Source organism: Lemur catta, chromosome 6 (assembly GCF_020740605.2).
Source record: "Lemur catta isolate mLemCat1 chromosome 6, mLemCat1.pri, whole genome shotgun sequence".
Taxonomy (NCBI): Eukaryota; Metazoa; Chordata; class Mammalia; order Primates; family Lemuridae; genus Lemur; species Lemur catta.
Window position 1 is genome coordinate 58,678,092 of NC_059133.1, and position 137,069 is coordinate 58,815,160.

General features: G+C 50.6%; 8 protein-coding genes across 18 annotated transcripts; 6 read left to right on the forward strand and 2 right to left on the reverse strand.

The window, feature by feature from the left end:
* The first annotated feature begins 2,683 nt into the window (after positions 1-2,683).
* On the forward strand, positions 2,684-42,535 carry KMT2D (lysine methyltransferase 2D). 7 transcript variants are annotated; one of them, XM_045555019.1, is made up of 55 exons: positions 2,684-3,871; positions 8,234-8,319; positions 8,579-8,705; positions 8,877-9,100; positions 9,210-9,319; positions 9,508-9,670; positions 10,003-10,168; positions 10,269-10,383; positions 10,529-10,686; positions 10,892-11,037; positions 11,176-12,795; positions 12,893-13,986; positions 14,432-14,545; positions 14,895-15,005; positions 15,650-15,754; positions 16,442-16,623; positions 16,769-16,933; positions 17,026-17,135; positions 17,232-17,279; positions 17,930-18,151; positions 18,353-18,472; positions 18,563-18,676; positions 18,888-19,018; positions 19,104-19,251; positions 19,441-19,506; positions 19,687-19,797; positions 20,000-20,137; positions 20,233-20,317; positions 20,540-20,781; positions 20,888-20,961; positions 21,179-21,229; positions 21,353-23,164; positions 23,270-23,452; positions 23,530-23,666; positions 23,897-25,770; positions 27,126-27,249; positions 27,402-27,486; positions 27,592-27,658; positions 27,765-27,997; positions 28,096-30,864; positions 31,004-31,144; positions 31,268-31,435; positions 31,598-31,757; positions 32,382-32,457; positions 32,634-32,809; positions 32,914-33,044; positions 33,721-33,853; positions 33,931-34,058; positions 34,215-35,355; positions 36,560-36,696; positions 36,798-36,928; positions 38,639-38,924; positions 39,155-39,228; positions 39,354-39,462; positions 39,637-42,535. In XM_045555019.1, exons 2-55 carry the CDS (start codon positions 8,271-8,273, stop codon positions 39,727-39,729), a joined length of 16,677 nt encoding a protein of 5,558 aa, XP_045410975.1. In that variant the 5' UTR covers positions 2,684-3,871; positions 8,234-8,270; the 3' UTR covers positions 39,730-42,535. The 7 variants fall into 7 exon arrangements, with proteins under 7 accessions (XP_045410975.1, XP_045410982.1, XP_045410983.1 ...); XM_045555026.1 differs by having other exon boundaries at positions 31,667-31,757; XM_045555027.1 differs by having other exon boundaries at positions 21,179-21,220; positions 21,446-23,164.
* Positions 42,536-42,688: 153 nt separating this feature from the next.
* On the forward strand, positions 42,689-57,004 carry PRKAG1 (protein kinase AMP-activated non-catalytic subunit gamma 1). 3 transcript variants are annotated; one of them, XM_045555028.1, is made up of 12 exons: positions 42,689-42,780; positions 46,624-46,672; positions 53,615-53,724; positions 53,912-53,993; positions 54,092-54,150; positions 54,285-54,330; positions 54,782-54,836; positions 55,140-55,266; positions 55,372-55,537; positions 55,701-55,738; positions 56,005-56,151; positions 56,295-57,004. In XM_045555028.1, the coding sequence occupies exons 1-12, from the start codon at positions 42,772-42,774 to the stop codon at positions 56,397-56,399; spliced, it is 993 nt and encodes a 330-aa protein (XP_045410984.1). In that variant the 5' UTR covers positions 42,689-42,771; the 3' UTR covers positions 56,400-57,004. The 3 variants fall into 3 exon arrangements, with proteins under 3 accessions (XP_045410984.1, XP_045410986.1, XP_045410985.1); XM_045555030.1 differs by lacking the exon at positions 42,689-42,780 and adding an exon at positions 42,991-43,009; XM_045555029.1 differs by lacking the exon at positions 42,689-42,780 and adding an exon at positions 45,887-46,163.
* A 2,686-nt stretch (positions 57,005-59,690) lies between these two features.
* DDN (dendrin) lies at positions 59,691-64,326 on the forward strand. 3 transcript variants are annotated; one of them, XM_045555032.1, is made up of 3 exons: positions 59,691-60,139; positions 60,553-62,354; positions 63,297-64,326. In XM_045555032.1, exons 1-3 carry the CDS (start codon positions 59,772-59,774, stop codon positions 63,326-63,328), a joined length of 2,202 nt encoding a protein of 733 aa, XP_045410988.1. In that variant the 5' UTR covers positions 59,691-59,771; the 3' UTR covers positions 63,329-64,326. The 3 variants fall into 3 exon arrangements, with proteins under 3 accessions (XP_045410988.1, XP_045410989.1, XP_045410987.1); XM_045555033.1 differs by having other exon boundaries at positions 63,800-63,880; XM_045555031.1 differs by lacking the exon at positions 63,297-64,326 and having other exon boundaries at positions 60,553-62,665.
* Positions 64,327-74,167: 9,841 nt separating this feature from the next.
* On the reverse strand, positions 74,168-78,453 carry WNT1 (Wnt family member 1). Its single transcript, XM_045555034.1, has 4 exons — positions 78,026-78,453; positions 77,047-77,300; positions 76,110-76,375; positions 74,168-75,624 (listed from the first exon to the last, which is right to left on the reverse strand). The coding sequence occupies exons 1-4, from the start codon at positions 78,127-78,129 to the stop codon at positions 75,136-75,138; spliced, it is 1,113 nt and encodes a 370-aa protein (XP_045410990.1). The 5' UTR covers positions 78,130-78,453; the 3' UTR covers positions 74,168-75,135.
* Positions 78,454-85,329: 6,876 nt separating this feature from the next.
* On the forward strand, positions 85,330-91,369 carry WNT10B (Wnt family member 10B). The gene is made up of 5 exons (XM_045555035.1): positions 85,330-86,007; positions 86,880-86,993; positions 87,100-87,362; positions 89,183-89,556; positions 90,158-91,369. The coding sequence occupies exons 2-5, from the start codon at positions 86,920-86,922 to the stop codon at positions 90,614-90,616; spliced, it is 1,170 nt and encodes a 389-aa protein (XP_045410991.1). The 5' UTR covers positions 85,330-86,007; positions 86,880-86,919; the 3' UTR covers positions 90,617-91,369.
* A 3,851-nt stretch (positions 91,370-95,220) lies between these two features.
* Positions 95,221-113,547, forward strand: ARF3 (ADP ribosylation factor 3). Its single transcript, XM_045555036.1, has 5 exons — positions 95,221-95,466; positions 108,526-108,766; positions 109,607-109,717; positions 109,940-110,064; positions 110,618-113,547. Exons 2-5 carry the CDS (start codon positions 108,619-108,621, stop codon positions 110,777-110,779), a joined length of 546 nt encoding a protein of 181 aa, XP_045410992.1. The 5' UTR covers positions 95,221-95,466; positions 108,526-108,618; the 3' UTR covers positions 110,780-113,547.
* A 6,844-nt stretch (positions 113,548-120,391) lies between these two features.
* FKBP11 (FKBP prolyl isomerase 11) lies at positions 120,392-123,959 on the forward strand. Its single transcript, XM_045555038.1, has 6 exons — positions 120,392-120,897; positions 121,084-121,149; positions 121,554-121,641; positions 121,946-121,979; positions 122,354-122,424; positions 123,719-123,959. Exons 1-6 carry the CDS (start codon positions 120,769-120,771, stop codon positions 123,934-123,936), a joined length of 606 nt encoding a protein of 201 aa, XP_045410994.1. The 5' UTR covers positions 120,392-120,768; the 3' UTR covers positions 123,937-123,959.
* Positions 123,960-124,314: 355 nt separating this feature from the next.
* CCDC65 (coiled-coil domain containing 65) lies at positions 124,315-134,145 on the reverse strand. The gene is made up of 8 exons (XM_045555039.1): positions 133,793-134,145; positions 133,040-133,207; positions 127,678-127,847; positions 127,004-127,142; positions 126,019-126,216; positions 125,613-125,831; positions 124,811-124,960; positions 124,315-124,725 (listed from the first exon to the last, which is right to left on the reverse strand). The coding sequence occupies exons 1-8, from the start codon at positions 133,922-133,924 to the stop codon at positions 124,408-124,410; spliced, it is 1,494 nt and encodes a 497-aa protein (XP_045410995.1). The 5' UTR covers positions 133,925-134,145; the 3' UTR covers positions 124,315-124,407.
* Positions 134,146-137,069: the final 2,924 nt, after the last annotated feature.

Here is a 137,069-nt window from a genome sequence, read left to right on the forward strand (position 1 = left end):
ATTTGTAGCCTCTCAAGATCGCTTTAATTACAGAAACACCACCCTCTAGTGGCCAGCTGCTACATGCTGACCTAGCTATATTCCTGGGGCCTTGGCATTTGTTGGAGCTCAGAAAGAGGGTAATTGGTTTGGGGAGGAGGAAGGAAGCCCCTCATTCCTATGATGTAAGAATTGAGAAGCAGTATAGAGGCAGATACTAAAGTGTTGTGAAGATTTTGACTTCTCAAGAGAGTTGAGGAGTAAAGTAAGAAATAATGCCCCTGTTGCATATCAATCCCCTTGTCCACCATGTCCCCAATGTCTTTCATTAAAATGGACATTCTTTGCTCTTTTCATACCTTTGGTGATCTTTTTGTACCTTTCAAACCCTTAGAATTGTGCTTTTTTAGGTGTCAAAGGCTATTGGTTATGTCCTTCCGTATTGACTGCCTCTAGTAGGATTGATATTTCAGCTAGGAAGGTTTGGTCCCATTTTGCCCCTACTTTTCTTGATTCCCCTTCCCCACCAGCCCAAGAGCCTAACTGGTCTAATACCTCCAACAAAGACTTGCAAGTGTTATCTGTGTAGTATAGTATCTTCACAGGGAGAGAGAGTATAGACTTCTCCTGCCAACTGGGGGATCCTGAGGCACCCGGTTAATGCACTTAGTTGGGAAGGATGGACAAAATCTAGGTGCAATGTTTAACTGTGACTTTGTCAATGCCTGACTCCAGGCTTACAGTTGAGATATGGTTTGTCATGCTGATTTTCAAAAGTCCTGCCAGCTGCTTTTGCTTTTCTGATCTACAGTCTAAAAAGAAATAAGGGCTATTGGAAGAAACATACTCCAAAGAGCAATCTCAGTATCTTAGGAGGTTCTTCAGGGCTGTCACCACCCTGTCTCCTTATATTATAATTAAGTCATTTTGCACATCTGATCTGGGATACTCATTACAGGGGCCTACCTTCCCACTGCCATTTTCATGAAGTCTGGGGTTTTCTAGAAGTTTCTCAAGTGATCTCAAGGCCTGGGGACAGTAAAGAATGGTGGTTAATAGTTGGTTAATAGCTCTTCTATGTAGTTGTGCGACTTTGGGCAGTCACTTAATCTCTCTGAGCCTCAGTTTCTCATTTATGAAGTGTGGTTAAATCTAGGTTTAGGTGAGAATTAAATGAGGTAATATATGTTACAATTCATCATACATAACAAGCCCTTAAGAAATGTGGCTGTGTTTACTACTGGAGGTCTTTCTGGTAAGGGTCTGCCTCTCTCTGCCTCTGGGTACAGAGAGTAGGGAGAGACCTTCCATTTTCCAACTTCTGTCTCTTGGTTAACTTATCCTATTAATTGGGACAGGTGTGGGATCACTGCTGGAGTTTTTGATGAAATAGACCTGAATGATCAGTGCAGAGAACATGATGCCAGTGTGTGGCTAGCAGAAGATATGCCTAGTTCTGATCTCCTATGAGCCTGGCCAGTAGGGATGAAGTTCTCCTGCACTGTCCAAAATGGAATCCACTAGTCACCATATGGCTATTTAAGTTTAGTTAAAAAGTTAGTTCTTCAGTTGCATTACCTACATTTCAAAGTTCTCAATAGCTACATGTGATTAATGGCTATCATATTCGATAGCATAGAGTACATTTCAATAGTTGCAGAAAGTTCTGTTGAACAGCACCAGCACTGTAAACGCTTTCCCACAAAACTAGCCCTGGACTTCACTTGCCTGCCTCTTTATAAAAATGTATTTTTTTAATCCTAGGAAAAACATGGCCTTTGGTTTAAATCATCAGCTTCTCGCTAGATGTAGTTCCGTGGGCAATTTCACCTAGTTTAGCTTCAATTTTCATCTGTAATATGGAGATAATTCCCCGTAATTCATAATGTAACTAAGAAGATATAAAGTATCTAGCAAAGAGTTAGTTTGTGTCTTCCTGTCCGCCCATGTGCACAGCTAATGCAGAAAAGGCATTCGAATTCCTTCTCATCCAGACTTATGGGTGGGTGGTGGGGGGGACCTGCAGGGAGTGTGTCTTGGGATCTTCTCAAGAGTAACAGTACTCCGGCCAAGTAGCAGCGAGGCAACCTCAGTTTAGCAAAAAAAGGGACACAGGTCCTGAAGATCCCGAAAGACGAAGAGGGGGTGGAAGCACCCTGAAAAGGAAAGGAGGCTCTACATTTATGTTTTGATGGGGAGGTGTGTGTGGTGATGGCGTGGGCACCCACAGTCCTTCCTTACGAAGGGGTCTGGGAGCCAGAAGGAACGACCATGGACTCGTCCGGCTTTCTTCGGGCCCCCGAACGTGGCAAGAACCCACCCTTTACAGCGCCAGGAGCCGTGCCTCACTTTCTCCATTTGCGGACTCCAGTTCCCAGGATGCAGAGCAGCGGCCAATCTCCTGGCTCTTCTTCCATCCCCCTCCCGGGAAAGATTGCCCCTGACCAAAGCAAGAGGGCAGTTGGAGTTTCAGGGACCAACGATTGCAAGGGAACGGAATTAGAAAGTGGCCAGAGTCCTAGTTTCACATCCTGGAAGGTAAATGAGGCAGTTTCAGGGCCCGGGCGAAGAGGAGGGGGGCTTCGTTCCCACGTGTCTGCACAGCGGCCGGTCCGGCGCAGTCGGGGTTAACCCGTGGCGGAGGGATCCCGCAGCGTGTGCGTAGAACTGCAGAGTCACAGCCTTTCCTCCGAGAGGGCAGTATCCCTCCGCAGCTCCGCTCCAACACAAAATAGGGCCGCATCTTCTCCTTTCTCCCCTTCCCGAGTGGGGTTCCCTGGGTAAAAGGACCCCCCGGATCTCGCGCCGGAGGCTTCACGAATCTTCACGACCGCTGCCCAGATCTCGGGCCAGGAAATAGCCCCTTCGCAGGAACCACCCTACCGGCCGAACAGGAGGCGGAGGGGGGGAGGCGGAGCGGCGCCGCGCTGCACTACTTTCCTCTCCGGTTGCAAATGGCTGCCTCGTTCCCCACTTTCCGCTCAGTTTCCTGACCCCCCGGTGCCGGGAGCCGGGGTTGGGCCATGCACCTCTAGGCCTCCCGCGATCACAGCCAGCCGGGGGTCGAGGGGGTGCCACCGACCAGAGCCGGCCAGGCCGGGGGCGGGGCAGCTCCCGAGGCCAGAGGGGAAGGGAGGCGAGCGCAGGGCCTGGAGCGGCCGGAGGGGAGCGGGCAGAGGGCTCGCACCGCCCGCCCCTTCCTCTTCCTCGCCCACCTAGCCTCCTCCCTTCCCCGGGGGGAGCAGAAGGTGGGGGGCTCGAAGCCGCCGAGAGTGAGCGCTTGGGGTCGAGAAGCCCGGCGCTGGGTGTGTGTCAGGTTCAGCCCCGCGGCCCCGCCGGCTCCGCGTCGCCGTAGCTCGCGCGGCCCCGGGGCGCCGGCCCGGGCGGGGAGAGGGGCTCGGCGCTCCAGTGAGGGTTTCACGTTCCATCCGGGCCCGGCGCGGGGCGGCGCGGCATTCCTTCCGGGCTGCTGGGGAGGCGCCTCGACGTTCCATCTGGAGAGCCTCGACGTTCCGCCCGAGCCCGGCGCGGGCGGCCGGGGCGCTGGCCGGGCCCTAGGACTGAGAGGCCGCCCGGCGACGCGGATGCGGAGCCTGCTCGCCCAAGATCAAAGCCACCGGTGCTCTCTTTGTGTCCGCTCGGGATTCGCCGCCCTGGGGCTGTCCATGGAAACCTAAACTGCTGGAACCCGAGGCAGAGAACCTCCCCTTTGGCTTCTTGCTTTTTGGTGGGGTGTAGGGTGGCCACTCCGACCTGGATTTACCGTTCTTGGCCCCCCTAAGCCCCCCCGTGCGGGGGGCGGCTGTGATCGCTCTGGCGGTTGGAGGTCGGGGAGCGGCCCGGGCTCTGGCCATGTTCTCGGATGAGGATTTCTGGATCGCCCTGTGAAGAGGTGAGTGAAGTCCGCCCGGCCAAGGCCCAGAAAGGGTTGGACTGGGGGCACAGCCAGATGGACTATCTTGGCCGGAGCTGGCCTTTAGGTTGGAGAAGGGGGTGCCAGAGCTGCGGAGGGTTCCTTTGGCAGGGTCTGTCAAGGGAACCTGAGCCAGTCACCAGGGCAGAACTGAGGCCTGGTGTCTTGGGGTGTGCCTCTTTAAAGACTGGGGGTTCAGAGAACCACAGGAGTTTGGGAAGCTGGCCAGATAGCCTCTCTGCCTGTTTATTTTTGTGTTGGGGGGAGCTTGACTAAACTAGGACCCAGGCCCTGATGCCAGCACCAATCCCTGGCTGCTGCTTCTCCCCCCAGGGTTCCTTGTGGGCCTTGGGACGGGACAGGACAGCTTGGGATGGGGGGTGGGGGGAGGGTGCCACTGCCAGGTCGGACTTACTGCCAGTTGGACTTAAAGGTTGTTCCTACCCAGCTGAGTACCCAAACCAGTCCCTAGGAAACTCAGGGAACCCTAGATCCTTCACCAGGCCTTGTTTCAGTAGGCAAAGGAGAGAATGTGGACACTGGCTAGTGTGATGAAGGGGGTGGCTGGAGCAAGAAGGAGGCGGGGCTGGGGGCAGCTCTGGCCCTGCTGTTCAACTTTAAACTACCCCTGCCTGGCAAAGTGACCTCAGCGAGGCCTAGTGCTGTCTTAGTCTGCTTTGCCTCCCCTCCTCTCGGGATGGACCTAATCTCCAGGGGATTATAGAGGAGGCCGTTGAGATTTGCTCCCTGAGAATGTGGGCTGCAAAAAATGGCTTTTGTCTCCCACTTTCCCTGGGCCTAGTATGGAGAGCTGGCTGCCTGTGAGTCCCTGATCAATCCTGCAAGCCCCTCCCAGACCTCTCTAACCTTTTTTTGACCAGGGAATGTTAACTGGTTCTCTGTTCCTCTCCCAACCCTGCAGAATAGGCTCATCTCTATCTCTTTGGGGGGAGAAATGACTTGATCAGGGCTCCTTTCTGCTGTAAGCCTGTGTTTTGAGCCCTGGCAGGAGCTATTGAGGAGAAGGGGTGTGTATGTGCCTGCATGAAGGGTGCAGCATGAGCTTCATGCCTCAAGCCTCTGGGCTCTGGGCTGGGACAGCCCCTCTCACACCTGTCATGTTGCCCAGCAGGGATTTGGCTGGGGCATTTTGCTCTCTCACTTCACCCCCTCCAACATACATATGCTGGATCTCTTTGAGTCCGGTCTTGGAGAAGGGAAAATAGAGGGTTTTGCCCTTGAAAGATTTCTGGGAGGTGAGAGGTGGCACAGGGGTGATAGAGTGAGGTGAGCTGTCAACTGTGCTCTCTGCTCCTGTGTTCTATGGAGAGGCTCTCATGTTGTCTGCCCCAAACAACCTCCTTAGGTAGGACTGTACCTTGTTAGATATGGCTACCCCCAGGATGACCCAGGGACAGTGTGGAGGGGTCTGCAGGGCCAGTGTTGCCATTCGGATCCATCTTGGAGGGCTGACCCAAAATGGGGGTGGGGAGGGGTGTGGTTTAATTCTCAGGCTGGGAACCAGGAAGTCCTGAATCCTACTGAAGAGCTGTTCACTCAAGGGCCTGCTTTAGCCTTACACCTCTCCAAGCCTCCATTTCCCCCCTTGGCTGGGAAAATGGAGTGAAAGCTATTGGTCTGGGATGGAGGAGGGAGGAGAGTGGGTTGAGATAAATCCCTGCCTTCCTCCTTGCTGTTCTGGGCCTCTTAGGCATAGGGCTAAGGGATGCTAGCACAGTTTCACTCCCTAGATCTGTTACTTGCTCTCTGGGATCTCTAGTTCCCTAGAGGAAGCCTGGCCAGGCACTGGCCCAGTATAGATCCAGGGAAAAACCTTTGGGGGACATGTGTGTGTGTGTGTGTGTGTGTGTGTGTGTGTGTGTGTGTGTGTGTGTGTGTGTGTGTGTGTGTATGCACATATATATATGTGTGTGTGTGTTTAATGGCTGTGAATAATAGGATGGGGGAACCTGTGGTCTTTATTTAGTTAGATATGTTCAGGGGCCTGATAACTGTGGGTGTAAGCACTGAGGTGCAAGTGCTGGACTGCAGGGATGAGAGATAGGGATTGAGGGCTCAGACTTCTTGGAGGTGCTAGACTACTTTTCTCTTTGCTTCTTGATCTCTCATTTTCCATGGTCCCATGAATGGGGCTCTGGCTTTGGAGGATGTTGGTACTCTGTCTCAAGGCCGGATGAAGGTGGTTTCTGTACCTTTTTGAGCAGTACCAGCCTTACCAGCCTGAGAGGGCTGCGCTCGGGGGAGGGCTGAGGAATTTGTCCCTCTGGCCTTGTATGAGGCGGTCCTCCTCCTACCCACTGTATTATCATTGTTGCTTTTTATTTCTTACTGTTTATTACTGCTTTGGCCTCAATTTTCAGAGCAGAGGGGGTGGAGGATCTTTGGGGGCATGTGGTGGTAAGACATAGTAAGATGCAAACAATTAGAAAACTTTGAGGACCCCTAGGACCTTCTGGGTGTGATCAGGTTGTGAATGACTGAATAGAAAGAGACCTGGCTGGTGCCCTCACCTCCAACTCCTACTTCGCATAGGTGGCTTCTAAAGGCCCCTCAAAGTTCCAGAGCAGCTTTTCTGTGAGCCAGCCAGATGACCCACCCTGCTTTCCTTTCAGGTGTAGGTGTGTGGCAGGTGTGGGAAAGAGAGATGGTTTGGGAATGGAGATAATAGGTATCAAGTGATGCTTTACTTTCCCTATCTAGTGTATTCTGAGAGTGTTAGAGAGAAAAGTAATTTCCTTGCCTGTGACATGTCTCAGGAGGGGCATAGCCAATATCTGGAAATGAAGTGTGAGTTCAGGGAAGGAGGACTGATACTGAGGTTCTTGGGGAATTGATTTACCAATCTTGGGCACCTCTGAGGGTTCCCCCTGTCTTGTTTGCTCCAGTCATTCAGCCTTAAGTGCCTGACTGGGGTATTTGCCTTCCAGTTGGGGAGGAGAGGGTTGTTCTTATTAAGGTTGGTGTGGTTTAATCACTCTGATTAAACAAGAGGAATGGAAAAGGTGAGAGATGAATTTCTCAAACTTTTATTATTTAGAGTTCTGTTTTAGGGATTTCCTCCACCTCACCACCCCCTTCTCTAGAAACACTGTATATACTCCCTCTGATTAAGAGAAAGGGTCTACACTTCTAAGAGCTGCTGGCACTTATTCCTTTTTCCCTTCTTTTGTAGGATCCCTTTCCTATTCCTCACCTCTGTACTTTACTACTCTTTTTCTTGCACTATGCTTAGTTCCCTCTGAGGTCTAGGAATATACACCCAAAGGTGTGGGTCTCAGCTTTTTTGGGATAACTTTAGTGTGTTTCATTTGGCTCTGGTACAGGCATTCATATCTTAGGAGGGAAAGGGGACCGTTATTTTCCCCTGCCCCCATGTGTGTGGAAACCCTGCTTGACGGAAGAGGAAGGAAGCTGCTCTGCTCTGCTCTGCTATGTCCTGCCCCGTTTAGAACTCCTCCAAGTGGCAGTGTGCTTCCTGAGACTACAACTCCCAGCATGCTTAGCCTCGGGCCTGACTACACATGCTCAGTAACTCCTAAGGTCCACTTCTGTTAACTACTAGGGGCATCTGAAGAGGAAGGGCAGTTGGCGTTGCTAAGGGCAACGACCTGAGGCCTTCAGGCTGGGTGAGACTCTGAGATCAGTTAGGGCAGGGCCAGGGGTGGGCCTGACCTGGATTTGGGTTGGAAGCAGGTGGAAATTGGGGAGTTTCTTCAGTTGTGATTAGGATGTCCTGGTTGAAACCAGTGGAGATGGGGGAGATCTAAAGCTAGACTTTAGTTTCAATAGTGTGTTCTATCTCTTGCAAGACCCCAGACTCTGCCTCTGGGAGAGGGATTGTGGGTGGACGCAGACTTCCTGGGACATGACTACCCCTGGGATGGCACTGGCAGGCCTCTAGAATGGTAGCTTACTTGAGACCTGAGGAAAAAGCCCACAGGATAGGGCCTACCAGAAGCCAGGAACTCAGAGGTGAGGCAAAGGGCAGTACTAGGTGTGAATTGAATGTGCTTCTAGTTGGGTGCTGTTGCCCTGTGAACTCATGCAGAGGAGGCCGGAAGTGGGAAAGTGGAATGAATCCCCCTGAGATTCCAGAGTGGGAGAAGAGGGTATGTGTTTATCTGGGGAGAAAGTAGGCAGCGGGTTTAAAGGTTAGAGAGAATGACTTTCCTTGTCATTAGTATAAGAGTTTGTAGGTATGGCTTTGCTCTGGCTGTAGGGTCTGGATGCCATTAGCTGCCTTCTCCTTGGGATTCTGGGAAAAGTGCTTACTGGGGAGAGACTTAATAGACATATAGATATCTCTCTTGGCACCAACAGGTCTCCCCGAGAGGGCCCTGCCCAGTCGGAGAGAGGGATGGACAGCCAGAAGTCGCCTGGTGAGGATAAAGATTCAGAATCAGCAGGTGAGTAGGACAAATCCTGGGTTTGCTTTCAGCTTTCTGCTCTTCATTGGCAACTTTAGATTTTTGGTCCTGGCACAAGGACATGGGCTAACTTTGTGTAATAGACAAGTAATTGAAGGACTTTGTTCTTTGAGACAAAAGTCAAAATGCCATCGCTCTGATCCACTGAGGGTTTTGGATAATCTCATGGGTCTGTTGAGGGGACTTAGTATTAAATAGGGGATGATGGCTGACACATGCTGCTCTGTCTGTTCATCAGCCGATGGACCCACAGCCTCTGAGGACCCAGGTGCCACTGAGCCAGACCTTCCCAACCCACATGTGGGAGAGGTCTCTGTCCCCAGTTCTGGGAGTCCCAGGCTTCAGGAGCCTCCCCAGGACTGCAGGTAACTTGTTTGGGGAAAATGAGGATACATAAGGGCACCTGAGGATGTATTTGAGAGTCTGGGGCTTTCAAGGAAGAGGCTTTAGGAAGATGAGTGTTTGGGGAGCTTGGGTGTGCCAAATCATGGGGTCAGCAGGGGCCTGGCGTGGTGCTGATGTTTGTGTGTCCACAGTGGGGGTCCAGTGCGGCGTTGTGCTCTCTGTAACTGCGGGGAGCCCAGTCTGCATGGGCAGCGGGAGCTACGGCGCTTTGAGTTGCCATTTGACTGGCCCCGGTGTCCAGTGGTGTCCCCTGGGGGGAACCCAGGGCCCAATGAGGCAGTGCTGCCCAGTGAGGACCTATCACAGATTGGTTTCCCTGAGGGCCTTACACCTGCCCACCTAGGAGAACCTGGAGGTAAGTGAAGGGACAAGGGGCAGGAAGTGGGGTAGGGACTGGGTAGTCAGTCCTGAGCCAACGATCACCTTTTTGTTAACTCTTTCCTTTCTCTTTCCCACCTGTAAAGGGTCCTGTTGGGCTCACTATTGGTGTGCCGTGTGGTCAGCAGGCGTATGGGGACAGGAGGGCCCAGAACTCTGTGGTGTGGACAAGGCCATCTTCTCAGGGATCTCACAGGTGGGGCTGGGGCCAGGGGATTGCATAGGTGAAGGACAGGCCTGGGCTTGCAGGGGATAGGCAGAGCTGGTGGGCTTCTGAGAGTCAGGATAGAGAAGGATAGTGGGCATACTGGGGCAGAGCTGTGCCTGAACTGGTTTTTTGGAGAGAGCTGGCTGGCACTGAGGCATTGTCTCTACCCTGGCCAGCGCTGCTCCCACTGCACCAGGCTTGGTGCCTCCATCCCTTGCCGCTCACCTGGATGTCCACGGCTTTACCACTTCCCCTGCGCGACTGCCAGCGGTTCCTTCTTATCCATGAAAACACTGCAGCTGCTATGCCCGGAGCACAGTGAGGGGGCTGCACATCTGGGTGAGAAGTCCTGCCCTTTGGATGCAGGGCAAATGAGGGACCAAGTGTGCCTTGGATTTCGTAGTCTATGGAGCACTCAATCAAAGTCTGTAATTATATCCTGTCAGTCTGCCCCACCAAAATAGATATGAAATTTGTCAGCACAGGGGCTTTGCCTATCTCATTTACTGTGGTATCTACAGTGCCTAGAACAGTGTCTGGCATATATCGGGCAGACAGTAACTGTCATTCATTCATTCTGTGTCCATGGAGTGCCTGTTATGTATATAGCACTGTGCTGAGTCTTGCAAGGAATCCATAGCTGGCCTGTGCTGTCTGTCTTCCCACTGCAGAGGAGGCTCGCTGTACAGTATGCGAGGGGCCAGGGGAATTGTGTGACCTGTTCTTCTGTACCAGCTGTGGGCATCACTATCATGGGGCCTGCCTGGACACTGCTCTGACTGCCCGAAAGCGTGCTGGCTGGCAGTGTCCTGATTGCAAAGTGTGCCAAGCGTGCAGGTAAGAACGGAAGGGCAGGAGCGAAGCCTTAGGCAAAGCACAGGTTAGGGTTGAACACCAGGGCAGGGAAAACACTGTAATGTTCTCTGTGCCCCCACAGGAAACCTGGGAACGATTCTAAGATGTTGGTCTGTGAGACGTGTGACAGAGGATACCATACCTTCTGCCTAAAACCACCCATGGAGGAACTGCCTGCTCACTCTTGGAAGTGCAAGGTGAGTGTACCCTGATTCTGCCTTACTCTCCCTAATTCTGCATCCTGCAACATCCCCAGAGTTCCTCTGTCATGATAAGTCCTGTGTTCTCCAGTCTTTGCTGTCTGCCTGACCAATGCCTGTTTTGCCTGCTCTCTTCCCCTAGGCATGCCGGGTATGCCGGGCCTGTGGGGCAAGCTCAGCAGAGCTGAATCCCAACTCTGAGTGGTTTGAGAACTACTCTCTCTGTCACCGCTGTCACAAAGCCCAGGGAGGTCAGCCTATCAGTTCTGTTGCTGAGCAGCATCCCCCTGTCTGTAGCAGGTAAGTGGTATGGACTGGATGAGATTGGGACAGGGGGTTGGAAGGACTGAGGTTGGCAGGGGCCATGTTGCATCCAGTGGACTCTGAAAGGAGAGCCCTAAGGTGGACAGTACTGTCCACAGCGTTCATGCCTTGCCCCAGTGTGCTCTCTAGGAGCTGTTAGCTGATGAGAGCCACAGTGCGTGCTCCCCTGTACCCTCTGCAGATTTTCACCCCCAGAGCCTGGCGATACCCCCACTGATGAGCCCGATGCTCTGTACGTTGCATGCCAAGGGCAGCCAAAGGGTGGGCACGTGACCTCTATGCAACCCAAGGAACCGGGGCCCCTGCAATGTGAAGCCAAACCACTAGGTGAGTAGGGTTTGAGGGTCCCTGAAATTAATCCCCTTTCATTCTGTGGCAAGAGACAGTTTCTGCTTTGCACCAAACCCTGTGCTTTCTGTGGAGTAGATTGGAGCTAGGTAGGAGCATAGTGTGTTGTGTCTACAGGGAGAGCAGGGGTCCAACTTGAGCCCCAGTTGGAGGTCCCCCTAAATGAGGAGATGCCACTGCTGCCCCCACCTGAGGAGTCGCCCCTGTCCCCACCACCTGAGGAATCACCCACATCCCCACCGCCTGAGGCATCGCGCCTGTCCCCACCACCCGAGGAATCACCTGCATCCCCACCGCCAGAGGCATTGCACCTGTCTCCACCTTCAGAGGAATCGCCGCTCTCTCCGCCACCTGAGGAGTCCCCTCTGTCTCCCCCGCCTGAGTCATCACCTTTTTCTCCACCGGAGGAGTTGCCCTTCTCTCCACCAGAAGAGTCACCCCCATCCCCTGCACTTGAGACGCCCCTGTCCCCACCACCTGAAGTGTCACACTTGTCCCCACCATTTGAGGAATCTCCCTTGTCCCCCCCACCTGAGGAATTGCCCACTTCCCCGCCGCCAGAAGCATCTCGCCTGTCTCCACCACCTGAGGAGTCACCCATGTCCCCTCCACCTGAAGAGTCACCCATGTCTCCGCCACCTGAAGCATCTCGTCCGTTCCCACCATTTGAAGAGTCTCCTCTGTCCCCTCCACCTGAGGAGTCTCCCCTCTCCCCACCACCCGAGGCATCACGCCTGTCCCCACCACCTGAGGACTCACCCATGTCCCCACCACCTGAAGACTCACCTATGTCGCCCCCACCTGAGGTATCACACCTGTCCCTCCTGGCAGAGGTGTCACACTTATCCCCCCTGCCTGAAGTGTCACGCCTGTCCCCACCGCCTGAGGAATCTCCTCTATCCCCACCACCTGAAGAGTCTCCCAGGTCCCCTCCACCTGAGGCTTCACGCTTATCCCCACCGCCTGAGGACTCACCCACATCCCCACCACCTGAAGACTTACCTGCTTCCCCGCCACCGGAGGACTCGCTCATGTCCCTGCCACTGGAGGAGTCACCCCTGTCACCACTGCCTGAGGAGCCGCATCTCTGCCCCCAGCCTGAGGAGCCTCATCCAACCCCCCGGCCCGAGGAGCCGCACTTGTCCCCCCAGCCTGAAGAGCCGCATCTGTCCCCACGGCCTGAGGAGCTGCGCCTATCCCCTGTGCCTGAGGAGCCACGCTTATCACCCCGGCCTGAGGAACCACACCTGTCCCCTCAGCCTGAGGAACTGCGCCTGTCCCCCCAGACTGAGGAACTGCGCCTATCCCCTGTGCCTGAGGAGCCACACCTGTCCCCCCAGCCTGAGGAACCACACTTGTCCCCTCAGCCTGAGGAACCACACCTGTCCCCTCAGCCTGAGGAACCGCGCCTGTCCCCTCGGCCTGAGGAACCATGCCTGTCGCCTCAACCTGAGGAACTGCGCCTGTCGCCTCAACCTGAGGAACTGCGCCTGTCAGCTCGGCCTGAGGAACCGCGTCTGTCCCCTCAGCCTGAAGAGCCTGTGGAGGAGCCAGGCCAATGCCCCACACCTGAGGAGTTACCCTTGTTCCCCCCACCTGGGGAGCCACTCTTATCCCCCTTGCTTGGAGAGCCGGCCCTGTCTGAGCCTGGGGAACCACCTCTGTCACCTCTGCCTGAGGAGCTGCCCTTGTCCCCATCTGGGGAACCATCCTTGTCACCTCAGCTGATGCCACCAGGTAAGGGAATATTAGCTCCCCCTTACTGTGGAGCAGTCTTATTAACTCTTTATGGCACATCTAATCTAAGGGCTTCTCTTTTTCTCTTTCTCTCCAGATCCTCTTCCTCCTCCACTCTCGCCCATTATCACAGCTGTGGCCCCGCCAGCCCTGTCTCCTTTGGGGGAGTTAGAGTACCCCTTTGGTGCCAAAGGGGACAGTGACCCTGAGTCACCATTGGCTGCCCCCATTTTGGAGACACCCATCAGCCCTCCACCAGAAGCTAACTGCACTGACCCTGAGCCTGTTCCCCCTATGATCCTTCCCCCATCTCCAGGCTCCCCAATGGAACTGGCTTCTCCCATCCTGATGGAGCCCCTTCCCCCTCGGTGTTCTCCACTCCTTCAGCATTCCCTGGCTCCTCAAAACTCCCCTCCTGCTCTGCCACTGTCCATGCCGTCCCCGTTGAGTCCCATAGGGAAAGCAGTAGAAATCTCAGATGAGGCTGAGTCACATGAGATGGAGACTGAGAAAGTCCCAGAACCTGAGTGTCCAGCCTTAGAACCCAGTGCCACCAGTCCTCTCCTCTCCCCTATGGGGGACCTGTCCTGCCCTGCCCCCAGCCCTGCCCCAGCCCTGGATGACTTTTCTGGCCTGGGGGAAGACACACCCCCTCTGGATGGGATTGATGCTCCTGGTTCACAGCCAGAGGCTGGGCAGACTCCTGGCAGTTTGGCTATTGAACTTAAAGGTTCCCCTGTGCTCCTGGACCCTGAGGAGCTGGCCCCTGTGACCCCTATGGAGGTCTATGGCCCCGAATGCAAGCAGGCAGCAGAGCAGAGCTCACCCTGTGAAGAACAGGAGGAGCCACGTGCACCAGTGGCCCCCACACCACCCACTCTCATCAAATCCGACATTGTTAATGAGATCTCTAATCTGAGCCAGGGCGATGCCAGTGCCAGTTTTCCTGGCTCAGAGCCCCTGCTGGGCTCTCCTGACCCTGAGGGGGGTGGCTCCCTGTCCATGGAGCTAGGGGTCTCTACAGATGTTAGCCCAGCCCGAGATGAGGGCTCCCTACGGCTCTGTACTGACTCGCTGCCAGAGACTGATGACTCACTATTGTGTGATGCTGGGACAGCTATCAGCGGAGGCAAAGCCGAGGGGGAGAAGGGGAGGCGGCGCAGCTCCCCAGCCCGTTCCCGCATCAAACAGGTGAGGGGCTCTCCAGCCACTGGGTGTGGTCAAAGCCTTGTGTCACTTGTACCTCCTCACCTGGCCTATTGAATCCTAGATTCTGGGAGATCCTCTGTCTAGTCCAACTATTAAGGAGAATATTAATACATACAGGGGACAAATGCCCAGGTCCCAGGTTCGTGGTCACTCAGTAATAAAATTGAGACCAGAAACTTGGCTCTGGTCCACTGTTTTTTCTCTGTGTCTCATGTTGGCCACTCCTTGGGAGGGGAGAATGGATTTTGGCCAGAGCTACCTAATTGTTGATAATCTGGAAGCTTGGCTTTTTCCCCTGCCTTGAGTGGGACTCCTGAACTTTATTACCTGTCATTGTCCATTCATTTCTTTCATTCCTTCCAAGCCTGTGAACCCAACACACTAGCTCTTGACTTGCTCCTGCAGTTGTCTCCTTTCCTTCACTCAGGGTCGCAGCAGTAGTTTTCCAGGAAGGCGCCGGCCTCGTGGAGGAGCACATGGAGGACGTGGGAGAGGACGGGCCCGGCTAAAATCAACTGCTTCTTCCATTGAGACTCTGGTAGTAAGGACAGGCCTCCCATCCCCCAAGCATGCTTCAGATGGTCCTTTCAAAATTAAACACCCTTTGAATCTTGCCAATCCCTTGCAGGCTTGCCTACCTGCCTACTGGCCTCAGGCCTTTTGGGCTATGTCTATATGTCTGTCCATTTGGCCCCCAGGCTTTTCTGAAATGTCTGCCATCAGGCTGTGGCCTGGTTTGGGAGCTGCGGTGTCCTTTTGCCTTTTAATTCTGGCTTCTGGCTTTCATCTTAGCCAGGGGTTCATTCTCCTTTCCCCCAACACCAAAGAGCGAAGTAGCTTAGTTGGGGCAGATTTATCTACCTCACATTCCACAACTCTCTGCTTTTAAGGTTGCTGATATCGATAGCTCTCCCAGCAAGGAGGAAGAAGAAGAAGACGATGACACCATGCAAAATACCGTGGTTCTCTTCTCCAACACAGACAAATTTGTTCTAATGCAGGTACTGTACTCGACTGGTGTAGCCCCGTCCTCAGCAGTGAGACATGGCGTACTGAACATTGTGTGTGTTTTGGTGAGAGGGTAGATGGGGAAAACCAGGGACCTACTTCTGAGGATACCCACCTAATGAGAAAACAGATAGTGACTTAGGATCACGTTCATTTGTTTGTCCATTCATCAAATTTTTCTTGAGTATGTCTTTTGAGCTTGACACTAAGTGAGGAGCTAGACAAATAGCAATGAAAAAGGCAGAAATGGTCTTTGCCTTATTGAAGCTTATATTGATAGTTTAAGGAGCTTATATATGTTCTCACCTGAATAATCTTGAAACAAGTAGAATTTTGTCACATATGTGATTCTCATCCAACCAGTCTTTGATACCATCTTGTCTTCCTTTAATTTCTTTTTACCTTTACCCATGTCAGACTTATAAATTCAAGTTACCTGATTAGGTGGGCAAGGCAGGAGTAGTTCCTGTGGATTGACTAGGAGGAGCAGGGTCCTGTAGTGGCTTATAGTATCCTAATGCTGGGGATGGGCTTCTCATTTCCTGACTCCCTGGCCCCAGATTAGTGTTATAGTCAATAGGCTGGAACTTACTGGGATGAGACCTTGTTGGACATTCAAATTTGTGTGTTTCCTCAGGACATGTGTGTGGTATGTGGCAGTTTTGGCCGTGGGGCGGAGGGCCACCTTCTTGCCTGTTCGCAGTGCTCTCAATGCTACCACCCTTACTGTGTCAACAGCAAGGTGAGTTCAGGACCCAAGGGTAAGTTTCCTGTCCTGGCCACACTACTGATTTATTAATAATACAGTTGTTCATTATGGATGTCATTCATCAGTCACCAATGGTTATCAAACTTGTCTTGGGGAAAAGTATGTTGGAACTCATGGCAGACTCTTTGGTAGACCATGACTTGCTGGTGTAATTCAATTTATCATACAAACTGTGACGACTTTACTAGTAGAAAACATGATATAATCTGGAGATAAAACATAAAATCAAAATCATAAGTACATGTCCACAAAGAGAAAACAGTGTTTTTGACCTAAGCTTGATCGTTTTGGGGTTTTCATTAGTGTTGATTTATGACTTGTCCACTGCTCACATTCACTAACTAGTAGCAATAGCAAGTTCTAAATGTTCAAAAAAAATTGGGGGAAATACAACCTAATTTTCTCCAGTCTTTTGGGGGACTTGGCTAGGGGAAGATGGCTATTTCAGCTGTAATGAGACAGTGGCTGGTGTGGCTGTTCTCTGATCAGCAGAGATCCTTGGGAGTTGAGAGCCACTGTTTTGGGGGTGAGGATGCTCTGCGTAAACTTCCCTGTGCTCAGATGGAGGTCTGGCCTGTGCACTGGGTTTCCTCCAGCCCTACCCGTGTAAGTCCCCGCTCCCCTCCACCTCACATCCTGACGAATCGCCTTCCATGCCAGATCACCAAGGTGATGCTGCTGAAAGGTTGGCGTTGTGTGGAGTGTATCGTGTGTGAGGTGTGCGGTCAGGCCTCTGACCCCTCACGTCTGCTGCTCTGTGATGACTGTGATATTAGCTACCACACATACTGCCTGGACCCACCACTGCTCACCGTGCCCAAGGGCGGCTGGAAGTGCAAATGGTAAGGAGACCTGGGATCTTTGAAGGGACCTGGGGCCTGAGATGTTAGAGTGGATGTGATGTTGAGTATGTGACAGAGGCTGGTCACTTGGTTCTCAGTGAGGGTACCTCTGGGTGCTGAGGGTCTATTTTCTTTCCCCTACCAGGTGTGTGTCTTGTATGCAGTGTGGGGCCGCCTCCCCTGGCTTCCACTGTGAATGGCAGAATAGTTACACACACTGCGGACCCTGCGCCAGCTTGGTGACCTGCCCTATCTGTCATGCTCCTTACGTGGAAGAGGACCTACTAATCCAGTGCCGACACTGTGAACGGTGGGAGCATCCCTGTCCACCTGCATTGGCCCCTGTTCCCTGTTGTCAGCCACACATTGCCTGGGTTCATCTCCTCCCGTCTTGTTCTCCAGGTGGATGCATGCTGGTTGTGAGAGCCTCTTCACAGAGGATGATGTGGAGCAGGCAGCTGATGAGGGCTTTGACTGTGTCTCCTGCCAGCCCTATGTGGTAAAACCTGTGGGTGAGTACCAGCTGTGGGGATGGGGAGGAGGAGTCAGGACAGGGGTGCCTTGCTTTGGGACAGGCCCTTAAACTGCCTTTGTCTTTCTCTCCACAGTGCCTATTGCACCTCCAGAGCTGGTACCTATGAAGGTGAAAGAGCCAGGTGAGTCACAGAAATGTTGAATGCCGAAGCCAGATGAGACCTTAGACACCATCTTGTCTAGTGTCAACAGCCCCCAACTTCATCTCCTCATTTTAAGAGGAGGAAACTAAGATAAGACCCAGGGAGGTTGAGTGGCCTGCCCAAGGTCACCTAATAAGTTATGGCAAAGTTATGACTAGAACTGAGGCCTCCCCACTTTCCCAGGCAGTGTTCCTTTCACTAGGCAACATGGCCTCTTTACTGCTGGAAGTTCATCTCCAGAGAACACAACTCTTCTTCCTCAGTGAAGGGGACCAGGGTCATCTCCTCCTTCATCATGATGTGGGCACTGCTCCTGGCATGTAGGGCACTGTGTGCTAGCCGCTCCTAGCCCCAGATAGCAAGATAATTTATTTGGTGGGCCTAGAGTTAATCACAAGCAAAGCCAGGCTTTTGCAGTTGTAGTCCCTCTCTGAATCCCCCTGGGTCACTGACAGAGAACTCAGGCCTCAGCCAGTACCCCTTGGTGGTCTGTTCTTCCCAGGCCTCGGACCCCAGGCTGAACTTTGTGTAACTGCCTTTGTCTTAGCTGGGGACATAGGTCGAGACTTGGAGTTCTGGTTTCCCTGGAGCCTCCCTCCAGGGGTCACATGCTCTTCCCTCTTGTGCAGAGCCCCAGTACTTTCGCTTTGAGGGTGTGTGGCTGACAGAAACTGGCATGGCTGTGCTGCGTAACTTGACCATGTCACCACTGCACAAGCGGCGCCAGCGGCGAGGACGGCTTGGCCTCCCAGGGGAGGCAGGGCTGGAGGGTTCTGAGCCCTCAGATGCCCTTGGCCCCGATGACAAGAAGGATGGGGACCTGGACACCGACGAGCTGCTCAAGGCTGAAGGTTGGACTGAGGAATCTCAGGGAGAGAGCCTGTGGGAGTTGGGATGTTGGGTGGGGGCCACATTGCTGCTCTCAGTCACCCTCATGCACTGCTAGTGTTGTTCAGGTGGCTCTGCGGCTCAGCTCTCTCAGTGGCAGGATGACAAGGTTAAAAGGGCACATAGCTCTGAAATGCCTCCATCTTCTCTGTCCCCGTACACAGGTGGTGTGGAGCACATGGAGTGTGAAATTAAACTGGAGGGCCCTGTCAGTCCCGATATGGAGCCTGGCAAAGAGGAGACTGAGGAAAGCAAAAAACGCAAGCGCAAACCCTATCGGCCTGGTGAGGCCCTGGGAGAGGGCAATGGGGTAGTGAGGGGCAGCGCACCAGGTCCCCCAGCGGCTTCTCATCCTCAGCTCTGCCTCCTCATAGGCATTGGTGGTTTCATGGTGCGACAGCGGAAATCCCATACGCGCGTGAAAAAGGGGCCTGCTGCACAGGCGGAGGTGTTGAGTGGGGATGGGCAGCCCGACGAGGGTGAGACGGGTGAGGGCACCAGTGGGGCCTGGGAGAAGGTGGGGATCACAGCACCTATGGGTAATGCCGGGGGACTCCGGGGGTGGGCTCACTGAAAGGGCCAAGCGGGTGGTGGGCCCAGCTGGTGTTGGGGGAGAACAGGCAGAAAATGTTACCTGGCCTGCTTGGGAGCAGCATGCTCCCAACCCCAGAGAGTCTGACACCTCCCTTTTATCCACAGTGATGCCTGCTGATCTGCCTCCAGAGGGCTCCATGGAACAGAGCTTAGCTGACGGGGATGAGAAGAAGAAGCAACAGCGGCGAGGGCGCAAGAAGAGCAAACTAGAGGACATGTTTCCTGCTTACCTGCAGGTGGGTCTCAGACTCCAAGGGGTGAGGGAGGTGTCTGTGTCCTGCAGGGCATGAAGAAGACTGTTTTTCCCTGATGCCCCCACAGGAAGCCTTCTTTGGGAAGGAGCTGCTGGACCTGAGCCGTAAGGCCCTTATTGCAGTTGGGGTGGGCCGGCCAAGCTTTGGACTAGGAACCCCAAAACCCAAGGGGGATGGAGGCTCAGAAAGGAAGGAGCTTCCCACCTTGCAGAAAGGTGAGTTATGTGGGAGTGAGGTGGTTTGAGGGAATCCAACTTGCTGAGGAGGTGGCGAGGGTATTTGGTAGAAATAGACTGGTCTCCAGGAGTTAAGGGTGGGGCCAAGCACCCTGTCCTGTGGAGCTGGGGACTCGTTCTGGGCATCAGGTGTGAGGTGTCTGATTGGAGTGGGACTGTTACTCGTAGGAGATGATGGTCCAGATGTTGCAGATGAAGAATCCCGTGGCCCTGAGAGCAAGGCTGATACACCAGGTGAGGGCCACTGAGTGGCTGTGTCCCGTCTTGGCTTTGCCTCTATCAATCTGCTCTGCCCGAGCACTGTACTGTGAGGGTTGGAAGCTGGAAACTTGTTCCATGCCCCTCTGTGGTTCAGAGTGGCCAGTGTGGTCCTTCCACTGGTCTTGACTAATGGGTTTCTCTTGGCAATTGCAGGACCTGAGGATGGGGGTGTAAAGGCATCCCCAGTGCCCAGTGACCCTGAGAAGCCTGGTACTCCAAGTGAAGGGATGCTTAGCTCTGACTTAGACAGGATTCCCACAGAAGGTGAGTTCGTGACCCACACCTCTTCTATGTGTAAGGGCCCTCTGTGGGAGAAGGAGAGGGTCCTACCTGTGGGACTGTGATCCTGTACAGCTTTTGTGGGGGTAGTCCTGGGCACCCTCCCTAGCCATGACCATTTTTATAGATTTGTGGTGTCACCTGAACTTCCCAGTCTTCCTCAAGAGTGTTCATCATTCCCCCACAGAACTGCCCAAAATGGAATCCAAGGACCTACAGCAGCTCTTCAAGGATGTTCTGGGTTCCGAACGAGAGCAGCACCTGGGTTGTGGAACCCCTGGTCTAGAAGGCAGCCGTACGCCACTGCAGAGGCCCTTTCTTCAAGGTGATATGGGTGGGAGTGGTTCGAAGACTGGTATAGCCAAGCTTGTCCACAGGATGGGCCAGTCACTCTTTTCTCTGATCTGGTCCCTCTTGTAGGTGGACTCCCTTTGGGCAATCTCCCCTCCAGCAGCCCAATGGACTCCTACCCAGGCCTCTGCCAGTCCCCGTTCCTGGATTCTAGGTTGGTATCTGTGCTTAACCTTCGTGGGCAGTCCTTGCGTCCTTTCCCTCCATCTGGGTCCATGTCTTGCCTCCTCTGGACTCCTGGGATGCTGTAGCAACAGTTCCCCTGCTCCTCCCCACTCCCTGTTAGGGAAGGGCAGTGGCCTAGGGCTCTGGACAGTTTGTCTGGGGTGGGACTTGGTATCCCTACCCCCTGTGACTCTCTGCCCCTGCGCCCCAGGGAGCGCGGGGGCTTCTTTAGCCCGGAACCTGGTGAACCAGACAGCCCCTGGACAGGCTCAGGGGGTACCACGCCCTCCACCCCCACCACCCCCACCACAGAGGGTGAGGGCGACGGGCTCTCCTATAACCAGCGGAGTCTTCAGCGCTGGGAGAAGGATGAGGAGTTGGGCCAGCTCTCCACTATCTCACCTGTACTCTATGCCAACATTAACTTTCCTAATCTCAAGCAAGATTACCCAGGTACCTGTGGGACAAGGGCAAGGGAGATGACAGCCTGACAACATGGCTGGTTGGAGGGAGGGGCCACCTGCCAAGTCTCCCCTAACTCAACCCCTCTACCCCCCAGACTGGTCTAGCCGTTGCAAACAAATCATGAAGCTGTGGAGAAAGGTACCAGCTGCTGACAAAGCCCCCTACCTGGTGAGACAGAAAGGAGCACGGGTCAGCATGGGAACTGGGAGGGAGGGAGGTGTCTTGGGGTCATTCACCTCAGTTCTCTCCACCCCGCCTCCCTGCTAAAGCAGCTGGGCCAGAAGGGATCAGCCTCTGGGTAGGGAGCACGAATGGCTTTGTGAGGGATGGAGGCTGGGTTTGAGACTGAGTGCTAGGCCCTAAGGCAGTGTCCTATATCCCTTAGCAAAAGGCCAAAGATAACCGGGCGGCTCACCGCATCAACAAGGTACAGAAGGTGAGTCGGGGCTGGGCTGGGCTGAGCCATCCAAGTCCTCTAGCAGGTGGCCTCTCTGAGAGTGGGAGCACATGGGGCCTGCCTACAGCAGTCTGACTGCTCTGTGCCTGGTCTCCCCCGTAGCAGGCTGAGAGCCAGATCAACAAGCAGACCAAGGTGGGCGACATAGCCCGTAAGCCTGACCGACCAGCCCTACATCTCCGCATTCCCCCCCAGCCAGGGGCACTGGGCAGTCCGCCCCCCGCTGCTGCCCCCACCATTTTCATTGGCAGCCCCACTACCCCCGCCGGCTTGTCTACCTCTGCGGATGGGTTCCTGAAGCCGCCGGCGGGCACGGTGCCTGGCCCGGACTCGCCTGGTGAGCTCTTCCTCAAGCTCCCACCCCAGGTGCCCGCCCAAGTGCCTTCGCAGGACCCCTTTGGACTGGCCCCCGCCTACACCCTGGAGCCCCGCTTCCCCACGGCACCACCCACCTATCCCCCCTATCCTAGTCCGACTGGGGGCCCCGTGCAGCCCCCGATGCTGGGTGCCTCATCTCGTCCTGGGACTGGCCAGCCAGGAGAATTCCACACTACCCCACCTGGCACACCCCGACACCAACCCTCCACACCTGACCCCTTCCTCAAACCCCGCTGCCCCTCACTGGACAACCTGGCTGTGCCTGAGAGCCCAGGGGTAGGGGGAGGCAAGGCTTCTGAGCCCCTGCTCTCACCCCCACCTTTTGGTGAGTCCCGGAAGGCCCTAGAGGTAAAGAAGGAAGAGCTTGGGGCATCCTCTCCTAGCTATGGGCCCCCAAATCTGGGCTTTGTTGACTCACCCTCCTCAGGCCCCCACCTGGGTGGCCTGGAGTTAAAGGCACCTGATGTCTTCAAAGCTCCCCTGACCCCTCGGGCATCTCAGGTAGAGCCCCAGAGCCCGGGCTTGGGCCTTCGGCCTCAGGAGCCCTCCCCTGCCCAGGCTTTGGTCCCTTCTCCCCCTAGCCACTCAGAAATCTTTCGCCCTGGCCCCTACCCTGACCCCTATGCCCAGCCCCCACTGACCCCTCGACCCCAGCCACCGCCCCCCGAGAGCTGCTGTGCCCTGCCTCCTCGCTCACTGCCCTCTGACCCTTTCTCCCGAGTGCCCGCCAGTCCTCAGTCCCAGTCCAGCTCGCAATCCCCATTGACACCCCGTCCCCTGTCTGCTGAGGCTTTCTGTCCATCCCCTGTTACCCCTCGCTTCCAGTCCCCTGACCCTTACTCTCGTCCACCCTCACGCCCTCAGTCCCGTGACCCGTTTGCGCCATTGCATAAGCCACCCCGACCCCAGCCTCCTGAAGTTGCCTTTAAGGCTGGGCCTCTAGCCCACACGCCACTGGGGGCTGGGGGCTTCCCAGCAGCCCTGCCCTCAGGGCCGGCAGGTGAGCTCCATGCCAAGGTCCCAAGTGGGCAGCCCCCCAATTTTGCCCGGTCCCCTGGGACGGGCGCATTTGTGGGCACCTCTTCTCCCATGCGTTTCACTTTCCCTCAGGCAGTAGGGGAGCCTTCCCTAAAGCCCCCTGTCCCTCAGCCTGGTCTCCCTCCACCCCATGGGATCAACAGCCATTTTGGGCCCGGCCCTACCTTGGGCAAGCCCCAAAGCACAAACTACACAGTAACCACGGGGAACTTCCACCCATCGGGCAGCCCCTTAGGGCCCAGCAGTGGGTCCACAGGGGAGAGCTATGGGCTGTCCCCGCTGCGCCCCCCATCAGTTCTGCCACCACCTGCGCCCGATGGATCCCTACCCTACCTGTCCCATGGAGCCCCACAGCGATCAGGCATCACTTCTCCTGTCGAAAAGCGAGAAGACCCGGGGGCTGGAATGGGTAGCTCTTTGGCGACACCTGAACTCTCAGGTACCCAGGACCCAGGCATGTCCAACCTCAGCCAGACAGAGCTGGAGAAGCAACGGCAGGTGAGTCAACAACCTGGAGCTGAGCTCCCCCATATCTGCTGTCTCTGTGCCAGACCCATGATTGGAGTAGAATAGGCTTATTCCTCTTCTCTGTTTTGTACACAGCGCCAGCGACTACGGGAGCTGCTGATTCGGCAGCAGATCCAGCGCAACACCCTGCGGCAGGAGAAGGAAACAGCTGCAGCAGCTGCAGGAGCAGTGGGGCCTCCAGGCAACTGGGTTGCTGAGCCCAGCAGCCCTGCCTTTGAGCAGCTGAGTCGAGCCCAGACCCCCTTTGTTGGGACCCAGGTAGGTAGAGTGGCGAGGGGTGGTGGGGCCAGAATACTGAAGTTGGCCTTACCTTCATCTACCGCTATCTCTTCTAGGACAAGAGCAGCCTTGTGGGGCTGCCCCCAAGCAAGCTGAGTGGCCCCATCCTGGGACCAGGGGCCTTCTCTAGTGATGACCGACTCTCCCGGCCACCTCCACCGGCCACACCTTCCTCCATGGATGTGAACAGCCGGTGAGGCTCCAGGAGGTTCCCTGGGAGTAAACCAAGGGGACAGATTTTTGACTACTGTTGTATTCTGCATCTGATTTTCCTTTCTCACTAATCCTTCTCCAGTATTGCTTACTCTTCCTCATTCCTTCCCCCTCACTACATCAATTCTGTCCTTCCTCGCTGCCCTAATCCTGTGTTCTGGCTCTTTTTCATCCTGATTGCATATTACTGACTACTGTGCATTCTTCCAGGCAACTGGTAGGAGGTTCCCAAGCTTTCTATCAGCGAGCACCCTATCCTGGGTCCCTGCCCTTACAGCAGCAACAGCAACAACTGTGGCAGCAGCAACAGGCAACAGCAGCAACCTCCATGCGACTTGCCATGTCTGCTCGCTTTCCATCAACCCCTGGACCTGAACTTGGCCGCCAAGCTCTAGGTTCCCCCTTGGCGGGAATTCCCACCCGCCTGCCAGGCCCTGGTGAGCCAGTACCTGGTCCAGCTGGTCCTGCCCAGTTCATTGAGTTGCGGCACAATGTACAGAAAGGACTAGGACCTGGGGGAGCTCCATTTCCAGGTCAGGGCCCACCTCCGAGACCCCGTTTTTACCCTGTGAATGAAGACCCCCACCGACTGGCTCCTGATGGACTTCGGGGCCTGGCGGTATCAGGCCTTCCACCACAGAAACCCTCAGCCCCACCAGCCCCTGAATTGAACAACAGCCTCCATCCGACTCCTCACACCAAGGGTCCCACCCTGCCAACTGGCTTGGAGCTGGTCACCCGGCCCCCCTCGAGCACTGAGCTTGGCCGCCCCCCTCCTCTGGCCTTGGAAGCTGGGAAGTTACCCTGTGAGGATCCTGAGCTGGATGATGACTTTGATGCCCACAAGGCCCTAGAGGATGATGAAGAGCTTGCTCACCTGGGTCTGGGTGTGGATGTGGCCAAGGGTGATGATGAGCTGGGCACTCTGGAAAACCTGGAGACCAATGACCCCCACCTGGATGACCTGCTCAATGGAGATGAGTTTGACCTCCTGGCATATACTGACCCTGAGCTGGACACGGGGGACAAGAAGGACATCTTCAATGAGCACCTGAGGCTGGTGGAATCCGCTAATGAGAAGGCTGAGCGGGAGGCCCTGCTGAGGGGGGTGGAGCCAGGACCCTTAGGCCCTGAGGAGCGCCCTCCCCCTGCCACTGATGCCTCTGAGCCCCGCCTGGCATCTGTGCTCCCTGAGGTGAAGCCCAAGGTAGAGGAGGGTGGACGCCACCCTTCCCCTTGCCAGTTCACCATCACCACCCCCAAGGTAGAGCCAGCACCTGCTCCCACTTCCCTTGGCCTGGTGTTGAAACCAGGACAAAGTGTGATGGGCAGCCGGGACACCCGGATGGGCACAGGGCCATTTTCCAGCAGTGGGCACACAGCTGAGAAGGGCCCCTTTGGGGCCACAGGAGGACCACCAGCTCACCTGCTGACCCCCAGCCCACTTAGTGGCACAGGAGGATCCTCTTTGCTGGAAAAGTTTGAGCTAGAGAGTGGGGCCCTGACTTTGCCTGGTGGACATACAGCATCTGGGGATGAGCTGGACAAGATGGAGAGCTCACTGGTGGCCAGTGAGTTGCCCCTGCTCATTGAGGACCTATTGGAGCATGAGAAGAAGGAGCTGCAGAAGAAGCAGCAGCTTTCAGCACAGCTGCAGCCTGCCCAGCAGCAGCAGCAGCAGCAGCAGCAGCAGCAGCAGCATTCCCTATTATCCACACCAGGTGCTGCCCAGGCCATGCCTTTGCCACATGAGGGCTCTTCTCCCAGTTTGGCTGGACCCCAACAGCAGCTTGCCCTGGGTCTTGGAGGTGCCCGACAGCCAGGCTTGGCCCAACCACTGATGCCTACCCAGCCACCAGCTCATGCCCTCCAGCAGCGCCTGGCCCCATCCATGGCCATGGTGTCCAATCAAGGGCATATGCTAAGTGGGCAGCATGGGGGGCAGGCAGGCTTGGTACCCCAGCAGAGCCCACAGCCAGTGCTATCACAGAAGCCCATGGGCACCATGCCACCTTCCATGTGTATGAAGCCCCAGCAACTGGCAATGCAGCAGCACCTGGCTAACAGCTTCTTCCCGGATACAGGTAACCTCAGCTGATGGCATGGCCAAGTTGCTCAGAGGTGATCGTTGTTATCACCAAATGGGCGCTGAGGCCAGAGACCTAAGATGATCCACACTTAAGGAAGATGGGACACAAAGAGCCTTGGCTAAGTAACTAATGATATAGGTGGAAGCACTGTACCTTTTAAGAAGGGAGGGAAGAGTTCCTGGCATATAGTAGGCATTCAGATGTTTGAATGAATGAAAGGAATGCATGTATCAATGAAGTCTGATTAGCAAAGGCTTTGTGCCTGTGGTAAGGCTGAAAGTTTAAGACTCGGAGAGAAGTGGCATAAGAAAAGGTAAAAAGATGGAGTAAGGCTGTAGTGGCAGGAAAACCTATGGGATTTCAAGAACAGTGAATGAAGTGGTTAGGCTGGAGTAGACTTTGTATAGAGGGAAGTAAGTGAGCATTGCCATAATTTTGGAGAGTTAAGAAGGGGGGCCAGATTGAGAAAGACCTCAAATCGTAATAGCATTTATTGAGTAATTATTATTTGCCAAGCAGTGTGCTGAGCACTTTATAACAGACTCATGAAATAGGTACTGTTACTACCTTTGATTACGGAAGAGGAAACTGAGATGTGGAGGTTAAGTAACTTGTTGAAGATTACACAGAAATTAGCACAACTAGATCTGAACCCTGGTAGTCCTCTTAATTGTTTTACTGTCCCAGAATTCCAGGAGAGGGAGTTTGGTTAGTACTTTAGAAAGTGGGGAGTCAGTTAAGTTTTTTGAGCTATGAAGAAATATACAAGTTGTAGGATTTTAGGAAGAGTTAAGTTTTTGGTGGTTGTTTTTTTACATAGCATCCTGGATAGACAAGGACATGGGCTACACAAGGTACATGTTGTACCCAAAACAGCTCTGGCATCTAGGGCTTTGCTACAGTGCTTGCATCTTGGGTTCTTGGGCTGTGCTAGTTGTACTGAGAACATTACTTTTGAAGAGTGCTTTCCCAGTCATGAAGTGTACTCATATTCCTGTCACATTTGATCCTCAACAGTTCCATGAGGTAGGCAGGGTAGGGATCATCATCTCTGTCAAATAAAGGGGTAAACTGAGGCTTAGAGAGGTGAAATGACATTGATAGAGTGACTCAACAAATATTTAGAGTCCCTTTTCCTAGCACTGCAAGTAAAAACAGGACCACATGTCCTATGAATAATAGAGCTGAGTCATCCAGGCGTCCGGGCTCCTAGTTCAGTGGTCTTTCTGCCATGCCATGCTATTGTTCTGCTTGGCTTGGTTGGGGTCAAGGTGTTGAAAGGAACAGCAAACATACAATGGAGCATTGACCCCTGCAAAGCCCCACTCATTTGGCTATTCCCTCTCTAGACCTGGACAAATTTGCTGCAGAAGATATCATTGATCCCATTGCAAAGGCCAAGATGGTGGCTTTGAAGGGCATCAAGAAAGTGATGGCTCAGGGCAGCATTGGGGTGGCACCTGGTATAAACAGGTAAGACTCGGGGCTGGGGTGGGGTTGACCCTTTTCTTTCCTAGCCACACCCCTTTCCTTCTTGGCCCCTTCTCCTACTTGTCCCACTTCTTTGCCTTCCAACTTTTTTTCCCATTGCCAACACTTATCTTCTATGCTTTGGTGGACTCCAGGCAGCAAGTGTCTCTGCTAGCCCAGAGGCTCTCTGGGGGAGCTGGCAGTGATCTGCAGAATCATGTGGCAGCTGGGAGTAGCCAGGTAAGTAGTCAGGTGGGAGTAGGAACTTGGGTCCTATGCCGTTGGCCCACCCTTCTTAGGGCTTGGCATGGAACAAAAACCCTTCAGCACCCTCTCTCATCACAGGAGCGGAGTGCTGGTGACCCCTCCCAGCCTCGTCCCAACCCGCCCACTTTTGCCCAGGGAGTGATCAGTGAGTATGGGGCTTGAGAGGAAGGCATGAGGAAGTGGGAACATCGGGAAGAAGAGGGGTTGGGATCACCATTTTGCAGGTCCTGACACCCTGCTTCCTTTCCCAGATGAGGCTGACCAGCGGCAATATGAAGAGTGGCTGTTCCATACCCAGCAGCTCCTACAGATGCAGCTGAAGGTGCTAGAGGAGCAGATTGGTGTGCACCGCAAGTCCCGGAAGGCTCTGTGTGCCAAGCAGCGCACTGCCAAAAAGGCCGGCCGTGAGTTCCCAGAAGCTGATGCTGAGAAGCTCAAACTGGTTACAGAGCAGCAGAGCAAGATCCAGAAACAGCTGGATCAGGTGGGGAAAGCAAACTTCGCCCTAGCACCCAGAAGGCAGGGAAGTGGGATGGCATAGGTGGGAATGCCATAGGCTGACCTCTGACCCTCCCATGTTAGGTCCGGAAACAGCAGAAGGAGCACACTAATCTCATGGCAGAATATCGGAATAAGCAGCAACAACAACAGCAGCAGCAGCAGCAGCAACAGCAGCAGCAACAGCATTCAGCGGTGTTGGCTCTCAGCCCTTCCCAGAGTCCCCGGCTACTTACCAAGCTCCCTGGCCAGCTACTACCTGGCCATGGGCTGCAGCCACCACAGGGGCCTCCGGGTGGACAAGCTGGAGGTCTTCGCCTGCCCCCTGGGGGTATGGCACTACCTGGACAGCCTGGTGGCCCCTTCCTCAACACAGCTCTGGCCCAGCAGCAACAACAGCAACATTCTGGTGGTGGTGGATCCCTAGCTGGCCCCTCAGGGGGGTTCTTCCCTGGCAACCTTGCTCTTCGAAGCCTTGGACCTGATTCAAGGCTTTTACAGGAAAGGCAGCTACAGCTGCAGCAGCAACGTATGCAGCTGGCCCAGAAACTGCAGCAACAGCAGCAGCAGCAGCACCTCCTAGGACAGGTGGCAATCCAGCAGCAACAGCAGCAGGGTCCTGGGGTACAGGCAAACCAGGCTCTGGGTCCCAAGCCCCAGGGGCTTCTGCCTCCTGGCAGCCACCAGGGCCTCCTGGTCCAGCAGCTGTCCCCTCAGCCACCCCAGGGGCCCCAGGGCATGCTGGGCCCTGCCCAGGTGGCCGTGTTGCAGCAGCAGCACCCTGGAGGTTTGGGCCCCCAGGGCCCTCACAGGCAGGTGCTTATGACCCAGTCCCGGGTACTGAGTTCCCCCCAGCTGGCACAGCAGGGTCAGGGCCTTATGGGACACCGGCTGGTCACAGCTCAGCAACAGCAGCAGCAACAACAGCACCAACAGCAGGGATCCATGGCAGGGCTGTCTCATCTACAGCAGGGTCTGATATCACACAGTGGGCAGCCCAAACTCAGTGCTCAGCCCATGGGCTCCTTACAGCAGCAACAGCTTCAGCAGCAGCAGCTACAGCAACAGCAGCAACAGCTACAACAGCAACAGCAGCAGCAGCAACAGCTACAACAGCAACAACAGCTACAACAGCAGCAGCAGCAGCTTCAACAACAGCAGCAACAACTTCAGCAGCAGCAGCAGCTACAACAGCAGCAATTTCAGCAGCAGCAGCAGCAGCAACAACAGCAACAACAGCAGATGGGCCTCTTGAACCAGAGTCGAACTTTACTGTCTCCTCAGCAACAACAGCAGCAGCAGGTGGCACTTGGCCCTGGTGTACCAGCCAAGCCTCTTCAACACTTTTCTAGTCCAGGAGCCCTGGGCCCAACCCTCCTCTTGTCGGGCAAGGAACAAAACATTGTAGAGACGGCTCTTCCTTCAGAGGTCACTGAGGGACCCTCAGCACATCAGGGAGGGCCATTAGCAATAGGGACTACACCTGAATCAATGGCCACTGAACCAGGGGAGGTAAAACCCTCACTCTCTGGTGACTCACAACTCCTGGTTGTCCAACCGCAGGCCCAGCCTCAGCCCAGCTCTCTGCAGCTTCAGCCACCTTTGAGGCTTCCGGGACAGCAGCAGCAGCAAGTTAACTTGCTCCACACAGCAGGTGGAGGAAGTCATGGGCAACTAGTCAGTGGATCATCTTCTGAGGCTTCATCTATGTCCCACCTGCTGGCTCAACCTTCTGTTTCCTTAGGGGAGCAGCCTGGGCCCATGACCCAGAACCTTCTGGGCCCCCAACACCCCCCCGGGCTAGAGCGGCCCATGCAAAATAACATAGGGCCACAACCTCCTAAACAAGGACCTGTCCCCCAGTCTGGGCAGGGTCTGCCTGGGGTTGGAGTTATGCCTACAGTGGGTCAGCTTCGAGCACAGCTCCAAGGAGTCCTGGCCAAAAACCCACAGCTGCGGCACTTGAGTCCTCAACAGCAGCAGCAGCTACAGGCACTTCTCATGCAGCGGCAGCTGCAGCAGAGTCAGGCAGTACGCCAGACCCCACCCTACCAGGAGCCTGGGACCCAGCCCTCTCCTCTCCAGGGCCTCCTGGGCTGCCAACCCCAAATTGGGGGCTTCCCTGGATCCCAGACAGGCCCCCTCCAGGAGCTAGGGGCAGGACCTCGACCTCAGGGCCCACCCCGGCTCCCTGCCCCACAAGGAGCCTTATCCTCAGGACCAGTCCTTGGCCCTGTCCATCCCACACCTCCACCATCCAGCCCCCAAGAGCCAAAGAGACCTTCACAATTACCTTCCCCCAGCTCTCAGCTCCCCACCGAGGCCCAGCTCACCCCCACCCATCCAGGCACCCCAAAGCCCCAAGGGCCACCCTTGGAGCCGCCTCCTGGGAGGGTCTCACCTGCTGCTGCCCAGCTTGCGGACACCTTGTTTGGCAAGGGGCTGGGACCTTGGGACCCCCCAGACAACCTAGCAGAAGTCCAGAAGCCAGAGCAGAGCAGCCTGGTACCTGGGCACCTGGAACAGGTGAATGGACAGGTGGTGCCTGAGCCACCCCAACTCAGCATCAAGCAGGAACCTCGGGAAGAGCCATGTGCCCTGGGAGCCCAGGCAGTGAAGAGGGAGGCCAATGGGGAACCAATAGGAGCACCAGGTACCAGCAACCACCTCCTGCTGGCAGGCCCCCGCTCAGAGGCTGGACATCTGCTCTTGCAGAAGCTTCTACGGGCAAAGAATGTGCAACTCAACAGTGGGCGGGGGTCCGAGGGGCTGCGAGCTGAGATCAACGGGCACATTGACAGCAAGCTGGCTGGGCTGGAGCAGAAACTACAGGGTACCCCCAGCAACAAGGAGGTGAGTACTCTAACTAGAGTGAAGCGGGTAGATTTGGGCCTGGAGCCAACCCAGGGCAATGTGAGTGGGTCTGGATCAGACAGAAGAGATGAAGGCTCAGGATGATGGCTGCAGCCTTCACTAGGCTTATCTGGCTTAGGATGCAGCAGCAAGGAAGCCTTTGACACCGAAGCCCAAGCGGGTACAGAAGGCAAGCGACAGGTTGGTGAGCTCCCGAAAGAAGCTGCGGAAGGAGGACGGGGTCAGGGCCAGCGAGGCCTTGCTGAAACAGCTGAAACAGGTGACCCCCAGGAGCCAGTCCCCTGGTCCCATCCCAGGATAGGGGGCACCCTGTCCCCCAGCTGTGTAATGACAGAGATGCAAATGCTGCAGACTTCCAACTTTGTCATCTTGCCCTTCCTAGGAGCTGTCCCTGCTGCCCCTAACGGAGCCTGCTATCACCGCCAATTTTAGCCTCTTTGCTCCCTTTGGCAGTGGTTGCCCAGTCAGTGGGCAGAGCCAGCTGAGGGGGGCCTTTGGAAGTGGGGTGCTGTCCACTGGCCCTGACTACTATTCCCAGCTGCTTACCAAGGTCAGAAAAATGGCAATACCTTTTGGGAATAATGAAGTTCTTGGGAAAGTGAGGGTGGGAATGGAAGACATGCAGAAATTGCTGATATAGTGTGGGGCCAGGAGATTTTATCAGTCTCCCTATGCCATCTTGCACACAACACCCCCCACCCCCACCCCCCAGAATAACCTGAGTAACCCGCCGACACCACCCTCGTCGCTGCCCCCCACCCCACCCCCATCGGTGCAGCAGAAGATGGTAAATGGTGTCACTGCATCTGAGGAGCTGGGGGAGCACCCCAAGGATGCCGCCTCTGCCCGGGATACTGATGGGGCACTAAGGGGTAAGTTGAGAGCAGATACCTCCCCCAGTGGGGTTTGGTGGCTAGAGGCCAAGCCAATTAGTGTGTTGTACGGTTTAAGAAATGAGTGGGTTGCATTCTGCCCTGTGTGTTTACATGACAGGGCACCTGGGCTAGGAAAGGCCTTTTTAGGACTGATTTGTTGGGGGCAAGGATGGGCTTCTGGACTCTAGAGTAAAGGCAACAGGGTAGGTGGCAGGGAGTGTCTTAATGATGCTTTGTGTAGAAGGAACTAGTCCAGTTTTAGTGAGTGGGGAGCTACAGTCCAATCTGGATTTGAATTGTTACTCCTGCTTATTGAGCTGTTTTACTTCAGTCAAGTAACTCGATTGACTTGTGTGAGCCTAGTTTCCTTGGGTATTATAGTACTCACCTAATGGAGTTGTTAAAAGGGTAAATAAAGAATGTACCTAAAGCCCAGAGCCTGGCACACAGGAAAGACTCAATAAATACAGCTTGTCTGCCCCAAACTGATGGGTGGGAGGGTAGTCAGTCATGATAGCTAAGCTGAGAGCTCGTGCTAGTAGACCTGAAATATTGGGGAGAAAGTACCATCAGCTCTGGCCACTCTCACCCTGACTTTTCTTCTCCCTACCCACCTACCAGATGCTTCAGAGGTGAAGAGTCTAGACCTGCTGGCTGCCTTGCCTACACCCCCTCACAATCAGACTGAGGATGTCAGGTAGGGGTGGGGCCGGAACAGGGGTGGGGCCAGAATAGGGGTTGCGGGGCAGGTTGCCTCATTTTTCCTTTGGCCAATGGCAGATTTCAGATAAGATGATAACATCTACTAAAATCGAGATTTGGGAGAGGGAATCCACAGGGCTGTAGCAACAAATGTCTACTTGTGGCACGCAGGATGGAGAGTGATGAGGATAGCGATTCTCCTGATAGTATTGTGCCAGCTTCGTCCCCTGAGAGCATCCTGGGGGAAGAGGCCCCTCGTTTCCCTCATCTGGGCTCAGGCCGGTGGGAGCAGGATGACCGGGCCCTCTCCCCCGTCATCCCCATCATTCCTCGGGCCAGCATCCCAGGTATGTGCTCCTGTGGGGATGGGCCAGGCCAGGCTCAGCTGGCTTGTCAGAAGCTGGGGGAGAAAGGCAGCAGAGTTTTACACAAGTCCCTCTTTCTCATTCAGTCTTCCCAGATACCAAGCCTTATGGGACCCTCAACCTGGAGGTTCCTGGAAAGCTGCCTGCCACTTCTTGGGAAAAGGGCAAAGGAAGTGAGGTATCAGTCATGCTGACAGTCTCAGCTGCTGCAGCCAAGGTATGCTCTGAGGGTGCCTCAAGGCCAAGGGGACCCTGATCAGAGGGCAGTCCCTGGAGTTTGTCCTGATAAAAGAAATACCATTGTTCAAAAACATGTACTAAGTACCGACTGTATGGGAAAGCCCGGGACACAGGCTGTGGGATTAGGGAATATGAAGCATGGTCCCTGCCCTCAGGGGGCTCATGGCAGACAAGTGGTAAAAGGCAGACAAGTCAACAAATAAGGAGAATGTGTGTAATGTGACAGATGCTACAAGACAGCGTTTCCCCGGTCACATTTGGTGAAACTCTGTCCGTTGTTTTTGAAAACGTGAACAGGATTTTGTGGTCAAAGAAAATTGGAAAACCCCGATTAAAACAATAATGTGGGTTTCTTCACTGTAAGACTCCTCAGGTCCTTTAATTTGCTAACGTATGTCATGAATCCCTAAGTTACGGATATAGCACGCATCATTTCCTAAACTGAGTTGACATGGTTCCGTTTTTGTGGAGCTCCTGTCGGTCCCCACAGCAGTTTGGAAGTATGTGAGAAGAGCTGGAGTGGCACAGGGGCAGGACTGACTGACCCCTGGGGAATGGATTCTGGGTGCCCTTGTCCTCACCGAGTTGGTGGTAGTGATTACTTTAGGTACTCTGCTGACATGTCTTTTCCATCCTTTCCCCTGCCCTGCCAGAACCTGAATGGTGTGATGGTGGCAGTGGCAGAGCTGCTGAGCATGAAGATCCCCAACTCCTATGAGGTGCTGTTCCCAGAGAGCCCCGCCCGGGCAGGCGTTGAGCCTAAGAAGGGGGAAGCTGAGGGCCCTGGTGAGTGTGGCAGGAAAGCCCTCGGGACCTGAGGGGAATGATTCTTGTGGGAGGCTCTGACCTGTTCCTTCCTGCAGATGGGAAAGAAAAGGGTCTGGGAGGTAAGAGCTCAGATGCTGGCCCTGATTGGCTGAAGCAGTTTGATGCAGTGTTGCCTGGCTATACTCTCAAGAGCCAGCTGGACATCCTGAGCCTCCTCAAACAGGTAGGTCAGAGGAGAAAAAGGGGTGGGTGTTAGGAAAGAGGTGCTCCCTAGGGCAAGAAAGGCAGAGGGCTTCTGGGAGAGTGGAACCTAAGTGAGGGAGGGAGGGGGCTAGTTAGTTCAGGAACTGACATTAATGATGCAGGGTGCCCTCCATAGGAGAGCCCCGTCTCAGAGCCGCCCACCCAGCACAGCTACACCTACAATGTCTCCAATCTGGATGTGCGACAGCTCTCAGCCCCACCTCCCGAAGAACCCTCCCCGCCCCCATCCCCCTTGGCACCTTCTCCTGCCAGTCCCCCTGCTGAACCCTTGGTCAAACTTCCGGCTGAACCCTCGGCTGAGCCACCAATCCCCTCGCCTCTGCCTCTGGCCTCATCCCCTGAATCAGCCCGGCCCAAACCCCGAGCCCGACCTCCTGAAGAAGGTGAAGATTCCCGTCCGCCTCGCCTCAAGAAATGGAAGGGAGTACGCTGGAAGCGGCTGCGGCTGCTACTGACCATCCAGAAGGGTAGTGGGCGGCAGGAGGATGAGCGGGAAGTGGCAGAGTTCATGGAGCAGCTTGGCACAGCCTTGCGACCCGACAAGGTGCCTCGAGACATGCGGCGCTGCTGCTTCTGTCATGAGGAGGGTGATGGGGCCACTGACGGGCCTGCCCGCCTGCTGAACCTGGACCTAGACCTATGGGTGCACCTCAACTGTGCCCTGTGGTCCACAGAGGTGTATGAGACCCAGGGTGGAGCACTGATGAATGTGGAGGTTGCGCTGCACCGAGGACTGCTAACGAAGTGCTCCCTGTGCCAGCGAACTGGTGCCACCAGCAGCTGCAATCGCATGCGTTGCCCCAACGTCTACCATTTTGCTTGTGCTATCCGCGCCAAGTGCATGTTCTTCAAGGATAAGACCATGCTTTGTCCAATGCATAAGATCAAGGGGCCCTGTGAGCAGGAGCTGAGCTCTTTCGCTGTTTTCCGGCGGGTTTACATTGAGCGGGACGAAGTGAAGCAAATCGCCAGCATCATTCAGCGAGGAGAACGACTACACATGTTCCGTGTGGGGGGCCTTGTATTCCATGCCATCGGACAGCTGCTGCCTCACCAGATGGCTGACTTCCACAGTGCCACTGCCCTCTATCCTGTGGGCTACGAGGCCACACGCATCTACTGGAGCCTCCGCACCAACAATCGTCGCTGCTGCTACCGCTGCTCTATTGGCGAGAACAACGGGCGGCCAGAGTTTGTAATCAAAGTCATCGAGCAGGGCCTGGAGGACCTGGTCTTCACTGATGCCTCTCCCCAGGGTGAGCACTGGGCCCTTGAAATGATGATGTGGAATTGGGCAAGTTTCTGCCAGGGTCACTGTTAAGATGTCCATAAGGGGATCTGCAGCCTCCTTGTGAGTGATCCTTCTCCCTCGCCTCAGGCAGAAATAGTATCTTGAAAGTGTTTCAGTCTCTCTCAATCACCTTAAATTCCCTTTATAATTGAAAATATTTTGCTTGTCTGATCTCACATAGTCTGGCTCCTTTTTCTAGCCTCAGTGAAACTAGAGAATACAGTTCTGAGACCCTATCATCTGGTTCGCCCAACCTGATCCTAACCATGACTTCCTTGCAGTTGTTTTTCCCTGGACAGAATGTTTTGGTCTTAGTTTTAGTGTTAACGAGAAAAATAACAATATGAGCAGGTACCTTTTATTGAATGTGTACTATGTGCCACAAACTAGGCTAAGTGATTTGTATAGGTCATTTTAGTCATACAACCCTGTGATGTAATTACTATGAATATGCCTATTTTATACATAAAGAACCTAAGTCTTAGATTTAAGTGTGGTCATGTGTCATTTAATGACGGGGATACCTTCTGAGAAATGTATTGTTAGTCAATTTCATTGTTGAGTGAACCTCATAGAGTGTGCTTACACAAACCTAGGCGGTATAGCCTTCTGCACACCTATATGGTATAGCCTATTGCTCCTAAGCTACAAATCTGTATAGCATGTTACTGTCCTGAATACTGTAGGCAATTGTAACACAATGGTATTTGTATATCTGAACATATTTAGACATAGAAAAGGTACAGTCATAATACAGCTTTATAATCTTATGGGATTACTGTATATGTGGTCCATTTTTGACTGAAAGGTTATGTTGTACATGACTGGCTCATGGTCCCATGGCAAGTACTAAAACCTGAACCCAACTCTTCCCAATTCCAAAGCATGCCTGCTCTTTCAGCAAGGACCATGGCCTATGTTAGGTCTCCTGGGCCCTAGGTTTGGATCTCAAGGCTCTGTGATGCCCCTTCAGGGTTGGAAGCCTGCTGACTTCTTAAGAGAGAGTGGGACTAGGAGGCCAAGAGGGAGTGCTGAAGATCCACACGCATTCATGACAGGGAGGTGCGAAGGCCACAGAAAACAGCTGCAGCTCTAGATTAGGGTTAGGGACTGGGGATCAGTGAGCAGAAGTTGCCTCTGAGGGCTGTTCTCTTTCCCTACCTCTTAAGCTGTGTGGAATCGCATCATTGAGCCTGTGGCCACCATGAGAAAAGAGGCTGACATGCTGCGGCTCTTCCCTGAGTACCTGAAAGGCGAGGAGCTCTTCGGGTTGACGGTGCATGCGGTGCTTCGCATAGCTGAATCAGTAAGGAAGGAGCTGGGAACTGGGGGGCTCAGTGGGCGTTGGGAACTTTGGACTTGCCCCAAAAGGGCTCAGGCTAAGGTGTGCATGACCTGTGCCCACAGCTGCCTGGGGTGGAGAGCTGTCAAAACTATTTATTTCGCTATGGGCGCCACCCTCTGATGGAGCTGCCACTCATGATCAACCCCACTGGCTGTGCCCGATCGGAGCCTAAAATCCTCACACACTACAAACGGTGAGCTTGTGGGGCTGGGGCCAAGGGATGTGGGTGTGGGTATTGGTAGCGATCATCTGGCCATTTCATTATGAGGGTTTAGGATGCAGATCAGAGTTCCTTTAGAGAAACTAGGGATTCATTCTTAGACCTCCTGATTAGAGGGTACACAGGTATCACTAAGGTATCCTTTTCCTCCTCCCCTAACCTGCTCAGGTGTACTGGGTTGACCTGGGGTGTAGGACAGAGTTATCTTGAGCACCCTGGAAATGGCTACTGGGGAGGTTCTGGGTGGATGGTGAAATTTCACAAAATATATAAGGGACCTGGTCACCTCTTCCCTCTTCTGTTTTACTTCCAGGGGTGCCTATGATTCTCCCAAACGTCAGACACCCCATGAGTGCTAGGGTCACCTTCCCTTCCCCAGGCTGAGTAGGTGTCAAAAATAAATAGAGTTATAATAGAAAGATAATAAAACCTTACATTTGTATAGCACTTTATACTTTTTTTTTCAAAGCGTTTTCACATCCATTATCTCATTTGATCCTCACAACAACCTTATGAGGTAGGTAGGGCAGGTGGTATGACCCCCATTTTACAGCTGAGAAAACTGAGACCCAGAAAGATTAAGTGACTAAACAAAGGTCACACAGCTGGGACCAGACTCTTTCACCTCTTGACTTGTGGGTCACTGTTCTTTCTGTGTGCCACAGCAACCTGACCTTGGTCCCTGGGCAGAGGGAGGCAGAATCCACGGTAGCAGGGCTTTCTTGAAGGCCTTTGGAGGCTTGTAGGCTGTCGTAGAGCGTCAGAGACTCTACCCCTAGTCAGCCCTCGTCCTTGATGCTCTACAACGGTGGTTTTCAAACTGTGAGCACGTGTGTTCCAAAAAACACATAAACTCATAGGCAGAACTTGGCCCTCCCACGCATAACTCCCCCTCCCCCAAATTGGATTCAACCAAAGGAGCTCCGTTGTCATTTAGTTTATATATTGGAGCTCTAATCAACATTTTGTTAAAGGAAAAAGGAAAAGATTTCTGCTAAATAAAAAAGAGAAGAACCAAAAACGTTTGAAAACCACTGCTCTGGGATGGGCAAGAATTGGCTGGTGGCCTAGGGTGGTGAAAAGGCATCCCGCCAGGCAGCAGTCATTCCCCTGCACTGAGCCGTCTGCACAGAGCCCGATGTTACATCAGAGAAGGGGACAGTCTGAAGAAATGAAGGATACCACCTTTAGGCTGTGAATTCACAGCCTGTTTTAATTCAAATCCAGCCCAATGTGGTAGACATGGCCCCCATTTTCAGAGCTTCTAGTATGTCCAGGAGGTAGGACTGAGACATTCAAGCAAACCATCAGCTTAAATTCTAGGCCTGGGCTGCTTGGGGAAGACCTCCCAGAGGAGCATGGCCTTGAGTATGGTTTGGCAGGAGGGTGGTAGGAAATGGGAGATGGGAGAACAGGCTCAGTGTAGGGGAACTGGTGCCCCCCTCTCCCTCCATACCCCACCCCTCATCCTGGGTTCTCTGTGTCACCTGGAGTGTCTGAAGGGTCCCTGTAGCTAGTTGTTGCCTCACCAAAGCTGAGACCCAGTTGCCTCCACTACACTCCCAAGGCAGCACATGTCCCTAATTGGCATGTTGCACATCCCAGGGAGGAGGCAGAGGAGGCTGGTGGTATGTGCTTGGTCTGAGGGAGAACTGTCTTGTCATGGACTGTATCACCTCCCAGGCCCCATACCCTGAACAGCACCAGCATGTCTAAGGCATATCAGAGCACCTTCACAGGCGAGACCAACACCCCGTACAGCAAGCAGTTTGTGCACTCCAAGTCATCTCAGTACCGGCGGCTGCGCACCGAGTGGAAGAACAACGTGTATCTGGCTCGCTCCCGTATCCAGGGCCTTGGGCTCTATGCAGCCAAGGACCTAGAAAAGCACACAATGGTCATCGAGTACATTGGCACCATCATTCGAAATGAGGTGGCTAACCGGCGGGAAAAAATCTATGAGGAGCAGGTATGGGCCATTGTGGTGCACAGCCACACTCAGCCGAGGAGCCAGGGCAGGACTGGGCCTAGGAGAGCAGGCGGGAAGCCGGCAGTGGGTGGTGGCGGGGAGGGAAGAGACAGGAGAAATACAGAGTGTGCAGGAGAAGCCCACTGCCTGCGTCTTCTGCCTACTCCCACCACCACTGCTTCTATTCTCTGATACTCTTGTTCCTTCTTCCACAACCTCTGCCTTTCTAGAATCGAGGCATCTACATGTTCCGAATAAACAACGAACATGTGATTGATGCTACGTTGACCGGAGGCCCTGCCAGGTAAGAGGAATGAGGAAGGAAGGATTTAGGGTCTCTGAGGGTGGCATTCTGGGGGTAGGCCAACAAGGAACCAAAATTGTCCCAACTCAGTTGCCTGGCATCCTTGACTCTGTTCCACTGTCCAGGTACATTAACCATTCCTGTGCCCCTAACTGTGTGGCGGAAGTCGTGACATTTGACAAAGAGGACAAAATCATCATCATCTCCAGCCGGCGAATCCCCAAAGGAGAGGAGGTGAGAGGAAGTATCCTGAGTGAGAGACAGAGCAGCTCCTCCTTCTCTCCTCTTCTCTGCTATTCCCTGAGAGCTGGGTTCCAAGGCCACTACCCTCAGATCAGGTCTTCACTGCCCGCTCTTCCTCTGGGGGGCTAACATTGGTACATTGATTCTGCCCTCTTCTCTTTCCAGCTGACCTATGACTATCAGTTTGATTTTGAGGACGATCAGCACAAGATCCCCTGCCACTGTGGAGCCTGGAATTGTCGGAAATGGATGAACTAAGAAGCTTTGAGGCTACCAGGCAGGGGAGTCCCCCAACCCCCAACCTCTTCCCTGAAAGGGATGAGGGGGAAGAGAGGTAGCAGCCAGAGCCAGGACCCAGGGCTGGGGCTGCCGGCTGACCGGAGCCCCTGGAGCAGGAGGCTAGGGCAGAGGGCCCTAGGCCAAGCCCACCCTGGGCACCAGGGACAACCCTCTTCCCTGCCACCGGCCCTCAGGCTGGCATCTCTGCCCCCAGCTCCAGGAGGGGCCAGACAGAAGCAGCCATTGGGCATCTCAGGTTTGAGGGGGATATGGGCCGGGAACTACCCAGAAGCATCTGGGAGGCAGCAGGGAGGGGGGAGGAGGATGTGTGGCCGGGCCTCACAGCCCTGATGCTCCCACTGACCTCTCCGGCCCAACTCAAGGCTGCAAAGAGACTTGACTAAGCTTGACAATCCCAAAGGCCGGGTCCCACACCTGGCCCTGCCTGCCGGGTCCTGCCCCCACCCTCACCCCCATCCTCTTCCCTCTTGATCTGTCTCTGTCTCCCTCTTCTCCTCTGTGTTTCTGTCTTTCTATGGGTTGTGTTTCCTTGTTTTTCACTCTGACAAATGCAACATGATTGGGAAAGAGGCACTCAGCTGCCCGGGAGGGCAAGCTGGGCAGGCCGGGCAAGGAGACCCCGCACCCACACCTACCTCATTTAAGTGTTGGATTTTTTGCTGTTTTGAAATGTGAGACCCTCTCCAAGCCCCCTGCTGCCCCAACCCTCTCCCCCACCTCACTGCCCTCTTCTGAGTGGGTGGAAGGGGGGTAGGAAGAGGAAGAAAAATCAACAACAAAAAATCCATCTTTGTTTTTAATTATGGGCATGGGATGGTGGTTGAGGCAAATGATGATGAAGATTGGGGATGACTGGCCCCTAGTTGCTCTAGGACTTCCTTCTCCATCTGGACGTGGGGGCAGGAGGGGTGTGCTAAACCTAGGACCAGGATATCTCCCTCCTGTTTTCCCAACCCCATCATGAGCCCATTTGCCCTCCAGCCCCTAGATGGGGTGGGTGGGGGGTAGGGTGAGGGCTATCCCTGAGTGGCATGCCCATACCTAGTGAGGCAGGGTGTGGCCTGGAGCTCCCACTTTCCCTCAGTCACCAAACTGCTGCTGGTCTGGTGGGAAGGGGTGGTGATGTGGGGGTGGGGGAGCTTAGTGTCAGCGCGGGGAGGGTGGGGGGTATTTATCTATTTATACATGGGATTGTACATAGTCTTGTGGGGCATGGGGGAGCCGGCTGGAGGTGAGAACCCTCCCCTCTCCCCCCACCCCCGGGGAGAGCAAATGTAAAACTACTAATTTTTGTGCTTTATATATTCTATATAAATATATCTATTTTCTTTTTACAAAACCAGTTTATAAATGGTAGGGGGGCATGGGGCGGACATATGGAGCTCCCCTTGTGGGGGGGCCCCCTCCATTACCCAACCTACCGCCCTTTTCCTCACCCCCTCCCCACTCCCCACCCCCTGGCTGTGACTGCTGTAAGATGGGGGTATAGAGGCTGGACAAGTCCCACTCCCTGTTGTATAGTTGGACTATGTTATAACGCACAAAAGTGAGCTGACCCCAGGGGGAGCCAGAGGGTGATGGGTTCCCTGCCTCCCTTTCCTTCCCCTTTCTGCCCAAGCTTGTGCTGCAGTTGAACCTCTTCCTGGGGGTGGGGGTAGGTAGAGGGTGGGTGAGGCCCCAAACCTCTCTCTGGTAGGGAACCATGGGGATGAAGATGAAGCTTATATGCAGTTCTCTCCTAGGGGCAGTGGGCAAAGGGCATTTTGTAATTAATATTTTCAAGAATCAAATGTCTGGAGTGTAGGGGTGGGCTTGGTGAAGGTGGATGGGTGGGCCTGCTGGAGGGGGAGCTCGGTCACTGTTGTGATTTTAGGTTTGTTTTTATTTTATTTTGAATTTGGGGGGTTGTGGATTGTTGGGGGTAGGGAGTTTTTGGTTTTTCTTTTAAGCTGCTTCCTCAACTGTTTCAAGCTGCAAATGTTTAAGAGAATAACACCCCCCACTCCCACAGGAACCGCTGTAATTAAATCAGACAGTAGGGAGACTGGGCTGCTGCCCCCAAAGCCACAGCCCTTGGATGTTCCTTTTCCGTGAGCAAAAGGTCTAGGCTACAGGGAGGGGGAGATTGGCTCCTGTGAGTCAGGCTCTGGTTGGGGCTTGGGCCCTGGGACTGGGAAAAGGGGATGGGGCAGACTTTGTAAGCATATGCTAGGTATCCGATAGTCCTGTAGATTTTAGTGAAGAAACCTTATACAGTTTTTAATTTTTATATAAACTATAACTCAGACCCAAGCTACAAGGTTGGAATTTTGGTTGTTGGTTTTTTTAAGTACCCTGCCTGTATAATTGCATCAGAATCCTACCCCCCCGCCCTTCCCCGTGTTTGTATTTTGGGTTGGTTTACACTCGCACATACTCAATTTTCAGTTTTCCCCTTTACAGTCTTCTCCCCTCACCTCCAGGACCCTCCCCCTTTTTAAAAAATAAATCGCTGACAAGTGTGAATCCCGTGAAGACTTTATTTTGTGTTGTGTGTATCCTGTACAGCAAGGTTGGTCCTTCGTAACAACGGATGAAATGGTTCCCTTTTTTAAAGCGCCCTCTCTCCCTCCACTCCCAGCGCCCCTGTCCTTGGCATGTTTTGTATCAGCGATCATTCTGAACTGTACATAATTTATGTTGCGAGAGGCAAAGGGCAAGTTTTGGATTTTGCTTCTTCCAAGTTTGTTTTTAAACGACAAATAAAAAAAGGACATTTTAAATACAAGAGGCTCCGTCCCGTGACCCTCGTCGTCAGCCGCATCCGTGAGGTCCGCGAGCACCCGGGGGAGGGCGGTTAAGAGGCCAGGCCAGCGCCGGAAGGGTGGACTCTCCGCCTTCCGTTCTAGTCTTGTGGCTGCCATGACGTGGGCGGAAGTAGCTTCGCGGCACCGGATGTGGGGCGGGGCCTGCCGCAAGCCAGCTTCCTAAAACGAACGAACCGAGCCAGCTCCCCTTGCAATGGAGACGGTGAGGAGCGCTGGAGGGCGGCGGGAGGCGCTGTGGAGCCTGAGACCCCCGTTAGGAGACGGGGAGGGCTGGGCAGGGGCTAGCGCTGGTGACTAGCAAACGAGAAGCAGCTGGGTGTCTGTCCTGTCCCGTGACCCTGCCCCTCCGCTCCTTCATTAGGCTCATCTCCTAGCACTGGGCCGCACCCGTGCCTTCTTTTTGTCCGTGGTACCCTAAGCCCGAGCGCGCAGTGAGTCCTAGCTCCCTCCTTGGGGTCTGCGTACTCCCTGGCAATCTGAGGCTTCCTTTCCTTTTAGCACTTCAAGCCCATTCAGAGGTTTGCTTGAGAGAGCAGGGTTGTGATCCAGCTTTACTGGGTGAGGCGGGGGCAGGGAGCGGGGGTGGTCCGGAGAGATCCCTGCTTTCAGGTAGCTTCTGGACCTCGGTTGTCTGTGATCTCTGCAATCCCTGGCAGGAGGGACATCTGAAGACTTTTATACTGCATTCAGCGAGATCATATTCCCTTAGTAAGACGGAGAATTGGGGGTTGCCTGAAAGAGGGAATCGTTCAGTGTGAGAGGCCGCTGTGTCCCTTCGACAAGTTTAGGTCATGCCCTGCTCTGCGACTCTAAGCAGGCGTTTTGGCATAGCTCATTCTTGGCGAGCAGGCATTGACCAATTGTGGCAGGTCCCTGTCACCCTCCCACAGATGCTGCAGGTTATCTGCTACATGTTTGAAGCCACTCTCATTCTCAGGAGGCTTTTTCTAGCACTCTGGAACCCCTCCCATCCATTTCCCTCTCCACAGTTTTTAACCATGTATCCTCTGTCAGGCAGAGTAACTCCTTACCACCTTGGTTTTCATCATCTGCTAACTGTAATTGTGAAAGGACTGAGGGTTCCCTTTGCTTTGGTTAAGTTACATACTCAGAGTCATTCTTTGCCACAGCCTTTCTCCTTCTGCAGAGAGGTTCTGTCCCTCAGGTTATTAAAAAAGAAAACAGACGAAAGTGGTAAAGTGATTTGCAATTGGTCACCCAAGCAAGGGAGTCAATTCCTACAGATTAAGAGAATTTTGAGCAAGAATAAAAGGTCTGATTCCATTAAATTTAAAGTAACGTATCATTTTCTACTTGTAGATGTATTGTGGTTTACAAAGCATTTTTATTTAGATTTTCTAATTTAGCCTTCACACTTTATGTACTGGATTAGGTTCTGGGGATAGAAATTGTTTTAACAAGAAGAAAAAGAGGCCAGACATGGTAGCCTATGCTTGTAATCCTAGCACTTTGGGAGGCCGAGGTGGGAAGACTGTTAGAGGCCAAGAACAGCCTGGGCAATAGCTAGACCTTGACTCTACCAAAAAAAAAAAAAAAAAAAAAGCTAGGTATGGTGGCTCGCACCTGTAGTCCTAGCTACTCAGAAGGCTAAGGCAGGAGGGTCACTTCAGCCTAGGAGTATGAGGTTGCAGCGAGCTATGATGACAACACTGCACTCCAGCCCTGGCAACAGAGTGAGAGCCTATCTCAAAACAAAAAAACAGAAAAAGAAGAAAAATGCTTTGCTTAACCAGAGAGAGGGTGAGGGCAAGCCAGCAACACCTGTTATTTAAGGTAAACTGTAATAAATACTATCATCAAGATGCAAACAAAGGATTGTGAAAGCATAGAGGAGGGAGAAAAGTGCTGTCGACCTACGAGAGGGTGTTGCTGATTGAGAGAGTGGGCATAGAAATTGGGGTATGTAGAGAATAATTGAGGGTTAGCCAGTTGTCTGCTGTTGCTGGCGTTTGGATTTTAGTCACAGTGGGAGAAAAGACTGGAAAAGTAGGCTCAGATCAGGATAAAGGTATTGCATACCATGCTAAGTTTGAACTTTGTTTTGTAACAGGTGACCCATGAAGTTAAGGCTGTGAAAGTGGAAAGGAGACAAATGGATCTGAGGCATTTCTAACATGTCAGCTTAGCTGATACATGTTAGGGAGAGTGAAGGAGTCAAGACTACAGTTCTAGGGCACCTGGGAAGACAGCAATGAAAAAGAAAAAAACGGAGAGAGATGGGAGCCACAGTAAAAATAATAGGATTGGAAGTTGGAGGGACAAATGATGTTTTGTTTTATATTTAGGCATTTAAGGAGTCTCTATAATATCTGTGGTTGTCAAGCAAATAACTGGAAATGTGGGTCAGAAGTTTGAGAGAAATTATGTGTCAGAAGTAGCCTGTGTCTCTGTAATAATATTTTGTATTTAGGTAGTACAGTGGTATTTTCTCAGGTCTCCTATGTTATTAAAAGTAGAGAGGAGGGATATAATTCCCCTTCTCATATGGTGAAACAGGTAGAAAGTTAAACCCATACATTCAGTTGTGTTTGACTCTCTTATGTTGGTATCTATGTCTATTTAGCTATTCTCTGTCTGTAACTTAGTCTTAGGTTTCTCTGTTCATATCAGTGGCCATCATTATTAAAGAATTTTTTAAAACTGTGAATTGTATGCAAAATAATTTACAAAAAAAACCTATGCTAAGTTGTATGAGGGATACAAAGTATAAGATAGTTCTAGGCTTCCAGGAATTTATAATCTGTTTGGATAGATAATGAACAAAATAACTGTAGCACAGTGCAGTATGTAAGAATCACATGATGGCTGCAGTAATTTCTACAGAAGTACCTGTTTCTGTGCCTTTGTATAGATCTTTGTGAGACTCTGATATATTAATACCATGTATCTATCTTTACAAGCCAAACAGCCCTCTCTCCCACTTATAAGTGATGAGGCTGTTATTCCAATAGCCTTGCCAAAATGCCAGGCCAAGCTGATAGTCTTATGCAGCCCAGAGGGAAGAGAGGAAGATTATCCCTCTTCCCGCCACCCTGCCCTCCCCTGACCCATTAGGGGAGGGAAATTTAGGGCTGTCCTGCCAACTTGACCCTGTTTGCCAGCCAGCCTCCCAAGTTTAAGCCAAGACCTTTAACTTCCTGTTACTACAGAAGCTATGGAGGTGAAATATGGCTTTAAGTTACTTTGTGGGATATTACCCAGAGCAAATGGAGCCAAAATTGTTGATGCCAGTGGATGAAAATTGTCACAATCCCTCCTGGGTTCTTAGAAAACAATGAAATTTCCAAATATTCCCACTTGAGGGAGCACAGAGATGGTTCTGAAGCTTTGTCTATTCAAAGCGCTCTCTCATCTCTAATCTCAAACTATCTTGGAAAAGGAAACTTGGAAAACCAGCATCACCTGGGCTATAGCAGTAATTTACTAACAGAGGTGCTGAGAAGACTCAAGTTCCCAGGTTCAGAACATTTATGCTCCTTGTCTACCCCCAAGTCATTCAAGCTTTGACTGTCTGGCTGACAGTCACCTACTGGGATCCTGCCCAGATGTGTCCCTTTCTCAATGGTAAGGAGTATGTCTGTGATTCTAGTGCCCACAACTAAACTTAGTGTTTGGGAGCAGACAATGTTATCTCTATTTCTTTGGCTTCCAGGTTTTAATAAACTAGATATTTTAGTCTTAGCTTTTAATACTTAATGTTTCATTAAGCAGCATAGTATATAAGAACAGGAGCTTTGGAACCAGACAGATGTGTGTTTGAATCCCTACTGTACCCCTTACCAACTATGTGACCTTGGGCAGGTTACTTAATGTCTCTTGACCCTCAGTTTCCTAATCTGTGAAAATAAGGCTGATAATAGTATTAACTTCAGGATTGTTATGAAGATTAAATGAGATAATATTTAATGAAGGGCCTTTTAGTACTTTAAAGGAAATCATTAGTTCACCAGCTTTTCCCCTAATGTTGTTAAGCTAAAATGGGTGGAGCCTAGTTTTGCTAAATCCATTTCTCTTGTCTCTCCAGGTCACTTCTTCAGATAGCTCCCCAGCTTTGGAAAATGAGCATCCTCAAGGTAAGTTTACTGAAGACAGGGAAACTGGGCATTAAAACAATAGCCTGACCATAACAGTGTCTTCAACAATGCTTTTGAATCTCTCCCAGGGTTGCTCCTGGGAAAATCAAAGCTGGACTAGATAATGTGCCAAACCATACAAATCAGGAACAATAATTTGGCAGGATCACCCAGGAATAAATCTTGGGCAGAGTGGAGATGATTAATATCTTCAATTATCAAACCACTTGAGAGAAACTTCTGAGGTACAGGGAAAACTTCCATAGGCAACTCTGGGCTGGCTAACTATGTTTTAGCAGTCCCTGGTATTTTCTACATAGTCCAAAAATAATTTCACCAGAATTTTTAGTTGCAAGCTCAATAAAGCCACTGAGTACACTCAAGAAATTATGCAAAGGCCTTGAAAGTCCTTAGGCTTAGAAGTAATCTGGTAGTAGAATCACTAAACCTCTAAAATCCAGAGCACAGGGGACGACAATCCCAATGCCTGCCTAAATAACTGGTTAGAATGGAATGGTCCAACCCTAGGCCATCTAGAAAGAAGCAGAACTTACAAGCGTCTCTGTCAGGTAAAGGATTTGGCCCAGGAACACTCCTAGGTCTTCCTAGCACGTTTCTGGCATCACAGGTATGCACTTTCCCAGAGGATTGAAATATAGGCTGAGTATAAACTTCAAAAGGTAATATAGTGTCCGAGATCCTAGGACTTGTTATTAAGGGTTATGAGTTCTTGACAAGATCTTTTAAATTTTCCGTTTTTATTTTATGGATATCCAAAAAAGTTATAGGCATATTTTGAATTGTCTGGATGACTCTTCATAATTGATCACTGCCACATGATATCAGTGTCTAGTTTATGTTTCTGAGTACATTTGTATTAGCACCAAGGCAGAAGCCAGAAACTCAAACTGTCTACATCTGCAGTCCCCAACCCCTGGGCCACAGACCAATGCTGGTCCGAGGTCTGTTAGGAACTAGGCCACACAGGCAGGAGGTGAGCAGCAGGTGGGGCAGGCAAGTCGCTGAGTGAAGCTTCAGTATTTACAGCCATTGCTCATCCCTCCCCTGAAACTTGTCCCTGGTGCCAAAAAGGTTGGGGACCTCTGGTCTGTATGGACCAAGCAATGAATGGAGTACATATGACTGTGACAACCTACAGATTTTGTGTCGCATCTAACAGGAGGCAGCAACTTTCCAGGTCTGGTCAATTAAGACCTGTTTTTGCCAGATCTTCTGATTTTGAAAAGAAACTGGGAATGTGGATTTTTATGTAAATCTTTAGATTTTGTTAAATTTAACAATTGATTTAAATTTTATTTTTTATTATTATTATTTTTTATTTATTTATTTATTTTGAGACAGAGTCTCACTCTATTGCCTGGGCTAGAGTGCCATGGTGTCAGCCTAGCTCACAGCAACCTCAAACTCCTGGGCTCAAGCAATCCTTCTGCCTCAGCCTCCCAAGTAGCTGGGACTACAGGCATGTGCCACCATGCCCGGCTAATTTTTTCTATATATATTTTTAGCTGTCCAGATCATTTCTTTCTATTTTTAGTAGAGATGGGGTCTCGCTGTTGCTCAGGCTGGTCTCGAACTCCTGACCTCAAGCGATCCTCTTGCCTCGGCCTCGCAGAGTGCTAGGATTACAGGCATGAGCCACCGCGCCTGGCCAATTTAAATTATTTAAGACACTGGGAAAGCCAAATCCAGTATGTTTTTTTGTTTTTTTTGAGACAGAGTCTCACTCTGTTGCCCAGGCTAGAGTGCCGTGGCGCGTCAGCCTAGCTGACAGCAATATCAGACTCCTGGGCTCAAGCAATCCTCCTGCCTCAGCCTCCCGGGTAGCTGGGACTATAGGCATGTGCCACCATGCCCGGCTAATTTTTTCTATGTATATTTTTAGTCATCCAGCTAATTTCTTTTTATTTTTACTAGAGACAGGGTCTCGCTCTTGCTCAGGCTGGTCTTGGACTCCTGAGCTCAAACAATCCACCCATGTCGGCCTCCCAGAGTGCTGGGATTACAGGCGTGAGCCATCATGCCTGACCCAAATCCAATGGTTGTGGGTCTGTGGCCTAAAATGATAGTATTTAGCTATCATTGTAGTGTATCTTCAGCTGATATCCAAAGATGTGTTCTTGGGAGTCTGAATTCTCAAGTTTGAAAGACAATTGTAGGCTTCCAGTTAAAGATAATAGATTAAATATATACATCCACCTTCCTGCCTTCACAAAAATCCCCTAAACCCACTGTAAAGGAATTTTTAAAAATAATACCAAACCCACCAGGATAGGGATAACAGGAAAAGAGACAATAGCAATGAATTTTTAGAAGCTAGAAAGCAGACAAAAGAGTTGTGAGTGACTTAGCAGGCCTGAGAAAACTGTATTATAATTAATAGTGAGGAAAGCTAAGAAGCACTCAAGGTCCAAGATAAAGATCCCAGCATACCCTATGCCATTAAGTACAGCTGGGCAAGTCCCCCTCCCAACTTTGCCAATGACTAGAGATCTAGAGAGGGACTCAGGCACACTTGAGAGCTAAAGTACCGTACTAAAACCAGGAAAGGAGCATGCAATGAACTATACTGGATGCCGAGCCTTCAGCCCTCTTCCCTCATTCTGTTTCCAGAATGCTGGCAGAAAAAACATCACCCTCCAAGCTCAAAATTGAATAATCCTTCTCTCCAGAATCCCCTTGAGGGGAAAGTCCTAAAAATACAAGTATTGAATGTTCCCTATCTAAATAGCTCACAGTCAACAAGGCTCATTTATATACTTAGAGTTTCCAATCAGCTTTAAAGCCTCCACTCTTATGATATGATTTGAATTCTCCTTTACTCTTTTTTTTTTTTTTAGACAGAGTCTTACTCTGTTGCCTGGGCTAGAGTGCCGTGGCGTCAGCCTAGCTCACAGCAACCTCAAACTCCTGGGCTTAAGCGATCCTACTGCTTCAGCCTCCCGAGTAGCTGGGACTACAGGCTTGCGCCACCAGGCCCGGCTAATTTTTGTATATTATATTTTTAGCTATCCATGTAATTTCTTTCTATTTCTGTAGAGACGGGGTCTTGCTCTTGCTCAGGCTGGTCTTGAACTCCTGAGCTCAAATGATCCTTCCGCCTCGGCCTTCCAGAGTGCTAGAATTACAGGCATGAGCCACCATGCCCGGCCCTGAATTCTCCTTTAAACCAGCGATTACCAAACATCTAAAGAAAGCCTCTATGGAAAAAAGTGAACCCAACTACTGCCCAAAATGCCACATACACTAAAAAGAAACAAACAGAAAAAAAGCAACTGGCAGGGCCAGGCACGGTGGTTCACGCCTGTAATCCCAGCACTCTGGGAGGCCGAAGCAGGAGGATCGCTCGAGGTCAGGAGTTCGATACCAGCCTGAGCAAGAGCGAGACCCCGTCTTTACTAAAAATAGAAAGAAATTAACTGGACAACTAAAAATACATATAGAAAAAATTAGCCGGGCATGGTGGCGCATGCCTGTAGTCCCAGCTACTCTGGAGGCTGAGGCAGTAGAATCACTTGAGCCCAGGAGTTTGAGGTTGCTGTGAGCTAGGCTGACGCCATGGCCACTCTAGCTAGCCTGGGCAACAGAGCAAGACTCTGTCTCAAAAAAAAAAGCAACTAGCAGGAAAAATCAGTGCACAGAGAAGAATACTTTAATAATTAACATTAATATATTCTCAGGTAAAAGAACATATTTCCACCATGAAACAAGTATAGGTTATAATTTTTCTTTCTCTCTTTTTTTTTTTTTGGAGACAGAGTCTTACTCTGTTGCCCAGGTTAGAGTGCCATGGCATCAGCCTAGCTCACAGCAACCTCAAACTCCTGGGCTCAAGCAATCCTCCTGCCTCAGCCTCCCAAGTAGCTGGGACTACAGGCATGCACCACTGTGCCCAGCTAATTTTTTCTATTTTTAGTTGTTTTGGCTAATTTGTTTCTATTTATAGTGGAGACAGGGTCTCGCTGTTGCTCAGGCTGGTCTTGAACTCCTGAGCTCAAATGATCCACCCGCCTCGGCCTCTCAGAATGCTAGGATTACAGGCGTGAGCCACCGCGCCCGGCCTCTTTCTCTTTTTTAAACAAACTACATTGACGTAATATAATTTTTAAAAAAGGAATTTTCAGAAATCAAAAAGGAGAGCTTAGAAATTAAAAATATAATAGCAGAAATTTTAAAGTCACTAGTAAGTTTGGAAAATCAAGGTGAAGAAATTTCCCAGAAAGTAGAGTTAAAAACCAAAGAAGTAGAAAATGAGAAAGAAAAGATGTTTTAACAACTACCACCATCCACTAAAACAAACAAAACCCCCAAACATTAAAATATCAGTCTAGAAGGTCCAATATCTAAATAATAGGAGTCAGAGAAAGACAAAAATGGTAACACAGAGGGGAGGAAATAATCAAGGAAATGATTCAAGAACATTTCCTGGAACTGAAGGACATTAGTTTTCATACTGAAAGAACCCATTGAATATTCCCAGTGGATGAAATTGACCCACCAAAGCACAATCATCATGAGATTTCAGAACAATGGAAACACAGAGAAGATCCCATGAGTTTCCAGAGAGGAAAAAAGTCACTTACAAAGAATGAGAATTGTCCTGGACCTTTAACGACACCAGCAGCTAGCAGGCAATGGAGCAATGCCTTCAAAAATTCTGCAGGAAAATAAATTCCAACCTAGAATTCTATATGCAGCCAAATTATAAAGCAAGGATGAGGGTAAAGATATCTACAGGCTGCAAGGTCTCAAAAGTTTTACTTCCTGTGCACCGTTTCTCAGGAAGCTACTGGAAGATATGTTCCACCAAAACAAAGGAGTAATCAAAAAAGATGAAAACATGGGATACAGGAAATAGGAGGGCCAGTAGAGGAGAGACGTGAAAGGGGTCCCCCTGGATGGTGATGAAGGAAGATCTCAGGATGACAGCAGTACCCACCAGGCAAACCAGCCAGATTTGAGCAGGTCAGAAGGCTCCAGAGAGACTCGTTTGGGTAGTTTAATAGACTATCTAATGCTTCTGAACTTCTTGAAAGGAGATTTAAACAATTGGTGAAGAGTTTGGGGGTTGAATTAGTTGTAAGTACTCTACATAGAAAATCAAACAAACAAAAGGACAAGACCATTATTAAATCCAGGGAAAACAAAGTTGTGAAAGAATAAAAAAAAATCAGTTTACTCTTTGGCTTACCTCTGAATAATAAATATTCAGTCAAAATGATCTTTTTTTTTTTTGAGATGGGGTCTTGCTCTGTTGTCCAAGCTGGAGTGCAGTGGCACAATCATAGGTCACTGTAACCTCAAATTCCTGGGTTCAAGAGATCCTCCCACCTCAGCCTCCTGAATAGCTAGGACTATAGGTATGCTCCACCATACCTGGCTGAGTTTTTTTATTTGTGGAGACGGAGTCTTGCTATGTTGCCCAGGCTGGTCTCAAACTCCTGGGCTCAAGCAATCCTCCCTCCTGCCTTAGCCTCCTAAAGTGCTAAGATTGCTAGTGTGAGCCACCATGCCTAGCCTCAAAATGGTGTAACCAACATTGTGGTTTAACTCCTGGAAGAATGGGGGGTACTGGGAAGTGCATGTTTGTGATGGAGTCCAGGTAGGAAAGAGAACTAAAAATTCTCATCTTCCAAAAAAAAAATTTCTCATCTTCCTTCGTAGGAAGGTAATAGATAATGCCCCAAAATGAAAAAATGATAAAGTAGCAATACAAGCGTGTTATTTAAGGACATAGAAATAAGTACCAAAATAATCAGCTAAAAGATGTGAATGTGCTCATCTCTGGGGAGGAGTAGTATGGGAGGTGGGTACAGGAACTGCAGTTTTTCTTAACAAAATTTGTAAAGCTATTTGACTCTTTGAACTATGTGCCTGTGTAACTTTGGTAAAAAAAAAAAAATTGAATATTAAGAAATCAACTGTGAAAAGATTTAAGAGCATGAACTTTGGAATCATGTAGATCTGGGTTTGAGTCTTTCTTGCCACTTACTAATGGTGTGACCTTGAGCAGTTTAACTGCTCTGTACCTGTGTTCTCATCTGAAACATGTTGATAATACTTATCTTACATATTTGTTGTAAGAGTTAAAGTATGTAACATTTTTAAGTACACAAAGCATAATGCATAGTACATTCAGGCTATTAATTTGGGGGGTTGCTTCTCCAATTTAGAGCAAGTAATTAGAATCACAGGAATTAGAAAGGTAAACCTAGCCAGGATCTCTCATTTGTCTAGAGTACGTAGAATGACTTCTGATTCACAGGGTGCCAGAATGGACACTCAAGGTGTTTTGGGCCAGGTTGATTGAACACTGGGCTCCAACTTAGTATTAATGAGAAATGGCCCAGCTTGGAGCATGACTTTCCTTTTTTTTGTTTGTTTGTTTGTTTAAACTGAGACGAGGTTTCACTATGTTGCCCACGCTGGACTTGAACTCTTGGGCTCAAGCAATCCTCCTGCTTCAGCCTTCCGAGTGGCTATGACTACATGCATGTACCACTGCACCAGCAAGGTCTTGGAAGAATTTTAAGAAGCTTACTTGGTTTTTCATCTTCATTGAGAAAAGAGGACAAGTGAAATGTGCTAAATATATAAAAGGAAAACCTTGAGTTAAAGATGAGAAAAGCTTTTAGACTAGAACAGGTTAAAGAGAGATATTATAGACTTTCCATTTTATTAATAGTTAGCCTTCTTTTACCTAAAGAGCCAATAGATATAATCTCACCTGGAGATAGGGGTTGGATGAAATGGTTTCTAAGGGGTTTATCTAGGTTTTGTAGAAACAATAGGAACAAAACAGATAAAGGGCCTTATAAAAAATCATGCTTTAAATATTTGAGAAACTAGAACCACTGTTTTCTGTCTCTTTTGATTGGGAGTTGCTGTGTAGAAGGAAGCTACTAACTATTCCACCCTATGCAGAGACCCCAGAATCCAACAACAGTGTGTATACTTCCTTCATGAAGTCTCATCGCTGCTATGACCTGATTCCCACAAGTTCCAAATTGGTTGTATTTGATACTTCCCTGCAGGTGGGTGAAATCCTTTTTCCCTTTCTCTCTTTTTTGGAGCCTCTGTTTCAATACCCCTCATCCTATTTCCCCAAGGTAATGTCCTTGTCCTTGTATGAATTTTCCCCAAACTGTCCAACCCCTGTTCTTTTTTACAGTCCTGCCCTCTGTGGCTTTCCCTTTATGATTATTATTCTCCTGGCTACAGGTGAAGAAAGCTTTCTTTGCTTTGGTGACTAATGGTGTACGAGCTGCCCCTTTGTGGGATAGTAAGAAGCAAAGTTTTGTGGGTAAGCAAAAGTCTCTGGAACACACTATCATTGGCATCCTGTGCTGGGCAAGGAGAGAAACTTTGGGTAGTGCTGAGGGCTCTTGTCTTGGCCTTTAGGCATGCTGACCATCACAGATTTCATCAATATCCTGCATCGCTACTATAAGTCAGCCTTGGTAAGGAACCTTAGCCAAATCACCAAAACCACTTTCCCTTCCCAGAGTCCCTCATTTCTATTCCTCCCAACAAGCCACAAGGGCTTAATGAAGCAGAGAGAGCAGGTCTCAAATTCTGTTGCTTCTGCTTCCAGGTACAGATCTATGAACTAGAAGAACACAAGATAGAAACTTGGAGAGGTATGTAGAGAATTGGGGGTTGTAAAAGAATAAAAGGATAGGCTGGGGGTAGTGGCTCACGCCTGTAATCCTAGCACTCTGGGAGGCCAAAGCAGGAGGATTGCTTGATGTCAGGAGTTCCAGACCAGCCTGAGCAAGAGTGAGACCCTGCCTCTACTAAAAATAGAAAGAAATTAGCTGGTCAACTAAAAATATACATGGAAAAAATTAGCCGGGCATGGTGGCGTATGCCTCTAGTCCCAGCTACTCGGGAGGCTGAGGCAGGAGGATTGCTTGAGCCCAGGAGTTTGAGGTTGCTGTGAGCTAGGCTGATGCCATGGCACTCTAGCCTGGGCAATAGAGTGAGACTCTGTCTCAAAAAAAAAAAAAAAAAAAGAATAAAAGGATGGAGGGTTTCCTGGGAAACACTTTCCCAAGGTGATATTTTGTGAACCATTGCTTTTCCTTTCAGAGGTGTACCTACAGGACTCCTTTAAACCGCTCGTCTGCATTTCTCCTAATGCCAGGTGAGTTCCAGCTATCCCTTTGTTTGAAAAGGGTAAGAGCCTTGACATCAGCATAGCTAAAGCCCTACAAAAATCCAGGGAAAGGGGCAGAACAGAGCAAAGACACCTGTCCCACCACACACACACATACACATACACACACACTCTCTCTCTCACACTCTCAAGTCTGGTCTGCACACTGCCCCCTCCCCTAGCCACCAGTTTATCCTGTTTATATATGCATTTTACAAAGTATATTTAACCACCCTCAGTCCCCTCAGCCCCAGCACTGTGAACTTACCATTATATCCGACCTTCCCACAGTTTGTTTGATGCTGTATCTTCATTAATTCGAAACAAGATCCACAGGCTGCCAGTTATTGACCCAGAATCAGGCAACACCTTGTACATCCTCACCCACAAGCGCATCCTGAAATTCCTCAAATTGTTTGTAAGTGCTCCTTAGCCCAGTTCTTATTTCTTATATATTGGGTTGGAGGGGTATCCAGGGGTGGCTTGGTGGCCTTGATAGTCAAGCTGATGGTTCTTTCCTCAGATCACAGAGTTCCCCAAGCCAGAGTTCATGTCTAAGTCTCTGGAAGAGCTACAGATTGGCACCTATGCCAATATTGCTATGGTCCGCACTACCACCCCTGTCTACGTAGCTCTGGGCATCTTTGTACAGCATCGAGTCTCGGCGTTGCCAGTGGTAGATGAGAAAGGTGAGAGATTGGGCCAAAGTCTGGGAGAGGGAGGGATCCAGGGAAGTCAGGGTGGCTCTGGAAGAATCTGCTTTCCCTTCAGCTTGGCCAGCAGGGTGATTCTGTGGGTAGAGGGAATCTTGGATGCCAGATTCTCCTTGCTGAGCTACCTTTGTCCCCCTAGGACGTGTGGTGGACATCTACTCCAAGTTTGATGTTATCGTGAGTCATTGTGGAGGGACTGGGAGGTAGGGAATGGGTGGGGGGTGTTGAAGTGGAAAAGGAGAAGGGAGTCTCTTCTGGGACCTAAGGGTCTTGGAAGCTTCCACGCTTTCAAATCCTATTTGAAAAGGAATTGAATGAACTGGATGTGGCTTGTGGGCATGGCTGACAATTTGCCCTAAATCCCTCTGGTGAGGTTGGGTGGGTTCAGGGTTTTGGGGCTGGCTCTCTTGCTTCCCTGCAAGCTCCTTCCTCTTTCTCCCCAGAATCTGGCAGCAGAAAAGACCTACAACAACCTAGATGTGTCTGTGACTAAAGCCCTACAACATCGATCACACTACTTTGAGGGCGTTCTTAAGTGCTACCTGCACGAGACTCTAGAGACCATCATCAACAGGCTTGTGGAAGCAGAGGTAGGGAGGCCAGTAACCATCAAGCAGCTGGGGAGGGGGCAGCCTTGAGGGTGGGGTTGGACAAGGAGGGTAGGGGCTGACGGGCTCACCCTAACTGATGCTGGCACTAAACATTCCCTTTCTCCCTTGTTGCTCTACGCCAGGTTCACCGACTTGTAGTGGTGGATGAGAGTGATGTGGTCAAGGGAATTGTATCACTGTCTGACATCCTGCAGGCCTTGGTGCTCACAGGTGGAGAAAAGCTCTGAGCTGGGGGAAGGGGTCAGGCAGCACCATGCCCCACTCACTGCTGGAAGCTCTGGGAATCAGATGAAACTTGTGAGGACTGTGACTGTTCCCTGCTCAGGAGCCCCCTACCCTCCTATCTGGGAGCGAGGGGAGGTGTAGGGGGAGGAAGGAGAATGAATTTTTAGCTGCCCCCACCCTAACACGTACACTTGAAGAAAACTTTCAGCCTAGCCAATTCTAGCCCTGTCCTCTTAGATATAGTCCCCTTTCTGGGTGAACTATGGGCTTTGTGCCCCTCAGGCAAATTTTGATCTCTAAGAGATCCCCAGACCTCACCCTGCCTTTGCTTCCATCTCTGCCATGACTCTACCCGAAGATAATAGCACAACAAAACTCTTCATCAAGATATTTTTATTCATCCTTTTTCATGATATATGGAGGAGGCTGAGTCCATTTAGTGACACTTCTTCCCATAATATGAGTGGGGAGGAGGGCCTCTGGGTTCTTGTGCTGCATGCCTATGAAGGGACATGGGGGTTAGGTAGAGGAGGAGGACAGAGTGGTTAGCCAAGGTTATTGCTGTTCATGGCAAATCTAATTAAATGACAGGAATCTTGTCATGGTATTACCGTGTTTGATTTTTGCGGTTGATGGACACTACTGCTCCAACCTTCCTACTTTATATGGCTTGTTCAATTCATCATTAACAACACAGTAATAATAGCACACATGCATATAACTGTGTGCCAGACATCATTCTCAGTGCTTTACATATATTTACTCATTTAATCCTCAGAACTCTAGTAGATACTATTCCAGTTTTACAGATTTTAAAAAACTGAGGCACAGGCTAAGTAAGTAGCCCAGGATCACACAGCTAGTAAAAAGTAGAGCTAGGATTTAAACCCAAACAATCTGGCCCTAGGGTTCATGCTCTTTACCACTACAGAAGAGTTACTATCTCTTTAATTTTCCTTTCACAACTGTTCCCCACCCTATTCCCCGTAGTTCCCCTTACTACCTTTCTTTCCCCTCTGCCTGGACCATAGGTAGGACCCAAGGAAAATCCCATAACAGTGTTAGATTTCCAAAGAGTAGACAGACTTGAAGGTCTCCTTTAGGAGACCCTCATCAGCTTTTCTTAGGGAAGGTTGGACTGTGTTTGGATTTTGCTGAGCTGGCCCTACAAATCCCTTTTCTTCCAAGGTGAGAATGAGCTGGGGGGAGTGGGGAGAGAGGGAACAGCAGGATGATGGTCACCCCGTCAGACCCATTCCCTGGGCTGGAACCACATGAACCAACACAGTAGCTAGCACCAAACACCATAGGACTGCTAGACTATGGGTACCATCTCACCCGTGCCTTGCAGGTATGATGCAATTTCTCATTCAAGCCAGGGGCAATTTCAGAGTAATACCTTGCCCCTACCCCCACTGTGCCTAAGCCTTCTGATCAGCCCCCACCCATACCATACTGGTTCCTCCAAACCAGGCTTCCTGATGGAACACAGGGAAAAGCATCAAGGCCCTTGTCAGAGCTCAGGTTTCAGTGCTGGATCAAGACTGTAGAGAAGCCCCTGTTTCTGCATTCACCTCTTCACAGCTCTTGCAGCACATTCCCAAACTTGGGGGAGAGAGGCTTCCAAGTTATTAGAATTAGAGTATGTTTATGTGTGTGGGGGTGGGTACATGGTGGAAAGTACAGATGTCTCCTTATGTCACATTCCCTTGTGAAGGAGGATTTGCCTAGGGAGGAGGCAAGGGCTTTAAAAAGCCTTAGGACTAGTGGGATCCAGGGTAGAAGGAAGCACCTTCCAGCGAAGAGTCACCAGTGCAGCTGGTAGGTACATGGGATCAAGAGGGGTAGAGTGGATAGGACAAGGGATGTTTGGGGTTCTCTCTAAAGGTCAGTGTTAGGGAGCAGTATGCTTGGGTTTTGTTGCGCCACTTCTCAGTAAGTCTCTGCCCCATAACAACCCTTCTGGCCCCCATCCCCTTAGAAGGCAGGGTCTATGCCCAAAAGGTTCCATGTATTATAGTGTAAAACAAATTGGGATCTCTTGTCTCTCCCATTTTCCCCTAAAACTCAAACCAGTGAGTCTCAGAGTCTGAGGAGGGAGCTGAGGGAAAGACAAGGGATAAAATTTGGGAGCCTCCTAGATTTTTATTCTTACCTATTCCTCTCAGGCAAATTATGCCTTCTTCCTGAAGAACCATTGCCATACACACTCTCTTTCCCTGCTCCCTGCACCCCTCCCCTCCACTGGAGCTGCTGCCATGGTTGCCAGGCATGGTTGCTAAGTCTCTGCATGGAAGGGTTGGCGTGGGCTGTGCTGCCACTAACATTACCATGGTGAATCAGGGGACACCTGGTATAGGCTTGGGGGGAGTAGTCATGTGGATAAGCAACAACCCCCAGGACAGAATAAGCCCCAAAGGTGAGCATCTTGAGCACCACTTCAGGTGGGGGCTGTGTGAACTAGACATTGTGGTGGTGGAGCTCTACACTGAGAAGTAGAGGCCACGTTTATCATTTCAGTTGCTAGGGGATTAGTTTTGCCAAGGAAACACACCATTTCTCCTCCATCCCTCTGTAAGGGTGCACGTGTGCAAGCTCTCTATTCTGTCCTCTATAAAGCTGGGCAGAACTGTGTAGGCACAGAACAATGTAACCCCAAAATCCTGGCTTCTGGATTGGGGAGAGATCCTGCTGCTAGGGGAGGGCTCCCTGGGTGCCCAAGGACAAACATCTAGAATGGGAGCTGTGGGGCAGCTTGAGTGGCCAAGCCAGACTCCTGTGTCCTGTTGTATCAGCAGCCCTGCAGCTGCAGCACTGAGAAGGTGAGGAGTTAAGGCTGTAGGGGTCACCCTTTTTGAGCTTGGGGAAGGCAGCTCTCCCGGAGTCACACAAAAGCTTCAGTGAAAGCCACCGCCTCCTCTCTCCACCACATGGGAGCTGGTTACTCATCTCATCTCTGTACCCGAACTGCCGCTAAAAATAGCCCCCCAGCCGTGGGCCAGCCCCTCCTGCACCCCAACCCCATGGAAACCAGCAGAGTGGCAGGCGGAGACCTTGAGTTCCATTCTCACCACTCCCTGTCGGGGAAACTGAAATCTGAAGCAGGAAGTCAGAGGCAGAACCCTGGTGGTCAGGCAACATGGCAAGCTGGAGAGTAAAGGGTTAAAACGACAAGAAGGTTGAAGAAAAGGGGACAGCGGAGGAGGGGACACTGTCATCTTGGCAAGAATCTTAAGTCCCTCCCCCGCCCACTCGTGCAGTCCCATCAGGCTTGCGGGACAAGAGCAGTGGGAAGGGGCGTCCAATCCCGGGCCCCAGGGGGCGGCCGTGCACATGGGGGAGGTAGCAGCGCGGAGCCGTCCGCGCAGTGTCACATGCGCGCGCACACACACAGACAGGCACACACGTGTGCCCGGGTATATATAGTTCTCAGTCCTGGGCCCGCCGCTCTGCAGTGGGCGCCGGCTCCCTGGGCTGGGAGGGGGCTGTCGGGGCGGGTGGGAGGGTGGGGGGCCGGGGTGGGGTGGGGCAGGATGCTGGATGGCCCGCTATTCTCCGAGGGGCCCGACAGCCCCCAGGAGCTCCAGGATGAGGAGTCCGGCAGCTGCCTCTGGGTGCAGAAGTCCAAGCTTTTGGTGATCGAAGTGAAGACTATTTCCTGTCATTATAGTCGCCGCGCCCCTTCTCAACAGCCCATGGACTTCCAGGCCAGCCACTGGGCTCGCGGGCCCCAGAGCCGCACGTGAGTGAAGGAGGGGTGAGGGGAAGAGAGTGGTGGGGCGGGGAGTGGGGTCCGGACCTCCCTGCAGGCGCCAGCGTATATTGCTGGTCCCCCTTCTCTTTCCCACGCCTCCCTCTCCCACCCCTTCCCGAGGGCTGGGGCCTGACTCATCCAGTGTTGTTTGGGGGATAGGGGTGGGCGTGAGAAAGGGCAGGAGGTGAGATGGGGCAGACGCTGTTAAAGTGTGCATGGAGAGATGGCGAGGAGTCCCGCTTCGACTTCAGTCCTAACATATACGCACGTGCACACGCGCACACACTCACACACGCCCCTTCACATGGCTGCCCCAAGTGGTCTCCAGTGCTCCCAGCTCCCCGGACCTCCGCTCCCTTTCCCCACAAACTGCTCACCTGGGTTCCTGCTCATTGTCCCAGGTGTGGGCCGCGCCCGGGATCCCCTGAGCCGCCGCCCCGCCGGCCCTGGGCCTCCAGGGTGCTGCAGGAGGCGACCAACTGGCGGGCGGGGTCCCTGGCCGAGGTCCGAGCCCGGGAGCAAGAGAAAAGGAAAGCGGCGTCGCAGGAGCGGGAGGCCAAGGAGACCGAGCGAAAAAGGCGCAAGGCTGGTGGGGCCCGACGGAGCCCCCCGGGTCGGCCCCGCCTAGAGCCCCGCAACGCCCCTCGGGCGGCTCAGCCTGCAAGGCTGCTAGCTCCCTCACTGCCGGAGCGTCCCGGGCCTGCGGGGCGAGCGCCCCGTCCATCCGCGCAGCCGCAGAGCGACCCAGGGTCAGCGTGGGCGGGGCCCCGGGGAGGTCGGCGGCCGGGGCCCCCCAGCTACGAGGCTCACCTGCTGCTGAGAGGCTCTGCCGGGACCGCCCCGCGACGCCGCTGGGACCGGCCGCCACCCTACGTAGCTCCACCTTCTTACGAAGGCCCTCACAGGACCTTGGGGACTAAGCGAGGCCCCGAGCTCTCCCAGGCGCCCACTTCATCAACCCCAACTCCAACCCCCGCCAGGACAGAGGGAGGGCGCACAAAGAAGAGGTTGGATCCTCGGATCTACCGGGACGTCCTCGGGGCTTGGGGTCTCAGACAGGGGCAGGGTCTCTTGGGGGGATCCCCAGGCTGTGGAGCGGCCAGAGCAAGGCCAGATCCCGGCAAGGGGACCGCGGAGAAAAGCCTGGGGCCGGCTGCTGCTGGCCTGAACAGTGGTAGCTACAGCCATTCCCAAGCCAAAGCTACAGGGAGTCCAGGCACTGTGACAGCTCCACCAGGGTCTGGAACTGCGACTCCCAGCTCCCCGCGTCCCGCTCCCAGGGCCAGGCACCATCTCAAGGGCACGAGGGAAGGGAAAGAAGGAAGAGAACCGATCTGGTTCCCCAAATGCTGGATTTCTTCCCCTAAAAAGCAGCCGCCCAGGCATAGCCAGACACTCCCCAGACCTTGGGCTCCAGGAGGCACGGGATGGAGAGAGTCCCTGGGTCACAGGGAGGGTGCAGGACCCGAGTCCCTGAAGGGTTGGAAGGCGACCCGCCGCGCCCACACCTTGCCCCGCAGTTCCCGGGGGCTGGCTCGTGGAGAAGGCGTCTTTGTCATTGACGCCACGTGCGTGGTGATACGATCCCAGTATGTTCCGACACCCCAAACCCAGCAGGTGCAGCTTTTGCCCTCTGGAGTGCCGCGTGTTGTGGGAGATGCCCCCAGCCAACCGAAGGCCGGTAAGGAGGAGGGCGAGGGGGCCGCGGTCTTTTCCTCCCTTTGCCCAAAGCTGCTGTTGAACAGTCGCCTTTTACACCAGCCCGGTGGGGGGCGCGGGTGCGAAGCAGAGGGCGGGAAGCCGGCGGATTCCTCACTGGAGGAGCGCGCCTCCCGTATCTTGGGGCTCCCAGTCGGTGAAGTAAGCCTGCGGGACGCCCCCACGCAGCCAGGTAGCCCAGAGTACCAAGCGTTAGGCCCAGCAGCTTTGGGAGGCGCGGGCAGAGCGGAGGGCTCGGAAGTGGCGGCGGTCCAGTGGCGCGCTGGCCGGGGCTGGGCGCGGAATCCAGGGCCCTACGCCGGGGCCCTGCGGGAAGCCGTGTCCCGCATCCGCCGCCACACCGCCCCGGACTCAGACACCGACGAAGCTGAGGAGCTCAGCGTCCATAGCAGCTCCTATGATGGAAGCGACACAGAAGCTCCGGGCGCCTCCTGGCGGAATGAGAGGACCCTGCCCGGGCTTGGGAGCAGCCAGCCCCAGGAAGGTGGGAAGACAGCTGAGCTGAGCGACAGTATCCGGGAGATTTTAGATGTCATCAGCCAAACCGAGGAGGCCCTCTTCCGGGCGAGGGACACCAAGGGGACCCCACAGGGAAATAGGGAGAGGCAGTGACAGGCCCCTTCTTGTATTTGTGTGCCCCAACACATCCATCCTTGGGCTCACTGGTCCCCATTCTTCCCCACAAACTTCCTTTGCTTCACTTTTCCTTGTATCCCTACCCATTCCCGTTCCCATACAATAAGAAAAGAAAGGAACAGCCCAGACGCAGTGGCTCACGCCTGTAATCCCAGTACTTTGGGAGGCGGAGGCAGAGTTTGAGACCAGCCTGGGCAACACAGCAAGACCCCGTCTCTACAAAAACATTTTAAAATTAGCCAGGCCTGGTCATGTGTGCCTGTAGTCCTAGCTACTCGGGAGGCCCAGGTGGGAGGATCACTTGAGCTTGGGAGTTTGAGGTTGCTGTGAGCTAGGCTGAGAGAGTGAGAACCTGTCTCTTAAAAAAAAGACAGGGTGCATATGCTGATTGGTAATTTTGTTTCAGCAGAGATGAAGGTGAGCAGAAGATTTAATGCCTGCCACTAAGGGCACAAGAGTGAGATCTTCAGCAAAGGCTGATGCACTGGGTGTACAGCTGAGCAGAGAGGTCTAGCCAGGATCAGGAAGGAGGGCAGGGATGGTGGCAGTCATAGGAGGGCAATGGCAGGGCATGGCCTCTGGGTAGGAGGGAGAAAGCGATGGAGAGGCTTTGGACCAGGTGACAGAGTGACCAGGTGACAGAGGGGTTCTTGGCAGAAGAGGAATAGATCCAGAAACAACCAGCAAACCAGGAAGAGGGCTCACCTTGGTGTCACAAGTCTTGGGTTTCAATCCCAACTCTGCCACTGACTTGCTGGCTGACCTTAGGGAAGTCACTTTCCCTCTCCAGGCCTCCTGGTATGTAAAATGGTGGGGCTGTAAGGTCTATCCTTCCACCCCTGACGTTTTGGGATCTTTGGAGAGGACTCTGTCTCATCCTCCCCTCAACAAGCCAAGAAGGAGAGTAGGGAATAAGTGAACAGAGTCTGAGGGCCCCTGGCTGGCCTCCTTGTCACCTGCACTCATCCTCAATTTAGCAGACTGTCCAGGGTTTGCAGAAGAGCTGAGTAAGTGAGCAAGGTGCTCTTGTCCTAGTCTCCCCAGTTCCGGTGAGGGCTCCCCAAGGCAGGGCAGGATAGTGGCCCTGTCACTTACCCTGGCCTGTGGTGGTCTGAGCTGGGGAGGGAAAGCAGCCAATGAATCAGCTTGGAACCGTCTTTAGGCCTTCCCTTTTTCCTGCTCCCCAGTGTTCCTTAGTGATGTTCTGAGGCATTACCACGATTTCCCTCCCAGTGGTATCGCCCACCTGCAAGAAACCTGGGAATTTCTTTCTCCCATCTCTGCCTCTTCCAGAAACCCGCTAGGCAAGGAAGGAGGCTGGTCCCAGGAAGCCTGTGGACGTGGGGTGTGATACTCGCTGTAGCCACTACGGGGCGCGCGCAGGCCGCAGATTTCCCCAGTTGCGAGTCCTTCTATCCCGGCACTGCCAGTTAATACGATCCCCTAGTTGCCGCGCGCCAGTCCCCCGCCTTGCCGCCTCCATCCTGCGGAGCCGGGAGCAGGCCTCCGGCCTCCCAGACCTTTGGAGCGCGCCGAGCCCCACTTTGTACCCATCCACGCCAAGCGGCTTGTGACTCAAGACACTGAAGTCTTTTTTCTCTCTGATCCTGGACACCTCTGTCTCTGCCATGTAATAGCCATGTGAACTTGGCCAAATCACTTCACCTCCCTGAGCCTCAGTTTCCTCATCTGTCAAATGGGGGTTTATAAACACCTACCTCGCAGGGTTGTTGTGAGGATTTAATGCGATAATGTATGTAAAGCGCCTTGCACAGTGCCTGGCACACAGTAGGCGCTCAATAAATCTAAGCTTCCCTTTATCCAGCGTTGGCTTCTTCCTTCCACTGACTCTTTTCCCAGTGTCGCTCCCCCAGGGCTCCTCCGCTCCTTCCGGTCGGTGTGAGGGGGAGGAGTACTCCTTTCTCCGTTGGTAACTCCTGGCCCATCCCTGTCTCCCCCAGCCGGGACTCTCCCTTCCTTGCCCCCAACCCTACCCGCGCCGGCTCTTTCCCCCGCCCCCCATTCCGGGCAAGGGCTGAGTCAGCCGGGGTAAATTTAGCTGCTGGCTCGGCAGGCGCGGGGGCTTCGCCCAGACTCAGTCGCCCAGTCCTGGCCCGGCCCCCAGCCTCGCCTCTGCTCCCACTCCCACCGAGTCCCAACTCCCGCTCAGCGTTCAGGTCTCCAACCCGCTCTCAAACCACTTACGGTTTTAGTCTCCAATTATCTCGATGTTACTTCCCGCCCGCACCCAGAGAGACTCTGAGCAGGACTCAGAGTCGGGCAGGGCAGCCTGGGACAACGACCCTGAGCTGGCCCAGCTGCCCTTGGTTCAGCGGGGGAGGGTCTTCTTTTTGAGTTCCTGAACCTGAGGGGAGCGCATTGGTCAGAGCTCCTGGGGAAGGTCCATCCCAGAACCTACCTGGAACCCACACTGCCAGGTTTCAAGTTAGCTCTTGCCAGAGGAGGTAAAGGAAGTGGGGGTCACCTTGGGCAGAGGTCCAGGATTCCTGAGGTCTGTCTCCCTTCCACTGCAATACCAACTACCTACCACCAATTCTAACTACTGAGCATTTATTGAGCACCTGCCAGGAACAAAGCACTGGACTGGACTCCAAGATAGAGATGAGTAAGGCCTGCTTGACAGTGGGGTGAAAACGAAAATACACAAATGATAGTACAGAGCAGTGAGTGTTAAGTACTATAAGGAGTCAAACAGGGAGATTGTGTGGATTTTAGGAGATGAGGGAAGGCTCCATGGAGAAGGTGGCATCTGAGATAGAATTTAGTGAGAAGGCATTTCAAGTAGAGGTAACAGCAAAAATAGAGGTATGGATGTGGGGAAAACAGGGTATGTTTAGGACACTACCCAATGGTCTGGTTTGACTGCAGTTGGGAGAACATTTGGGGGATTTGTGGAAGATAAGGCAGGAGTGAAAACTGAGGCCAGATTGGGGTGAACCTGGTGGAGCTGAGGAGTGTGTGTGCCTTGGACCTTCAGGCAAGGAGGAAGGAAGGTTGAGGAAGGCCAGGGCAGTGGTGACAGAATCTGCCTGGATTTTGCTATAGCCCAGGGGCTCCAGGGCTCTGGGGCTGATAGAGAAGTTGAGGACTGGCTCTGTGGGGGTGGGCTGCACCATGCTGCCTGAACCCCTTTGAGGATGAACAAAGTTTCTAAGAGCTCACCCACACTGCTGCCATTGTCAGAGAACTAGAGTAATGTCATGTTTAGAACATGGACTCTGAGGCCTGGCAGCCTATGTTTAAATCTTGCCTGTACCTTATACTTGGTTTGTGACCTTGGGCAAGTTACTCAACCTCTGCTCCTCAGCATCCTTATAAAATGGGATTATTAAAAGTGTTTTTCAGATGGGTGCAGTGATTCACGCCTGTAATTCTAGCACTCTGGGAGGCCAAGGCAGAAAGATGACTTGAGGTCAGGAGTTCAAAACCAGCCTGAGCAAGAGTGAGACCCTGTCACTACAAAAAATAGAAAAATTAGCCAGGTGTGGTAGTGCACTCCCTTAGTCCCAGCTACTCAGGAGGCTGAGGCAGGAGGATCGCTTGAGCCCAGGAGTTTGAGGTTGCAGTGAGCTATGATGATGCCACTGCACTCTAACCCCAGGTGACAAAGCAAGACTCTGTCTCAGAGAAAAAAAAAAAAGTACTTCTCTCTTAGGGTAGTTGGGAGGATTAAATGATTCAATTTGTAGAGCACTTAAGAACAATGCCTGCCTGGTACATAGTAAGTGATATGTAAGTGTTAGCACTGATTATGATTATGATTATTGTTATTGTTATTTCTCTCTAGGGCTATTTCATTAGTGTTGGGCTATGAGAATAGGAAGATGGGGAAGAAAATCAGAAGTAGGGGAGGAGGAGAAACAGGCAGCAGAGGCCAGATTAAGAGGGGACAGGAGCCCTGTGGTGGGTACAAACTGTCCCTTGAATGGGTGAATGGTATACTGGAAGCACATGGGCAGTTAGGGTGTCGATGTAACATACTCCTCCCAGAACTTCCTCTATCTTTGCCTAAGGGTAGAGTCAGCACCAGCTGCCAAAGTTCTGGGGAGACAGGGAGAGAGAAAGGGAGGAGCAACTGCAGGTCTGAGGGCCAGCCCCTGGTGAGCCCTATCTCAGACTGGCCCTGCAGGGCCTGTGGGTGGGAGGCTGGAGGCTCCCTGCTGCGAAAATGACTTCTAAATCTGGCTGTGTCTGCCAGCCAGCCAGCCTTGAGACGGAGGCCACAACCACCCCCCACCTTGGGACAGCCTCACTGGTCAGGAGTAGGGAAAGCAGACACAGGAGGATGTGGTCAGTTTGGGGCAGCAGACCTCAGGTTAGCACAGGACCCTTCTACCCCCACAACAGCCAGGTTCTTCTCAGGGAAGCCCTGTCCTGCCCCACCTGGGGCCCAGTTAACATGGCTTTAGAGGATCCAAGAGCTCTCTCTCTCTTTCAGACACTCAGGAGAGCCTGCGACTTCCCTAGATCAGCCACAAATGGGTAAAGGAAACCCAGAGCCAGGGCATAACTGCAATCTCAGAGGGTCAGGAGTGTGTGTGTGCGTGTGTGTGTGTGTGTGTGTGTGTGGAGAGGACCACGAGAGATGGCCAAGGATGAGGACATAGGAAGTGTGCAAAGTGTGTGTGTGGGGGGGGGTAAAAGGTGGGCATTCACTCAGTTTTTCATTTGTTCACTTACCCATTAAACATGCCAGGCCCTAGGGACACAGAAGAGACTCAGTCATGCTTCCTACCTTCAGGGAGCTCACAAGCTATGGTGTGTGTGATGTAGGAGAGGGGATATGAAAGATGAAACCCACAGAGTCATTAGAGTGCAGGTAGACACCATAATATACGTTAATGAAGGCATTACAGAGGGACTAGGGAGTATGAGGGAAGCAGCATCTCTGGGAGAGGGAATATATCCAGGCCTCTGGAAGACTGGTAGCTGAGCATATATATGTTAGTGAAGGAAGGTTCAGCCTGGTTGCTGTCCCTACATCTTCATGTCTTGGCATGGGGTGACCTCCCTCCCTGATGCCCCTGCTACTATATAGACTTTTGTGAGTCCCTCTATGGAAGGATTCTCCATTCATTCATCTATCCATCCATCCACCCACCCACTTATCCATCCATCCACATCCACCAACCCATCTGTCATCTATCTGACCATCCATACTTCCATCCATTTATCCACCTGTCATACATCTATTTATTTCTCCATTCATCTAGTCATCATTTAACAAGGGCATATGATGTGCTTAGCTCAGTGCTACGAGGGCCTACTGAAAGGATGAGTAATATACACAGATCGCCAGTATCTGCGACCTATGGGACAACCAGTATGTGCTGCTAATGAAAGCCCTACCAACAAGGTGCTTTGGGAGTTCAAACAGTCAAGAGCTCTCTGTCAAGTTAGAAGAGTCTTCATGGATAAAGGGATAGCTGAGACAGGTTTCAAGAGGGGAGAGAGGGAAGGGGTGCATTCCAGGGTGTGGGCAAAGGTGGAGAGGATGGGAAAGCACATGGCTTTCACAGGGAACAGGAGCACTAGGCAATGGAGAGGTGCAGGGTCATGGGTGTAGTCATGGAAAGATGTGTGGGAGCCACGTCATGAAGCCTTTCTTGAAAGCAAGGATAAAACATTTGCGCTTTCGTGAGAGGAATAAAGGGAGAGGTGAACGAACAGAGAGTTTTGAGCTGGGAATGTTCTAGTGCTTCCTCGGCATCTATAGGATTGTTTTTCCTGTTGCTTGATTATAACCCTGTTGGTCTTGTTACCTTGTGGAATACCCTGCAGGACCATGAGCTATCCAAGGGCTGTGCCTTTGATGTAGCTCTGTGTCCCCTACAAACCTGGCATGGAGCAGGCTCTCAGAAAATTCTGGCATAAGGAAGGAACAAATGGTAAAACCGCCACAGGAACACTGGCATGGCAATGCAGCATCAGATATGTAGGAGGAGGGATGGCTACTGCCTGGTGTGGTCCCCTCCGAGGGAGAGATGACCCTGCCCTCTCTGCTGGGGTCTCTCCAAAAGCTCTCCCAAAAGGCACCACAAGGTGGCGCTGTCCCAACTGTGGCTCAGTTCTGCCAGGGTCTGTAGTGTTTCAGCCTGTGAAATGCCCATCCAGGAACTGTCCAGGGCTGGTCTAGATATCTCCTTCCAGCAAGTCCTGAGAGAATGAAGAGGCTGAGTGCGGCTGTGGAAGAGAAGAGCCGACAGACACCAATTTCAATGCAAGTACATCTGGAACCGCCCATTCAACCGTGCCTACTGCATGCATGCCAGGTACAATGTTAGGCTCTTGTAATACAGGTGACCAAGACACAGTTCCTGACCTCAAGGAACTCACAGCCTAGTCCTGCCTAAATCTTTCTTCTCTCTCTCTCTCTCTCACATGCACAGACTCTCACGCACCTGTTCCCCAGGGCCAGTCCCCTTGACCTGGGAAGCCATCAACACATGAAATATACTCTTTAGCATTGCTCACCACTCCAAATCCAAGCTTCTCCCTGAAGTTGCTAATGTGCATAGCCACATTAATGTGATCCCTGGAATGCTGTGACGCTTCCTAGGAGGGCTTCTCTTGTCCTTCCCCTGAGCTCCCTGACAAGCCCTTTCCTGTTCTCCTCCCAACCTCCCCCATCATATCCACCACCACTCTGCCACTCTGTCACTCTGGGTAGCTTTAGGGACCTCCCCAGAGTAGGGCTGTTATGGGCTAGGGCCTCCTGTCACCTAGAGCTCTCGAGGTTACTGGGACATGAGAGCGGATCACAAAAGCACCCTGTGAGACCCTGAGATGAAGAGTTGGAGAGTCCAGAAAACCAGAGACCTCAGAAACATGCCCCTCTCTGGCCTGAGGCTCTGCCAGCCAAACCTGTCCCCCGAAAGAGGCTTCCTTCTTTTCTCACTTTCTTTGGGGGACCAGGACTCTCCCTGGACACAGCTCTGTAGTGGTGGCTGTGGGCGACACTGGCAGTGAGGTGAAGCATTGTGGGACATTGTCCACTTTCCCAACATGCTCCAGGGCCCATCTTAGCCCTTGGAGGGTTTGGAAGAGGAGGGGAGGGAGGGTTGGTGCCGAGAGTGGGAGCCAGGCCCATTGAGGTCCCGGGAGTGAATGCCGCATTGTTGGCCAGGCCAGAGTCACAGATAATTACCTCAATTAGTGACAATGGGAGAGTAATAAATACAGGCTTAGTGTCTCCTACCCCACCAGGGCTCCGAAGATTAATCCAGGCTGACGGGCGGGCCCTGAAAGGCATGATGGACAATTCATTAAACTCCCCAAATGCCGCACAACCTGGGCGTGAAGGCTGAGTTAGCCCCCTGGGGGCTGAGCCTTTGTCCCGATTGTGTGTCTCCGCCACAGCAGAGCCGGGCAGCCCCCAGAGAGCGGGGAGGTGAGTGGGGCTCCCCGAGCCGGGCCAGGCGGCAGGGGGATTAGGCCTTGGTCCGGCCCTGGTTGCCCTGGCACACTGGCCCGGCCTGGCTGGAATGTCCGTGGGGGGGAGCTGGCCGAGCGGAGGGGCGGGGCCGACAAGGTAGGGTAAGGGGGGCACACAAAACCGGGGGCAGGAGGAGTTAATTAGACGCCAGCCGAGGAGGGCGAGGGGCCACAATAGGGCTGAGGGGCCGCCAGGGACGGCCCCTTTACTTTACTTCCGAGGATTAATAGGGAGGAGGGAGAAGGGAGGGGCTCAGCCCTGGGGGAGGAGAGCTGGGAGCTTCACAGGGTGGTACTGCCCCCTCTTGCTCAGCTTGGCACCTACTTGGCAGGTGGCTGGGAGGCAGTAGGCTCTGGCAGCCTGGGCAGGTACCCTCAGCATCTCACAGAATGGCTCTTTCTTCCTCACATGGTACCTACATTGTGAGGATGATTGGGCAGAGAGGGGAGAAAGGACCCCATCATTCATCAGGGAAGTAGTGGAAGCAGGAATGTCATGCAGGCGTGGGGACCCTGGGGCCTTAAAGCCACACGTGGCCCCCCAGATCCCCAAGTACAGCCCCTCGACCAAATCCAAACTTCACAGCACAAATCCCTTTATTAAAAGAATTTGTCCTGTAAAATTTGGATTCAGTCAAAAGGCTGCACAAGGCCTCACTCAAGGATCCAGAAGGCCACATGTGGCCCCAAGGCTGAGGTTCCCCACCGCTGTGCAGCGGGGCTGTATTCTCAGCACCACCTACCCTCACACATAACCTGCTCTGAGGCATAACTGGGGGCCTGAAGATTTACCTTTCCTGATGATGTCGTCAGGTTAAAGCCAGGAAGTCCTTAGGAGGGGCCGGAGCTGACATGAACACATGAGAGGAGGGTGGCTGTGTGTGCACGTGCATGTGCGTATGTTTGTGCATGCAGGCGTGCGTGTGCACAGGGGCTGGCCTTTAACAGGCCTTCTGTGAATGCTTGTTGAATGAATGAATGAACTTCTGTTTTGCTGAGAGTAAATGGGTATGAGGAAGAGAAGTGGCACTGGGCTGCACCATGACACAGAATGGCTTTGGGCCCTTTCATTCTGAGTTTCCAGCCATGGCCCAGGGAAGGTAGGGCCCCCATCTCTGAAGACATGCGCAAATGTCCAGGGAAAATGGAATGGCAGTGGTTCATTCACCTTGAAAAGGGCAAAAAAAAAAAAAAAAAAGTGCAGTGGCCTCTTGGAAGCCCCACTTCCTCCTGGGCCTCAGGGAACAGGGCAGCCCTGGCTCCTCCCTAGGAGCCACCCCACCCTACCCCTCCGGGGGATGACAGGGGAGCGAGTTGGCGGCAGTTCCCTGGGCATATTTATAACCTGCTGCTCTCTCACCAATGTCTCCTTTTAGCCCAGACGGGGGAGGGGGTAGGGGGGTGGTCTGTCTCATGCTGGGCGCCCCGGCTGGGTGTGGAAAGAGTGAGTAAGGGTGAGTGGTGGGCAGCTCTGCATGGATATTCCTGCTCACACCACAGCCAAACAGCTTATTTTCTCCTCATTTTGTTATTTTTCTCCCTCTGGCCTGGAGAGGAAGACTGAGCCAGCCTGGGACAAGGGGGGTGGGGGCTGGACCCTAGGGTATTTGCAGCCCCACTGACAGGGTTTTTCCAGGGTGCGTGTGGCAGGGTGTGTGGTGCTGGCTTGCTGACCCCCTGGGGACTGTGCACAGCCTGCCTTTCCTCTCAGCTTTTCCGCTCCCCCCAGGATAGTTCAGGACCAGTCTCTCCCTCCCTTGCTGAGGCTAACCTGTGTCCAGGCTCCCTGCCAGCCTCAGATCCCCTGAAGTGTGTGGCACCTGGCACTTGAAGACCAAAGGTGGATGAGAGCTGGAGCATCAAGCATGTTCCTGATGACACTATCCCATGGCCACCACTCTGAGCGGCTCTGGGCCCTGAAACCTTTGTGAGGCCTCTTTCTAGGCACAGCTGTTCTTGTGTTCTTACCCACTCTAGCCCTGTGTGAGGACAGCACAGATGATCATAATAACAAAAAATAATAATTACCTTCTATGTATTGCTTTGCAGATCCTATAGGATCTTTATTTACCTGTTTTTTTTGTATTTTATTAGTGCCCCATTGAGGCCCCAGGCTCACTCTGCACTTCCAGCACCACCTGGCTTTGAAGTCCAGCCCCTAGAAGAGAAGGGACTCCATGCTGAGGCCTGCAGTTATGGGAGTCTGTCCTTAAACTCGATGCATGTGCAGCGGGCTTTGCACTTCACTGAACCTTCCTTGCATTCTCCCATTTATACTGATAATATCTGTTTTTGTGCTTGATTCCCTGACCAGACTGTCACCTCCTCTGAGCAGGTACTATAGCTTGAATGTCACTGTATCGTTAGCATTTGGCAGATGCCTGGTACGGAAGAGGTGTAAGTGTTGCAATGACCCAAGTTTTCATGTACATTATCTCATCCGAACTTCATCACCTCTCTGAAGGATAAGTAATGATTACCATCCCTGTTTAATAGACAAGGCAATTGAGGCTGAGAAAGCAAGAGAATTGTTGAAAGTGTACTTAGGGACAGAAAAGGATTCATTGCTTTCCCTTGCTGTTCTTCCAGCTTCTGTGTGTCAGCTCAGCCCAGAGCTCTCCAACTTCCAGGCCTGAAAGCTGATACCAACTCCAACTCTTGGAGTTAGGACTTAGGTGAGAGTAGTTAGAGACAGCTGCCAACCCTTTGACTCCCTAGGCTACTGCTTCTCCTCAATGCTGAGTGTTGTCCAGTAGGGGCCTAAGCCCCTTTCCTGCTTCAGGCAGCCCTTTAACTTCTTACTTTGGGAACTGGGAGATCTAATGGCTTTTTGGGTTGTAGACTAGGCATTCTCTGCAGGATGTTCTTTAGTGGAAACCCAAGACCTGTTGGGTGCTCCTACCTAGGACCAATAGGTTTTTATTCCTCCCCATAGACTGCGCATTGCAGCTGAGACGGTGCTAGCTTGGCAGATGGAGAGAAAGGGAAAAGGATATCATTGTGGAGTTGAACAGCTCCTGGCTGCACTTCCCTATCCCCACAGGTATCTGAAAGGCCAACAGGAGTCAGAGTTCACACATCCAGGGAGAGGTGAAAGGCAAGGACAACAGCAAAAGGCTCCTGGGAAAAGGGTGAAATTCTCAAGTAGGCTGGGACCAGTTGTTCCCTTTGGGGTGTGGATGAGGGGCTTCATAGCTCCCTCTGCCCTTTTGATCCTCCCCTAGGGGGAGGAGTTAGGATTAGGGACAGACATTAGAGTTTAGGAAGGGGTTAGTGTTTGTCTGAAGTTAGGGTTAAGGCTAAAGTTCAACCTAGACCTAGGAACAGGGAGAGGATTAGAGTTAGAGATAGGTTTAGGGCTATAGGTGGGATTAGAACTCCTGCCCACTCTGGTGAATGTGCACAGAGGTGTATCATATTGGTGTTACAATAGTAAAGGAATCCTCATTCTGGCTGTTTATGGGAATGGCTAGCTTAATGGTTTGGTTGTGGACCACACTTGGGTTTCCTTTTGGTTACATTCATTTAAGCCTAACCTGTATTTGGATTCTAACACTCCTGCTCCCTGTTTCTCTCCCACAATCATGTCTGAGATTATGGGTCCAGGACTAGAGCTTATCACCTGTTCCCTGGATCCCCCTGAGCCTCAGGTTGGGAATTGGGGTCTTAATAAAGTATTTACTTTTCTTGGAGGAGGGGGCTTAACTCCTGCCCAATGCTGTGACCACAGCTGAAGATGAGCTTCAGGGGCCAACAGTTCTCCCCGCTGGGGACAGCAGCACCCTTTCTACTTGAGTTTCTTTTCCTACTTTTCAGAACATGGTTGCGGCTGTCACTCAATTATAACTATTTTCACAACTCTTCCAGGTAGGAAAAGCAGGTGCAGAGCGTGTGTGTTTGTTTAGCATATGCACTTGCCCATATTACACAGCTAGTCAGTGTTAGATTAGGAGGAAGAACCCTGCAGAGTCTTTTGCCTCCTGACCAGGTTCTTTTCCCAGGAGAGCTGGATCCCCAGTGGCCTCATTAGGGTCATAGAAGGGTCAGAATCTCAGGGGCCTCTTGCAGGGCCAGGAAACCAGTCCCCCAACAATGCATCCTATTTGTTTAAGAGAGGTAAGCCCTCAAGCCTGGCAGTGGTAAAAGGAGGGGGAAGGGGACACCACAAACAATGTTGTGTTCTGGATTCAAGGAAAAGCCACCAAGTCATTGATAAAAATAGAGATTTTATTCTACAGAGGAAGATACTATATTGGTGGGGTGAGGAGGCACTAATAGCTACAGTGAAAGGAAATACTGATTTCATTAGGCAAAGGCATCTTTGAGAAACTGAGAGGAGGGACTGGAAGAGGCTGGAGGGCAAAAGGAGAGAAGAGCAGAGAGGGGTTGGGTTGAGGTGGAGGTGGTCTCTGCAAACCAGGCTAGAACCCAGCACAATAAATAGTTTTATTTACAACAACCAAACTCGTGGCTTTGTATCCACGTTTCAGTGCAAATTATTTACACACTGATGAGGAGGCAGGACAGGAAGGGGTAGGAGGTGGCCAGGGGAGGCATGGCTCACAGCTGTTCAGTGGCTCCACGACAGACGGAGAACGGGGGCATTTCTGCTGTGTCCCCCAACCTCATTTCCACATCACCACAGCTGCCCTTTCACCCTGGAATCTCCTGCTTCAGCTGCAGGTGGGGAGGAGAAAGGCCCTGATGCCCAGGTGTGTGTTCAGGGTCTGGATCCTTGCCGGAAGAATGAATGGGAAGGGGCCCGTGAAGACCTGGAGAAAACGGAGGACAAAGGGGAAGGAGAGAGGTCGCTGGAGCAGTGGACCAGGCAGAGCAACACCGTCAGGAGCTGACCCGGGTTGGGGGAGGGACGCATCCTTCTCACACCTCCTGGCCAAGCAACGGGCAGTGCAACAAGGGGTCTCCCGTGGAGAGGGAGGGAGGTAGGTCCAGGCAGGTCCATCAGAATGGCAAGAGGGTTTGTGCTGCCCCAGGCAAGTGATTTGAGGAGTCCCCAGGTGGAAGGAAGTGGGAGAGATGGGACACGTATGAACCGCGGAGAGTGTGGCTGAAGGTACTGGGGTGGGCGAATATCAGGGTCTTTAGTGCCAGCGAGTCTGTTTGGGGGTGGGCTTGAGGAGAGCGTTCCTGGGGGGGCGAGTCCGCGCAGTGCCTTATAGACACTCGTGCAGTACGCGCGTGTGCGTGCAATTGCGACAGCTGACGTGGCAGCACCAGTGGAACGTGCAGTTGCAGCGCTCAGTGACGCGCTGCGTGCGCGTGCGGTGGCCCCGGCCACAGCAGAGAAGCTCGCAGCCATCCAGCGCGGGTGACGAGCTGTTACAGGCGCGCCCTGCCGTGCCCGCTGTACCCAGGCGTCCGCTGTACGTGCAGAAGTTCGGTGATTTCTCGAAGTAGACGAGGTCGTGTGGGGAGGGCGGCTTGTGGGCGGGGTCTTCAGGCTCTAGGCGCAGCAGCTCCGCCCGCGAAGCGCGGTTGCTGCCGCGGTTGCCATAGAGGACGCGCGAGGCACCGTCGAAGCGGTCTCGCAACACGTCGCCCACGGCACGCAGCGTGGGCAGCCGCATCCAGCACGTGCGCACCGTGCACGAGCCAGACATCCCATGGCATTTGCACTCCTGCCGCATCTCGGAGAAAACGGTCTGGGGGGAGGGGGGAAGAAAGGGTGTCCCAGGGCACTGGGCCAGGGCCACCATCCCACATACCGCCCCCTCCCGGACGATAGTGGGACCGGACCTCGGCAAAGGCCCAGACCTAGCTGAGCCAAGGGAAGGGAGGCGCGAAGTGTCCCGCTGAGATTTGAAACCCGGCCCAGCTCTGCTCCAAGCCGGCCGAGTCAGTCTCGGCCTCTCAACCTTATTTTTCGAATCTGTACGATGGAGGGGCTGTAGGCAATACATTCTATGGTTTGCATAACTTCTAACCTCTGTTTCACCTGCCCTCAGCCGAGGCATCCCTTTGCCCTCAGTCACTGTATTTTCTATGCTTCGGCTTCGTTCCACGCCTCCCGCTCTTTCAGGACGCCCTCTCCTGGTGCCCCTTGCCTAATCACCGACCGCTACTTCCCGAGCCCGAGGCTAGCCCCTGCCACTCCGCTTCGGGTGCGAAGCCTCTTAAGCCGGCTCACCGTGCGGCCCGCCTCATTGTTGTGAAGGTTCATGAGGAAGCGCAGGTCCCTCCCTTTCTCTCCGGAGTCCACGAACTCCCGGCCGAAGAGGCGGCCGAAGTCAATGTTGTCGCTGCAGCCCCCCCAGTGCCAATCAGGGCCCCCAGGGCCGCGTCGCCGGTAATCACACGTGCAGGACTCAATGGACCCCTCTGAGCAGGAGCGGGCCACCGAATGGGTGACCCCGGCGGAGGTGATGGCGAAGATAAAAGCCGTTTCCCGACAGCCTGTGGAAGAAGGGAGAGGGGATCATCACGGGATACGCGGGAGCGGCTCAGTGGAGAGCTCGGCACCCTGGAGTCCCACGCTCCGATTCCACCCTTAGAGCCCAGCGGCCCGCAGTATTGGAAAGCTGGTCTCTAGGTCTCATAGAGAAAGCAGGTGCGTGGGCACGCACCCACGTCCACCGTCGTAATCACGCCTTACTGAAACTCTTCAGGGCGCATTTTGGCTCTAACGCAGAAGTGGGGCAGCCCGAAAGAGAAAAACCGAAAAGAAGGGAGCGGAAGAACTATGCATTGCTATGACCTCTTTGAAAGCCCAAACTTTCGGCCCATTTGGCAATACAAGCCTTGCTAGGCAGGAGGCAAGACACGCCCGCAGAGAGCAACTTCCCAGGCTGGGGGAAAGCGGCGGCCAGCGGGCGTCCATGACCCGGAACTCTCTTTTTCTGGGACAGTAGCTCAGAAAAGTTAAGTTCGTCCCCAGCGTCCACGGGTGGAAAACGCCTGGTAGAAAGAGTCTGGCCCGCGCTAACGCTGGGTACTAGGCACTTGGCGGGTTGACTGTGTGCTCCTGCAGGGGCCTGAGACACCTTCCCTGCATTCGCCCGCCCATGCCCTGGGGGTGACCCCGCGTTTTCCCTGGTCCCGGAAGCGTCGCATTCCTGGGCACCCACCTCGGTTGACGATCTTGCCGAAGAGGTGGGGCCCTGGAGCAGTGGGGCAGTTCCAGCGGCGATTCCGGAACTGCCATTTGCACTCGCGCACGGCGCTCTGCAGACCCCCGCTCACGCTGTGCAGGATACCCGGGTTCTGGCGGATCAGACGCCGCTGTTTGCGGCTCAGCAGCTGCAGACTGGGCTCGAGCACCAGCTGCAGACTTTTGGAGTCGGTCAGCAGGTTCGTGGAGGAGGCTACGTTCACGATGCCCCTGGGGGAACGCATGATAGAAGCTCAGGCTTGGGAAGGGGACCTGCACCCTAGCCGTAAAGGCTGTGCCCACCTGTTCTCTGCCTGGCGCTATGAGGAGAAAGTCTCGGGAGATCAATAATAAGGTAATGATTCCGCGCTACCAGGCTCACTAGTTTGAAAGAACTGGGCATCCAGACTTTTGGGTGCCTAGGAGCCTTAGGGCTGCTCTCGGATCCCCGTGTCCGGAGACTGAACAGAGGCTTGGGGAACCAGGAGACTGAGTGTCTACCTTGGCTTTCCGAGCCTCCTTCTGGTCAGCTTGAGCGAGGAAATCATGGCCTGCAGCCCTTGCCCACCCCAGACTTGAAATGCTTAGGAGTCCCACTCTCGTCTTGCTTCCTTTCTAAGTGAACGCCTGGTCCTTCGCTTCCAGAGGTGGAGAAACCTGTGGTGCGGCCACCTCTGTGAGGCTGGTGCTCAAAGGGGAAGGGCGGTGCTGGATGAGAGTGGGCTCCCTGCCTGGGGTATCTTAGGCCTCCGCGGGCGGATCATTTGCCCCACTTCAGCAGAGCCGGAGTTCCTGGGGCAGCGCTACGCCAGAGCGCCCCTCGGTGTCGCGGAGGGAAGTCAGAGCGCGGGAAGGAGCCTGTCGGCGAATGGATCCCAGAGCGTGGGAAGCTGGGTAGGGTTGGCCCCTGGCTCTGTGCCCCAGGACAAGTGGCGACCCCGCACCAGCCCACTTACCACCATCGGCCACTGCTGTTGGCAGCCCAGGCTGCGGGCAGAGCGGCCAGTGCCAGCAGCAGCGTAGCAGAAACCCAGCCGGGCAGCAGCGCCCAGCGCCCCATGGCCTGCTTTGCCCGCTCTGTGCTGCAGTTGCGGCGACTTTGGCTGCTGCCCGCGACGGTGCGACGGGACGCGGCGGTGGCGGCAGTGGCAAGAGTTCCCAGTCTGGCTTTAACAAGCCCGGGGGCGGGCGGCGGACAGCATGGCTCGCGGTCCCGGCTAGTGGGCTGAGGCGGCCACGGCGGGCGGCACCGCCTCTTATAGTTGCGGCGCTGGCTGAAGTGACGGGAGGAGGCTGCCCCTCCGGGCCGCACTGTGGCACCAGGGCGCACCGGTTAGGGACGCAGACAATGGGCAGCGAGCGGAGCCTTGGCTCCCGCCCGTCTGAGCCTAGAGCTGACGCGCTGACCGTCGGGGCTCACTCCCTCCCCCTGCCCGGTGGCCCCCGCCTCCAGGCCTGCACTGGCCGCGGACCCCTCCCCTTGGGACACCCTCCCACGCGCGCCCGCCTCACTTCTCTTAGTGTCCGGAGCCCGTCGGGGACCAGCATCCGCCAGGGGGCGCGGCGACAACGTGCTGAGGGGAGAACCCGCCAGGAGCCCAGCCAGCCTTGCCGCCCGCAGTGGGGCTGTCCCCTCGACGTCACCCAGGGCCCCGCCGGCGTCCCCTCTCTCCCCCATCCTGAGCGGCGGGAGGAAAGCTGTGGTGATGTGGTTCTGGGCAGGGACTCCGGAGAGACGCTTAACCACCCAGGAACCCCCATGGCTGGACTGAGAAGGAAAAGGGGGAGACGGGGGCGTGGGTTGGGCTGTGGTCAGGGAAATCCCGGGGGTGGCTGGGGGGGGGCGGTTAGGTGACCAAAAGGAGCTAGGCAGTGGAGAGAAACCTGAAACAGCAGCAGTTGGAGCATGTGGGCCAGAAGGAGCCCGCAAGTGACTGTGTGTGTATGGTGTGTAAGTGCAACAATGTGAATGCTAGTGCAAGTGAGAATGTGCTAGTGCGTTCTGAGAGCGCACACTCCTGTTGTCAGCGTGTGAAGAAACTCCTTGTTCTGAGGAGGAATGTTAGGAAGCTTTCCAAAGAATTTTGGAATATAGCTCAGGTCAGAAGGGATCATCCAGTCATCTTGTCACAGTCACCACCTGGGGCAGTGTGTTGGTAGGGAAGGAGGTGGCAGCTGTTGACAGGAGAGACCCAGAAGCTTGAATGAGGAATAGAGTGTCTGGAACTGTGAGTGGAGTGGGTGGATGAGTGTGTGCATGGAGAGATTAAATATGTGGCGTGTATGTGTCACTCTGTCGCCCCATGTACCTTGAGGCATCCTATGGTGTGTCACCCTGTGGCATGTGTCAACCAGTGTGTGTCACTGAGGGAGGGAGCCGTGCCTACAACCAAGGTGATATCAAAATGGACCAGTCTGGAGGGGCTGAGTCTCTCTCTGAGGACTAGGTTCAAGAAAGGGTGGGCAGGCTTATAATGACTCACACCTGTAATCCCAGCACTTCGGGAGGCTGAAGCGAAAAGATCACTTGAGCCCAAGAGTCCAAGACCAGCCTAAGCAACATAGCAAGACCCTGTCTCTACAGAAAATAGAAAAATTAGCCGGGCATGGTGGTGTGTGCTTGTAGTCTAAGCTACTTGGGAGGCCGAGGCCGGAGGATCGCTTGAGCCCAGGAGTGTGAGGTTGCAGTGAGCTATGATGATGCTGCTGCACCCTAGCCCAGGCAACAGAATGAGACCCTGTCTCAAAAAACAAAAACGAAAACAAAAAACAAACAAAACAAAAGCAAAAAAAAAAAAAAAAAGGGAAGGGAGAGAGAGAGAGAGAGAGAGAGAGAGGATGGGCAGTGGTGTAGATGTCAGGTGTGTGTGTATGGTGGTTGAGGACTGAGAAGAAAAGGGCTGCTGGCTGCACTGAACCTAGATCAGGGAATTTACGCCTTTATGTGTTTGCTTCTCTTTGGATTTTTCTGCCAAGTTTTCATCTTCCCCTAAAACTCTGGTTCTCTCCACTCTCACCACACTGGAATACCCAGAGTACCTATGACCATCTCATCCACTACACACTTTTCTCTTCTCTCCCAGGGACTCCAATTTAGCTTCAAGGCCACCCTGGCCTCCCATTGAAGTGGCTGCCATTCCCTATGTGGGGCATAGGGGGCACTGCCAGCCTGGTTATCATGCCCCACCACCACACACAGATGGCCCCTGGAAGGAGGGAAGATCTCCTTTACATCTCTCCTGTCTCCCCACTTTACAGAATTAAAAATAGATCAGGCAGTTGTCCAAGATCCACATCTAATAAATGAATCAATGGTAGAGCTAGATTAAAACCTAGACCATTCTGACTCAACACCAAGGCTTTTTCCACCTTACCAGCTGCTTGCCAGTGTGCAGCAATAGCAGGCAGGAGCCCTTTTCAAAATTGACAGATAGGTGAAAATGATTTTTAGGACCCTCTGTCTCCCTTTTAGGTCCTCTTTTTTTTTTTTTTCCATCTCCCCTGTCTTTTAGGATGCTTTCTGATTGAGACATTTCCCCAGGCCTAATCCTAAAGAGTCTCAAGTCCCCAAAATGACCAGGCCTCCCTTCCAAAGTAGGGAAATCACTCTAAGGAGTAAATGCCTGATAAGTTAAATTAATATTCCCGGGGCATTTGTGTATTAAATAAAATGCGTATTAACCGAGATGAAGCCTGATGGAGGTTATTCTTGAGGGAAATGTCCTTCCCAGACCCTTTGCCCAGCCCAGTGTATCTGACCACGGATTCATCCCTAAGGGGCAAGGTGTACCAGCTCAGCATCCTCCACAGATCCAAAAGCTTGTAGTCCCTGTGCATAGAGCACCCAGAATAGACAGCTCAAGTAAATGGACAATGTACTATGGGCAGCCTGTCCTTTGTCCCTTAGGTATTTCTCCCCACTGGGACCTGGGTCACATCTTTTGGCCTGGTGGATTGATACAACTTCACAAAGGTGGGACGTGGGCTGGAAGACAGGGAAGCCCTGTCTGTGGCCACTGGTGTCAAGCAGAAGTAGGAAGAGAGGAGAGGAGTCAGTACCCTTTGTTCCACTGTTCCACCCACCAGAAGTAGGGGAAAGAGGGAAAGGGCCTTAGGTCTGGATCACACTGTGTATGACCTGGCCCAAATTTCTATTTAGATCAAATCATCACTTTATCAGTTGTTCCCTCTTTCTTTCCTGCATTATCAATTTATCTCTCTACTGGAACATACCCATAAGCATGCAAACATGCTGTAATATCTCCCATCTGAAAAACCCCAAAACTTCTGTTTGACAAACATTACTGTCCAAGGTTGCCCAATTTCTCTGCTCTCTTTCACTGCAAAACTCAAAAAGGTTGCTTTACGTACTAGCACCAATTTCTTTGCTTTTTTCTCTTTCCACTCCAGTCACACTTCGAACTCACTACACTTCCTTATCAAAATCATCTGTGCACCACCTCCTTGTTGCCATACCCAAGAGTCAATTCTCAGTTCTCACCCTAATCAATCTTTCTGGAACAACAGGTACAGTTGAACACTTCCTCCTTCTCAAAATACTTTCTCATTTTGTTTCTAGAGCACCATTTCTCCCTCACTTACTGCTTACTTGCTCAGCCTCTTTGTCTGCTTGCTCCTTGTTGGCCCAATTTCTGAATATTGGAGTACACCCAGTTCAACCTGATCTTCTTCTCAGTGTACACAACCCCCCTTGGTGGACTATTCAGTTTTATGCTCCTTAATGTAGATCTCTGGTCTTGAACTCTGGGCTTATACACCTAACACTTGAATAAACATCTGAAATTTTATATATCCAAAACTGAACTTTTTTTCTTCTTATTCTTCTTCTTCTTTTTTTTAAGAAGAAGAAGTGTCTTGCTCTGTCGTCTGGCTAGACTCCAGTGGTGTCGTGATAGCTCACAGAAACCTCAAACTCAAGTGATCCTCCTGCCTCAGCCTTCCAAGTAGCTGGGACTATAGGCATGCACCACCGTGCCTGGCTAATTTTTCTGTTTTTAGTAGAGAGGAGGTCTTGCTCTTGCTCAGGGTGGTCTGGAACTCCTGACCTCAAGCGATCCTCCTGCCTTGGCCTCCCAGAGTGCTAGGATTACAGGCATGAGCCACCACCCAAAACTGAGTCTTGATTCCTCCCTCCCCCATCTGTTCTTTCTTCAATTGTTTGCATCTCAATAAATGGTAACTTCATCCTTTTAGTTGCTCAGAAGAAAAATCTTGGAGTCATCCTTGACTCATCTGTTTTCTTACACTTCATGTCGAATCATTCAGCAAATCCAGTCCTTCAATCTTCAAAATATATGCAGAATCGGATCCGTTCTCACCACTCCACTGCACCACACTGGTCGAGGGCCACCACCATCTTGCCTGCATTACTGCAGTAGCCCCCCTAACAGCTCTCCTTGTTTCCACCCTGGCCCCCCACAGCCTGTTCTCCACACAGCCCCCAGAGCCATCATTATAAAACACAAGTCAGATCACTTCATTCCTCTGCTCAAAATTTTCAGTGATTCCCCATCTTACTGAAAGTAAAAGCCAAAATTTTTACCGTGGCTGACAAGGCCCCATATGATCTTGACCCTGTTCCTTCCTAGTCCTCCAACTGAATTGCTTACCACTCTCTCCTTTGTGGGTCCCTCCCCTTTAGCCACACTGACCTCCTTGAGGATGCTTTGCACATACCAAGCATGCTCCTTTCTAAGGGTCTGTGCACCTGCTTTCTGTCTTCTGGAATGCCCTTCCTCATATCTCCATGTGTTTGTTCCCTCACATACTTTTCCCTCCCCCTTTATAAAATAGAATGTCACTACCAATCTCCTCTACCCTGCTTTATTTTTCTCTGTATCACTTTTGACCACGGACAACTTTAAAGGCTTGAAGTAGAAAACCAGTAGCAAACCACCCCCTGGAATAGGGATGGGGGGAGATGTTGGAGGGGAAAGGGACTCTGCCTTGCCATTGGGATCTGGGGAGGAAACAGGGGACCAGGGCTGAGAGTTTGTAGGCGGAAGAGCCTACCTTCCTTTGAAGCACCGGCAGGCAGCACTGCCTCCTTGGGCTGGGAAAGCACAGCCCATCCATTAGACCCGAGTAGAGAAGGGGGCAAAATTCTGTCTAGGGTAATCCCACAGATCTGTTGGGGTGGACTGCTGAACGTGGGGGGCTTTCTGAGCCTCCAGCACATCGGGCTGCAGACCCTTTGGTGCCTCCAGGTGGTGGCCTATGGTGCTGCAGCAGAAGGCGTGTGAGGCAGAGGGTGGGCAGCGCAGCTGAGCTCACCGCCACGGGCGCATCCATCCCTCCTGGGCCTATAATTTGGGTTCCCCGGCCCTGGCCACCCCTATCAGCGGCTCAGCAACAGATGAGTCACCCGGGACCCCGGGCCAAGGCAAACATGGCAGGGGGAGGAGTAGGAGGAGGTTTCCGAGGCTGCTTTAGCCACCGCCTCAGTTGCTCGATGATCCCCCAATCTCCAGGGGCCCCCACTCTTTTCTTTGACCCCCGCCCTCCAGGGCCCCAGTGTTCTTCCCGCATTGCTCTCGCTACACCCTCCATTCCCATGATGGTGAGGACAGCCCTGCTCTCTTCTCATGGAAGGGAAAGGGGATAAGCTTGTTCACACTCCCTCTCCACACCAATGACAGCCCCCCACTTTCCCCCTCCTGTCATAGCCCCAACCCACGTCAAGGGCTCTCTGGTTCCCGCCCCTCCCCTTTCCTGGAGCTGGCCGCGTGCTTGGGGTATTAGGCAATGGGTGTGCACCCGCAGCCCTCTCCAGGCCCCGCCTGTCCCACCGCCCTCTAGCCGCCTGCGGGTCAGTGCTCAGGCCAGCCGGTCGGGCTGAGGGCACTGCGGGCCAGCTCAGGCCACCCAGTCTGCCTGCCTGTGGCCTCTTGTCCCAGAGTTGGGCTTCAGTGGAGAGAGGGAGCAGGAGTATGGGTCCTTAGATTTGGAACAGTCCAGCTTGGGGAGCCCTAAGGTTACTGAGAAGTTGAAAGCTATGCTGGTTGTTCTGACCCCAGCCCCTTCTTGGCACCTGAGTGTATGCTGAAGCCAGACAGGGGTAGAATCAGAAGGCAAAAAACTTGAGGGAGACCTAGAGCCATATGGAGAAATACTAATGTCCATGACATCCCCATGGAGAAAAAGGGGTTAGGAAACCTCATTTCCCTCTTCCAGGGACCTGGCTGGAGTCTCAGGCTGATGTGCAGGAAAAAGGATGAGGACATTGGTGGGGATCACCGAATCCAGGTGTAAGGATGAAAGCTACCGAGATAGGGCCTGCAGAGTCTGGCGGCCTCAAAAGCCACACATGTTTTGGCTCTTGTCCTCTAAATGGAAAGGAGGGTCAGGAGCCCTAGGTCTCCCTCTCTTCCACCGTTGAGGTAGGGAATCAGAGAAACGCAGCCCTCTCTGGTCCAGGCTGTCCAGTGTCAAGGACCATGGCACTTTCACCTCAGCCTGCTCAGGGCCTGGTGGTCAGTAAATATCCCAACAGATATAAGTTGCTGATCTCCTCTCTTCAGGTGGCTGTGCCCCCTATCCAGCAGTGACCCCTGCAGCACCAGGCAGAACCTGCAACAATGCAGACTAGGCCTGCTGCCCAGCAGAACTGCACTGCCACCACCAAGGAAGAGGTGACTGTGGCTGTGGGTATCAGCCCTGTGCCTCTGCTTACTGGGGGGCAGTCTCTGAGTCAATGTGCCTGGGGCGCACGGGGCCAGCCGTGCCTTGGGCTGCGGTCTGGCAGGGGCGGGGGGTGGCTGGGAAGCCTGGGGCCCCTCTCTGGCAAAAATAGCCCACAGTGGTTAGAGCTGCAAGGGTGAGTCAGGCGGGAGCACAGTGGCGCCTAACCCCTTCGCTGCCACTGGAGCTCCCTAAGGCGGTTTGCCTTCATCTGTGCACCCCAAGACCAGGTTCTTTCCTGGTTGGCCTTGGGCTGAGCTCAATTTGGGATCCCGAGGCTCTCCTCAGCCCCTGTGAAGCAAGTCTGCGCTGGGAGCAGGAATCTGAGCCCTCTGAAGCGCAGACCCAGGAATCTCAGGAAGAGGGTAGGAAACCTCCCTCGGCAAGGATGCCTGCAAGGCAAGGGAAATGTAGCAGCAGGCTGGAAATCTTTGGGGCCACTGCAGCCTCCGCTAGGACCAAACTCTGAAGCCAAAGCTGACCCCTCCCAAGGGGCAGTCCCAGGGCTTGGAGTGGGCGGGAGCCAAGCCGCCCAGACCTGCGCTTCTCCTGCTCACTCCAAGGGCTCTACGTGCAACTGTCCCACATCTGAGAAGCCTGAGGACTGTTCAGCTCCATCCTCTGTCTTGTCAAAGGTGCCCTCCAGCCACCCTCCTCTCGGTGGGGAAACTGAGGCAAGAGAAATGATGAAAGATTTGGTCACTTGGGCCTGGGCCTGGCTCCCTTGTCTGGGTCACTGCACCCTCCCTGCAGCCTTGGCAACCCCAGAGCAGGTGAGAGGAGCCCTAGCCACCTCCCACTTCAGTGGAGCCAAGCCTAACGGGCGTCGGGGGAGAGGGTGTGTGTGTTCACTGGGAGGAGGGGGAGCGGCTGCGTTCCCCTGGTCAAGGCGCGGGGTGCGGGGTAGGGTGGGAATGCCCCGGGCTCGGGGTGGGGCCGCAGCTCCGACAGCCCGGCAGAGCCACCGTGAGCTCGGCGTGAGCAGAGCCAGAGCCCTTAGTTCTTTGCTCGCCGGCTCGCTCGCTCTCTCGATCACTCCCTCCCTCCCTCCCTTCCTCCCGGCGGCCGCGGCGGCGGCGCTGGGGAAGCAGCGAAGAGGAGTGGCCCGGCCCTGGAAGAATGCTGCTCTGCCGAGGGGGCCGAACCCGACGCAGTCTCCCCACGGTTTAGGCAGCCCGATCCGAACCCAGGAGACTCAAGCGTGCCGATCGCGGACCCTGCACCCGAACAACTGGAGGTAATTGGACCTGGGAAAGCAGGGAGGGCAGGGACGCGCACACGGGGACGAGACAGGCACGCGGGTAGTCAGACAGACACGCATCCTCCCACAGGAGCACAGAGAGGCAGAGAGAGCCAGAGATATTGCTAGAGATAAAGACACAGCGATAAGGGAGTGCCCCCAGATTTGGAGAGCAATGATCATGAGATCCAAAGGGTGGGGACCAGACGGGTGCTGTGCTGAGGAGGAGAGCATGTAGTTAAGAAAGGTGGGGACAGGGAAGAGGATTCAGCTTGCCAGGGTCCCTTTCAGGAGGTAGCCAGGCTCCTCTCCCTGTCTTTTCCACACCTGGAGCCTCTCATCTTTCCCTGCTTTGCAGGGAGGGGGTAGAGTGGGGTGGGGGAGCCCATTCTTAGACCTTTCCGGTGGAATCTGCCTGCCCTTGAGGGCACCTGGAAGCAACACCCCTGTAGGTGGTGGGGAACCCCCTCCCTAACCCGCCCCCTATCCCTGTGAAGGCAGGGAAGCGAGTTCTGGGGCCCTGGAAGAGGGAGCGGTGGGTGAGGTCCTGGAGCAAGTGTTTTGTGAGTCTGTGTCTGAGTTTGCATGTGAATGTGTGTCTGGGTGCCTGGCATTGTGTCTGACTGGGCAGGGATCCAGGGGCGCTCGCGTGAGTCCTGAGCTGGGAGGCTGGACTCTTCCTTTATAAGACCTCCAGGACTCAGGGACTCTGGGAACCAAGGGGTGAGTCTTTCTGTTTTGTTTAAGGAGGGATGAGAAGGGTCAGTGGGGTGGCACCAGTGGGTTAGGAGTCCGAAGTAAGGGATCCTTTGGTTGCCGGGGCGAGCTACCCTATTCCAGAACCCATATCAAATCTCCCTGTCCTGCAGGTCCTGATCGATCTGCCCACCGGAGCCTCCGGGCTTCGACATGCTGGAGGAGCCCCGGCCGCGGCCTCCGCCCTCGGGCCTCGCGGGTCTCCTGTTCCTGGCGTTGTGCAGTCGGTGAGCAGTTTTCCAGGCTACGGGAGAAGCACTGACCGGGTTGGGGGGAATTGGAGAGGGCGCGAGGCCTGGATCGCAGACGCCGACACGCCTTCTCCGTTCCCAGGGCTCTAAGCAATGAGATTCTGGGCCTGAAATTGCCCGGTGAACCGCCGCTGACGGCCAACACCGTGTGCTTGACGCTGTCCGGCCTGAGCAAGCGGCAATTAGGCCTGTGCCTGCGCAGCCCCGACGTGACAGCGTCTGCGCTTCAGGGTCTGCACATCGCAGTCCACGAGTGTCAGCACCAGCTGCGCGACCAGCGCTGGAACTGCTCAGCTCTCGAGGGCGGCGGTCGCCTGCCGCACCACAGCGCCATCCTCAAGCGCGGTGAGCCTGGCTGGGCGGGTCTGCGCCGCCGCCTAGGCAATGGGGTTGGGGTGGGGGCGTGCAGGCCGAGGCGCGCGGAGGCGAGAAGGGACGGGTTCGCGGCTCCGGGAGGGGCCTCCCTGGGAATCCCCCCCACCCCCCAGCGCGCTGAGCCGGGTCTGGCCACCGCCTGGGCCCATGAGCGCCTGACTTACACCTGCGCGCTGCGGGCAAGGCAGCTGGGTCCCCTGCTCCCTTACCCTAGGGCCTCCCTCTCCTGCCTCCGCCCAGCTTGATCTGGGTTGCACCTGTGAATATGAGATGCCCCCAGCCCTGGAAGCTTCAAACGCCCCCCTATCCCTCCCCTATTTTTCTCTCTTCTCCGTCTTTGCTGGACAAGCCCAGGCTGGTGTCCCCAGAGTCTCAGCGGGGGTGGGGTGACGCCCCCAACCGTTTAAGGGTTAAACATGTTCCCCTAATTGCTGGGGTTCCCAGGAGCCAGAGCTGGGAACAACAAAGACCCTGATGGCTTTGAAGCCGAGAGCAGCCCCCTCCTCTGTGTTGTGGGGGCCCCAGGTGTTGCTCACCTGAACAGGTGAGGAACTGCTGGAGGGACGGAGAACAGGTCACTGCCAGCCTGGTCTAGGAGACATGGTCTGGGAGACATCGCTGCCTCTCCCCATGCTCTGCTAGAGCTCACTCCCTGAGAAGTAAAGATCTATGGGGGCTCAGCCCAGCAGTGGGGGCAGTGCTTCGGGGACTATGGGGTTAATAGGCAGCTGCCATCTGCGGGGAAATTCCCAAGACGTGTGCAAACAGCTTCACCCCTGGAGGGTTGGGGTTGGGGGATCAGGAGGCTGGCCCAGGAGCCCTGGATCCTGGGGTAGGAGAGGCTTGGCCTCTAAGGAGGTCCTGTCTCTCATCTTCTCAGGGTTCCAGAAAGCCCCTGCCTAAAATGAAGTGAGAATTCCCCCTTCCCCACAGGGCCTGGTATAGGGGAAGGCTTTGATGCCCAAATAGTGAGCATGTCTATCTAAGCCTGGGAATGACTTGTCAATCCTGAGCCTCTGTGACCCCCAAAACATAACAAAGAAGCCAACTTTTTTAAGAGGGCCTTAGGGAAAATCACCCCCGCCTCTCTCCTCCTCCCAGTGTTTTATAGGGTAATAGCAGGTTAGGGTAAACATAAAGGGCAGTCTTGAAGGGAAAATATAAAACTAGAACCTGGGAAGGGGAAGGGCAGCTCTATAGCTCCAGTGCTTTGGGGATGTTGGGGTGGAGAGTAAGTTGGATAAAAGACTGATTAAAATAACCCTGAAGAAAAAAAGAACCCCAAAGACCTCTGCTCCCACCTCACCCAAGCTCCCTGCAGGGCCGGGGAATTTCTAAGACTTTCAGATGTAGAACTCAGTGAATGCATCTTCAAAGACCTTAGGGACTCCCTCTTAGTCATCTCCCAACCCCAGAGGTCTCTCCCTCTAGGCTAGCTCTTTCATCTACACCTGAAAACCACAGATTTACGGAGTGAGAATGGGCCTCAGAGATCATCTTGATCCATCCTCTCCCTTTATAGATGAAGAAACTGAGGCTCTGTGCTTTCTATTTTTTTTTTTTTTAAGTCTCCTAAACATTCTCCAGGATGAGGCTCTGTGCTTTCTGTTCCCTTCCTCATCCCTGTCCCCAGTGACTTTCTCTCAAATCACTCAGCTGGTGAATGGCAGGGTCAGGATTCAGTTAGGAATTTCTGGAATTGGAGGGGGGCTGTTTATTTCCTTCCACCTCCCCACTCTCTCAGCTGCCTGCCAACCTTACCACCACCATCACACCCTTCTCATCCCCAGGTTTCCGTGAGAGTGCTTTTTCCTTCTCCATGCTGGCTGCTGGGGTCATGCACGCGGTAGCCACGGCCTGCAGCCTGGGCAAGCTGGTGAGCTGCGGCTGTGGCTGGAAGGGCAGTGGTGAGCAGGATCGGCTGAGGGCCAAACTGCTGCAGCTGCAGGCACTGTCCCGGGGCAAGAGTTTCCCCCACTCCCTGCCCAGCCCTGGTCCTGGCTCAGGCCCCAGCCCTGGCCCCCAGGACACATGGGAATGGGGTGGCTGTAACCATGACATGGACTTTGGAGAGAAGTTCTCTCGGGATTTCTTGGATTCCAGGGAAGCTCCCCGGGACATCCAGGCACGAATGAGAATCCACAACAACAGGGTGGGGCGCCAGGTATGTGTATACACCTTGTCCTGGGTCTCCCTAGATTTTGAGGCCTGGCCAGAGTTTGAGAGGCATAGGAAACTAATAGGACGAGGTGTAGTGGGTGATTGCCACTCACTGTCAGCAAGTCACCCAATCTCAGTTGTGCATCTGTAAAGAGAGCCTAATGATACTTAGTTAAGACTGAGCTAGCAAATAGTGCACCCGGCATAGTGCCTAGTTCTTGGATCATTGTATAGTAGCTATTATTACAGCTGCCTACCCTACAGAATTTAGATGTGCTCTGGGCCAGACTCCCCATTTTATCAGCACTTACTCTGGGTAGGGCACTGGACTGGAAGTCAGAACAACTGGAGTTGAACCCTGGCTCTTACCACTAGTGACTGAAGATGGACAAATCACACGACTCTGGATTTAGTTTTCCAATCATAAAATGAGAGAGTTGGGCTAATAGATAACTTTGTAGTGCCCTTTCTCCTCTGACAGTCCATGTTATTCTTGCCTCCATTTGTCCCTCCCTGTGTTCTCTGTTCCCTTCCTTCTCCTGTGCCTCTGTTCCTCTGTCCATTTGCTGCCCTCCCCTTCACCTCTTCTCCCTCTACTGCTCTAGGTGGTAACTGAAAACCTGAAGCGGAAATGCAAGTGCCATGGCACGTCAGGCAGCTGCCAGTTCAAGACATGCTGGAGGGCAGCCCCAGAGTTCCGGACAGTGGGGGCAGCATTGAGGGAGCGACTGGGCCGGGCCATCTTCATTGATACCCACAACCGCAATTCTGGAGCCTTTCAACCTCGTCTGCGTCCCCGTCGCCTCTCAGGAGAGCTGGTCTACTTTGAGAAGTCTCCTGACTTCTGTGAGCGAGACCCCACCATGGGCTCCCCAGGCACGAGGGGCCGGGCCTGCAACAAGACCAGCCACCTGTTGGATGGCTGTGGTAGCCTGTGCTGTGGCCGTGGGCACAACGTGCTCCGGCAGACGCGAGTTGAACGCTGCCATTGCCGCTTCCATTGGTGCTGCTATGTGCTGTGTGATGAATGCAAGGTCACAGAGTGGGTCAATGTGTGTAAGTGAGGGTAAGCCTCACCTTGGGGCTGGGAAAGGGGGCTGTATGAAAGGGGCACCTTTTCAGCCCTTTGCTCTGATTTCCATCCAGGGTCAATCTTGGCCCCTGAAGGCTCAAAATATCTACCTGGAAACAGCTTTGGGGGTGGTGGGGGTCAGGTGGACTCTGATGTGCAGCCTTCTCCCCAAAAGTTTGAGGGCCTTGGGGGAAAGATGTTACCCCTCTTCTGCTCCTTAAACACCTGAATGGACTAAGATGAAATGCACTGTATTGCTCCCCCTTCTCAACTCCAGGGCCCCTTTAACCCTGACTCACACCCCTTTTGGCTAAGGAGTCCCTGTAGTTTGACCACTCTTCTCCCTTGAGGGATAACCACAGGCATTGTGTGGAGCCATAGTTGTGTATCTAGAAAGAGACCATCCACTCCTATTTGCTATTCCCAAATTCCTCTACTGCAGCCTGGGGTCCCTCTTGTGGGGTAATGGGAAGTAGTGGTAGAGAGTTTTTTCTTGGGGAAGGGACAGAGTACTGGGGGACACTATGCCCTGAATCCTCAGAGAATTGTCTGTCCAGGCCCTTGGGGAAGTTGTCTCCTTCCATTCACATGTTAAAGGGGACCCTCCAAAGGAAAGGTTTTTCCTAAGACTCTTGGGGCCTCTTTTTCCTCTTCAGCAGGAGGGGCGGGCATAGATAATTTATTGTACTGAGACTTGTTCTTGGTTCCTGTTTGAAACTAAAATATAATAAATTAAGTTACTGGACTGGTGGATGCAGATAGTGATATAGCTACCCACACTTGGGATCCAAGTCCATGGCTTCTTTTCCAGGTGAATTCTCCTACCCTCCTACACTCAAAGAATTTATTTATGTAAATCCTGCTGAGTTTCACAAAGGATTTGAAATGGTCTTCAGTGACTAAGTTGGTAACTTTTAGTTTGTAAAAACCAAGAGGGACTTCTAGGTGGGAGGGGCTATAGAGATCCAAATGTAAGCCCTGTTTACTATGTGCCTCAACTCCAGATTTCACCTTGATCACTGCCCTAGAACAAGGGTTGGCAATTTTGTTTTTCTGTTTTAAAGGGGTAGATGATAAATATGTTAGGCTTGTGGTCTTTGTCCCAACTACTCAACTCTGTCATAATGACTAAACTCTGTTGTTATAGATCAACAGCAGCTATAGACCACACAGAAATGAATGGGGATGGCTGTATCCAATAAAACTTCACAAAAGTGGGCTGCAGGACCATATTTGGTTCTCTGGCTGTAGTTTGTTGACCCCTGCCGTAGACCATGAAGTCACCTTTGTCCTGGGGGGTTCCAGTCTTAAACATATCTTAACAATGAGATTGGGCCCAAAAGAGCAGGTACTTTTTTCTCTGGCTCCAAATGAGAGAACTTGGGAGGCAGAGGTAAAACTGATGGGAAACATATTAAAGGGATTCCTATGCTCAAAATGTGACTTTTTTTTGTTCTAGAAACCAGCAAAACCAGCATGTTTTCCCACTGAATTATTTGTATATATATATTTGTCCTTCCTTATTCAGAGCTCTTTTGCATTTCATCTTAGTAAAATAATTCCTTTATCTTTTAAGAGATAACCATAACTAAAGAGAATAGAATTTCTTTTATTCCAACCTTTCTATCCCTAGCCCCAATATCTTTGAAAATAAACTATTATCTCTCTAAGATTTGATGCAGAAAAGGGATATACATCACATGTTTAGAACTTTACAAATAACTGCATACCTACAAGGTGCTGCAAAAAACTGACTCTAACAGGTCATCTTCTTGGCCAAGGAATGTAGAAATTGTTCTCTCACTTCTCAAGGCAACAGATATATCTGCAACCCAAATTACCCTCAAAATCAGGTGAAATGAGTGGAGCACAAGGGTAGCAAGGAAATTTTGAGGAGTCTTGGGTTAGGGTAAATACTTCATGGCAAAATTTTATGTCTTGAATTTTCACTTGAACATTGAGAATTCTGGGCTTGGAAATGTGATGGAGGCAGATGTTCCATCCTTACTTCAGGCACTTACTAAACCTAGTGTGTGTATGGGGAAAAGAGCAAGGGAGAGGGGATGCACCTAGAATGAACATAGGATATGAGAGAGAATAATGATAAAGAATATCCAGAACTGGAATTTCTGATACTCAGGAAGAGGAAGGGGAATCTCTAATGGAGTCTCAGCAAGAATATTTCAGCTTTTTCCTGTTTCCTTCCTCTGTACTCCCTTTGGCTCCCTCTTTCTTTTCTAGCTTTCCTTCTTCTTTCATCAGACATATTCTGTGGCAAACTTAAGCCCCAAACCACAACCTTGACAAATTCCAAATGGATTTTGTCAGCAAGGCCAACAACCGCCCCTCCCCCACCCCCACAATCCTGCCACTCCCCAACCCTGCTCCTGGCACACACACGGGGCTCAAGCCCAGGCCTGGGGTCAGTGACAGGGTTGGAATATGCAACCCACAGAGCTGTTGGCTACAATTTCAGCTTTTACTAGTTTCCAAAGAGGGAGGGAGAAAGACTGATGGACTGTAAGTCAGGCCTCTTGTCCTCCTTCAGCTCCAGATAAGCTCTACTCCCTCTGGCCTTTACCAAGTAGCTAGGAAATTGGGGAGTGAAAGTGGCCAGCTAATTGCTATCTGGGCAGCACTCCTCCTATCTCTGCTCCTGTTTGCTCCATGGGCAGCCCACTCTGATGATGCAATAGACATTTTCTTCTCCAGACTCCGAAGAGGTGAAGGACCGAAGAGCTGGGAGATTCTCCAGTCCCATTTTTAGTCCTCACTCAAATACCATGGTACCTGCTGCTAACTGTATTAGGCTGTCATTTTTTTTTTCTTTTGAGAGTCTCACTCTGTCATCTGAGCTAGAGTGCGGTGGCATCAGCCTAGTTCACAGCAACTTCAAACTCCTGGGCTCAAGCGATCCTCCTGCCTCAGCCTCCAGAGTGCTAGGGCTGTCATCATTTCTGTCCTGTTGCACCTGGGATACAACCTTGAGATCTGAAGTCTTGGGCAGGAACATTGACAGGTTCCACCTCCATGTCAGAGTCCTAGAGGACATGTGGGTGTGGTAGGGGAACTAGGGAGGAATTGAAAAGCATAATTTCGGTGGTCAATGGTTGATGTATAACATGGTGGGGTGTTACTAGAAATTTCTAGGAAAAGAAATGGAAAGAGTAATCATGTGGAGGTATCACAGTATCACAATGCCCACTCTAGGAGTCTGTAATAACACTGGAGGAGTCTTTTGCCTTTAAAGACACAGACCTGCCCAGTGTGGTCACAGCTACTTGCCAGGCAGAGGCAGGAGTATAGCTTGAACCCAGGAATTCAAGGCTGTAGTGCACTGTGTGTGGTCATTGTGATTGCTCCTGTGAATAGCCACTGCACTCTAGCCTGAGCAACATAGCGAGAGCCAGTCTCTTAATAAAAAAACCCAAAATACAGAAGTTTATCAGAGCAAAGGCCCTTACAGCAATGACCCAGGACAGAAATAACTCTTCATGTTATAACAGATTCCTTGTTATCCATCTTATCCCTCCCCATCTTAAATTAGAGTCCTCTTGACTTTACATTCTAAGATCATGTTATTCTTCAGGTTAGCATAAGAGAGAGAACAGACTGGGATAAGGGACCGGTGAATGCATACACCAGATATTGATGGGAACAAGGGATAGGCATAGTATGGCTACCAGCCTAGTTCTTCTTGGAAGGAGACAAAAAACAAGGCAAAAAATTCAGAAGAGCAACAATTTTGGCTCAAGCCTTAGGGAAGAGTCATGTGTTCCCCCATACTGCTGTAAATGAGAGAGGGCACTTAAAGAATCTTCTTCTGTTCTTAGCATTACTAGGGCCCTTCTATCACAGATGTAACTGTTTCAAGGCAGTGTTGCATGTTTAGACCAGGTGCAAAAATGAGTGTGAGGGAAGTGGGGGTGAGTCGGAAGCAAGAAACATGGGTGCAAAGTCCTTCACTTTTCCTTGGGATACTAAAATCCATACACATCTCGGTACACTTCATCAAACGACACCTCTGAATATTAGGCTTCAACCGTCTGTCTTTCAAGTTTCAACTTCCTAACTGGCCCAGAGTCCAGTTGTTTCCTTTAGTCTCTTAAACTCATCACTCTCTCTCTCTTCCTTGTGGGAAAGGATCTCTTGATTCAGACTCCGGAGTAACCAGCCTTAGGAATAGTAAGCAGCAACGATGGTGCAGTGAAGGTTCTTGGGGGAATGCAGCTAGCTCAGGTTAAGAAATAAAAATGAAGTCTGGTGGGCTAAGGCTGGCCATAGTAAAGCCTGTTCACCCATATACAGCTCCTGGCTTTGCCCAAGGAGCCCCTGGGCCCCTCAGCCCAGCTCCAGGCCCCAGTGCAGCCAGCGCGCGGCCTCAGTCCTTAAATTCCAGGCACAACCATGGAGCTTGGGATTCTCACCTCAGTCCCCGCTGTTTCATCCCCATTCCCGGCTCCCGCCTCCGCCGCCCACAACCTCCAGCCCCCACACCAGCCCCCGCCCTGACTCCAGCTCCAGCGCCCCGGCTGCCTATGCTGCAGCTGCTGCCATGGTGATGGGTCTCGCGAGAACTGCCGCTCGCTGCCGCACAGCTCTCGCGCGAACAGGGAGGTGGGAAGTATCCCGGGCTGGGGGTGGGGGTGCGCTGCACTGGTCCTGTCGCCGTCGCGGCTTCCGGTGCTAGGTGGAGGGAAGGAGGGAGGGAGCCGCGGAGCCGGCCAGGGCAGCAGCCGCGCTGAAGTCGGCTTGGGGAGCCGGAGGGAGAGGAGCGAGAGACGAGCGGAACCCGAAGGGCGGAGGCTGCGGCCGCAGCGGAGGAGCCGGGAGCAGGAACAGGTGAGGAGCTGGGGAGGGAAGGCGGATCCCCGTAGAGAAGAGGCTTGGTTGGGGTGGGAGCTGAGGAGATAGAGGCCCCCGGGCCCCGCCTGGCACTGCCTGACATGGGGCGGTGTGGTCTTTCCCACCCGAGAGCTCGGAGAGGGGGCGTCAGGCCAGCCCCACGCCTGCCCCCGCGTTTGAAGGACGCGGAGCTGGGGTGGGGGTGGGGGCCGCACACAGATTTGTCCTTTGCCTCGCACAAGGGGGCGACTTGGGCTGCAGTTGGGTTCTCCTCGCCTGCAGGAGGTGGGCTTTCCAAGGGTCGGGGTCGAGGGGGAGGAAGACCGTCCGGGGAGAGGTGATGCGGGGGCGATGATGGCTGTTTGTTCTCTTTTTTCTGTTAAAGGGCTAGAGAATGCTGCTCTCTCCTACTCCCTCTTCCTCCCCCACCTTAGCAATAGGAGACCAGAGAGAAGCCTTGCTGTGGTTACAACCCCTCCCCCCATCATGGGACAGGGGTGCGTAGGGGGTTTGGGGGTTAGCCAACAGGGCAGGCTGATGGGACACCCCAGGGGCACTATTCTGGTGGAGGTTGAGCTTTCAGGTCTTAGGAACCGCAGGTTGGGAAGAGGGCAGCAGGTGGGGAGAGGGTGGAGAGGAGGCAGGAGAAGGGGGAGGGGGATCTGATATTGCTTGGAGAGGAGAGGTGGGGCCTCCCTCCCCCAGGCGAAGCGGGGGCGGTCTCACAGGAGGAGGGAGTATCTTGTCACTGGCCCTGAGTTTGTGTCTTCCAATCCGCTTTCTTTCTTTAGGAAGTACCAGGATTCCCGGAACAGAAAATGGAGCCATTGCTTACGCCAGTCCTTTGAGGGAAGGAGGGGGGAAGTGGGGAGGTGGAGTTCCCTGTTAAAACGGGCCACTTCATTAGCAAAGTGGAGCTGTTCTTTTTGGAGAGTTCCCTTCTTTCTGGGTTGTGTTATTGCGGGTCTCCATCTGGCCAGGCCAGGAGGAGTGTGGTGGTGGAGGTGGAGAAGTGTGGTATGTGGTCAAGAGTGAGAAGAAATAGTGAGGTCATCCCGGTGAGCTAGAAATGTAACCTAAAACCTGTCTCTGCTGCTGTTGGATTGGATCACCCCCAGTCTATGGCATGAAAGTTTTATTGGGAGGAGATCTGCTGCAGGAGTCTGATTGCTTGGGCCTATGCAACAGGACAGAATCTAGTCTCTGCATACCTCCTTCCCTGTCTCCAGTCAGGTAATTAGTGACAGACTTTGCTGCCATTTTGTTTTGGGCATGTTGCTGGGGCAGTGTCTTCACTTCCTGTGACTGACATGGGACAGTGGATCTTGCATATTGGACCTGAATTTGAATAACATGCCTGTAAAAAGCTCATCCTAAGAAAGAAACTAATCCATTTAGATTCACCTTTCCACAGAATGAATCACTGACCTTGAGGTCAGCCAGGAAGGGCCCCCATATATCATATACTCACATGCCTCCTGCCTCCCAGCACAGAATTATTACCTTGCCTAGTCAAAACTTTTATGTGTGTGTATCTTGCTTTTCCAAAAAGACTAGAAGCTTTTTGAGTGCAGAAACTAGGTTTTATCTCTTGTCTCCTGCAATGCCTATGCACGCAGTGGGTACCCATGATGGATACAGAATGTGAATGGATAAAATTCAACAAGCTTTCTAACTACAGTTTAAGGAAAGGGAAAGAGATGGCTTGGCTGTGGGCAAAAGTGCCTGGAAATAGCTGAGTAAGGGTACAAAGTCCCTTAGCCTTTGTAATTGAGAAGTCTTGATCTCTCCACCTTCCTAGGAAGCACAGAACAGGCATAGATAATGGAAACTAAGACCCGAAAAGAAAAATATTACTAGAACACAATCATTATATATCTGAAATCCCAGATTTCCTGCTTCTCCATTATGGGTGAAGTAGTCTCTCCATCAGACCGAAGTCTTTGAAAGTGTTGTATATGAATTAGGATCCTTGAGGTTATGGAGGAGGGGCCAGTGTATATATATGGTACCTAGCATGGAATGGATGCCAGTGAGTGGTAGCTGCTATTATTATATTAAATGCAAGTATAAAGGAGAGCAGATAATAGGCTGGGAAGAGTGGAAGTGAAGTGTTAAGTGCATAAAAGGTCATATTGTAGCGTGTATTCGTTCACCCTACTCTCTTTTCCACTAGAGTCATAATAAGAGGAAATGGACTCAGAGGACAGAGGGCGGGGTTTATTGGTTAGAAGGAAGAACTTCTTTAAAACCTGTTTATTTTTTTTTTATTAAATTTAAAGAAGTTTTTTGACATGGGTTGACATGGCATCTCGCTATGTTACTCAGGCTGGATTTGAACTCCTGGGCTCAAGCACTCCTCCCACCTCAACCTCCTGAGAAGCTGGGATTACAGGCATGTACTACCATGCCCAGCTTAAAACCAGATTCGTTAAAGCTGAGTATGTAACTGTGGGAAATTGTGGAATTTGCTTCCCAGTATACTTTTAGAAACAGATGCCAAGAGGCCTGAGATTCATAGCATATCACTATTTTTGGCTCTTCTTACCATTTTTGTTGCAGGTCAATTTAGAGGCAGAATGGTATAGTAGTTAAGAGTGGACCTTGGAATCGGACAAAATTGGGTTCAAATTTTACCTCTGTTAATCACTAGTTACATGTTTTTGGTAAAATTACTTGTCCTCTCTTAGCTTCATGTTCTATATCTGTAAGGAAGGTAAAGATAGTACCTGCTTAACAGGGTTGTCATGAGAATTAAATGAGATATTAAGTATAAAGCACTTAGTATTGTGCAAAGCACATAGTGATCACCAAATAAATGTTAGCTGCCATTAATAATCCATCATCATAATAATATGAACACTGAGGGCTGCCTTAGAGGAAAGGAGGTTTACAAAAGAACAACTTGCCACCCTAGGTGCCTGTTTAGAGGGATGATTGTTACCATGACTTTCTATGCTGGTCGTAGGCTTATGAGCAGTGAAATCTTTTTTCAGTATCAGCCTCACAGAGGCAGTTCCTGCTGCCTGAGTGGGAGGTAAAGCTGGAGCAAAGCAGGGGCCCTGAACCGTCAAGTTGGATGTAGGGTGAAAACGTGGGGGCTCAAGAATAGCATTCATGTTAGAAAAGTCAGTGTGACTCTGAGGTAATGGTTGACTCTTTCATAAAAGACCCTCCTGATTGACCCAGGCCAGGGATTTAGATTCCTGGGTCCTGTTATTTTAGGTCTTAATCAGGATTTCAGGATCCTCCATTTCCTGGGCTATTCTTTTCATTTAGTTGTATCTTTTTTAAATGTTTGCCTCTGAGTATCTGTTTAGAATGTACTGTGTTATGGTCCAGAGATTGTATAATTCTGTCTAACACACCTTCTCTAATCCACCATCTATTGCAAATATAGGTAGAGTGCTAATAAAGCTTTTTGATAAGGAAAAGACAGGTAGCATTTGGAAAGTGTCCCACAAATATTCAAAGACTTCATATTATAGTCTGGGAAAGAACTGACTGAGGTAGGGATTCTGTGAATGTGTTAGAGCTTTGTCCTGGACCTCTGCAAAGTGTCTGCCACACCATATGGACCAGAAAGGAAATGGCTCAAGATTTCAGGGATCCACCATTATCACCATATTCCTAAAGAAAGGTGAGATGACTGGGTGTGGCAGGTCTCCTGGTACCTTAAAGTTTTCCCATTGCTGGTGAGAGACTGGCACAACCCTTCCTTTATTAGTTTATGCACAAGAGTGTCAACCACAAATGTTTGAACTTGAGCATGAGCTTAGGATGCAGGATAGCATTTGCTCTGTGTTGCAATGGTTTTTGTCCTTTTCTGGTAAAGAGTAAAACCTTACTTTAAATAAAATCTTATTTGAAATCTAATACATAAAATGGATAAAGGTGGAGTTGCTCTGGTGGTGGTGGGAGTCGGGGAGCATAATTAGAGCCCCTTGTGTGCTCCCCCTGCATCTCAGGCAGCCTCTAATTCCATCCAAGGAAGTCTAGGGCTCTGAGAACATGGAAACCATTTCTCCAGTTTGTCAGGTACAGGAAAAGTATCAGCAAACACCTATAGAATACTCTGTTCCCCAACCCCACAAATGGTTTGCCACCCTCAGTAGAACTATTCTCTTCAACAAGTATGGTAGTCACTAGCTACAGGTCAGTCATGGTGCTGGATTCTGGGGACATGAAACATGAATAAGGCATAGTCCCTGCTGGCAAAGGGCTCGTAGTCTAGGGAAGTACTTCCCAAACTTTTTCCCATAATGGCATACAGAGAAAATGGTAATAGAGATACATGAAACCTGAGATGACTGGCCCAAGGCCTCTAGCCACCCCTACGCTGGCTAATGGAATCAGTATCTCCAGCTGACCTGTATTGCATTAGAGGCACATTGGGAAGTTCCGGCTCTGGAAAGTGAGAGACAGACGTAAATAAGTCATACTGTGATGCGTCCTAGAGTAGAAATGTGTTTGAGGTGCTGAGGGATCACAGATAGCACTTTTTTTTTTTTTTTTTTTTTTGAGACAGAGTCTTACTCTGTTGCCCGGGCTAGATTGAGTGCCGTGGCATCAGCCTAGCTCACAGCAACCTCAAACTCCTGGGCTCAAGCAATCCTCCTGCCTCAGCCTCCCAAGTAGCTGGGACTACAGGCATGTGCCACCATGCCCGGCTAATTTTTTTTCTCTGTATATCTTTAGTTGTTTGGCTAATTTATTTCTATTTTTAGTAGAGATGGGGTCTCGCTCTTGCTCAGGCTGGTCTCAAACTCCTGAGCTCAAACGATCTGCCCGCCTCGGCCTCCCAGAGTGTTAGGATTACAGGTGTGAGCCACCACGTCCAGCCCACAGATAGCTCTTATTCCCCAAGGTTCCCTGTTCTCCTGTATCCTTATGCTGCTCTATAATGGTTGGCCCTGTCTATATCATGTCTTCCTGTTTGAGCTGTATACTCTCAGCTCCATCTTGATATGCACAGTGGGACCAGATTAGGGGCAAAGGATTATTAGGGCTTTAGGCTGTCTATCGATAGACTTTCAGTGATGTAGTAGTTAGGAAAGTATGGTGTTCTAGATATCCAAGGCTATAGATGTGGGCATTGGAGGAGCCATAGAATATCAAGAGATGGAACAGTAAGTTGTAAGCTGATCAGACTCTTAAGAGTAAGGCAAGCTGAAAGCTTTGGGCAGAGGGCAGTGCCACAGAATGTTCTGAAGAAACAAATGAGTCCAGTTTTTATCTGGTCACTGTTTTATCTAGTTAGGCCATGTATTCTGTTTTCCTTTTTCTTTCTTTCTTTTTTTTTTTTTTTGCAACAGACCTTATGCTATGTTTGGACTCACTTGCTAAGCATTGTCCATGGGAAAAGCTAGACCCTTCCCAGGTGTTTTGGGTCTCCATCAGACAGAGTGATTCAGGATCCTTCTGCACTTGATAGCTGTAGCTTCCAGGGTTATGTGTACTGGTGTCTTCTCCAGTACTCTTTCTTGTTTCTGTTTCTGACTAGAAGGAAACTAGCATAACAATTCTGGCCTGAGCCTCAACACTACTAGTTAAGTGGGACCTAATTTTAGTTAGATATGTTTCAGTTTACACCAGGTTGTCATTGATTGCCTAGTAGTGAAGTTCAGTAGGTATCTTTCATTGCTTTACTTAATTTGACTGTTCTACAGCTTTTGGCCCTCCCTCTTTTCTATGTTCTTTCCTCACTGGTGTCTGTGGTGTCTTGCTCTCTTGATTTCCCTTCTACCCCTCTGGTTGTTTCTTACTCTCTTTCCTGGCCTCCTTTTCTGCCAACTCCTTTAAATGTTGATGTGCCCCAGGTTTCTGCCTTTGCCCTTTTCTGCCACTGTGCGCACTCTCTCTACATGTATCAGTTAGGATATATTAGTTGCAAAAAATAGAAAATACACATGTGGCTCCAATAGTTAGGATTAATTAAATTATATAGTAAGAAGTCTAGTTGAAATAAGCTAGACACAAAAGGACAAATATTGTATGATTCCACTTATATGAAGTATCTAGAGTAGTTAAGTTCACAGAAAGTAGAATAGTTGTTGCTACAGGCTGGAGGGATGTGGAAATGGGGAATTTTTGTTTAATAGGTACAGAGTTTCACTCTGGAGATGGATGGTGGTGATGGTTGGACAAAAATGTAAATGTACTTAATGCTACTGAATCATACACTTAAATATGGTAAATTTTATATATATTTTACCATAGTTTGAAAAAAAATAAGCTGGTGCAGTGGTGTGCCCCTGTAGTCCCAGCTACTGGGGAGGCTGAGGCAGGAGGATGGTGGATTGCATGAGGCCAGGAGTTTGAGGTTGTAGTGTACTGTGATTGTGATTGTACCTGTGAATAGCCACTGTACTTTGGCTTGGGCAACATAGCAAGACCCTGTCTCAAAAAAAAAAAAAGAAAATCTGAGGATAGGGCACTTTTTGTTTTTTTGTTTTTAACCCATCAGCTTGATATTGTCATTAAGGACCCAACCAAGTTTTCTCTGTTTTTCTGCTCTGACATTCTAGAGTTCTTACGTCTGTCCTTTCCCTTGATGTTCTCAAGATTACTCTGGCATCTCATCCTTCTACATCAACATCCAAAGACTGAACAAGAAAACATTGCCACAGATTCGTTTTTAGGATTAGGGGAAGGTTTCCTAGATAATCCCAGCATCTTATTGACTAGAATTAGTGAACGACCATTTGTGCCCCAATCAAAGGGGGAGAATGGCTGTTGGGTAGGCAGCCAGCAGTTACTGCCATCCTGGGTTATCTTGGTTCCTCTTACGGCTTCAGTTACAGCTGAGCACAGATGGCTCCCAAATAGTCAGCCCAGACTTTTCTCCTGAGATTCATAACTTAGCACCTCAAAATCAATGTTTAATTTAAAAACAAACATCTTTTCCTCCACTAAACAGTGTTTATAAAAAAAAATCTTCACCCTCATATCTGTTGCTCTTGTATTTTCTTTCTGAAGAAATGCCACCCATTTGGGTGTGTGACTTGTGCTTGCAGTCCCAGCTACTCAGGAGGCTGAGGCTGGATGATCACTTGAGCCCAGGAGTTTGAGGCTGTAGTGAGCTGTGATCATGCCACTGCACTTCAGCTTGGGTGACAGAGTGAGACCGCATCTCTAAAAAATAGAATAAAATTTATTCATTCATTCATTCAGTGGTGTCCTTGGTATTCATGGTATTCAGGGGGCAAGGTCACCCCCAGCCTGAGGGGGCCAGGGGGAGGAGGAGTCTGTGCTTCCGGGTGCCAGCAGCAGTGGCCATTCTACCCCACACTGACCGCCCCCACTTAAAATTCAAAAAGAAATGCCATCCAGCCACCCAGGCCAGAAACCTGGAAATCATCTTTGTCTCTTCTACTCTTCTGCCTACATTTAATCATCATCAAATCCTGTGGATTCTACCATTTTGATGTTTCAATCTATCTTCTGTCTATTAGCACCTTTAGTTAAGAACTTGTGATTTCTCTTCTGTATTACTGTACCTCCCAAGTGGTCTCTCTGCCTCCAGTCTTTCCTGCTTCTAATTTATTCCTGAAACTGCTGCCAGAATGGTCTTTCTAAAGCACATATCTGATCATGTTACTCACATGGCTTTTAAGGTCCCTCATGATCTAGCTCCTGTTTATCTCTCCAGTCCCCTCCCTTATCACTTCCTTTTACTCACCATGCTGCATCCGAATAAACTACCTCTCAGTTGCACCTGGCTTTGGCTAAATAAAAGTGCTATCTAACTCAAGTCTATGCCTTTGCACAACTATTTCTTCTCTCCCATTCCCTCTTCTTTATTATCTCATTACTTCCTATTCTGCTTTCAGGAGTCAGCTCAGGCGTGACCTGAGGATCATGTTTGGGAATCATCCTTTACCCCTCAGTCTTGATTAACTGCTCTAGCTTTCTGTCCTCATAATACTATGTGCTTACCTACTCTTTGCCTCACACCATTTTGTAGACCTTTGTTTGCTAGTCTTTCTCTCTCATTAGATTGAGTTTCATGAAGGCAGAAACTGTCTTCCTCTCTGTATCCCTAGTTCAGTGTACTCAATAAATGGATGGAAACTGACATCAGAAACTATTTTTGGCTTTGGAAAATCTTTGAGTCCGGTAGAAATCATCGAGATACTAATCTAGGAGTTCTTGTGTTCTGATTTCAGTGCCCTCGAGATTTAAAACTTGGAGTTTAAACAGGTTATAAGCTAGCTGTACCAAGGAAACTAAGTACAAGCATTCTCTTAAATTGTATTGCTCTGCTTGGTTATCTGTGCTAAAAATAGCATCTCTATTAGATATCTCAATCTGAAAATTATCTGGGAACAAAGCTGCGTTTTTTTTTTGTTTGTTTGTTTGTTTTCTTCTGTACCCTGCCTGGCAGCAGAAGGTTTGGGAGTCTCTGGTCTTCCTCTGGACCCTGAAGAGAAGGAGGTGGTATCAGACCAGGAGTCCCCTCAGGTGTCCCCTCAGACACTCAGAGGTGTCTCAGGGCACATGTCTGGATCAGTCACTGGAATCAGGTAGGGGGAGTGTGTATGGCAGACTGGGCTATGGGGTATGACTCCCTGAAGCACCTGGAGATTGAGGCAGGCATGTTCCTGCAACACACACAAGCCAAGATGGCTGAGCAGCCAGTTACAGCAAAAAACAGCCTGCCTTTCCTAGGAGGGAGGGGTGGGGGTAGGGGCGCTGAGTTGTCCTTAGGTGAGGACATCCTCAGATAAAGCTTAAATCAGCCGATGTACATAACTGAACTCCTACAGTGTCCCACACATTGTACTGGAGTACATTTTTTGGAGCTCCTGTTGTTATTTTGACCTGTGATAACAAAGTTTCTCACTGTAAAATAGGATGTTGAGATAGAGTCTTTGTTAATAGAGATATTACCATATTCCATTTTTCATCTTGAGCCACTCACCTTCAGTTTTAACTGCTGACTCCTGGTTCCCAACAGCCCCATGGAATCCTGGCATTTTGCCCTGTCAACGCAGGAATACCATCTGTGGTGAAAGAAAGTAACTATAGGCTATACAGTACTATAGTAGGTAGAGAAATAATCAAGGTGTTTTTTTAATTTCTATTTCATTTATTTTTTTGCCATTCTGTTTCCTCGACCTTTTTCTAGGAATGCATTATGGAGAATTGGCTGTATAGCCAAAGATTTGTGTTCATGGCACAAAGCTAAAAACTGCCACCATCCTGGTGGTAGGGCAGCATGCTATCTGGTAATAAGGCAGGGACAGAGAAAGCCAAGACAAGAAAGCCAGCATCCTCTATCAGCCCATTGCATATTAAATCACAAGAGAAAATCTCACCAATTCTAGTCTTTTAATCTGTTTCTGGTGTTCCCAAACCAGTCCTGGGATCAGATATGTGTGGAAAATGGCTGAGAATTTACAAGACATCTCAGCAACTATCTGTGCATTACGTAGAGATACCAAGTACTACTGGACAGAAGAAATGATATAAGGACATCTTCAGATGAGGCTTAAATCAGCCAGTGTGCTTGATTGATCTCCCATAGTGGGCTTGGCACTGAGGGGGAGGACAGATCCAAAATAAATAAAAGCCATAGTCCTTGCCCATAGGAAATACACAGTTTAATTGGGGAGACAGCTCCACAAGATAGTAAGTGCCACATGAGTGGTTCAGATCATTCAGGGGTCTTGATGTGGCATGCCATGAAATAGAAATAGGTGTAACACTGGGATCAGCTTTTGAACCAAGACTTTTGTATGACAACTTAGCAAAGAAGCAAACCAAAGGACAGTGTACCCATGTTCTGGGGCAAGGAGTGTTGGCTGCTTATATCTTTTTCAGCCACTGCTGTATTCACAGTTGGTAATCATTTAATCAGCAATAGTTCTAGTCATGAATGACAGCAAGATAAATGTGTGGTATAAATTCAACTCACATGGGACTGCAAACTAGTACAACCTCTATGGAAAGTAATATGGAGATACCTCAAAGAGCTAAAAGTAGAACTACCATTTGATCCAGCAATCCTGTTACTGGGCATCTACCCAAAGAAAAAAAAGTCATTCTATAAAAAAGACATCTGCACCAGAATGTTTATAGCAGCACAATTCACAATTGCAAAGATGTGGAAACAACCCAAGTGCCCATCAATTCTTGAGTGGATTAATAAATGTGGTATATGTATACGACGGAGTACTACTCAGCCACAAAAAACAGTGACGATCTAGCACCTCTTGTATTATCCTGGGTAGAGCTGGAGCCCATTCTACTAAGTGAAGTATTACAAGAATGGAAAAACAAGCACCACATGTACTCACCATCAAATTGGCATTATTCATCAACACTTTTGTGCACATATAGTAGTAACATTCATCAGGTGTCAGGTAGAGGGGAGGGGGAGGAGGGGATGGGTATATTCACACCTTATGGGTATGGTGCACACCGTCTGGGTGGGGGATTGACATGCTTTGAAGCTCGGACTCAGGTGAGGCAAAGGCAATATACATAACCTAAACATTTGCACCTCTGTAATATGCTGAAATTAAAAAAAAAATTCAACTAAGAATCTAGGCCACAGCCTAATACCAAACTTTTAAAGCAAAGAGTCATCTGGAGCTGAAGAAAGGCCACCTGAGCAGGAGGCAGGGTAAAGACTGGGAAGGCTTAAATTTCTGGAGGTGATGGTAGCAGAACCAGAAGTCTAACTACCACAAATTGCTGAGGTTGGTGAGATTTAATCTTAGCTGGGCAGGTGTCCCCTCTGGCCTCAGAGATCCTTGGGATTTTGTTTGCCTGGGTGGGTTGAGGCAGGAAGGGTAGGAAGGATGGCTAGTGGGCGACTTGGCTGGAGTTGAGCTCTAAGGTTGAGTCGGCCCTCTTCCCGGATTGTGAACCCTCTGGGTCAGGGGCAGGGCTCATCCAGGGAACCTCCGGGAGCGCCACGCCTGGCTCATTAGAGGATGTCTGGGGAGGCCTTTGAAGATGAAACACTCCATAAGCACTCATTGTTTCTCTTTTTTTGGACAAACTAGTACTTTGGTCTCCAGGGGCTGTTGATATGGCTCCTTTGCACTAGTCTGGAATTTGCTGCAAACTGAGAAGAGTGGCAGGGAGTGGGGTTGGGGACGGGGGTGGGAAGCCTGAAGAAGTTTTTGAAAAAACAAACTTCCACCAAATCCCAGTGCTTTAGCTTGTAAATAGGATTCCTCCCCATCCACCTTTCACATTCTTGGGTTTGGGTGCACTCTGTCTTGACCTGTTCCTTCGCCTGCTGGGTTTGGGGTGTGTGTGAGTCTCCGGTTCCCATACTCTGTAGAGAATGCCAGCAGTTGGCATATGGCGATTGCTGAATAAGCTGCCTGCTGACGCATGCCTCCTGCAGGCACAGAGAACTGGCTGGCATGGGTGAACCCCCACTTTATTACTATTTCAAAGATGCATTTCTGTGGTTGTCCTATGCCATAGAGAAGGGAGGGAAGAAGAGAGAGAATGAATGAATGACTGTGAGTCTGCCTATTGGGGGCAATGGCTGGTGTGGGCAGATAGGCATTTTGGATTTTCATGGTGGTTCTTACTGCTCCTCTTGATCCTTTCAGTAGGTATTTGTTAAGTGCCTACTATTTACCAGGCATTGCATCCAATCTGAGTGAGCTGCCAGTGAGGTCAGTAGAGACACTGAAAATTAGTTCAGTTATTCAACTACTATGTGCTAGGCACTGTTCGTGCTACTGGGGACACAGCAGTGAACAAAACACATAAGGAGCTGACATTATAGGAGGAGGAGTAAAATTATACAGCAAAAAATGAATGTATAATGTGTCAGATGGTGATAAACGTCATGAAGAGAAGGAAGTAAAGTAGCATAAATGGGGTAGGGAGTAAGGGGTGTGTGTGTTATATACAGGTGGTTGTGGAAGGCCTCTTTGATAGGTGACATTGGAACAGACACCTGAAGGAGGTGAGGGAGTAATCCATGAAGCTTATCTGGGAGAACAGCATACCATGCAGAGGGAATAGCAAGTATAAAAGCTTTGAGGCAGGAAAGCATAGGGGAATTGGAGTGAAGTAAGCAGGAGAGTGGTAGGAGATCTGATGAGAGAAGTAAGGGAGTGCAGTACATGCATGACCTTGTGAGCCATGGTATAGGCTTTGGATTTTACTGAAAGGGAGCTATGAAGCCAAGAGAGAGTTTTAAACAAAGAAACCACATGACCTGAGTTTGGTTTTAAAATCACTGTGGATGCTGTGTGGAGAATAGAGTGAAGGGCTTAGGGAAGAAGCAGGAAACTAATGAGATGACTACCTCATTGCTGGTGACCATGTGGATTAGCTCTCCTTGGATGAGGCACAGTGAGCTAGGATTTATCTAGCTGAGAAGTGAAGGATAGCCTCTCCACCCCCCACCTCCCAATTCTCGGTGCACTGTTGTATGAATAGGGCACAACTTTAGCAGCTAGCATTCCACAGGGTGTAAAGGGTCAGCTTCTTTTAGGAGTGCTGTTTTCTTATTTCTTCTTCATTTATTTTGGTGGGGAAGGAAGATGTAATTGCAGAAATATAGGAAGGGAAGAGGCAGAATCTCTTGATTAGAGCAGAGACCATAAACCTTGGGAACCTGGCAAGCCTGAACCTTGTCAGGAGTCACAGAGAGCCACTCCTCATTCCACTGCCTCCTCTCCCGCCCTTTCCAGAAGTCTTAGGGTAAAGTTGGGGGAGGGAGTGGCATTAATGATCTTGCAATGCCTTGGGGTATAGTATAGAATGTCAGAACTGAAGGGACTAGAAATCATCTAGTTCCAACCCCCTCTGTTTACAGGTGCAGGTATGGAAAGGTGAAGTAACCTGCCCAGAGTCACATGGTTAGATTGCTGGCAGAGCAGGGATCCTGAGTGTTCACTGCTTTGTCTCGGTTCCCAAAGGCTGAGTATGTATCTGAGTGGTTCCTGGTATTCATAGTCCCCTCAGTCTCTTGGTTTGACATGAATGTACTCCAGCCATGACTTTGGTAAGTTCCATTTACATGAAGTCCTGACAAGCAAATGGTAGTAATATGTTTGCATTTCCTTTGCCTAGGATCAAGTCCTCCATACCAGGGACCAGGAAAAAACCAGACTGCCACTGCCCCCACTTGGGCCTCACTGTCCTCAGAACGCAGCTGCTGTGATCATGGGCAATATCTTTGGAAACCTTCTGAAGAGCCTGATTGGGAAGAAGGAGATGCGCATCCTGATGGTGGGCCTGGATGCCGCAGGAAAGACCACCATTCTGTACAAGCTGAAACTGGGGGAGATTGTCACCACCATCCCTACCATTGGTAAGGGCACAGCTTGGATATGGGCTTTCATGTCAACAGCTAAGGCAGGGCAGGAGACCTATTCCTGTTCCCTCACCTGGCCCCCTCTTTCCAGGCAAGTCTATGCAATCTGTGGGGTTTAGAGAAGTGTGGCTATTTAGCTCTCTAGCAGGTGCTGGGCCTGCCATTTGCCCACCTACCCTGGCCCTCCCTGACGCGGGAACTTCCACAGCCTGGCACTCAACAGTTGCCCTCAGGCACTAGAGTCGGTTTGTTCTCTGTGTTGTTTGGAAAGCAGGTGAAGGACTTTGATGTTCCTGCCAGAGGCCTGGGATTGCTTGGGTTTAGATCTTCAGTGGCCGATCCTGGTTAAAACCTGCCTATGGGAGGGAGAACATTTGCCGCGTAGATGGGGGCTCCAGTCATCATTGTCAGCTGGTTCTGCTTTTGAGACTTCAGGATTATAGCTCACTTCTCTTTTTTCACTCTGCCTCTCAGGCCCCACATCTTAGCTGAGGCAGACTCTGGTAGCCCAAGTACAGGAGTTGGGGCTGAGTCACTTCTTCGTTAGGAGGGAGAGCCAACGACTGAGTGAAGGAATGGGGGAAGGTTGGCTCACATTACTGCGGCAACTGTGAACCTCCTGACCAGCCCTTCTCATCCTCTTTGACTTCTCTTAGGTTTTCATTTTGGCCTTCAGGCTACTAGGCCAAGGATTACCAGATCTGAGGAAGCCTTAGCTTTTTTTCCATTGTTGGTGTGATGGCCAAGGCTGGGGGGAAACAGAACCAAACTCATTGGAACACTGCTTTTAGGCCTGGTTTTTGAGGCCAAGTGGCCAAATTGCCTGTTTTTTCAAAGGATTCAACGTGGAGACAGTGGAATATAAGAACATCAGCTTTACAGTGTGGGATGTGGGTGGCCAGGACAAGATTCGGCCCCTCTGGAGACACTACTTCCAGAACACCCAAGGTATGGCAGATGAGCTGTCCAGGACTGGCATGGGTTAGTTGGGTATGAGCAGAGAGTGTGGCTGTCTTCATTGTTTATGGGCAGCCAACCCTTGCCCTGCTGCAGCTCCTGCGGGTGGGAGAAAAGGAGGAAAGGGAGCAAATATGTGGAGGGTGTTGTCTTTGGGTGGTGGGGGAGAGGGTTATCTGTCATATCTGTGCAGCCCATGCTCTACCTCCCTAGGGTTGATATTTGTGGTCGACAGCAATGATCGGGAGCGAGTAAATGAGGCCCGGGAAGAGCTGATGAGAATGCTGGCTGAGGATGAGCTCCGGGATGCTGTGCTTCTTGTCTTTGCAAACAAACAGGTGAGACTTCTTCCCACCCTTGAATTTGGAAGAGGGCAGCCTGGCTGTGGAAATCAAGCAGTCTTGGGGCTCATTGTTTGGGAAGCCCTGTGACTGTGCTCTCAATTTTGGGAGTGTGGGAAATATGAACAGTTGGCTTCTTTATTCCCCTGTTATTCTCCCCAACCCCAGCTTTATTAGCAACATTTCAGGCCTCAGGGATTGGTGTGGTAAACACATGACCTCAAATATTTCTTTCGTCTTCCCTATTGTCTACTTTAGTGGAACTGCCCTCACTCCTACTGTAAGACAGGCCTGATTCTTTGGTCAGTCTGAATCACCTGTCCACTTCCCTACCAACCCCATATTTAGTTTCCATAGTCAAAATAGAATGAGCTCTAGTGCCTTGGATCTGGTGTTCTAGGGTGACTAAATCCTTAGGATCTTATTGTGGGTTTCCTGAAATAAAGGAGGAGAAGAAGGTACTGATACACATTTCTTTGGTGGATAGGTGCTCTAGAAGCCTTTGAAAGATCTTGAGACCTCTTTTTTGTGTGTCTCCCTCGTGCTCCAGGATCTGCCTAATGCTATGAATGCTGCTGAGATCACAGACAAGCTGGGCCTGCATTCCCTGCGTCACCGCAACTGGTACATTCAAGCCACCTGTGCCACCAGTGGGGACGGGCTGTACGAAGGCCTGGACTGGCTGGCCAATCAGCTCAAAAACAAGAAGTGAGAGCCAGGCAGCCCTATCCGAGTACCCCACCTACCCCTGACATACTTGTTGTCTCCCAACCCCAGCCCTACCCCTTCCTTCCCATTGCAAGTGTGGCCAGGGACCTGGGTATCATGTCCGCATGCCCAGCAAGAGCCTTGCCTCCCCTGCCTTCCCTTCTCTCCCCTGTCCACTGACATTACCAGTCCCCAGTTGCTGTCCTGTTGATGAATCTTTCCAATTTACTGGATTTAAAACAAAAACAAGGTTGTTATGGTTTCATGGGGTGGTGGCCCCTCTCTCTCTCACCCTCTGGGTTTTGGGGTGGGGTATTCTCTACGTTTGCTTCATTTGGCACTGGTTGCTGTGCTCTTGGCATCTGAATCCTTTCCTTGTCCCCACAAGCCCCTCTTCTACTCCTTATCTTCCTTTCACCACCCTCTCCCTGTTCTACATGGAAATTGCACGGGCCTCTCTGTGTGTGCGTGCATGTGTGCGCCTGTATATACATGTATAGAGAGATATATATGTGGGGGCCAGGGGGAAGGGGGGAGGGGGTGGAGTACAGCTCAGGGCTTGTAGCCAGGACACTGCCCACTGGGGCCTATCATCTGCCCCTTCCATGTTAGATAAAGGGAAGAAGGTGGGGGGAAGGAATTGGTCAGGCTGGACTGCCCCAGTCTTGGGCTGGTTTTCCTCCTCTCTGCAGGTAGGTTATTCTGGGTGGTAGGACAGATGATGGATTCTCCACTACCATCTTCCTTGTATCCCTCTTTCTACCTTTTGTAGGGCTGGGGGGGTAGCATTTATCTCTAGATGGCTGTTCCCAAGGAGATGCCATTCTGCTATGCCTTGTTATTGGGAAGGCGAGAAGAACCCACTCACTCTTATCAGCCCAGAGTGTTCAACTGATCCACCCCCACCATCCTTAGATCTCTTCCTCAGGAGCTTGAGGAGGAGGAGGTGGGGATAGCAAGACCATGGTGTGTGTTTGGTTACTGGGGCATGGGGAAAGGGAGGAGGAGGCCTTAGGTTTTCCATTTTCATTCTCTTTTGTTATTAGGAGAAGTGAGGCACGGAGTAGTCCCATTCCTGCCTTCCTGTGTGCCCCCCCACAATCTTCTGATCTTAGGGACTGGGTGGTTCATTTATCCTTTGTCAGAAGTTTTCTCACCCTAGTAGTCCTGCTGGCCTGACCAGGGCTGACTGGGTGGTCTAATGAGGAGCTGGGGAGTGGGGTGACATAGCAGACCTCAATATCAACCCCCCTGCAACTCATTTTCTAGTCCAGAATGTGCTAAAGGATGATGGTTTTCTATTGTTTCCAGGCCCTCAGACCATCCTTGCCATCTCCTCCTCACCCATTTGCTGTAAATGGATCTAGGGGTTGGAGTAGAGGAATAGAACCCTGAAATGGTCATCATCGGTGCTTGTGGGATGCAAGGGTCTTCAGGGTCCTCCCCTCATTATGTAGTTGTTCAGAAGCTGCTGCTAGTTCGTCTCTCTGTCTACAGGGGGCTCTTGTCCCTGAGGTCCTGGCCTGGGTCCTGACTCCTGCGGTTTCTGTGAAGCCGTGGCTGTTCTGTGGGCTCCTGTGTGTACTGGTTGTGCCCTGAGCTCCAAGATAGCTGCCCATGTCTTTCCACGAAGGTCAGGGCTCAGGGCCCCCCACAGCATGGCTGAAGGACCCCTTCCCAGAAGGGCTGTCCCAAGCCCTACTCCATGGGGCCAGGCTTCCTGCCCCCTTTGTCTACAGCAGGCAGATCAATACCCCTCACCCCATCCCAGACTGAACTGTGAAAGAGAGGTTCCAGGGGTATCTCCCTCAGTGCCAGTTACTTAGTGATGTGTTACCCAAGATGCAGTGGGTATGTGTAGGTATCTTGCTCTCTAGGCCTTTGTGTGTGTGTGTGTGTGTGTGTGTGTGTTTGGTGTGTATGTCGGGGGAGGGGGTGGGAGGACTTGGAAGCTCTGTTTCATTTAAAAATGTATTTATTCCCCTGACCCCACAGATGCTTTCCTCCACACATTTTCTTTGCTCTGTTTCCTCAGATTTTTTTGTCCCGCTCCATTGCCTTTCCCTCCCTGGGCTCTTTCCTTTGGCTTCTCAATTCATTCATTGCTGTTGCTGTTTATCTTTTCCTTGTTTTTTTTCCTACTTAAGATTCCCCACTCTATATCTTTGTGGTTGGTGAGGACTTTGCCTCTTCTCCTGCCTCACTCCCTCTCTGACCCTCCCTAGTTAGATGCCAATCCCAAATAGGTTTTCCTTATTTAAGCCCTCACCCCCCACCTTGTTTTTTGGGACTCCAGGGATCAATCTGGGGTTGAGGATGTCAGGAAGCAGCCTTGGAGGTTGCCTTGGTGGTGCTCCAGACTTGGCCAGCAGGGGGCAGTAAGTGGTCTCGGTAGTATCCCTGGCTGTTAAGCCCTTGGCAGGGGTGGTCGTTTGTACATTCCCATTCACTTAACAGCTCTTTTGGGATTGGGTGTTTCATTCCATATCTGCCCACTCCCTCTCCTGCTCTCCTCTGGTAGGTTTAATTTTATGCTTTCCCTGGTTCCAGCTTTCTTCTTCCTGGGGACTCCCCCTCCCTGCCACCCCCAAAGTTTGTTTGTGGTGTTATAGTGGTAACTGCAGTTCTGAACTGGTTTTTCTCTTCTTTTTTCCTCCTCTGGAATGTAGACTGTATATGTTTAATAACTCACCTTCTCTATCCTTGCTCAAATGTGGGATAACGCGATGACTGTGACCCTGGTTGGAAATTAAACTTGTTTTATGCAGCTTTGGAGCAGACCTTCATCCTTGATGTGCAGGAGCCATGGGACAGTAGTTTAATGGTGAGGGTAGTTCTGTTACTGGTCTCTCTCTCCAGACTGCCCCTTCTCTCCGCAGAGCAGTAAAGGGCACACTTGATTGGTGGAGAGTGAGGTTACGGAATAACTTAGGCCCTTCTCCATGATGCTTATTTCTTCCCATCATACCCAGTGGCGGGGGGGGGGGGGCGGGGAGTGGGACCCAAATGAATTGGGCATCAGAGTATGAAGGCTTTTCTTTCCTTCTCTAGTTCTGAAGGGTTCAGCCCTGAACTTAGCCATATTTATCACCTGTTGGTAGACTTTAGGGACTTCAATGGCTGGAGGGCCCAGAACTTAGAATGCCCCACACTGCTTTTACTCTCAAATCTCCCTAGCCATGCATATCAGGTGCTTCAAATTAGTTTGAATAGGGTCTCTTCATCTATTGATTGGAGTCTCCTCACCAATCTAGTTCTAGACTGTAGCAGTGAGTAAGCATGAAGGGTCAATGTCTGGGCAGTATAATGAACTTTATCCTTCTTACAACTGATGGCCCTACATCAACTCTACGTCATGCATGTGGTTTCTCATTGTCAGGATGCCAGGCCTCATCCAGAGATTGCACAAATGTCTTGGGGAATAGACCTTTTCCATAAAGCCTGTCCTCCCATCCCACTCTCACCACTATGGTGTTCCTCTCTCCTATTGTCTAGCTCCAGGCAAAGAAAGGGATGATGCTACCCTTGAGGTGGGTGAGTTTGGGTGAGCCAGGCAGGCCTTCCTCAGTCTTACCACTTTCTTAAGCTTTGAGGACAGAGGTCTTCCCAACCTGCTGTTGTGGAAAAGGGACAGGATTTAGGCATATAATAAGTTTGAGAGCCCCAACTATCAATGTGAAGTATATAATTTGTATTCTGTTGTCTCTCTGCTGCCTCCCCTGCCAATTTTCCTTTTCAGCTCCTCTCCTGTTAATAAGCCATCACCCTCAAGGACCAGTGCTTCTGCCCCTGTGTAACCCTCAAACTACTCCAGATATCCCTTGATCAACCCCATAACTTCAAATACCCACTTATCCCTCAAAATCAGATGTCACTTTCCTCATTCTAGGCTTCTCCAAAGTTCTGCTTGGTGACAGATTGCAGATAAGAGCACCTTATGATGACGCTACTGCACTATAGCTGGGGCGACACAGCGAGACTCTGTCTCAAAAAAAAAAAAAAGTACCTTTCCCAAGTGCTTTATTTGTGTCAATGATAATGGAGAGGACTTTAGCTGAATGGCAGGCCAGTGGGAGTCTTTGGACCCCTGAACAACTTGGGGGAGAGGATAACCTATTTCTTTCTGTTCCTTAGTACTCAGTTTAGGATGCCAGGAAGGAGGTAGAGGAGAGCCCTCTTGTAGCTGTTTAAACATTTCAGCTTCTTTTGGGGGGTCATGGGATGAGAGGGAAACTCAACCTGGGAGGTAAATGCTTAGCACCTAGCTCCTACACCAAACAGCAATCTCATCTTCCAGAATACAAATAGCTCATCATTCATGGGTTGGTGGAGGACCCAAGACCCAGGGTCCACTTCAGGATAATCTGGGCAAAGAAGCTTCCAAAGTAAGCCTGAAGAAAGCCAGTGGAAGGGCTTGGCAGTGTCCCCTTCATTCCAGAGTATAGGGGCAGTGACAGAGAATGAATGTGAATATATATGAGTTTCTCAGACTTGAAGGCTCTGGGGATTCACTGCATGCACCACTTCCACTTCAAGTGCCTGGATTGGTTGGAACAGAAAGTTGACAAGTATTTATTTAGTACCTTCTATGTTTTTAGGCCTGTGCTAAAAATGTCTCAAACCACTGTACTCAGGGACCTGGGAATCCAATTCTCGGATGCTCTGGAATCCTTTGGGATATCTTTAGCACACCACGTGGGGTAGTGAGAGTTGGGGAATAACATGTAGGGGGGTACCCCTTCCTTCGCTGCTGCTTTGTGTAGGGAGTGGTATCTTTGGGCATGCAGTCATAACACTAAGGGCAGCTTTTCCAGTTCTGAAGGAGGTAGGAGAGCCAAAGACTAGTTCTCTCACTTTCTAACCTGGTGGCTGCTGCAGTATGCTGGTCACTGGGGAATAATAGGATCCAGATGCCTTCCTTCCTCTGCAGGTTTTTCTTTCTAATTGGGTTTCCTGACCCTGGTTGCTGGTACAGTTAAGAATGACCCTGAGTTCCTGAGAAAAGGGAAGAGGGTTAGAACAGAGGAAATGGAAGCTTTGAGAGTAAGGGTAAAGGGGGCAAAGCCACTGAAGGAAGGGTTGGAGGTCTGAAAGTGAGGAAGTTGAGTCGGGACCATTCACCATCCAGGCTTGAAGGTGAGTGTCTGTGTGTGTGTGTCATGTTGGCCATGAGTTGCAGAAGAGAGTATCTGGGCTCTAGTTTAAGAGCACATCTGGCTTCTGAGCTGAACATAGTGGAATAGAGAGGTCACTTGAACCAAAATCCTGCTATCTGTGCACAGAGCTGATTGGTTCTACCTATGCACCCTACCTCACAAACCAGGCACAATTGAGAAGCTGTATGGCAGTCAGGCCAGGCGAGGCAGGAGGTTTGAGACTGAGCTTGTCCACCTGGAATGTAGAACCTGTCTCCTGCCCACCTTCCACCTCCACCTTTCCATCCCATACATTGCATAGAGCCCTCCGAGGACAGAATTGATTATAAGGACTTTTAGAGGGCTTAGCCTGGGACTCTGAACCACTGTGATTCTTTGTGAGTTCTGAATATAGTAAAGGGCACACTCTTGGCTATAGATAGGTTATAGATAGGAGATGGGGAATCTCTGTCTCTGCCTTTCCCAGATCTTGCATTCATGGGATGATACCTCCTTGGTTAGCACAGCCATAGGGGAAGAGTGGAGGAGGGAGACCACAGCTTCATTCTTGGATAAATGAGTGCATAACCATAACTAAAAGAAAAACAACTAGTCAGCTGGGGTATGCATGCCCTTGAAAATATGGTATTACATTCGGAATCCAGATTTGCATATGCTGATTCATAGGCTTTTTATTTGTTAAGAACCTGTTATAAACATACTAAAAACATTTAAAAAGCAGTGCCCTGCTTACTCTCTGGCACCTAAGAAGCATTTAACCTTGATGAATGAATGGGTGAATGAAAAAACATCATTGCCCTTAATTGCCCAACATCATTGGGCAAAGTGGGTATGGGGAGTGGGTATGGGGTATGTAGAGTTTCTCCCTACAAACTGAGACACCTTTGAGGGTGGGGGATTTTCTAGGTGTGGTCCTCTGATTAAGTTGTGCCTCCAGCCAGGGTTTGGCCAGCTCCCCTACCTTTCCCAGAACCATCTCACCTTTCTCTGTCCTTGAGGTTTCTTCTAACTTGACCCAAGGAAAAAGATCCTTCCGTGGCCCCTCCCGGGTCCAGGTGGGCTTGTGCTGCCCTCTGTGGGTGGATATTGTCTTAACTATAACAGTTTTGCCTTTTCCATGCCTACTCCCAGGTGGAAGACACCCTCATGACACCATTCCAGTCAGCTAATGCATCAATGCAGTGTGTGCTGTTACCTCTTTGCTCAGAACCTTTCAGTGTGTTCCTACTGTCTTAGTCTGACATTCAAGGCTCTCCACAACCAGCCTTAATTCCCTCTCCTACCACCTCTGTCCATTCCTGACCAAATCCTTTACTTTAGCCAAACTGGTCCATTTATTTTTCCCCAAACACCTGGCCCCCTGCCTTTACCCCCTTTCTCATTTGTTTAAAAATCCCACTCCAAGATCTAGCTCGTTTTACCTCCACTAAGCTGCCCATGCCCTCTCTAACCACAAGGACTTTTTATCCTCCTCCCCCTGCCTTTAGCTCTGTTAGCACAACTCATTCAACACCTCCCACACATTCCCTTGTATTGCTATATATCTTGTTCATTTAATATTTAATTTAAAAAAATATTTTTGTAACCAAAGTAATTTTTATTGTAAAAGATACAAACAATACATAAATATAATGATCAGCATGTGGAACTTATTACCCTCTACTCTTCTCATTCCCATCCCCAAACATAACCATCCTCAGCTATTTGGTGTGCATCCATCCAGTTCCTTTTCTAAACATATCTACCTAGACCCATTTAGGGTGGGGTTAAAATATAATTGGGCTCGTATCACAACCTTTATTCTGCTACTTTTTTAACGTAAGGGTATATATATTTATTTTAGAGATACTCCATATTAGTATAGTTAGATCTTCGTTTTTAATGGTTTCTTGGTATTTCATAGTATAGTAATCAAAATAAAACATATTTGTTGGCCAGGTGCAGTGGCTGACACCTGTGATCCTAGCACTTTGGGAGGCTGAGGCGGGAGGACTGCTTGAAGCCAGGAGTTCAAGACCAGCCTGAGACCCTGAACCTATAAAAAATACAAAATTAGCCAGGCGTGGTGACATGCGCCTGTAGTCCCAGCAATTATACTTGGGAAGCTGAGCCAGAAGGATTGCTTGAGCCCAGGAGTTTGAGGTTGCTGTGAGCTATGATGATGCCACTCCATTTTAGCCTAGGTGACACAGCAAGACCCTGTCTCAAAAAAAAAAAAAAAGTATTTGTTTAGAATTTGTTATTTGGAGGGTATTGTGTAGCTAGTATATAGGGAGCTCCAGACATGATGACAACCTTGTCCTTGCCATCAGTGAGCTGGTGCTTTGGGGGAGGAGATAGGAAGGGAGGACTGGGGCATAAACAACTGCAACATAGGGAAAAATATAATGATGTCCCCAAGTGTATGCCTGAAGTTCAGAAATAGAGGAAGTCACTTCTAGCCAAAGGAATCAGGACTTCACTCACAGAGGAGATGATATTTGAACTTAGACTGGAGGGCACTTGACAGGTGAAGGAAGAGCATGAGTTCAGGCATAGAGCCAGAAACACGAGATGTAGGTTCGTCTGTTGCCAGACCACAGTCCATGAGTAGGAAGGGGATTTGGTTCAATTCATAAACATTTAGCAAGCATTTATGTGTCAGACACTATGCTGGCATTGAGGATATAGAAATGAGAAACAGGTTCCTGTCTCTATAAGGCTTTCAGTTTAATGGAATAAAAGCCAAGTTTGGACAAGTAGATTAGAGCTGGATGACAAAAGCTTTAATTGGCTTATCAAGGAGTCAGAATTTTATTTGGGCTATGTGAGCCCCTAGTAGGCTTCGTAGTGGGCAGGTGATGTGACTGAAACTGTAGATAGTAGCAACGTACGGAATGGTCTAAAGTAGGGAGAGGCTAGGGTTGAAGGGTTTACCACTCTTTTCTTAAAAAATGAGTTTATTTCTACCGCAGTTAAAAGGTGTCTGTGGTAGGCAATCCAGGACTGGTATGGGGGCTCTCTAGTGATCAAGGACTTAGGCTTCTGTCTTTCTGCTTCACCTTCCTAGCACACAGCTTCCATCCTGGTGACCATGGCTGCTAGAGCTTAATTCATCTCATCTACATCCAGGCAGCAGAAAGAAGGAAGGAAAGATGACTGGGGGGAGGGAGAAGAGTACACTAAGACACACTTCCTAGCTAAATTAACTCCTTTTAAGGAGCCTTCCTGGAAGTCCAAGACAATACTTCCAACACTTCTGTTTATGTCCTATTGGCCAGAACTTAGATGACCATATCTATTTTTAAGGGAGACTTGGATATGTAGTTTTGTTGGGGTTTTGGTTGTTATTTTTTCTTTTCAAAAAATTTGAGATATAATTTGTATACAGTAAAATACACAGATCCTAGGCATACAGTTTGATAAGTTCTAACAAATGCATGCACCCATGTAACCCACATCCCTCTCAAAATATAAAACATTCCATGACCCCCAGAAATTCCCTCCTGCTGAGGGGTGTCTTTTTTTTTGTAAACAATCCAAAAGAGAGATAATGAGGGCTTAATTAGGGTGGTAACCATGGGAATAGAAAGGAAGAGCTGGAGAGACCATGGATGGAGAATCCAAAGAAGACTGGTTGGATGTGAGAGATGAGAGAAGAGCAAAGAGAGTGCTAACAGCAGAGCCACTAACAGGAACAGGAGATTGGGAGGAAGTCTGGGTTGTTGCAGAAGGGATGGAAGGAGAAGGAAGAATGAGTACAGTATTGGGTGTGTTGAGTTTCAGGTGCTGGCCAAACACCCAGGTGGAGATACCCAGTAGACAGTTGTGTTTAGAACCTGGGGAAGGCAGTCAGAACCCGATGGCATCAAATACCACAGTGATGCTAAAGAGAACAAGGGACCAAGAATTTGGTGACCCAAGAAGTTGGAGCTTGCTACTGACTTTTGAGGGAGCAGAATCCAGACACCAAGTCCCAAGTGGTCAGTGGGGGTTTAAATCATGCAGGAGACCAGTAGGATCACCAAAAATAATCTTAAAACCTTTTAAAAAACTGAAGTCTTTGCACAAATATAAAAGGTTTGTATGTGCTGCCCTTTTGAGAAGTTTGTTGAAAGGTGAAAGGAAATGGTAGGAACAGAGGAAAAGATCAAGGTTCACCCCATTCTGACAGGAAAATAGCCCCTTGCCCTTTTCAGTCAGCACTCCCAAGGACAGGGCATAGGACAGCTCCCAGCCTTCTTCTGAATATACAACCTCCAGAAATTCAAGCTGAAGGGGTGGAGGTGGGAGAGGGATGCCACCTTTGACAACTGCCTGCGTGGGTGGGCCAGCCAGGCACTGCCAGGAGAGGTGTGAGGAGACATATGGTAGAGGAAAGAGCAGAGAGCAAACATGCTGGACTCGGATAGTCCTGGGTTTGAATCCTGTGTCTGTTACCACCTGCCTTGATGACCTTGGGGAAGTTACTTATGTTTCCTTATCTGTAAAATGGAAACAACTATGCCTACCTTTCAGGGCGCTTTTGAGGATTAGAGGCTAGGGCCTGGCACACAGTAGGTAATAGTAAATGGGTGCTATTATATGGCTCAACCCCTCGTTGTGGGACAGAATGGGCTAACGGACGTGTCAGAATCTGCGACCTCCCGATCTCATAGGGTAGAGAGGGTTCCCCGCGGCCTCCTCCCTTTAGGAGGTGGGGACAAGGTGGAGGAAGGGCTGCAGGAGGAGGAGCTCCCGCATCGCTACCCGCCCCGTCCCGTCCAGTCTGGTCTGGGCGCCGAGGGAACAACTGTTCTAGCTGCCGCCACCGGAGCAGCCTGTCTTGCTGCCCGGGTGCCCTGCCCCGCGTCCAGTCATGACCCTGCGCCCCTCACTACTCCCGCTCCATCTGCTGTTGCTGCTGCTGCTCAGTGGGGCGACGTGCTGGGCTGAGGCTGGGTTTGAAACCGAAAGTCCCGTCCGGACCCTCCAGGTGGAGACCCTGGTGAGGAGGAGACAGTCCCGGACCCCAGCGCCCACGGGCCGGGCCTTGTGGGGGAATACGGGACTCTAAACGCCTGGGAGCGGGGAGGAGAGGGAGTGCGGGAACGGAGTTGGGGGCGGTGCTGGGTACAGGGGCGAGAACGAGATCTTTGGAGGAGCATCCGTGACCCCTGTAGTCCGATCGTAGGTGGAGCCCCCCGAACCGTGTGCGGAGCCCGCTGCTTTTGGAGACACGCTTCACATACACTACACGGTGAGGGGTCTGGGGCCGGGGCGGGGCCTGGGAGGGGGCGGCGCCCTGCTGAAACACGTCAGCTTTGGCTCGGACACGTGGCAAGCGGCTCTGGGGAAGAAACTCGGGGCCCAGGGGTCGTCTAGCACGTGGCGGGGGGAGGGGCGCTGCTCTTCCTTGCCTCTTTCCCCTCCCAGCTTTTCCACCAGTTCCTACCGGGCACCGAGAAGCGAAGGGTGGAGGGATCTCCCAGAAGTGCCAGCCCTTCGGAGCTTCCTGTGCCTTTCTGCCCTGAGGGGAACACAGGTTGTAGCTGCAAGGGGGTCGCCGCCTCCCAGAGGGCCAGATGAGTGTGGTGGCCAGGTGTGTTGCCCACCGCTGGGAGAGAGATACTAGGTGTAGGCTCTCCATGCTCTCTCCCCCAGGGCAGCTTGGTAGATGGACGTATTATTGACACCTCCCTGACCAGAGACCCTCTGGTTATAGAACTTGGCCAAAAGCAGGTGATTCCAGGTATGTGACCTGTGCCTCCCTTTCCACCTCTTCCCAATCTAAGCCCTTTCTTAGCCTCTCCAAGGTTGAAGAGGCTCTGGAAATGCCCCCCTGGAATGAGTAAGACCCTAGGGTTCTACCAGCTACCTTCTGAGATTCAAACCCCATTTCTAATACTCCTCTTGCCACATACCCCACTGGAAGCCAGGGATTTAAGAAGTGGGGAAAAGCTCGATTGAGGATCCAGGGGGAGCCTTTGATCCTCTTCTTGTGGGATTTGGGGAATGTGGGTAGCTTCCAGTTCAGTTGTATCTTCTTCCTCAAGGTCTGGAGCAGAGCCTTCTAGACATGTGTGTGGGGTGAGTATCTGGGCAGGGGTGGGCCTGGGTATCCCCTTTGCACCGGTAGAGGCTTTCTTTGCCATCCCTGCTCCTCAAGGAGGCAGGAGAATGTGGGATAAAGGACCCTGACTTAGCACTGGACAGGTCCAGATCATTGGTACCCCTGAGGGCATCCAATGCCTCTATGCCTCTCTGGCGGTTGGTTTTGATGGAGGAGTTGAGGCATGTGGGGAGATGGACACCTTTGCTGGTCAACTTGCTTGGTGCTCAGGTGGAAAAGTTCATGTTTTGAGTATGAATATCCAGGGGGTTTTGCTGGTGGAGCTTCAGATGGACTGAAGCTGCTGGCCCACCCTCCTGCCTCTGGCTGTGACTCACATTCCTTCCCTCAGAGAGAAGCGAAGGGCAATCATTCCTTCTCACTTGGCCTATGGAAAACGGGGATTTCCGCCATCTATCCCAGGTAATCTGACTAGGTCTCTCTCCCAGGCCCTGAAAATACCCAGTCCCTAAGAGCTACATGAGCTATATGTACTTTTTCTAGAGCTTGAGAAGGTCTAGACGAAGTTTGTTGAACCAGACAGGAGTGGCTTGGGGCCTCCTTCTGCAGGGCCACTTTTTTCCTCCTCAGATCACCCACAGGGATTAGAGACACATAACCTATTAAGGCTACCTGGCTTGACCTCTGGCAGCCAGCGACTTTTTAGGGAAGAGACACCTGCTTGAGCCACATGGGTCTGCTGCCTGTGCCACACTTCCCAGAACTCTGGACTTCTTTCCTGCCTTTTTCCTACGACTCTACACTGTGTTATTTGTGCAATTGGCATGGTTTCTCACCACAACCCCCCTCCTTCCTTTCAGTCTCCACCAGGGAAGAGATTGTAAAAATAATCACAGTCAAGTAATTCAAAACAAAACAAAAAGCAACTTTTAAAGCCAAGTCTACCCCATAACTTTAAAAGCCATCATAAGTCACTGCTGATACCTATTCTTGAGGATCTGAGACTAGACAGATTTCCCAAGACAGTATCTCTAGCTTTTGGTTATAACAGATGTTCTATTAGCTAAAATATGTTGTACTCCACAGAGATTGGGATTGTAATTCTTATCATAGTTCCAGCTTAGAGGAAGGCCTGGAAGGAGGGTAGGGGGACCAAGGAGAAACTTCTTTACCCAAAGTCCTATTACCTCCCCGTTCCTGGTGCTGCTTGTTTGCTTCTGTTTGCACCTCTTCCCCCACTTACTCTTGTTCCACCTGCCCCTTTACTTGTTAAGCAACAGCCTTCTTCCTCTCCAGCTCTTATGTTGATACTCTTATGTTCTATAATCACATTGAGTATGCTCATTGATTGATGGAATTTTGAAGAGTCTAGTTTAAATCCAGTTAATTTCAGCCTGCAAAAATTCTATCTATGTGGCTGTTTGGAAATGGGTTACGGTTAGTATAGAGGGTTCCCTCGCTTATAAATGGAGAAGAGCCTGCACATTTCATATTAACAGAAAGTTTTCCTTCACTGTCAAAGACCTGTCACTGAACCCAAGCCACATGTGTAGGTGGGGTCAACATGACTATCACTAGACTCTGCTCATAATCCTCCTCTGCCTTTGTCTAAGGGAATTCAACCTCACATTTAAATCTTGCCAGCTTCATAGTTGTTGGCTTTGCTGTGGCCCACCCTCCCTGTTTACATTCAGATTCTGAGCCCTGGATAAAATGTACTGAGATTCTAACCGTCCCCTCCCCTCTGCCTCTCCAGCGGATGCAGTGGTGCAGTATGACGTGGAGCTGATTGCATTGATCCGAGCCAACTACTGGCAAAAGCTGGTGAAGAGCATTTTGCCTCTGGTAGGCATGGCCATGGTGCCAGCCCTCCTGGGCCTCATTGGGTATCACTTATACCAAAAAGCTAACAGACCCAAAGTCTCCAAAAAGAAGCTCAAGGAAGAGAAACGAAATAAGAGCAAAAAGAAATAATAAATGATAATTAAAAAAAAAAACTTCTCTGCATTCTTCACCTGATACTTTCTCAGGCTGCTTTTATAAGTGAAGTAAAAAGGTATTCTGAGTTGGATCTTGCCTGGCATGGGGGTGGTTGGAGGCTTTGGATCACTCTTCCCCTGGCCTCCTGTTGCTGTCCTAACTTACCCTAAGAACCTGGTCTTGAATCTTCCCATAGGATTTCTGGGTGCTTAGGGTATGGGTTTTGGCTCCCATGGTGCCCTGACTCCAAGCAGCAGTGCTTCATTGAGGAGTAAGCCTCCTGGTAGTTGCCTAGCTATTGTCTCTACTCCCTGGGACCGCAGTATTCCTAGTGTCTCAAAGCAGACTGCTCTGTCCAACATGGCAAAGATATAAGGAGCTCATAAACTCCATGGAAACTTTTAATAGCAAAGTCCTCAGGTCTCAGAAAAAGAAATCTCTGGGGGTTGAAAAACCCTCCTTGGATCACAGGGTATGGGAGATCACGTGGGCTGCTTCAATGATATTGTAAGTGGTTGGATGTTGTTTGTCATCTGGCTGGGCTACAGGTGTGGGCAAGGGCTGGGGTAAGTTGCTTCGATGGTTGACTATGAAGAGTGGGTTGACCTGGCTCAGCACTTCGTCACTCACTGAGATGCCATCCAGGTACTGCTTCAGCATCTCCCGCAGCTTCCCATTGATATCCAACAGCTGGACTCGTCTGTGTTTGAGGCTCAGTTGCTCCAGTTTCACTTTGTTGTACCTTTTCCAGAAATTTTCCATCCCTATGTAGTCCACCATCACCTGGGAGTTGAGTAAAAGGGAGAAGCTGTGCAGCGGGACCCGTTAGCGAATGCTACCCGATGCCCCATCATTCCCCAGCCTTTACCTTTGCGAGCTCCTCAGTAAGCTCTCCCAGGTTAGTCTTGATCCCCTCCTGCTCCTTAGGAGTCAATACTGATGAATAAAAAGGCAGCACTTTTTCTTCCTCTGTTTCAAATTTCCTACATATTTCAGCAAGTTTAAGGATCTTTTCACCCTATTGGAAACAGAAAGAGACTTTTATTAGTACAGGGATAGAGAGGGGAGATGGTGGAGTTGGTTCCCCTGCTTGAACCTGGGAAAACTACTCATCCAAATGGGAGACAATAGTAATAAGCACATCTAATATACAGTGCTTACTATGTAACAAGCACTATCCCAAGTATTTTACACTTTTAATTATAAAATTAATTCATTGTTAAGTCATCTCACTTAAAATGTAAGAGAGGGAGGAAACATGGAATAAAAAAGTATTCCAAGTGTCCACTCAGGCAGGAAGCAGGAAGAAACCCTCCTCTACCTCTCCCAAATCCTTTTCACCTTGCAGCAGCGGTCCCCAACCTTTTTGGCACCAGGGACTGGTATCATGGACGACAATTTTTCCACGGATGGGGGGGCAGGCCTAGAGCTCAAGTGGTGATGAGAGTGATGGGGAGCAGCTGTAAATACAGATGAAGCTTGGCTGGCTCGTCCCTTTCCTAAGTTTCATGGAGGACAGTTTTTCCACAAATGGGGTCGGGGTAGGGGTTGGTGGGCAGCAGAGCTCTGTGGCCCAGTCCTTAACAGGCCTAGGAGGGGCGGCTGGACTGCAGTCTTGCAGGGAGCCAGATTCCTTAGCTTTGTTCTGATTGCCCTCCCTCCCATGTTACCTTATCAACAATCTTTCTCAGGGCCTTGAGAGTGGCATTACTTTCCAGGGTGAGTTTGACTAAGTTCTCCTGGGATACTGCCCGGGCCTCAGTCCTTTGGGCCTTAAGTTTTCGCAGTTGTACAAGAACCAATTCCTTGTCATTACGGACATACTGGTTCTGTTCTTCACTGTCACGGCTGTGTATCATGATCTTGCCCCTTAAAATAATTATGGCATCCTGGAAAAACAGAGTAGGTTAGAGGAAACACTTGACCAGCTGAGTGTCTTCAGTGAGGCAGGTAAAAGGGCTTCCTGGGAACTAAAATCAGAATATTATCATCTTTTCCCAACCAGGCCCAGTGGAAATTGGGGGAAGATGAAAGGAGCAGTTAAAGCAGTGAGTATTTCTGGTTGGCTACACTAACCTGTAGTTTCTGTATTTTTCTCATCTGTGCTTCAATCTCTTTGGAGCTCTTCTCGTCCTTCACCTTCAGGGTCTCAAAGGCAATCTTTCGATCCTCTGTGGAATCAGTGTAATTCTTGAGGGAATCCTGGAACCTTCTCCATAGATCTTCCACTGTGTTCTCCAGTTGTAGTCTTAGAAAGTGCTTCTCTTCTAAATTCTAGGAAGTGACCCCAAATAGCTAATGCTTGGAATTACCCTATTAGTGCCCTTTCACTTTCATCAGCAACTTCACCCTCTTGAACTGCTTGTAGCAGAGGTCCCCAATGAAAATGCCTACAAAGACCAGGCAGATGATATAAATAAGTGTTGTGGGCTGGGTGGAGCCTGTGGCAAACTGGAGAGGAAATGCTCCATCTGTGAGGGTGAGGGGCAGCCACTCAGCTCCACGTGAGTGTTGCCAGATCTTTAAATTTTTCAGAAGCTGAAAATTTGCATTTTTATGTGACTTCTCTCCACTTTGTAAATGTAGGATACTTATTCAAAAATGTTATAAAACACTTTGGGGTAAAATAAAAACAAAGAACCCCATACCCAAACCTAGGTCTGTGGGTTGGCTAAGTTTGCAACCTCCAGGATGGTGGAAAGCTCTTTGGGCCAAGGAGCAGGAGACCTAGATTCTCCTTCTAGCTCCACCACAAACCAGCAGCAAGACTGTGGCAGGTCATTTTATGTCTTTGGGCCTTAGTTTTTTCATCTGCAAATCACAGGGGTGAAGCCAGATGATTTCCTTGGTGCTTTTTAGCTCTAAAATGCATTCAGAATAGTCCTGCCTCCTGACTCCTGATCAGTTTTCATAAAATTACAAAACGCAGTAGTGGTACCTACAGTGGCAACAGACTTTTATTGACTATATTGGTTAAAGGGGTCTCCTGTAGCTCTAGTAGCCTTGAGTGTTTTTCTCTCACTTCTCTTCTAATTCTTGCCCATCTGCTCTCACTCTGTACCTTATTTTTGAGATCATCCCACATGCTCTGGAACTCCAGCTTGCTTTCATACTCAGAATCTATACAGGTCTGCTCCATGGCCATGAAGACATCTTGTAGGTAGCGAATCTCTTTCTCATGTTGGTCAATAATTGTCTTCCTATAGGAGACAAGACACTGTCCCTGCTCTGAGGGATAAAGCATGTGGACCAATAATGACTATACAGAGCAGTATATAGTAAAACTATATGAATGGTACAAACTCGTAGGTACTAAAGGAAAAAAGAGAGAGGGAGGGCTTTGTTCCTTTTAGGGCCAAAAAGTGAATAAGATTATTTTGTTTTGACTTTTGAATAGGTAATACATTCATATGATACAAAGATCAAAAAGTACAGAAGGATACAGTGAGAGAAGTCTCCCTCACATCCCTGTTGCCTGCAGATGAGTAGGATTTTGATAGTTGAAAGTGAGTGGTGAGGCATATAGATTGGGGCCTGGCATGGGTAAAGGGAAGCTAAGACTGCAAGCTTAAACTGAGTTTGTTTAGAAGGAACTCAGGATCTTCTCTGCTGGGGATCATGTCGTGATCAAGGTGGAATGCTCCAACGTACTAGCCACTTGCTTACAGGCAACTCCGTGACACAGACTCTGGGCACTGCCCTGCATTTAATTCCCCATCTCTTATGCCCCCATACCTTTCTGACTCAAACTCCTTGGTTAGGGCCTCCAGCTCCGTGTTGTAACTTTCCTCTAGGAGGTTAAGCCGACGCCTCTGTAGGGCCAAGAGCTGGTCAACATTGTGCAAGTGGCTGCGCAGGGCATGGGCGTACTGCTCCTCAGCTTCTGACAGGTCTTTAGCTAAAGACTGGACAGGAAAAAGAGAGTTACCATTCTAGCTGAATGGCATCTATATGAGAAAATAAAAATGTATCCAGCTGCCTGGGTGGATGGCATGATGGCATTTTTTCCTTAGTTCCTAATATCAATTCTTTGGCTTTAGGAGTGCTAGCTCTCCCACTCACTCTTGAATATAAACCAAGAGTAACGTCAAGGAGCCCCATGAAGCCAGCCAGTGTCCTGTAGACAACTAACATTTACGATGATGGAGCTACTAATAAAGGGAACCAGGGATGCTTGCAGAAATGGCTGATTTGAGGTGTTAGGCAAAAAATATGTTGAACCTAGGATGTCTTATCATACAAGATAGCAAAGAAGCTAGCTAAGACCAATAGGGTCATGTCAGAAGGACTCAGGAATCGACATGTAGTGGCTCACTGTGGCAGATTTTATTTTCTAAAGAAGAGCATAGTAATATCTCCCAACCTACATTTTTCTGCAATTTGATTTTGCCACTCCCCCATCAAAAAGTAGAGTCTCTTCTTTGATCTCCTTGAATTTAGGCAGACCTGTGACTACTTGGATCAATAGAAAATGGCAGGAGTGACACTGTGCCAGTTCCAGGCATAGCCCTTGTTTGGCCTGGCAGCTTCTGTTTCCTGCCCCTTGGAACGCTTGTTCTTGGGATGCTCCCTCCAGGAACCCAACTGTCATGCTGTGAGAAGCCCAGGGCACATGGAGGGGCTACATAAAAGCATTCCAATCAACAGCTGGCTGAGCTCCCAGCTGACAGAATCAACTGCCAGGCATCTTGGACATCCATCCCAGTCAAGCCTTGGATGATTGCACCTCCAAATGACATCTGCTGAAAACTGTTCTTGCTTGAGAGACCCCAGGGAAAAACCACCCTGAGCTCAGTCAACCTACAGAACCAGGAGAAATAAGAATAAATTGTTGTTTTAAGCAACTATTTCAGGGGTGGTTTATTATATAGCAGTAGATATCTGGAATACTTCCACTGGCAAGAAATGGACAGTTTGAGCATCAATAAGGATAAGAACTGCAGTGTATTGAAGAATATCAAATATATTTGATTATGAGTTCATAAGGATACTTAAAAAAAAAAATCAGACGGGTGTGGTGATTCACGCCTATAACCCCAGCACTTTGGGAGGCTGAGGCAGGAGGAGCACCAGAGGCCAGGAGTTTGATACCAGCCTGGGAAACATAGCAAGACCCTCACTTTGTTGTTACAAAAAATAAAAATAAAAATAAATTAGCCTGGTACAGTGGTGTGTACCTGTAGTCCTTTTGGAGGCTGAGGCAGGAAAATCTCTTGAGCCCAGGAGTTGAGGTTACAGTGAGCTACGATCATGCCACTGTACCCCAGCCTGGGTGACAGAGCGAGATCCTGTCTCTAAAAAAATTTTTTAAATTAAAAAAATTTTAAAAATCAGTTACCATTGGTGGATGTCAAACTATCTATCTATCTATCTATCTATCTATCTATCTATCTATCTATCTATTTATGGAGACAGGGTCTCACTCTGTCCCCCAGGATAGAATGTAGTGGTATCATCATAGCTCACTGCAACTTCAAACTCCTGGGCTCAAGTGATCCACCTGCCTTGGCCTCTCAAGTAGCTGGGACTACAGGTTCATACCACCACACCTGGGTAATTTTTCTATTTTTTGTAGAGACGGGATCTTCCTCTTGCTCAGGCTACTCTTGAACTCCTGACCTCAAATGACCCTCCTGCCTCGGTCTCCCAGAGTGCTAGGATTATAGGTGTGAGCCCCAGCACCCAGCCTTTTTTTTAAAAATTCATAAATAGAAGAGAAAGAATCAAGCATTTATCTTGCCCTTCCTATATGAACTATACTTCTGGGTAACTGAATATGGGAAGTATGTGAGAAGTATCTCTTTACAGAAGTATTCAAGCTAATAAATGAAAAAAGAATGATAATATTAGAAAATCAGCATTTAATCTCCAACGAATTAGTGGATCAGCAGCACCATCTCACATCCCAAAAAGAGAGATAACTAGACATTATGTGTCACCTGATAGAAGAATATAACATCTCCAAGCATCTAGATTCAATTACTAAAATACAGGACATAAGGAGGACAAAGCAACAGTACAGAATATTATACAGTTGTTAAAAAAAAGCAAAATAAGAAGCTCTTTATGGGAGAATACGGAAAAATCCTCAAGCTATATTATTAACTGAAAAAAGCAAGGGGCAGAACAGTGTGAAATACTATCATTTGTGTAAAAAAAGTTTACTCATGAAAGTAGACTTATTGTGAGGAATACCGGGTAGCTGGATGGCACTGGTGGGAGGAAACTTTTCTCTATATAACCTTTTTCACCTTTTGAATTTTCAACAATATGAATGTGTTACCTTCAAAAAAGTAAAACAAATTAAATAAAACAGAAAAGCATTTGCTGAATGCCCACATGATCCAGGCACCTTGAGTCCACTCACTGTTAACTACCATGACCTCTACACAGAGCTAGCTTTTACCTTATATATTTAGAATGAAAAAAGGATCCTATAAAATAGGTTCTGATAATAGAAAACTTCACTCACTCAACAAACGTTGACCAAACCCTGCACCAACACTGTGATGGATGCTGAAGATTCAGAGATGAAAAGATATGTTCACTGCTCCCAAAAGAGCTTATAGTCTAGTAGGAAAAGAGTTACATAAACAGAAAATCACCATATGGAAATTGCTATGAGGTTGATACTTTATTAAGTGACAATGGGATATAAAGGACTGAATGCCTACACCTGACTAAGAGCACTGGAGAAGGCTTCATCAAAGAGATATCATTTGTATCAACTCTTGAAGGAGGAGTGAAAGTTTGCCAGGAAAACTGGGAGATGGAGAGAATTTCAGATAGAACAGCATGTGCAAAGGCTACTAAGGTAAGAAACAAGGCTGGCTGTTTGGAAGGTATAGGTAGGGGTCAGATCATGAAGTGCCAACTACAGCAGGACAGTGGGGAAGGAGAGCAGGGCATGGCTTTGAAAAATATGGAGAAGATTTATACAAGACTTAGTAACAGAAGAGGTCAGGGATGGAGGAAAAACCTAGGATGATTCCTTCCCAGATTTCTGGCTTGGGTGATTTGGTGAATTTGGTGAATCCAGCCACCCCAATGGAAAGTATAAGGATGACCAGACTGTGGAGGATGCAGAATGGGCTATCTGGGGAAGGGGAAGCTCATGAGTTCAGTTGTGAGGACAGTGCAATAGCCAGAAACAGGTATCTACAAAACCTAATATAAGGATTTGGAACTCAAGAGAAAAATCCAGGCTGGTGTTATAGACTTGAGAGTCATCAGTATGTAAGTGGTATTTAAAGCCAGGGTAATGGGGAAGATTGTCTAGGCCCCAGACACCTGGTCAAAGAATGAGATGGCCAGACTCAGAAATCTGGGGATTGCTAAAGTTCAGGAAATGGTGAGAGGAAGAAGAACTCACAAGGGGGACTGGATATATATGTTCCAGAGGCAAAATAAATGCCAAAATGTCATGGAAGCCAAGGGAGAATTTAAAGATATAGGGCATGACCAAAAGTGTCAGTGCCATAGAGAGGTCAGGTTAGATGAAGACTAAATGAAGCCACAATTCTGGACTGGTGGCCTTTACCAGAGCAATTTCCTAGAGAAGGGTGGAAATCAGCTGTTTTGGGATGCAGGATGAATGGGAAGTGAAGAAATGGAGATAGCAAGTGAGAATCACTAACATTTGCACATTTCATATGTACAGTTTCAGTTATTCAGGAATGACCCTGAAGGTGCTTAATATTAGCAGTGTGTGATTTACCTAAGGCAAGGACTGTAATCATAAACTGCAAGACTACTGGGCAGGAAGAAGTAATTGGCTCGTGGGTGAACCTGGCCAACTGCTCAGCTTCCCTTAATGAACACTGCTGGTACTCTTCTCATCAAGTCTTTGATAACTCCTAACAAAGGCCTGGAAAAGCCACTTAAGAAGCCATAAGGGCATAGCTAGTGGGGTGAGGCCTTCTAATGTTTAATAGTTTTTGCAAATTTGGGGACTCAATATATATCTCTTGAGACTGCCCAAGGTCTGCTGAATTTTTTTCCCAGGGGTTAGGCTATGAAGGAGAGATGTGTGTTTTCTAGAGGGGGAATACCATGTTGGCCATGTCTATTTTGCTATTACTGTGGGATTTTTTTGTTTTGTTTTGTTTAAAATGAAAAAGACTAAGGAGAAGTCAGTAAACCGAGGTAGAATATAAAAAGTAGGATAAAAGAAGGGATATGGCAAAATCTCTTAAAAGAAAATATGGGATAGAATTAAGAATTCAAGAACCTAAGAGCATAAAGATGTCTGAATGAATTGCTTAGAAATCCAGAAATATGGCCAGGTGCAGCGGCTCATGCCTGTAATCCTAGCACTCTGGAAGGCTGAGGCAGGAGGATGGCTTGAGGTCAGGAGTTCAAGACCAGCCTGAGCAAGAGTGAGACCCCGTCTCTACTAAAAATAAAAAAAATTAGCTGGGCGTGGTGGCCCATACCTGTAGTCCCAGCTACTTGGGAGGCTGAGGCAGGATCGCTTGAGCCCAGGAGTTTGAGGTTGCTGTGAGCTAGGCTGATGCCACGGCACTCTAGCCTGGGCAACAGGTGAGACTCAGTCTCAAAAAGAAAAAAAAAAAAAAAGAAATCTACAACTGCTTTTACCTATGGAGATCTTCCCAACCTTACCTGGGGCCACTGAAGTTGAATCAAGGAGGCCCAACAATTTGGTTGGATGAAGCACTTGGAGTGGGAGTCAAACCCATGCTCTAGTCCTAGTTTTCTTACTGACTAGCTATATGACCTTGAGCAAGTCAGTTCCCCTCTCTGGAACTGAGCCCTGTGACATTGAAATGAAAGTGTGGGACTAATTTCAAGTCACCAGGTAATGTCTGCTGTGCCTTACAACTCTATCATTCTATAGTAATGGTTTAGGGCAGTAGATGACCAAGGAGAGTAGCTTCTCTAAGAGACGGAGAGGGATGAATGACAGCCTAATATTCTAATTTTCATTTCAGTGAAAATTGTTACTACCAATAGCCTGGCTTTCTCACAGCCTGCCTCTTGTGAGGGCTTTAAGATTGATTAATTCACTAGGCTTACTCTATTAAGAGAAGAGGTCAAGAAAGCCATACTCAAGTGTTTCCTTAGAAAGAGTACCTACCTTGATGACACTGTTCTTGCAGTCCACCACTCTTTCAAATGTTTGGCTGAGGATCTCAATGTCCCTATGAAGTTCTCTGGTCTTGACTTCCCGAAGGACAGTTCTCCACTGTGTGTTAATCTTATTAAGGTTCAGAGCACTGTTGTGTTCCTCCTTGGCCAGCTTGTCCTATGTGAAGGAATAAATACACCCCCAGGAGGTCAGGGCCAAAATCCTTGACACAGTACAACAAACAAGATCACTCTTAATTTGTCAGCTGACATCTTACCCCTTGTCTTTTCCCAGTGACCAAAGCTCCTGATGGCTAACACCAGGGGGGTCCTGTTCTTGTTTTGGGAGGGCCTGAAGTAAGATGGGAACAGCCTGATGGCATTTTAGGAAGGACAAGGGTGAATTTCCCTCAGGGTGGGAGCAGCAGAGCAGGATGTTGTTTGTAATGACCCATCTCCAGGGAGAATATCAGAATTCCAGACAGGTCAGACAGCTGACAGGACCTACTGTCCTAGTTCTGGAGCTCAGTAGAGATTGCCAAGCTCGAAGCTCTATACCACCCACCCCCTCCATGCTTTGCAGAGAACTCCCCCGCCTCCCAAACAATGTTGCCTGAAATCTAAGTATATCTGGGTCTCAGGATTTCCGGAGGAGGAGGAGGCCGGAATGAAAATGAAGCTGCCGCAATGACAGGGCCGAGATGACAGGGCCAGGGCAAAGGGTGGGTGGAGTTGGGCAGGACGCAATGCAAAAGGCCATCACCTTCAAGAACTGGCTGAGGAGCCTCTCTTTCTTCTTGGCCATCTCCTCCTCTGCCAACAACTTCTGCTGAAACAAAAGCACCTGCTCCTCATCGGACAGGGGCGTCTTGGCCTTTCTTTCTTTCCTAGACATGGCTAGGCGAGGGATTAGACCCCGGAAAGGAGCCTTGGCCCGCCTCGGCCAGCCTTAGAAAGGGTAGAAGGAAAACACCCCTACAAATGGGGCTTCCAGAGCTGCCCTTGGGCTGTAGTGAAACCTTAGATCTCAGCTCTCCGGCAAAAGAGAGCCCCTGCTATTGGTGAGACAGACAGAGCTCCGGTGTAAAAAGACGCATCTCGTCTCCTAGCAACGAGAACCTCGCTAAAATGGCGCAGCGAGAGGCCAGAACAGAGAGGTCTTGGAGCGCCCCCTGCCCACTGGAGGACCGAGGTCAGTTTTTGAGAGGAAGGTCCTTTTACCTGTCAAAAACCTTAGTCTCCTCAGTGCACTTTTAAAAACCTTGTTTGTTTGTTTATTTTTAATAGAATGACCATAATAAAAATGTAATAACAAATGTTGCATAGATGTGGAGAAAGGGGAACCCTCATATATTTCTGATAGAAATGTAAAATGGTGCAGCCACTTTGGAAAACAGTTTGGCAGTTTCTTAAAATGTTCAACATAAATTTACCATGTGACTTAACAATTTCACTCTAAGGGATCTGCCTAAGAGAAATGAAAACGTATCCACACAAAGGCTTGCACAGGAAAGGAATGTTCTTAGCCATACCACTCACAATAGACCAACTGAAAAAATTGGAAACAACCTAAATGTCCATCAACATGTGAATGGGTAGACAAACTATGCTATGTCTATCCAATGGAATACTATTCAGAAATAAAAAGGAACAAACTATGGATACCTGTCACTGTGTGAACCTCAAAAATATGCTCATTAGGCCGGGCGCAGTGGTTCACACCTGTAATCCTAGTATTTGGGAAGCTGAGGCGGGCGGATCCTTTCAGCTCAGGAGTTCGAGACCAACCCGACCAAGAGCGAGACCCCGTCTCTACTAAAAATAGAAAGAAATTATATGGACAACTAAAAAATATATAGAAAAAATTAGCCGGGCATGGTGGCGCATGCCTGTAGTCCCAGCTACTTGGGAGGCTGAGGCAGAAGGATTGCTTGAGCCCAGGAGTTTGAGGTTGCTGTGAGCTAGGAGGACGCCATGGCACTCACTCTAGCCTGGGCAATAGAGCGAGACTCTGTCTCAAAAAAAAAAAAAAATGCTCATTATAAGAAGCCAGACACAAAAGACTGCATGTATGGTTCCATGTATATGAAATATCCAGGAAAGGCCAAGCTATTACATAAATACAGAAAGGAGATCACTGTTACAACCCTAACCCCAGTGAGATGGTATTAGGAGGTGAGGACTTTCGGAGATAATTAGGTCCAGACATGTCATGAGGGTAGAGCTCCCATTATGGAATTAGTGTTCTTAGAAGACAAGAAAGAGACTAGAGCTGTCTCTCTTGGCCTTATGAGGATACCGGGAAAAAACTGCCACCTACAAACCAGGAAGAGTACCCTCACCAGACACCAGATCTGCCAGCACCATAATCTGGGACTTTCCAGCCTCTAGAACTGTGAGAAAAAAATATTTGTTGTTTAAGCCACCTAGCGTATGATATTCTGTTATGGCAGCCTGAACTAAGACAATTATCCATTGCCTTTGGGAGGGAAAAGGGAGATTAATAGTAAGTGTAGGGCCGGGCGCAGTGGCTCACGCCTGTAATCCTAGCACTATGGGAGGCCGAGGCGGGCGGATCGTTTGAGCTCAGGAGTTCGAGACCAGCCTGAGCAAGAGCGAGACCCCGTCTCTACTAAAAATAGGAAGAAATGATTTGGACAGCTAAAAATATATATAGAAAAAATTAGCCGGGCATGGTGGCTCATGCCTGTAGTCCCAGCTACTCGGGAGGCTGAGGCAGTAGGATCGCTTGAGCCCAGGAATTTGAGGTTGCTGTGAGCAAGGCTGACGCCATGGCACTCACTCTAGCCCGGGCAACATAGTGAGACTCTGTCTCAAAAAAAAAAAATAGTAAGTGTACATAATGGATCATATTGGGATGTTGAAAATGTCCTAAAACTGATTTATGTTGGACAACTTAATAAATTTGGTTTAAAAAGTCATTGAATAATGTAGAAATTCTAGAACTAAGAAAAAAAAAGTCATTGAAGTCAGGTGCAGTGACTCATGCCTGCAATCCTAGCACTTTGAGAGGCCGAGTTGGGAGGATCACTTGAAGCCAGGAGTTTGAGACCAGCCTGGGCAACATAGCAAGACTTTGTCTCTATAAAATGAAAAAAATAATTAGCCAGGCATGGTGGCAATCTCCTGTAGTCCTAGCTACTCAGAAGGCTGAGGCAGGAGGATTGCTTGTGCCCAGGAGTTTGAGGTTACAATGAGCTATGATCCTGTCACTGTACTCTAGCCTGTGTAACAAAGCGAGACCCTGTATCTTTAAAAAAAAAAAAAAGGTCATTGAATTGTACACTTGAAAAGGGTGAATTAAGTGATATGCAAAATGTTCCTCAATAAATTGTTTTAAATGTGAAATATAATGCTCATATTAGGATTCTCCAGAGATACAGAAACAATAGTGTGTGTGTCTGTGTGTGTGTGTATTTATTATATTTATTATAAGTAATTGGCTTACGTGACTATGAAGGCTGAATAGTTCCAAGACCTATAGTTGGCAAGCTGGATATTTAAGAGAGTTGACATGTAGTCCCAGACTGAAAGCCAGCCAGCTCAAGACCAAAGAAGAGCTGATGTTTCAGTCTGAGTTGGAAGGACTATAAAAACCAACCACCTGGCTTAAGCAGTCAGGCAGGAGGAGTTCATTTTACTCAGCCTTGTTGGTCTATTCAGGTCTTGAATGATTGGAAGAGGCTCACCCACATTATAAGGGCAATCTGCTTTATTCAATCTGCTATTAATTCAAATGTTAATTAATAATTCCCAATCTAATTCAAATGTTGATCTCATCCAGAAACACCCTCACAGACACAGGAATAATATTTGATCACATGTCAAGGTGACAATAAAAAGAACCATTGTAAGTCTACTCCTTGTCAGCTTGGGACCCATAGTCCACCTTTGTCAGCATCTCCTTAAACCATACTTAATTTCCAAATAAAGACATAATAAGGTCATAATTCTGCCTAACATGGTACAACTATTCTGTGTACAATCAAAAGCACACTAACCCCTTCCCCAGAAAAGGA

Excerpts from the sequence above, each read along its gene's own strand:
- WNT10B (XM_045555035.1), top strand. The coding sequence starts at position 86,920 with ATGCTGGAGGAGCCCCGGCCGCGGCCTCCGCCCTCGGGCCTCGCGGGT. Across the intron at positions 87,363-89,182 it reads CAGCGCCATCCTCAAGCGCG|GTTTCCGTGAGAGTGCTTTT; the intron begins GTGAGCCTGGCT and ends TCTCATCCCCAG. Across the intron at positions 89,557-90,157 it reads ACAACAGGGTGGGGCGCCAG|GTGGTAACTGAAAACCTGAA; the intron begins GTATGTGTATAC and ends CTACTGCTCTAG.
- ARF3 (XM_045555036.1), top strand. The coding sequence starts at position 108,619 with ATGGGCAATATCTTTGGAAACCTTCTGAAGAGCCTGATTGGGAAGAAG. Across the intron at positions 108,767-109,606 it reads CACCACCATCCCTACCATTG|GATTCAACGTGGAGACAGTG; the intron begins GTAAGGGCACAG and ends GTTTTTTCAAAG. Across the intron at positions 110,065-110,617 it reads TTGTCTTTGCAAACAAACAG|GATCTGCCTAATGCTATGAA; the intron begins GTGAGACTTCTT and ends CTCGTGCTCCAG.
- WNT1 (XM_045555034.1), bottom strand. The coding sequence starts at position 78,129 with ATGGGGCGCTGGGCGCTGCTGCCCGGCTGGGTTTCTGCTACGCTGCTG. Across the intron at positions 76,376-77,046 it reads CGGCAAGATCGTCAACCGAG|GCTGTCGGGAAACGGCTTTT; the intron begins GTGGGTGCCCAG and ends CTTCTTCCACAG. Across the intron at positions 75,625-76,109 it reads ACAATGAGGCGGGCCGCACG|ACCGTTTTCTCCGAGATGCG; the intron begins GTGAGCCGGCTT and ends CCCTCCCCCCAG.
- PRKAG1 (XM_045555028.1), top strand. Across the intron at positions 46,673-53,614 it reads GGAAAATGAGCATCCTCAAG|AGACCCCAGAATCCAACAAC; the intron begins GTAAGTTTACTG and ends CACCCTATGCAG. Across the intron at positions 53,725-53,911 it reads TATTTGATACTTCCCTGCAG|GTGAAGAAAGCTTTCTTTGC; the intron begins GTGGGTGAAATC and ends TCCTGGCTACAG.
- DDN (XM_045555031.1), top strand. The coding sequence starts at position 59,772 with ATGCGCGCGCACACACACAGACAGGCACACACGTGTGCCCGGGTATAT. Across the intron at positions 60,140-60,552 it reads CGCGGGCCCCAGAGCCGCAC|GTGTGGGCCGCGCCCGGGAT; the intron begins GTGAGTGAAGGA and ends TCATTGTCCCAG.
- FKBP11 (XM_045555038.1), top strand. The coding sequence starts at position 120,769 with ATGACCCTGCGCCCCTCACTACTCCCGCTCCATCTGCTGTTGCTGCTG. Across the intron at positions 120,898-121,083 it reads CCCTCCAGGTGGAGACCCTG|GTGGAGCCCCCCGAACCGTG; the intron begins GTGAGGAGGAGA and ends GTCCGATCGTAG. Across the intron at positions 122,425-123,718 it reads ATTTCCGCCATCTATCCCAG|CGGATGCAGTGGTGCAGTAT; the intron begins GTAATCTGACTA and ends CTGCCTCTCCAG.
- CCDC65 (XM_045555039.1), bottom strand. The coding sequence starts at position 133,924 with ATGTCTAGGAAAGAAAGAAAGGCCAAGACGCCCCTGTCCGATGAGGAG. Across the intron at positions 133,208-133,792 it reads TCCTCAGCCAGTTCTTGAAG|GACAAGCTGGCCAAGGAGGA; the intron begins GTGATGGCCTTT and ends TCCTTCACATAG. Across the intron at positions 125,832-126,018 it reads GAAAAATACAGAAACTACAG|GATGCCATAATTATTTTAAG; the intron begins GTTAGTGTAGCC and ends CTGTTTTTCCAG.
- KMT2D (XM_045555019.1), top strand. The coding sequence starts at position 8,271 with ATGGACAGCCAGAAGTCGCCTGGTGAGGATAAAGATTCAGAATCAGCA. Across the intron at positions 16,934-17,025 it reads CAGTGCCGACACTGTGAACG|GTGGATGCATGCTGGTTGTG; the intron begins GTGGGAGCATCC and ends CTTGTTCTCCAG. Across the intron at positions 21,230-21,352 it reads GCATCAACAAGGTACAGAAG|CAGGCTGAGAGCCAGATCAA; the intron begins GTGAGTCGGGGC and ends TCTCCCCCGTAG.